Source organism: Barbus barbus, assembly GCF_936440315.1.
Source record: "Barbus barbus genome assembly, chromosome: 6".
Classification (NCBI taxonomy): domain Eukaryota; kingdom Metazoa; phylum Chordata; class Actinopteri; order Cypriniformes; family Cyprinidae; genus Barbus; species Barbus barbus.
Window position 1 is genome coordinate 3926905 of NC_136734.1, and position 144179 is coordinate 4071083.

The 144179-nt window shown below is 36.2% G+C and overlaps 9 protein-coding genes across 12 annotated transcripts in view; 4 read left to right on the forward strand and 5 right to left on the reverse strand.

The window, feature by feature from the left end:
- LOC306871300 (uncharacterized protein) overlaps nt 1-13792 on the forward strand; it is a 17486-nt gene extending 3694 nt beyond the window's left edge. Inside the window, exons 2-16 of one of the 2 annotated variants that reach the window (XM_079419115.1) lie at nt 3691-3787; nt 3918-4471; nt 4612-4707; nt 5715-5948; nt 6026-6164; nt 6291-6317; nt 8988-9109; nt 9250-9381; nt 10644-10756; nt 10948-11059; nt 11818-11949; nt 12208-12314; nt 12626-12743; nt 12855-12909; nt 13080-13792. In XM_079419115.1, coding sequence (XP_079275241.1) covers nt 3718-3787; nt 3918-4471; nt 4612-4707; nt 5715-5948; nt 6026-6164; nt 6291-6317; nt 8988-9109; nt 9250-9381; nt 10644-10756; nt 10948-11059; nt 11818-11949; nt 12208-12314; nt 12626-12743; nt 12855-12909; nt 13080-13186 — 2118 coding nt within the window. In that variant the 5' untranslated portion in view covers nt 3691-3717 and the 3' untranslated portion in view covers nt 13187-13792. Of the gene's footprint in view, nt 1-3690; nt 3788-3917; nt 4472-4611; nt 4708-5714; nt 5949-6025; nt 6165-6290; nt 6318-8987; nt 9110-9183; nt 9382-10643; nt 10757-10947; nt 11060-11817; nt 11950-12207; nt 12315-12625; nt 12744-12854; nt 12910-13079 lie in introns of both variants that reach the window. The other variant, XM_079419114.1, reaches the window with a different exon arrangement.
- A 6200-nt stretch (nt 13793-19992) lies between these two features.
- On the reverse strand, nt 19993-33534 carry LOC306871017 (fibroblast growth factor 10-like). The gene is made up of 3 exons (XM_079418658.1): nt 32927-33534; nt 21520-21623; nt 19993-20686 (listed from the first exon to the last, which is right to left on the reverse strand). The coding sequence occupies exons 1-3, from the start codon at nt 33231-33233 to the stop codon at nt 20495-20497; spliced, it is 603 nt and encodes a 200-aa protein (XP_079274784.1). The 5' UTR covers nt 33234-33534; the 3' UTR covers nt 19993-20494.
- Nucleotides 33535-40676: 7142 nt separating this feature from the next.
- On the reverse strand, nt 40677-65566 carry LOC306871624 (A disintegrin and metalloproteinase with thrombospondin motifs 12-like; the record flags this gene model as incomplete). The annotated part of the gene is made up of 24 exons (XM_079419689.1): nt 40677-40792; nt 41373-41526; nt 41922-42068; nt 42516-42689; nt 42763-42915; nt 43883-44773; nt 46332-46542; nt 46834-46960; nt 47046-47187; nt 47573-47817; nt 47971-48091; nt 48633-48763; nt 50907-51076; nt 52515-52660; nt 52739-52831; nt 52952-53096; nt 53209-53352; nt 54520-54669; nt 55583-55707; nt 55950-56033; nt 57204-57445; nt 57562-57739; nt 64271-64629; nt 65455-65566. The coding sequence occupies 24 exons, from the start codon at nt 65564-65566 to the stop codon at nt 40677-40679; spliced, it is 4560 nt and encodes a 1519-aa protein (XP_079275815.1).
- Nucleotides 65567-68017: 2451 nt separating this feature from the next.
- Nucleotides 68018-80942, forward strand: LOC306871457 (glycerol-3-phosphate acyltransferase 3-like). The gene is made up of 13 exons (XM_079419406.1): nt 68018-68179; nt 68459-68644; nt 69952-70018; nt 71914-72208; nt 72787-72861; nt 73839-73928; nt 74430-74523; nt 76747-76862; nt 78441-78496; nt 78626-78711; nt 80072-80200; nt 80296-80375; nt 80455-80942. The coding sequence occupies exons 2-13, from the start codon at nt 68501-68503 to the stop codon at nt 80552-80554; spliced, it is 1332 nt and encodes a 443-aa protein (XP_079275532.1). The 5' UTR covers nt 68018-68179; nt 68459-68500; the 3' UTR covers nt 80555-80942.
- A 3011-nt stretch (nt 80943-83953) lies between these two features.
- On the forward strand, nt 83954-104470 carry tnksb (tankyrase, TRF1-interacting ankyrin-related ADP-ribose polymerase b). 2 transcript variants are annotated; one of them, XM_079420177.1, is made up of 28 exons: nt 83954-84497; nt 85356-85580; nt 87024-87119; nt 88047-88083; nt 88994-89069; nt 91912-91932; nt 93754-93848; nt 94407-94473; nt 94620-94806; nt 95201-95319; nt 95400-95491; nt 95629-95707; nt 96818-96989; nt 98093-98172; nt 98360-98505; nt 98593-98758; nt 99477-99696; nt 99787-99896; nt 100543-100731; nt 100950-101187; nt 101452-101531; nt 101620-101740; nt 101833-101930; nt 102017-102091; nt 102291-102396; nt 102655-102841; nt 102939-103095; nt 104043-104470. In XM_079420177.1, exons 1-28 carry the CDS (start codon nt 84014-84016, stop codon nt 104127-104129), a joined length of 3810 nt encoding a protein of 1269 aa, XP_079276303.1. In that variant the 5' UTR covers nt 83954-84013; the 3' UTR covers nt 104130-104470. The 2 variants fall into 2 exon arrangements, with proteins under 2 accessions (XP_079276303.1, XP_079276304.1); XM_079420178.1 differs by lacking the exon at nt 91912-91932.
- Nucleotides 104471-110971: 6501 nt separating this feature from the next.
- On the reverse strand, nt 110972-112602 carry LOC306872001 (ATP synthase subunit e, mitochondrial-like). The gene is made up of 4 exons (XM_079420312.1): nt 112516-112602; nt 112269-112323; nt 111426-111524; nt 110972-111336 (listed from the first exon to the last, which is right to left on the reverse strand). The coding sequence occupies exons 1-4, from the start codon at nt 112549-112551 to the stop codon at nt 111311-111313; spliced, it is 216 nt and encodes a 71-aa protein (XP_079276438.1). The 5' UTR covers nt 112552-112602; the 3' UTR covers nt 110972-111310.
- A 50-nt stretch (nt 112603-112652) lies between these two features.
- On the forward strand, nt 112653-124541 carry LOC306871999 (RING finger and CHY zinc finger domain-containing protein 1-like). 2 transcript variants are annotated; one of them, XM_079420310.1, is made up of 10 exons: nt 112653-112692; nt 115248-115277; nt 115352-116312; nt 121076-121195; nt 121561-121676; nt 121798-121876; nt 121964-122067; nt 122256-122285; nt 122521-122641; nt 123919-124541. In XM_079420310.1, the coding sequence occupies exons 4-10, from the start codon at nt 121139-121141 to the stop codon at nt 124090-124092; spliced, it is 681 nt and encodes a 226-aa protein (XP_079276436.1). In that variant the 5' UTR covers nt 112653-112692; nt 115248-115277; nt 115352-116312; nt 121076-121138; the 3' UTR covers nt 124093-124541. The 2 variants fall into 2 exon arrangements, with proteins under 2 accessions (XP_079276436.1, XP_079276435.1); XM_079420309.1 differs by lacking the exons at nt 112653-112692; nt 115248-115277; nt 115352-116312 and adding an exon at nt 119517-119607 and having other exon boundaries at nt 123919-124536.
- kcnv2b (potassium channel, subfamily V, member 2b) lies at nt 113147-116723 on the reverse strand. Its single transcript, XM_079420308.1, has 2 exons — nt 115350-116723; nt 113147-113901 (listed from the first exon to the last, which is right to left on the reverse strand). Exons 1-2 carry the CDS (start codon nt 116646-116648, stop codon nt 113629-113631), a joined length of 1572 nt encoding a protein of 523 aa, XP_079276434.1. The 5' UTR covers nt 116649-116723; the 3' UTR covers nt 113147-113628.
- A 1656-nt stretch (nt 124542-126197) lies between the features above and the next one.
- On the reverse strand, nt 126198-127961 carry LOC306871149 (uncharacterized protein). The gene is made up of 3 exons (XM_079418868.1): nt 127901-127961; nt 127677-127760; nt 126198-126945 (listed from the first exon to the last, which is right to left on the reverse strand). Exons 2-3 carry the CDS (start codon nt 127737-127739, stop codon nt 126559-126561), a joined length of 450 nt encoding a protein of 149 aa, XP_079274994.1. The 5' UTR covers nt 127740-127760; nt 127901-127961; the 3' UTR covers nt 126198-126558.
- Nucleotides 127962-144179: the final 16218 nt, after the last annotated feature.

Genomic DNA, 144179 nt, shown 5'->3' on the forward strand with positions numbered 1-144179 from the left:
GGAAATTAAGTTTCCACAATATATTTATATACTGCAGAACCTTAATCTATTTAACTTATCAACATATTACCCAAGCTAAAGAATAATATTAATGTACATTTGATCAGATATAACTGCAGTACAAGATTATAAAATGCATTATGTGAATGCTTGGCTAAAGAGATGTGTCTTTAATCTAGATTTAAACAGAGAGTGTGTCTGAACACCAAACGTTATCAGGAAGGCTATTCCAGAGTTTGGGAGCCAAATGTGAAAAACCTCTACCTCCTTTAGTGGACTTTGCTATACTAGGTACTACTAAAAGTCCAGGGTTTTGTGACCTTAGGGAGTGGGTTGGATTGTAGCGTGGTAGAAGATGAGTTAGGTACGCAGGAGCTAAACCATTTAGGGCCTTATAGGCAAGTAAAAATGTTCTGTAAATGATACGGAACTTAATTGGTAGCCAGTGCAGAGACTGTAAAATTGGGATAATATGATCATATTTTCATGACCTGGTAAGAACACTTGCCGCTGCATTTTGGACTATCTGTAGCTTGTTTATTGAAGATGCAGGACAACCACCTAGCAGTGCATTACAATAGTCCAGTCTAGAGGTCATGAATGCATGAACTAGCTTTTCTGCATCAGAAACAGGTAGCATGTTTCGAAGCTTGGCAGTGTTTCTAAGATGGAAGAATGCTGTTTTTGTAACATGGGAAATATGATTTTCAAAGGACAAGTTGCTGTCTATTATAACACCCAGATGTTTGACTTTAGAGGATGTAACAGTACATCTGTCTAGTTGCAAATTGTAATCCAAGAGATTCTGTGTACTGTTTTTTGGTCCAATAAGTAATATTTCTGTCTTATCTGAATTTAATAGGAGGAAATTATTGGTCACCCAATCTTTTACTTTTTTACACAATCTATTAGCTTAGATAGTTTAGAAGATTCATCTGGTCTTGTTGAGATATATAGTTGAGTGTCATCAGCATAACAATGAAAACTAATCCCATATTTTCTAATAATATTACCAAGGGGCAACATGTATATTGAAAATAGCAGAGGACCTAGGACAGATCCTTGTGGTACTCCATACTTTACTGGTGATAATTGAGATGACTCCCCATTTAAATGAACAAAGTGGTAGCGATCGGACAGGTAGGATCTAAACCATCTTAAAGCCTGCCCTTGAATACCAGTATAGTTTTGTAATCGATCTATGAGTGTGTCATGGTCTATAGTGTCGAACGCAGCACTAAGATCAAGTAATACTAGCAATGAGATGCAGCCTTGGTCTGAAGCAAGAAGCAAGTAATTTGTAATTTTAACAAGTGCAGTTTCTGTGCTATGGTGAGGCCTGAACTGGGGCAGACTCGTTAACAGGAGAGACCTCTAGAGCAGGGGTTTTCAACCTTTTAGGACATGCGCCCCCCCAAGTTTGTCTAATTTCACTCGCGCCCCCCCCCCCCCCCCCCCCCCAACACCAACACCGCCTCCAACATCATTCACATATTGTTTGCTGCATTTCCAGTGCGTAGCATTAAGAAACATACACATATAACCAGCTTACCTGATTCAGTGTGATGGCTGAGCCCGTTTCTGAGATAACAACATGCCAATGGTTGGATTTCTGACATGACTAACCGTAAATTATTTTACACCATTCTCACTGTCGCCTAACAGCGGGAGTCTGATTGCCCCCTAGCGGATGGCTGAAGATTTGAAAGCTCGTATTCGTAAATTTTCAAGGCAATGTCTCTGAATTAATTGATGCTCGCGCCCCCCTTGACAGGTGCTGGCGCCCCCCTGGGGGGGGCGCGCCCCACAGGTTGAAAACCCCTGCTCTAGAGTGTAGTGAGCAGCCCAAACATTCAGGATAGCTACTGCCATAACAGGAAGTATTGAGGATAGGGGAACAGTCTCTGTGAGGGCCCGTGGTGAGGCCCTGGGGATGCCAGCTGCTCACACTGACATCAGTGGTGGGTCAAAAAAAATCCCCCCAAAAAATCCCTAGGCGAAACTTGCATGGTATCTGTGGCATGACGAGACTCTGGCATAGCAACTGTGGCGTTACAAGGCACAGGCGTGGCGAGATTCAGGCATGGTGGCCATCTTGGCCATTTACTCAGGCGTGGCGGCCATCTTGCGACAAGGCTCTTGAGTGGCAGCCAGTGAAGTGTGAAGAGTCTTTTCAGTGGCCGGCATGACGTGAGCAGCCTTGGCTTGGCAGACGTGACGTGAAGGCGCTTTGGCCTAGCAGACGTGACGTAAGCAGGCACTGGAGTAGCAGACGTGACGTGAGCAGGCACTGGAGTAGCTGGCTTGGCAGGCATGACATGAGCAGGCCCTGGATTAGCAGACATGACATGAGCAGTCTTTGGTTTGGCAGCCATGATGTAAGCAGGCTTTGGCTTGGAAGGCATGATGTGAACAGGCGCTGGCTTGGCAGGTATGATGTGAGCAGGCCCTGGAGTAGCAGACATGACGTGAGCAGGCTTTGGCTTGGCAGGCATGATGTGAGCAGGCCTTGGTTTGGCAGGCATGACGTGAGCAGCCCCTGGAGTAGCAGGCATGACGTGAGCAGGCCTTGGCGTAGCAGACATGACGTGAGCAGGCTTTGGCTTGGCAGGCATGACGTGAGCAGCCCCTGGAGTAGCAGGCATGACGTAAGCAGGCCTTGGCGTAGCAGACATGACGTGAGCAGGCTTTGGCTTGGCAGGCATGATGTGAGCAGGGTCTGGCGTAGCAGACATGATATGAAGAGGCTTTGGTGTAGCAGATGTGACGTGAATAATTCTAGACATGATGTGCAAATACTCTGGTTTGGCGGATACTGGAGGATAGCCGGGTTCCTCATCAGCAATCTCTACAGTAAATGGTGAACCAGCCAGCAACAAAGCAAAGTCAATATATCGGGCAAGAGTCCAGTGAGGTGTATTATGTGGCATTAAACATGATATGTTTTTATCCAAACCAAAACGAAAAATGTCGTTCAGGAAAGTGTCATTGAAATCTACCTTGTAGTATAGTTCACAGAACTCAGCCACGTAATCCTCAATGGAGTGATTACCTTGACGGAGGCGAACTAGGCGATCTGCTGGGTTTATAGCTGGGGTCGAGTATTCTGTAGTCTTGCGTAGGGGTCGAGTATTCTGTATTCCAGACCTTCAGCAGTCTCCCGGAAATCCTGTATAATTCAACCAATCCGATCACGACTTCGAAACTCCTGAAGTGTTTCCACATTTGTGTGCCATATGCATCAGACGTTCAACCAGCGGTCCGTGGGTGTGACGTCTGAGGCTGAGACTAAGTATCCTGTAACGAGCAGTCCACTGAAGGCGAGTTTAAGAACCCAAGTGCAGCTTTATACCAAAAGTAATCCAAAATACAAACATAATCCAAACAGAGACTTGATTTGGCATGAACAGACTTGAACAGACAGAAGGTTACAGCATTAACACTCGACCGGAGACGATGGCAACATGAGGGCTATTTAGATCAAACAATATAAGTCATGTGACAAGACAACCAATGAGAACATGACACATGAACCAATAGCAGGATAACATGAGGGAAAGGGAATCACATGACTGAACAAGGACCGTGACTAAACTCCAAAATAAAAGACATGAACATGAAACAAAACCCATGTTACATTAATCCATTACTCATAGTTTATACTGTGAAATACTTTAATTTTTTGTAAAGGAAAAGGCTTTCAAGAAGGAAAGAGCAATGGCAGAATCATCACCAACATCAGCAAAAAGAAGCGAAACCAGGAAAAAAAGTCTAACTGAACCTTCATGTAAGTCAATAAAAAGACACTTATTTTATTTTGTAATTAAGTAGGCATAGGCACAATTTAAATTTGTACATAACAGTGTGTCCAAAATTAAGACTAGTATTGTAGTTGTGTGCATAATTTCTCTTTCCAGTCATGTCATCCTCCAGTGGTCCACTGACTGAGGAGCTTCAGTGCTCTATATGTCTGAATGTGTTCACTGATCCAGTCAGCACTCCATGTGGACACAACTTCTGCAAGACCTGTCTGAATAAGTGCAGGGACAACTGCCAGGCCTGCAGCTGTCCATACTTTAAAGAAACATTCAGCCAAAGCCCAGATCTCAAGATTAATACCACACTCAGAGAAGTTGTAGATCACTATAAAAAGAAAACGCCCAATAAAAAACCTGAAGTTTTGTGTGACATCTGTGAGGAAAGAAAGTTGAAAGCCCTAAAGTCATGTGTGGTGTGTCAGAGCTCTTACTGTGAAACTCATCTGGAGCGTCATTTGAGAGCGGCAGGTTTAAAGAAACACAAACTGATGGAGCCTGTGAGTAATCTGGAGGACTATATATGTCAGACACATGAGAGACCTTTGGAGCTGTTTTGTAGAGATGATCAGACATGTCTGTGTCCGATGTGTGCTCTGACAGACCACAAGAACCACAAGACTGTTCCTCTAGAAGAGGAGAGTGAAGAGAAGAAGGTAGAAGTTACTAACAAAACTTTTAAAATGCTATCATATCATGAAGAATCAAATTTTCTTTGATATTGTAAAAAAGAGTTGTGAAAACATATTGTGGGTCAGAAGACAGTAAATCTCTGTTATGGTAAATGTGTCTGTAGACTCAACTGATGAAAACACAGAAACATGTGCAACAGATGATTCGGGAGAGAATCAAGAAGATTCAAGACATCAAACTCTCATCAAAAGTTAGAAAGGTGAGTCTAAAATTATTTAATTACACTTATATATGAATATAAGCATGCATATCACCATGTTGCCCGAAGCTAAGCAGGGTTGAGCCTGGTCAGTACCAGGATGGGAGACTCCTGGGAAAAACTAGGTTGCTGCTGGAAGAGGTGTTAGTGAGGGCAGAAGGGGGTGCTCACCCTGTGGTCTGTGTGGGTCCTCCTAATGCCCCAGTATAGTGATGGGGACAGTATACTGTAAAAAGCTCCATCCTTCGGATGAGACGTTAAACCGAGGTCCTGACTCTCTGTGGTCATTAAAAATCCCAGGATGTCCTTAAAGAGTAGGGGTGTTACCTCGGCATCCTGGCCAAATTCGCCCATTGGCCTCTGTCCATCATCATGGCCTCCTAATCATCCCCATATACTGATTGGCTTCATCACTCTATCTCCTCTCCACCAATAAGCTGGTGTGTTGTGGGCGTTCTGGTGCAATATGGCTGGTTGAGGAGATTCCCCCCTTCCATGTAAACGCGCTTTAAGTACCCATAATGAGTTATTATTATTATTAAATTATTATATAGTACATAATTTAGTTCAGGTCCTCAAAGAGTCTACAGAGACTTACAATGACTCTTTCTGTAGGTTACATCGTTATGCCAATATGTGGCGACAAGTGACTGTCTTTAGTAAGACACTGCTTTTGATTCATTTGCTCAGCCGATTTGTTCAAAAACACTGATTCATTCAGGAACGAATCTCTACTACAGTGTGTTGTGGCTTTGTTTGAAACTCTTTTCCTTGGTCAGAGCAAATACAAAGTAAATGGAAACAATTTCTTTAAAATGTAAGTTATTTAATATTAACATCTTTGAATTGTTGTTTAAAAGCAGTATTACAATTGTAATCATGAAATTTAACACTTCAGTTGAGGGATTTTGAAAAACCTCAAATAACACTGAAGTATGAGCAATAGTAACACTGATTCTTGCCTTATCAAACACCACTAATAATTTGCTGATTGACTGGTTGAGCAGAGAAACACAGAGATAGAGAAAACAGCCTCTGCTGAGCTCTTCACTGATCTCATCCGCTCCATTGAGAGATGTCAGACTGAACTGCTGGAGATGATGGAGGAGCAGCAGAAAGCAGCAGAGAAACGGGAGGAAGAGCTCATTGAAGAGCTCGAGCAGGAGATCTCTGAGCTAAAGATGAGAAACACTGAGCTGGAGCAGCTCTCACACACTAAAGACCACCTCCACCTCCTACAGGTCAGTCAACATCTCTCTGATCAGTGCCGTATATAACACTCCTCATGCTGAGGGATATTTCCTCTCTCCTGCTGTAGATTTACTCATCCCTGTGCAGCCCTACAAACACCAGGAACTGGTCTGAGATCAGTATAAAGACTTGTGTGGATCTGGAGACTCTGAGGAGAGCTCTGACTCAACTGCAGCACACTCTAGATGAGAAACTCACAAAAACTGGTACAACAATATCAAATACACCATACACATACAGTACATACATTTATCATTTTTAATATCATTAACGAAGAATGAGTCTCAAAGATCTTGTTTTAAACCTTCTTTTATTGTTGTGTGTCTCTACAGAGCTGAAGAGGATGCAGCAGTATGCAGGTACAGTGAGCATTCAGCGTGGCACTTTTCTCACGCTCTCACGCCACACATCCATTTTCTCACGCAATCAAAAACACCCTCAGTTAAAACTATAATAATAAACAATTTTGGTAAAGGCTCCTGTGCGTATTTGTGTTTGCGCTCTGGAGAGCGTCAAGATTCTTGTTTTCGTGTTTTCGTAGCGCTAAGCAGTGCAGACAATCACAGTCATATATGTTGATTTCTTGAACACCTGTGATTGGCCATTGCATTCACTAACCTCTGAGCGGCTGACTTTTTTTTCCCGCACACTTGCGAATCGTCTCTTTGTAACACGATGAAAATAAGAGATTCATTAATTATAAAGGAACTTTCTGGGATTAAGTGACACCTTTTTAGTGATTTTAAAAGAATTGCTATTTGCGGACATTCTAATCCATTCAGAATTTGAGTAAAAGTTTTGTTGCTGCTAACGGCCATATATACCCTGTACAAGCAGCAAAGTTTCAAGAGTGACAGTTTAAATAAATGCAGGATTAATTTTCGGATGGGAGAAGAATATAATTTCTCAAATAGATGTTCAAGCTATGCAGACTAACAGATTAATAGAAAAATATTTGAAATATAATACTTATGAATAATTTATAAATGTAATGACTATCTTGCAATTCTTTGTACATTGCTATTCTTGTAGTGAGAAAAGTTGCAGCACTGCAACAGTTATTTTTCCATAATTTTGTATAAAAAAACAGTAGGGTAAAATGAGCCATTTTTTACTAATGTGGTCCTCAAGATAAGGGGATAGTATCTAAAGTAATTTCAGGATGTTTCCTATCATTTTAAATCTATCATTCACAATGCATCTATGACAAAGGGTTTTAAAAATATGGCTTCTTATAAAAAAGTGTTTCTGTGGCTCAAATTGCCCCAGGGTGGGTAATTGACCCAAGTCAGTGGGTAAGATCATATGAGTGCTTTACCAACTGAGTTTAAACTGACCATCTCATTGAATCTAATTAAAACCCATGTGAAATGTTAAGATAATTTACCTCTTTTAAAAACTAATTTAATAATGAAATTTGCTTTTCATATTTTGTTTCTTAAAACATAAATCCAACTAAATTAAGTTTAAATTCAGTCTTTAGTTGTTTGCATTTATGAAACAATGTGTTGAACACCAAAGTTGTAATCTTCCCAAAAACAGACTAAACAGAGAGTTTAAGTAAAAATTTAATTAAAAAACTGAATTAGAATGAAGGAATAAATGTCACTGAAACTAATAAACATTTTAGTCAAAAGATTCTTGGCATGGTAGCTTTTCTGCAATGTTGAACCTGCCATTTGGGACTGATTTAGTTTATCATATACAGTCGTGGTCAGAATTATTGGCACCCTTGGTAAATATGATCAAAGAAGGCTGTGGAAATTAATCTGCATAGTTAATCCTTTTGATCTTTTATTTTAAAAAATCACAAAAATCTAACCTTTCATTGGAGAATAAGAATTTAAAATGGGAGGAAATATCCTTATGAAATAAATGTTTTTCTCTAATACACATTGGCCACAATTAACGGCACCCGTTTATTCAATACTTTTTGAAACCTCCATTTGCCGTTTAACAGCTCTAAATTTTCTCCTATAATGCCTGATGAGGTTAGAGAACACCTGACAAGGGATCAGGGACCATTCCTTCATCCAGAATCACTCCAGATCCTTCAGATTCCCAGCTCCATGTTGGTGCTTCTTCTCTTCAGTTCACCTCACTCATTTTCTACAGGGTGCAGGTCAGAGGACTGGAATGGCCACATAGCAGAAGCTTGGTTTTGTGCTCAGTGACCCATTTTTGTGTTGTTTTTGAGGTTTGTGTTTGGATTATTGTCCGGTTAGAAGATCCACACATCATGGCCCATTATAAGTTTTCTAACAGAGTCAGTCACTTATTGATTTTTTATCTGTTGGTATTTGATAGAATCCATGATGCCATGTGTCTAAACAAGATGTCCAGCACCTTCAGCAGAAATATAGGCCCACATTTTAGATATAGTTTGTCATTAGATGGATGGATGGATGCATGAATAAATAGATGGATGATAGATGATAGATATATGGATGTTAAGATGGGTGGATGGGTAGATAGATGCATGAATGCATGGATGGATGGATGCAGAGATGAATGAATGGATGGATGAATAGATTCATGAATAGATAGATGGATAGAGTACAAAGCACATCAACCATTTTAACCATAGTTTCCAGACCACATCTGGCTATTTTAGATGTATTTTGTCATTAGTTGACTTGTGATATTCACTTCTGTTTGATTTGTGATCTTTCGGGTTAAAAGTCTAACACACTTTTGAAGACACATTTGTTGTTGTGTGATAAAGATTATTACAGTATTACTTTTATTGGAATGCATGAAGTAAAGCTGGTTAAATGGTCGCCAGCAGTTACTGGACAAGATTGTAAATTTGGCCAAATCTGTCATGTGACTTGAGTGGAGAAGTCAAGTCATTTTGATGGGTTGCTTCTGTATCTACACTACCTGCTTGTTCTTTATTATTACAGTTTCTCACATTTGAGAATAATAGTAGAGTCATCAAACCTATGAAATAACACAAAATGGGAATTACTGTATACCGACTATAGATGTTTAACATTAATGCCAGTCTTCACTGCTCTGTTGTCCAGAGAGCAGATCCCCCATTCCTTCAGGGCACAATAGAAGCAGTGCTGCAGATGCGCTTGTGAAAACCTCCAAACTGTCTACCGCCACACTTGAGTTTGTCCCAGGATGTTATGCATCATTCCAGGTGAGTCTATCTGGCTCTTTTTTTAACACGCTGTGAATTTACTGTGGTATTAGTCTAATGTTCTCTCATTTTAGGATGATGTATATTATGATGTATCGGAAAGATACTATGCCGAGCCCTCATTGGCTGATTTTGTTCAGGATTTCGTAAGCCATCTGAACTCATCTCCAGGGTCCTTCGAGTCAAAAATCGATTACATCACAGATACGCTGAACGGCTATGTCACTACAGAGGAAATTCTGCGGGAGCTGGTAGAGCTCATCTACGTACAGGTGCGCTTCTGACGAGTCTCTAATAATGCATCTGTGTGGGAACCTTTAAAAATGCAAAGAGAACTTCCTATTTAAAGGAATAGTTCACCTGTCTTTATTCACCCTCATGTTGTTCCAAAACCTGTTTTATTTATTTTTAAATGGAAAACAACGTAACTTTAAAATTACATGATGAGAGTGAGTAAATGACAGAATTTTTGTTTTTGAGTGAACTATATCTTTAAATCACACTGTTAAAACTATTTCAAATACTATATCTTATAATGTACAAGTCACGGTTCTGTGGAGTGAGATCAGGCGTAAGACGAAGAAGACAGTTCAAACACGCCGTTTAATAATCATCCACAGAAGAACAGGTATTCAACATAGTATCCACCACCAAACATCAATACAGGCAATTAATAATCAGCGGGGACTGAACAGAAACGGGGACTACTTATACCAAAGCAAGAGAGGGACTAATGACATAACGAACACAGGTGAACAGAATGAACTAATCAGGGCAACTTTAGGTCAAAGGAAGACAAAGGCAGGAGAACCGGAACATAAAAGTCCATATCTGTGACAGTACATTTATGTTCTGCAATAGTTTAAGAATATATTTGAAAAAAAAAATCTTATTATGTTCTTAAATTCTTACTATCTTATGTGATTATAACACAGCTCTCAGGAATGCAGTCTAATAACCAATATAAATGAATAATTTACTACAGAAATATAAGTGAATATTTTATATCCACCTGATCCTGTATTTATTTATAGCTGTCTAATAAATTATACAATGTACAGTCCATATTATATCCATATATTTATTTTATTCATGAATATTATTATGTATACATATTACTATATTTATTTATTTATTCATTCCTTTATAAGTGGACACACACAAACGTGGATAATCTGAAATATAAATAATGACACAGAAAGCTGAATTCAGCAGCATGAACTGTACTCAAATTATAAATTTGTAACCTAATTATAAAATGTAACCTGAGACGGTCTCTGTAACACCTTGGGTATTATTATATTAAAAAGCCATTTTTATAATTGATGTAATTAATGTTTTTTTTGTTTTTTTTCAAATCATGCATCTGTACTGTATTGATTTTCAAACCAAATAGCAGAACTGAACTTTGCTAAATATTACTGTGGTACCATTTTTAATCCGTGTCTGTACAGCCCTAAACAAAACATAATAAATTTAGCAGTTATTATTAAGATGAATGCAATGAAAGCCATCCCACATTTGTTTTCCACAGTCCACGACTATCCTTAACTTTGCCTACACGGGAGCACGGCTCTGTAACCATCTGTCTCATCACATCCGCCTCAGTCCAGCCAGCGGTAACTTCAGACAGCTGATGCTGAAGAGGTACATTTCAGGTTTAGCAATATGACGCCCAAGTACCCATTTCTGGGAGTTTCCTAAAAGTGGCTTGACATTTGGTTCTTAAAGTCAATAGTTTCTTCCCTTTTCCATGTTAGCCTTTACTTTCAGTTTCATTTAGGCTCATTTTTGTTAGTTTCATTTATCTTTTAACTCCATTCTGTGTGTTTGTGTAGGTGTCGAACTGAGTATGAGCAGAGGGAGCTGGCCGTGAGAGGAGATCCAGACACCCAGAAAAGGTTTCACTCTTATGTGCTGTTTCTGGGGGAGCTTTACCTTAACCTGGAGGTCAGTTCACTTCCAGTGCTTTTCACTTAATACCACAAAATATAACAAATAGGATTATTACATAGCTCTCTGGAATACAGTCTAATAACTAATATAAATCAATATTTATATCCATCTAATCCTATACTTATTTGTTTTGTAAAGCGGTCTAATAAACTAAATAATGTAAAGTAATGTACAGTGTTATTTTTGTGTATTATTTATATATTATGGTTTTCATTGTTATTTTGATATTTTCAGTTTTCATATTAATTTTAGTTCATTTTTTAGTTATAGTTTTGTTGTGTGCGTTTTTAGTTTTTGTTCGTTGTAAATATTACTGTTTAGATTTTATTTATTTATTGATTTTCATTTATTATAAGTTATTATTATACGTTTATTTATTTCCAATTAGTAATTTTAGTGCTTCGACTTCTAATTTTTTTTATTTAGTTATTTATTTATTTAGTTAGTTATTCTTTTATTTCAGATTTATTTAAAATAACAAAAATTGATATTTGATTTCAACGAATTTATAATAACATATATTTTCAGCCAGTCATCATTACAAAATAAACCCAACAGAAGAGCTTGACCTGCTACTTTTGAGCAAATTATGTAATGTTAAAGTCTAAACCAATGAAACCCGTTTATATCTATTCCTTTGTATAATAGAGTATAAATTCTAACATATGTATCTGCTTGAATTCAAATGTCAGAGCTGTATATTTATTCTGTTTCCAAAATATGAGCTACTACAATTCTTAAATTCTTTTCAGTTTCAGATAAAAAGTGGAAAGGACACACCCGGGCGAGCTAATGTCTTACTGGGAGCGCTAAAGGATCTTTTGAACGCATTATTCTCTCACCCAGATGACCCCAACCTAATGTGTGCTGTCAAATTACTCAAGGTTTGAAGTATTCTCTTCTTGCACACTGCAAATCCACTAAATGGTACTGTTTCAGAGCAAATGTCAGAGCAAGTCTGTGGGAGTTATCAAGTGACCTCAGGACTCAACATAAGATCATTAGTGACAGTAGTTCTGACATAAAGACTTTGAAATTGCCCGGCAGCTCAAAGCACTGAAATGAAATGAATCTTCAGATAATAATGCAATGCTACACTGTTGGTGTTGACTAGCATTGTTTTACTGTACTGATTTGACAAGCTGAGTGGTTCCATTCTGGAAGACACATGGAAGGAGAAAGGCCAGTCAGACATGGATGAGGTAATCAAGAGGATTGGAGACATTCTGCTGGATGCCAGATGTAGCCGGTGAGTGAGTCGGGCAACAACTGTTCAATAACTGTTGACTCTTTTTGGAAATGTTCAGGATGCAGTATATCAAGGTAATTATAGATAACTAAAACTATACCTAAAATGGCAAATGGCAAAACACAACAAAATTGCTAAAATGTGAAATTAATATGAAAACAAAATATCACTAAAACTATAATAGTATTCAGTGATACTGAAATACACTGGTACAATGTTTCTGAATATCACTGTCAGAGAGACGGCTCTTATATTGTTGAGCTGTACTGTATCTGTGTTTATTGATGTTTACTGTATGTGTGCGGTTGTAGAGATGTCAAGCAGATGCTGTTGAAACTGGTGGAGGTGCGGTCCAGTAACTGGGGTCGAGTTCACACAGCCGCTGTGAGCAGTGACGCTACACCTGACAATGACCCCAACTACTTTATGGTGCGCAATGCCAAAGAAATCTAATTTATTTAATGAGGTTTGGATTAAAATATGTCATCTGTGGCTGTATTAATGTTTTTAATGTGTTCCTGTCATGGTTTTGTTTCTCAGAATGAACTAAACTTATACACAGCAGATGGGACGCCTTTCACAGCAGCGGATCCTGGTGAGTGTCGGCAGCGACCCACAGACAGACTTGTGTTTTATTAAGCGGGCGAATGTTGCAAAATGTAAACGGAATTGGTTATAATAGTATGACATTTTCTAATCAATCCCCAGCAACTAATCAAACAAGACAATCAGAAAAACTAGAAATTGATTTTCACGATCTTTTAGACCAGGGGCTGCGACGTTACCAGAGTAAGGAGCATAAGAAGAGACAAAAAGAGGAACGACGCAAGAGGGCCAAAGGCAGAGCTGGAAAATCAAAAGATCTGTGTTAAGCTAAAAGAGGTTCTGAAGTTGATGAGAAAACAAGAATCTTTAAACAGAAGAATATGAGAGAGATGATTAACTTGAGTGGGTTTTCTACTGAATTGCAAATGTTAACAAATGGTTTAGAGGTAATGGAACTTCAAACTCTTGTTACAGGAATATAAATGTTAAGATGTTATGTTTCCAGTATGTGCTGTATATGGAGAGCACGAATATGAATTGCTGTGAAGTTATTAATAATATGTTTATGAAGCTTGCATTGCAAAGAAATGGTTGATGTCAAGGAGATGCATTTTGCACTTGTTAAATACATTTGCAGAATGGACCTTCTAATCAAAACACAGTCATGAGGTGTTATTCATATTTGCTATATATGAAGTGTATGGTTTTGGCACCTACATTCGGAATGTATATGTGTGAAATGATGTGCTACAATTTTCCATAGTTTAAAAAAATGATAAGCATGATTGCTAACTAAGAAATGGAGAAGTTGTTATTTTGTATTTGAACTGTTGGCCCTGCGTGTTGAAGACTTCTCGTTTGTTATTTGCTTATGAGTTACTGTATTTTTTTAATAAAACGAAACCATTGTATTGGTGATTCGTTAAACTTTTAAATCAGTCTCTGAGTAATTAATTCTTAACTAGTTATCAGAACCTAAATAAATCCTTACTTCAAGTTTCAAGTGGTCAGAACTTGACTGAATTAGCACGGACACCGGGAACAGAGGGTTGAAGCTACATCTAATATCCATTCAACGGAGAGGTGAGTATAGAATGGTCTATTATGAGCCTATCATGAGAAATATGGATATGATTATTGGGTTTTAATTCCCTGTACCGGTATAAAAATACTACAAAAATCATGATTGGGTTCAAAATCAAAAGAAAATCATAAACTACATTTTAAGGGAAAGAAAGAAAGCTTGTTTTAGGACTATTTAGGCTTGCATTACTTTTTATTTATTTTCATAAAATTAAATGTTTTAACTTATTTATTTTTTCTTCCAGATTTTCATTACCATAACATGTCTGTAATTTGTATTTATTTTGTAATATTATTACTGTATTAACTACTAATCTACTATTTTCTGCTTATCGATCCTCTGTTTTTTCCCCCCACCACAGCATACTTCGAGAAATATCAGGAGATTCTAGACAGAGAAGACTATTTCCCTGATGCATATGAAGAGAATGGAAATGATTCGTAAGTATTCCTCAGAATATCCAAAGTTTTGTTTGCCTGCAAAAACCAGCCAACAGGGGGAGACTGTAATTCATGTGATGAGTTTTAAAGTTAACCTTCTGTATTCAATACAGTATGCAGTATTTATTTATTTATTAATTTATTTAACAGGGACAATGCAGTATAACATTGCTACAATTTCAAGCAGCCGATGCTCCACATATAGGCTTCTAGTCAAAGGCTGATTTGCAGCCCCAGTCCCTGGTTAGGCTTTTTTAACAACAGCAAGACAATAATCACACAAAAAAAAAAAAAAAAAAAAAAATGAATAAATAAAATAAAATAAAAATGAGAAAGTATGAGAAACACAGTTGAAATAAGCCACTTGTAATAAAGGAATGCATGAACATAATCAGAAATTCAAAGTTTATTTGTAGTTTATTCATAATATTCATGATTTAGACAAATGCACAGATTAAAGGAAAAGTTAATGTAAATATATAGTTTTTGCTTATATTTTTTCAGTAACATTTTTTCATGTTTAAAAGGACTCTTATGCTCACCGTGGCTGCATTTATGTGAATAAAATACAGTAAAGACAGTAATATTGGGAAATATTAATTTCCATTTTAAAGTAAGAATAGCTGAATTTTCAGCAGCTATAATTAGTTTAATGCATCCTTGCTGAATAAAAGTACTTTCTGTATTCAATAAAAGATGACAGGAAAAAGTCTGAATTGTGACATAAAAAGCTAATTTAAAAAAGGTAAGTGTGACTTTTTGTCACAATTCAGACTTTTATCTTGCAATTCTGACATAAACCTGCAATTAATTTTTTTACTGTTTTCTTGCAGTTCTGAGTTCACATCTAACAATTCTGTTGTTGTTTTTTTCACTTTTTCTTGTAGTTCTGAGTTCACATCTAACAATTCTGTTTTTACTCTTTTCTTGCAGTTCTGAGTTCACATCTAACAATTCTGTTGTTTTTTTCACTTTTTCTTGTAGTTCTGAGTTCACATCTAACAATGTTTTTTTTTTTTTTTTACTTTTTCTTGTAGTTCTGATTTCACATCTAACAATTCTGTTTTACTCTTTTCTTGTAGTTCTGAGTTCACATCTAACAATTCTGTTTTACTCTTTTCTTGTAGTTCTGAGTTCACATCTAACAATTCTGTTTTTACTCTTTTCTTGTAGTTCTGAGTTCACATCTAACAATTCTGTTTTACTATTTTCTTGTAGTTCTGAGTTCACATCTAACAATTCTGTTTTACTCTTTTCTTGCAGTTCTGAGTTTACATCTAACAATTCTGTTTTACTCTTTTCTTGTAGTTCTGATTTCACATCTAACAATTCTGTTTTTACTCTTTTCTTGCAGTTCTGAGTTCACATCTAACAATTCTGTTTTACTCTTTTCTTGCAGTTCTGAGTTTACATCTAACAATTCTGTTTTACTCTTTTCTTGTAGTTCTGAGTTCACATCTAACAATTCTGTTTTACTCTTTTCTTGTAGTTCTGAGTTCACATCTAACAATTCTGTTTTACTCTTTTCTTGTAGTTCTGAGTTCACATCTAACAATTCTGTTTTACTCTTTTCTTGTAGTTCTGAGTTCACATCTAACAATTCTGTTTTACTCTTTTCTTGTAGTTCTGAGTTCACATCTAACAATTCTGTTTTTTTTACTCTTTTCTTGCAGTTCTGAGTATACATCTCACAATTCAGTTTTTTTTATTCTTTTCTTGCAATTATGAGTTCACACCTCACAATTCTGTTTTTTTTTCACAAAAAAAGTAATTGTGACTTTTTATATCACAATGCTGAGTTTATACCTCACAATTCTGACTTTTTCCTCAGAATATTAAGTTTATATCCCATAATTTTGATCCCATAATCTTTCACAGTTTTGAGTTCAAATACAAAATTTGATATTTTAGATATTTACAAGATACTTTCTCAGAATTGCAAGGGAAAAAAAGTCAGGATTGCGAATATTGTGAGATAAAAAGTGGCAATTACATTTTTGTAGTCTTTCATCCTGTGGTGGGAAACAAGCTTCCATGCACTTATAATGAAGGAATGCTTCTATGTTGCAGCTTCTGCAGTGATGAAGATGAAATGGATCCGGAGATCGAGGAGGCGTTTGAGAAGTTTTGCATGGAGTCGGACGCAAGAAGAAAGAAATGAGAGACTGTGAGATGGTCACGTTGATGCCATACCCGAGCAGCTGGAATGTTTCAGAGCAACAAAACCAAGAACGTTTCGGTTGATTTTCGTTTGATTTCTCAACAAGCACTTCTTGGCTATAATGTCACTGGATTTAATGGCTGGGATTACTGTTTAGTTGTAATGCAGCATATTTGGCAAGTCCGTCAGGCCATCGAGTTGCCATTGGTTTGGTATTTGGGTTGTGAGGTTTATTTTATGCGTGTTCTGATTTGTCAAAAAACCCCAAAAAAGTTTGCAGTGAGATTTTAATGTGAGCCGAAGAGTAGCATCATCAAATGTAAGTGTGGTTTGTTTCCAAACTAACTGCTCAATATCCAACTAAATTTTGGAGAAACTGGGTTTTGCATTTTACTCCTCAAGGCTTTGCCATGTAGAGTTGAAGAGCACAGGGAGAAAGACGTTTTAAGAAAATACAATTCTGTTCTTCCTTTATCATATTCTTCTTGAACATTTTTAGAGCTTTATTTTCAATTTATGCACATGTTTGAGGAAAAAACGAACCCCGACTTTATAGTCCGTTTGGTTTTTCGAATGCAGGAATAAAGTTTCCACATATGTTAAGTGTATCAAATCGGAGGAAAGGTTTGAGAGTTTATACAGATTCATCTGCCACTGTGATTTACAGAACTTTTCTCATCACCAACATCTCATGGATCCCATATAAAAGAATGTTTATTTGACTAAATAAATATTATTTACTTTATTGTTTTTCATATATATGTATATTGTCATATATGTATATTGTTTATTGTCATTCCTCTATATGGACAGACATTCAAAGGAACAAGATATAAGACAATAAATCAACACAATGAAGAGAGTCAAGTGCTTTATACACTATAGATATTAAACAATACTGTAAAGCAGCTTCACAGTAATAAACAGAAAAATAAAAGGGATGTAAACTATGAATTCAAATTCTTCTCTAATATGATAATAATGTCATTATTCAGCTCCAGTCAGTTCAGCTTGTTTGATAAAGTTAATCAATTATCAAACAAGTACAATTTATCTATAATCAGCCATACAGAAGACAATAGTGCCGTTATTCAGCTTAGTTCAGTGTTGATTCAATTCAGTCAGTGTTGCAAAGTTCATCAGTTATAAATGAATTTGATTTTGCTATGAGTGATTTATGATTCCAGGCTGCATCACAGGTCAAGACAAATTCTCATTTAGATGAATGCAAGTTATATCAAACTAATAAATCTGGACTAACAGTATGAATGACACTAACTGCTTGCCATGTGTTTAAAATCAGCAAGAATGAATGTTTCATTCATTCATTAATAAAAAAAAACCTCTATGAAACACAGACAACCACAAGACCAGGTGTATGCTAACAGAAGTCATTGTGAAAGAATGGCGTGCTCTGATGGAGACTTCTGGAAATTAGTGCTGCTTGTCTATGCATGTATTATTGCAAGACTAAAATATAAAGAGAACTCAGAATGATTCTTAAATGTATGTTTATGAATCAGGTGCTTTAAAGTATAGTTTAACTTTGCTTAGTTATGTCATGTCACTACAATGGCTTGCACATATGAAATAAATAAAAATCCACTGGAGTGGCCAGAGAATATCAGGAAAGACGGAGAAAGACAAATGCTCCTAGATTAAATTTAGCTAGTTAGCTAGTTAGTTAGCGGTGAAACAATGTTGAAATTAAGAAAAAAAAAAAAATTGTCACACTATCTTGATTCTACATCACTGCTATGGAATTCAATGGCTAGATTGTGATCTGTTTGGTTACCAACATTCTAATAAAGCTGTGGAATTGGAAACTTTTGTTATAAAAATGTCATTCTTTAAAATTCTTTTAATTCTAATTTACATAAATAAATTATAAAAAGATTAAAAAAGCTGTTCTTGTGTATTAATAATACATTGTTATCCATTTTATGTAATATAACCCATACATTAGTATTTTATTTTTATTTCTATTAATATATTTGTCTATATGAATGTGTATATATGAAAGTGACTTTGTTCAATATAAAAGTGTGGATGTAATAATTTTATAAATAAAGTTTAAAATAAATAAATAAAAATAAAATAATTATTTATAACCAATTGTAATATCTTTGTAATATTATTATAATTATTATCATAGGTAATTTACAGATTTATATAGAATTAGGCAGAATTTACGTAAGCGTTAACATGCTTTAATACTTTTAAATTATTCTTATTTTTATTTAATATATTTGAATCCATATATAAATATAAATGATCTTAAAAATATCACTCACTTTTAATGCACTTAAAAGCATTACTGAGTTGAACTCATTCCCTCTTTATATTTTCATTAGTGACTGCTGACAGATTCAGCAATGATTCAGAGCAGCACACACACGCTCTAAACTCTTTCTAGAAATGCCCAGACTGAACCAGCATATAAACCAGGCCTGACCCCCCATAAGGCCTCCCCACCCCTGCCATTAACAGTCTGTGTGTCAGAGTCAACCCTCCAAACAAGCACTCATTAGAAAACTCGCCTCCAGTCTTTTTCCACTTGTTTCTTCAAGCTGGATCACATTATTTGAGTGAGCGCCTTTTGCTCCCCAAATTTTCTTGATTTAGATAACAGATAGCATGATTTAGTTCCCGTTACTGAATGTTTTTAGTCTGTAAATGGCCGAGTGTGAAGGAAATGGAACAACTATGATTACCAGTGGATGCAAAAGGTGTGAAACTAAACAAATGATTTGATGGAGTCAGTGAGCGAGTGGAAAAGTTAATGAGTGAAATTGTTTGTATGTTTAACTTTGAGTTTGTGAGGGTGCCAGTTAAGCTGAACTTCAGCTCACAATCATGCTGGGCTGTTGTAAGTGTTGTAACCAGCATCCGGGTTGTGAAAAGTTAATACTACGGTGGCCGTGAGAGCTCAACGCGCTGCAACTTCAGAAAACACATGCAAATAGACAAAACACCAGCAAATCAAGAAAACATCTTCATCATTTTGACAACACATGCGCTGCAAATGCTCACAACACATGCAAATTAATAAACGCTGCAAATGCTCACAACACATGCAAATTGAGAAACGCTGCAAATGCTCACAACACATGCAAATTGAGAAACGCTGCAAATGCTCACAACACATGCAAATTGAGAAACGCTGTGTTTGCATGTGTTGTGAGGATTTGCAGCGTTTCTCATTTGCAGCGCATGTGTTGTCAAAATGATGAAGATGTTTTCTTGATTTGCTGGTGTTTTGTCTATTTGCATGTGTTTTCTGAAGTTGCAGCGCGTTGAGCTCTCAATTCCCGTAATATTATTTTTACCAATTAATGGATAATTACATCCATTTATTACATTTGATTTTGGGTTGACCTGAACATTTGGTGAGATTCCCCTTCAGTTTTGCTTGTTGTGAACATGAAACACATCACAAGCTGCTCTGCAGGAGGATAACAAAATACATTTTATTTCACAGGATTAGAGGTTATCCATTTTTATATGCTTTTAATATGTTTTTTAGAGTATTTTACTTAAATACAATACAAATAAATTATTTATTTATTTCAAAGCAGTCCAAAACAGTTTTCAGAGGATAAAAATCTCCCATATACATCCCAACTATCTCTTTCTCTGTGCGATGCATGAAGCTTCAGAGCCGCTCCTACAAGATAATCATGTCCATCAGAAAGAAATGAAAGCAGATGTTCTTTAAGCACATGATCCTATTAAAGAAAAGTCTTTCACACATAATCCATAATTTTAGATTACTGGAATGATGTACAATGGAAATGAAAGCCTGCATTCTTTGCTCTTTTGAGCATGTTTACAATTTAATGTCAACTGGCATGAGGATAAAATTTCATCTAGTGCCGCTACAGAGAGTCATGTGTGGACAGTCTTTATCACCGATCTCTCTCCGTCCCATCAGCATTATGAACAAAAGTCACACCAGTATGGGTAAGAAGTGTGTAGCTGTGTTCTTCCTGCGGGTTTTTCTCCCGCGCAGAGGTCTTCCATGAGCGCTCAGACCTACAAACATCTGGCGCTTCTTGTTCCTCCACTCAGCGGATGCGTATGTGTTATACCCGTTCTCCTCAATGCGCTCCTTCAGACGGCAGTTTATACCATAGTTTCTCTGAAATGCATGAAATGAAGTTATTACATTTCTGCATACCTAGTCATGCTGTTTTTTTAACATGGCAGCAGTTTTCTTCTGGTCTGAGGTGGTTTGCCAGCTTTAACCAGATCTAAATACACAGGCTATGCATCTGATTATTCATCTAGACCTGCTCTAATCTTGGACCAGACAGAAACCATTTAAATGGGTTCACTTGTTGCTTTGATGTTAAAATGTTAAAAGTAATGCATATATTGTACTGGATGCTGAAATAAGTAAGCTATTTGTATGTTTTCCCAGATCAACCAATGGCATGAGTGTGGGGCGGGGCTATGTTTTTGTAACAAACAGTGCTGCATATATTACACACATTCACTTTTTTTCAGCAGGTATAGCCAAAAAGTGGTTTTCACATTTTTGGGGGATTTCATTGTGGGACACCTAAAATATAAGATATATATTTCTGTGTATAAAGTCCTACTTATACTGTGAAAAATAACAATAATATAAATATGTGAAAAAATTATCTTTATATTAAATAAGAGAAATATAAACTAAATGTCAAACTGGTGAACCTTTCCTTTATTTTTTATTTTTTATTTTTTTAGTCTATTGTTTTTCCACCAGCACCCCCTTATTAATTAATTGATTATATTAAGGTTTATTTTATTTTTTAACATTTTATTTTATTTTTCTTCAGCATCCCCTTGTGGTTTTATTTATTTATTTTTACTAGCAGCCCCTTTTTGGCCCCCTAGAGATCCCTATAATCCCTTTTGAAAACCTCTGGATTAAATTGCAGAGTCATATCTATATTTTTATGGCTTTAAGGTTTGGTGCAGGATACTCACCGCTCCATACAGTTCTCCCTTCTTGCTGATAGCCAGGTAAAGGTTGCTGCTGATTCCTCTGATGGCAACGATCCCAACATCCACTGATGTGATTTCCAGAATACCTGAAAAACACAACACATTAACTAATGGAAGAATATAGAGGCTTTCATTTGAAACAGAGCAAAGCCTGTTTACATTTTTTTTTTAAAATATATTTTCAGATTTCATTTTAATATTCTAATTTTCATTTAATGTCTAGTAAGTTTGTGCTTTTGCCATTTTTGTTAGTTGTATTTTTTTCCTTTAAATGCTAATGAGCTCTGCTCCCCCCACCTCTCTCTAATCTGTGTGGTGATGAGCCATCCTGTTTATTATGGTTAACTTGACTGTTACAGCTCACTCAGGGCGGGTCTAAAGTAAGACAGCCGTGTCAATCAACAATCGTGGGAGGGGCCTAGCTGGGTCTGTGTGACGTCACACAGCCAAGAAGCTGAGAATGGCTTGATTTGAAAAAGGGGTTATTATTTATAGAGACATAGACATTTTTTTTTATCATTATAGGGTGGTTGTGTTCACACACTGCCAACACACATTCATGTTCAAACAACAAAGTGAGTTTTGCATCCGATGACCCCTTTAAAACTCAACAAGGAATAACATTTCTGGGGAACAAAACAAACAATGTGTGTGTTTGTGTGCAGAGGTCAGAGGTGAAATTACAGTTTTGGGTGACCTTTGCTCACCTGCACATTTGAATTCAGCTCCTAAAACAGCGAACACACACACACACACTCTCTCTCTCTCACACATGGGAGCATGTGACGTCTGGCTATCGGAGTCTGATAACCCCAGCGGCTGCGGGTGTGAACTCTGCGGCTGGAGTTGCGGGGGGTTTGCTGCGGCTGCCCTTTGATCAGTGCAGAAGTGAGGAAAGATGCTTCTATCATGACAGCTAAAGTCGCCACTCAAAACAGTTCTGCTGCCCCCTACGAAGATGAAAATGCTCTGGATGCTTTGTCTGCACAGCTACTCACAGATCTGTCTGGGAATCACTTCTGCATACTGTGGCTGCTTTGTGATTTGATAGAGTAATAAAAGTAATAAAAATTGAATATATATTTTTATTACTATAAATATATGAGAAAATTATGAAACAAAAATTATTAATGATTGTGATGACACATAATATTAAATACATTATATTTAATACATCAAGTTTAAACTGCCTGTTCTTCTTTGCATATATATATATATAATTGTTACTTGAAATAAAATATAAAATATTTACACATAAATATATATCTGTACTGTATCAGCCGACATTATGTGTGAATGTGAGCGAACGAATGCGCAGGTAATGTGTGCACTCATCTATCCGTGTACGTGTGTGTGTGTGTGCGTGTGTGTGTGTGTGTGTGTGTGTGTGTGTGTATGTGTGTGTGTGAAGTGACTCCATTGGGGTCTCAGGTTGCAGGTATCAAGTGAGACGGTAAAACTATCTGAGTGCTCTGTGTCCTCTCAGCGCTGGGATGAAAGCATGAAAGGAAGGAACAACAACAGACAGGATGACAGTGAGACGGATTAGAGAAGCTTCAATGATCAGTGATCAAAGACGAGAGAGACAACAGCAGACTGGAGCCCACTGCAAAAAAACTCAATGAAGCTCCCACACACACACACACGCATCCATTCAGACACAAACCACCAACATGTTCACGTGAAGCAAGGCTGACATACACGCAGGTCCGCCTACCATGTTTGTACCACACACATACAATACACATTAACCAGAACCAGGTTTATCCCAGGTGAAGATGCTCTACTAGTCAAACATTGGCCGAAATCATTTTAATCTAAAGGATGATGCTACAAATTGTGAAATTTCTTTACAAAACAACTTTTTTATAGATGATTAGGAGCAGAAGAAAAAGCAGCCAGTAAGAGTCCTTCATATCAGATTTATAGTTAACTAAAATTAAAACCATAAAAAACATTTATTTTACTTAAAATACAGTAAATCTTGTAATTGAAATAAAATTAAATATAAAAAATAAGTAACTCATTTCACCTAATTGTCAAGGCAACCCGACTCATTTTCATTTAGCTTAACTTAATGTACTAAAATAGCTAAAACTTTAAATAACATTTTAATGAACAGAGAAAATATAAAAAAGTAACAAACTATTATTAAAAACTACAATAGTATCTAAGCTAACATTGCATTATCCTGAAGAAATTGGTGTAGAAGTTTCTTTTACAAATAATGCTGTGAATTTTTACAAATAATGCCGTGAAATGGCAAGTAACACATTGAATTAAACTGAAATAGTATAGTATCAACTGAAATAGTATAGTCTTATAAAACATACTCTAATAGCCTTTGTTTGACTTACAATTTCGAAAAATATTTTTTATAATGTATATTTCTCCCCCAATCGGGAGGATACACCCCATAGAGTTGGTTGATGAAGCTTAAATATAAGATTTCTTGCATTCATTCTTCTTTTTGGTTGCTACATAATTCCCACACACATTTCATAGTTTTGATGATATTATTATTCTAAAATGACAAAAATAGCGCTAATTTCTACACTGAGCCTTGCTTTGAAGTTCCATGTCAGTGAGGCCACACTTAACTAACCACAAAAGAGAGCTCGGAGGACAAGCCAAGCCATTACAGTAAATGTGTTTGTAATCCCACCTCCTTTTAACACATACAAGCCAAACACCTGCGAGAGCGACCGACCTCAGCAGATGTCGAGCAGCGCACCAGGAGGTCAAGTTTAAACTGGGCCTGTTTGCTGGTTTTTCTTTACATGCTGCCTTGTTTTCCCGAGCATGTCATGCTCTGCTGCACGTTACTCAACGTTGCGTCGTTGGCTTGCAGTTGGTTGCGCAGACGTGCATTTTCCACAGCCCTCTGCCAAAATCCACAGTTTTTTGTGTGCTGGCATTATATCTGGTGCCTAAAAAACTGCAAAATAAACAGTTGTAGTTTTTTTGAGACTGAGGAAAACAGCATTGCGCAAATCATTGCATCATGCCTAGTTGTCACTGATATTGAGGCGTTTGCGTTCATTTTATTGTGTTGGTGGAGCTGTGAAGCCATCTGTGGCACACATGGCAGCGATCTCGCGCCGTACTGGTGGTCTCCTGAACGTCCGGCTCATGCCTGAAGCGCCCTGACTGCTTCCTGCGACAACTACAAAGAGGATGTTTGAAGACATGATAGTGGGCCATGGTTCAGATGCAACAAACAAACCATTCTGTCGCAGCTGATATTTAGTCTTTCCATCCGTATAAAGGAATCAGAGTATACACAAATAAGTAAAAATAAGTACATCAAAGAAGCCACTGTCCCCAAAAGAAAAAGAAAAACATGGCATTACCACTGTTCAAAATATAATACTTTAGAATATGCTAGGAAAAAACAACCAAAACATGGTATTACCACTGTACATGTTATAAAATATGATTTACTTTACGATATGTTGGGGGGGGGGGGGGGGGGGGGGGGGCATGGCATTACCTCTGTGCATGTGTTTTTAAACATTTTACCCTTAGTATGTGTTCAGAAACAACAAAAACATGGTATTACCATGTTTCAAAATAATTATTTACCTTAGTATATGTTGGGACAAAAACATGGTGTTACCACTGTGCATGTTTTTTTTGTTTTTTTTATATTTGACCTTAGTATATGTTGAAAAACAACAAAAACATGGTATTACTATGTTTCACGCTAAAAAAATGTTTTACCTTAGTATATGATGGGAAAAAAACAACAACAAAAAACATGGTATTACCTCTGTACACGTAAAAAAAATGAGTATATGTTGGAAAAATACACATTATAAATGTGATTTACCAAACTATATGGTGGGAAAAATAATAAAAACATGGTATTACCACTGTACATGTTATAAAATATGATTTACTTTACGATATGTTGGGGGGGGGGGCATGGCATTACCACTGTGCATGTGTTTTTAAACATTTTACCTTAGTATGTGTTCAGAAACAACAAAAACATGGTATTACCATGTTTCAAAATAATTATTTACCTTAGTATATGTTGGGACAAAAACATGGTGTTACCACTGTGCATGTTTTTATTTTATTTTTTTATATTTGACCTTAGTATATGTTGAAAAACAACAAAAACATGGTATTACTATGTTTCACGCAAAAAAAATCATTTACCTTAGTATATGATGGGGAAAAAACAACAACAAAAAACATGGTATTACCTCTGTACACGTTAAAAAATGAGTATATGTTGGAAAAATACACATTATAAATGAGATTTACCAAACTATATGGTGGGAAAAATAATAAAAACATGGTATTACCACTGTACGTTAAAATTTGTGGGGGAAAACATTGTATATACATTAGCGTACATGATTTACTTTACTATATGTTGGGGAAAAATCATGGTATTACAACTGTACATGTAAAAAATTTGATTTACCTTAGAAAAACAACAACATCAATAAAAACATGTTATTACAACTGCATATGTTAAAAAACATGGTATTGCCGCTGTACACAAAACGTATAATTGACCTTAGCATATATGTTGAAAAACAAAAACAACAAAAAACATGATAATTATTTAGTACTTCAATGAAAAAATACTACATTGTAAAAAAAAATTGTTGTTTCAACTTAAAATAATTTGTTACCCCCCGCTGACTTAAAAGTTTTAGTTTATGCAACTAAAATATTCCAATTGTCCTTTAAATTAACATTGAGTAACTTAAAATTTCAAGTTGACTAAACTAAACATTTTAAATCAGCGGGGTAACAAATTATTTGTTGAAACAACTTTTTGGAACATTTTTTTTTTTTTTACAGTGTATGCAGATACCATGTTAGTTCAGACCTGTCTAATTTTAACCAAAGTAACATACTTTAATCCAGTGCACAAATATTAAGTGCACATCACTCTCTGTTGGTATTACTAATGGTCTTTTTAGCATGTGGTTTAGTTAACATGAGCCATTATTAGCATCAAACACCAGTGCAGACAGACAGACAGCAGACTCCCGCTTTATCAAACAGCATCAGGATACACGTGGGACAGATTTACACTGGAATCCCCATAAAAGCTCATAAATCTGTTGGAGTCTCTCTCAAGGACAGACCAGACGCTGTGTTAAACACCCACATTGCGCTATAATCATTAGTCTGATTTAGTTCCTTAAAACTTTTACATACAATTCAATCTGCCATACTCAATGTAGGACACCAGCAAAGCTTTTCATCGTCTGACTGTTGTAGAACAAATAATGTAAATATCCACTGTGCGATGTTCATATCCAACCAGTTTAAATCTAATAAAATTACATTTGGTGTTACAGCTGTGTAAAAAACTTTAAATAAAAGTTGTTTGTTGCTAAAGTCAACAAGAAACATTTGACTCATTTTACTTAAGTAATGTAAACAGGGGTAAATAAGTAAATAAGTGAATAAATGGCAATAAAATTAAATTGATTGACACAATTTTGACAAATCAGCTGAAGAAGTCGTTTTGGCGGCAAAGTTATGCATTTCGATAAAAGATTAAAAAGGCAAACTAAGTTTTCATTAGAATATTCTGCACTGATGAGAGAACACTAAAAATAAAACTCAATTTTGATTTCATGTTGACTTTACGGATGTGTTTCTACCTGATAGGACCCTTAAAGGGACAGTTCACCCAAAAATGAAAATTCTACCATCATTTACTCCCCCTCAAGTAGTTCCAAACCTGTATGAATGTCTTTGTTCTGCCAAACATAAAGGACGATATTATGAAGAAAGTTTGTAACCAGGCTGGTTTGGGGCACCATTGACTTCCATAGTAGGAAAAAAACTACTATGGAAGTCAATGGTGCCCCAGAACTGCTCTGTTTCCCACATTCTTCAGAATATCTTCCTTTGTGTTCAGCAGAACAAAGACATTCATACAGGTTTGGAACTACTTGAGGGGGAGTAAATGATGGTAGAATTTTCATTTTTGGGTGAACTATCCCTTTAAGATTTTCATAAACTAAAGAACACAGAATTATATTAAATAGCATTTTATTTCAATGCGGACTACCGTTTAAAAGTTTGAGGTTGTTTTAATGAAATAAATCTCCTATGCTCACCAAGGTGTCATGTAATTGATAAAAATACAGTAAAACCTGTAATATTGTGACATATTTTTCTATTTAGTTTTCTATTTGAGTATATTTTAAAATGTCATTTATTCCTGTGATCAAAGCTGAATTTTCAGCATTCAGTGTTCAGTGTCACATGATCCTTCAGAAATCATTATAATACACTGATTTGCTGCTCAAGAAACATTTCTTATTATTATCAATGTTGAAAACAGTTGTGCTGCTTAATATTTTTGTGAACTTTTATTTGAGATTGAACATTAAAATGATAAATGTCTTTACTGTCACCTATGATCAATTTAATGCACACTTGCTTACTAAATAAGTATTAATTTTTTGAAAAATAAATAAATCTTTCTGAATGGTAGTGTACATCGTTTTTTTTGTTTGTTTTTTTTTTTACATTTTTCTCATGATATCAGCATTTAAAGATTAAAATAATGCCCTGCATCTAACATTATCCGAAAAACAGATTCATTGATGCATTTGTGACATGAGCTGCTGAAGTAGTGCATCATGGTCCTCAGAATGATTTCACGCCCCTCACAGGCCCATTGTTTGTGTTTTTCCCAGCCAGCCGTGTCTTTTCAAACACGTGACATCATTCAGCAGCACAAAGGCCAGTGTTTCCCAAATCATGTCTTGCCTAAGGACAGCGTCACTACTGCAGTATCCATTTCCAGCAACACTGGATCTGCGCTATAAAGACTAGTGTAATTTCACCCGCCGAGGATTACTCTTTTGTTGGAGCCCATTGCTGAACGTGAAAGATGCTCACCTTTGATGTGTCGCTGGCGATATTCACATCACGCCATTCATGAAACTCTGCCTGCAGACTAACAGTAGCTGCTCTGTTTCTAACTCGGACGTATCCGTGATTGGTGCAAAACACACACAGGATGTGATGCACTACACGCAAATAGGTTTATGATATATCAACATGTATAATCTTACACCAGAAAAAGAAAAATCCAAGCCTTTGTCAACCATTTAATTGCATATTGGTTGAATATTGCACGTTGCATATTGGTTAAAACTGCATTGGTCAAAAGAGAATTATATAGGTTCATTAATGAAGTCTCTTTAATATCTCGATTGTTTCTCAAAGACAGAATTTTCTAAATTAAACCGAGCTTGGAGTCAGTAAATGTTTTTTTTCCCAAAGAAATTAATTAATTTGTTTAGCAAGGATGCATTAAATCGATCCAAACTGACAGTAAAGACATTTATATGAATGCAAAATATTTCTATTTAAATTACAAATGTTGTTCTTTTGAACTTTCTATTCACCAAAGAATCCTTAAAAAATAATGCATCACTGTTTCTGTAAAAATATTAAGCTGCACAACTATTTTCAACATTGACAACAATCAGAAATGTTTTTTTGAGCAGTAAATCAGTATATTAGAATGATTTCTGAAGGATCATGTGACACTGAAGTCTGGAGTAATGATGCTGAAATTTCAACTTTACATCACAGGTACTAATTACATTTTTAAAATACATTACAATAGAAAGCAGTTATTTTAAATTATAATAATATTTCACAATATTACTGTTGTTACTGTATTTTAACTCAAATATAAATATAGCATAATTTTTTTCAAAACCTTTAACAAAACTTTCTGACCCCAAACCTACAGAAATCCTGTGTTTCAGATGAGATCTCAACAATGACTCAACCCTTTTGTGATCAGATTTGCTCAAGATACTAAACCTGCAATCAAAACTCAAAGACCTCAATATGAACTCAAACATTTCTCACCAAATTCAGCTGCTCCACATTCATTTTACAGCTCTGTACTCGTACTGTGTGTCAACAATTGTCTCATTTGTGCCTATTTTTACTACTTTCAGGATAAACATCTGAGATAAAGTGGATATGGTGGAGCAGTAACATGTTCCTCTGGGATCACATGTTGATCACTGACACATTTGTTTTGCTCGTTCTCACCGTCAAGAACTTTAACCAAATGTGATGTTTGAGTCTCTCAAGAGGCTCTTTAGACCTGGTTAAAGTTGAGAGAAGTTAAGTGAGAGCATGTGTATTACTGCTGCTGTTCCTGACACACACACACACACACACACTGTAAGCTCACTCATATAGACATAAGAGCAACCAGCTGTGCTGTACACCACTTAAATTAGCTACTCGCTTGTGAATAAATGAGTTGTGAAATTCAGAAAGACAGGGTTAAAATGGCACAGAGCTATAGAGAGATCCATGTATGTTAAGTTTAACACCCTAATGCAGTTTCTAAGGCAACTTTTCTAATAAAAGCACATAAAACTAACTTACCAATGCAAAACACATTGACAATATTAAGGTATTCTATATGGCTGACAATAGACATGTGTTTGCTTGGGTGTTCTGGGTGGTTGTTTACTGGTGTGAGTCAAATGATCCCACAAGTCTGTTTTGTCATCCAGCAGGCGGAAATGGTCTGATCACCTGATGATGATTGTTGATGATGTTTGACTTTAGCTGGGTGTAGTTTGCGTAGTCTGGTTGAGTGTTGTGCGTCTGTTGTTTTATCACAGATGAGACTATCAGGAGGAAACTACACATGCACACACACGCACAGATCTGACAGACATTTCCTCTCAATGCCTGATCACCTCTGAGGACTTGATTACGTTTACACTGCCAGATGTCACAGTGATGTCTGATGATACACAACTCAATGGTGCCCAGTACATTTCCATGCTGATCTCAAAGTAACTAAAAATATTACAACTAGACTGTGCACTTTCTTACATGTTTAAGATTGTTCAAAACAGAAGCTATGGAGGTCTGATCAAACTTTTACTGCTTGGAGGTTTCATTCAAGATTTTTCTCCTAAAAGAAGAAACATAAATAAAACCAAATGAGTGACTAGTTGCCCTACACTCTGAAATAAATGTTCAGAAGTTGTCACTGGGACAGTACCTTTTCAAAATATTAGGTACTAATATGCACACTTGAAGTATTAATATGTACACTCGAGGTACTAATATGCACATTTTAGATACTAACATGTACACTTTAGGTACTCTTTATGCACACCTGAGGTACTAATATGTACACTTTAAGCACTATATGTACACTTGAGTTACTAATATGCACACTTGTGGTACTAATATGTTCACTTTAGGTACAAACTGTACAGTTGAAGTACTAATATGTACACTTTAAGTATTAATATGCACACTTGAGGTACCAATATGGACATTTTAGGCACTAATATGCACAATTTAGGTACTAATATGGACACTTTAAGTATATATGTACACTTGAGGTACTAATATGCACATTTTAGGTACTAATTTGTACACTGTAATATCATGCACACTTGAAGTAGTACTAATATGTACACTTTAGGCACTATTATGCACACCTGAGGCACTATAGTATGCACACTTGAAGTACTAATATGTACATTTGAAGTACCAATTTGCTCACTTTAAGTACTAATATGCACATTTGAGGTACCAATATGCACATTTTAGGTACTAACAAGTTCACTTTAGGTACTAGTATGCAGATTTTAGGTACTACACAATCTGGGTACTAATATGTACCTTTAAGGTACCATAATGGATCCTTTAGGTACAAGAGTGTACCCTTTTGAAAAGGTACCAGCCCAGTGACAGCTTTGAGATATCTTGGCATACTGTATCTAAGCACAGTTTGAGACCTTGTTGAGATCTCTTTTGAAACCCAAGAGGAGACATGCTTTTTGTCAGGGGACAATCTGAGAAACAGTAGACATCTTACTGCCGTCTAGGAGAAACAACTGAGACATTAAAAAGAAAGTTTGATTTAAAAAGCACCAGATACAAACAACCACACACGCCTAAATCAACATGCCCCGTGGCGTTAAAAAGGAAGGGATGTTAGTGCAAGACACCAGACAAACACACACACACACACACACAGAGGAAACAGGAAGACCCTTATCTTCACATGGGCTCCATATGAGTAATGGCTAATTAACTTGTTCTGCGTAAAACACCGAAAACACATTGTGCATTTCCATGATGGGCTCATAATACTTGAAAACAAACCAGAGACAATCTAATAAGAGATCCATGACTCTGTTAGGTATATACAGCCATTGCAAACAAAAGCTTAACCTTTGATCACATTATAAAGGGTGTTTCCTCCTTTGCTTGTGTCAGGGGAAACATTTACAGCAATATGTGGGTTAATTGCTCTCAGGTTTCTGGGTGTCAGGACACAATTATGCATTTAAAAGGATATTGCAGCCAACAGCACCATTCCTTAACGGCCCATTAATTTTGTTTGTTTTATTAGAGCGGCTAATTTAATTTATGGGGTTTAAATATTAGTAATATTATTCCTGTGTGGTTCATTAAGACAGACCAGCCTGAATTTAGTTTCGCATCAGGTGTTTTGTTTAGATATCATTTGCAATAATTTGCCATTTGCAAAAAGTTTGCAACAAATATTGCAGGCTATAGAAATGTTGTGAATAGAATAGAAAGCCTATATAATAGAAATGCCATAAAACGTTTGATTGATATGCACATTTTAATGTAAAAATGATCTATTATTAACAATTTTATTATGAAAAAGTTATAAAAGTAATTCCTTTAATTACAAAAGTAAAGTTTACCTGTTAAAGTAATAATATTTCTAAATTATTTTCTGGATTTAAATTTAAAGTAATTGATAAATGTAGCCTATTCATTTAATCAATCAATTAATTAGAATTTCCTTAATTTGCGATTCACAATTTAATTTAATTTCATGTCACAATAATCAATATTTTTGCCTATAATCCATCTAATCAATTAAAAAGCATTAAAGTACTTTCAAACTATTAGGCGCTTCATTAAACTTGAGATATTTTCAGAAATATTAACAATGCATCAATAGCTACATCAACTGTTGACCTGTTAAGCATATGATAGGCAATTAATAGAGTTTAAAACTAATTAAACCAAATTAATCGCCTATTATTATTATTCACATCGGATTTTTTCTAAAATTTTTTTTACCTGATTTAAATCTAAATGACACGATTCAGATCATAACTTTAACATTACCAATATTATTGCATGATTAGTAGCCTAGGTTACATCCAAACACGTCAATTGTCAAAGTTTAATCGGGATTAATAAAACTCTAAATTGTGCATTTTTTGTGCTTTCCCTGATGAATGCATTTTCTTAACAGATAAGGTGATCTGCACGTGATAACGTTTTGTTTGGCCACAAGTGAAGCGATTCTGAATAAACGCAGTATTTATTATTAGGCTAGGTGACTCACTGTAGGGATCGTCTTTGCTCTTGGTGCCGTTGACTCTCCCGTCTTTCCCGATCCTAAGGAAGAACTTCTGGAAGGAGAAGAGTTTCCTCTGGCGCACGTCTCCCTGGAGGTGCACGTAGCTGCGCACATGCCTGCCGGAGGTGGAGGTGGAGGTGGACGAGGAGTTGGCGACCCTGAGCGCCCGATGCACGGAACATGCGCTGCGGCAGGTGAAGATCACGGAGACGGCGAGAAGATAGAAGACACACACCGACCAGCATGCAGACACACTGTTACTCACTGTCCATCTCCTCATGGTACTCCTCATGGAACATGCTGCTCAGTGAATGTGCATAGATGCCTCTCGCTCCAGAGAACTCCTCTAAAGACCGGTGAAGAAAGCATGAAGTTGTGGAATTAGGCTGAGGAACGAGTCTGTGAAGCTTCTGATGCTGAGATAAAGCGCTTTATTAATCCCATTTGGGAAAGATTCTCATGGCAGCACTGCGTTTCCTGGGAATGTGCATCAAAACGACCCTGTTTGTGGCATCCTGTCTTCTGATGTGATCTCCTAACTCCAGGAGGTTCACAGAAATGCTGCTGTCCTTACCCCTCCCTACTCCTTGTCTGTCATTTGGTCCCTTCCTCTATTCTCACACTCACATGCAGCATTTGCTCCTCCTTGTCGTGCCCCCCCAACCCTCCCCTCCCAAGAATTCCCTCTGTTCAGGGTCTGTAGGTGCGGGGTTTGTCTGATAGGGCTTTTGTGAATGGCTCTTATCTGGAGCTCTTTGATAGTGGACTAGGAAAAGAGCACAGACGCTTGAGAAGATGAACAAACCTAACCAGAGGCCACTCTTGATTGGTCCCATCTGATGATAAGAAGCTTTTAATTTGATAAGATTTCAGAATCATCATGTTTTGCCTTTTCTTTTTGTCGCGGCTCACATCCCTTTCACCTCATACAATATCCTGAGGTCTAAATCAACACTGCTTGAAAAGACAAGACATTGGCTTTGTCTGGTACACGTTACATGTCATTGTTATTCTGTGGAGCGTGTTTATGAATTGATTATTTTATTAGAACCACAGGTGTTTAATTAACATTTCAATGAAGAAAACAATCAAAAGATCTATTAGTCAAATTTACGAAAATTCTAAATGGGCACCAAAACAAGAAATTGAAATCACAGATAGATTCTAAAAGCTTATTTCGCTGTTTAAAGAAGATCATTCACTGCGGAAAAGTCAGTAAAAACAATGCACAATGTATAATGTTAATATGAAGTCATTTTCATGTTTTTTACCTATATTTTGACTTATGGAGTGCATTGCGTTGTGTTTCAGGGTAATAGGAAATGTCCTGTAACAGATATGTTGTATGATTTTCCAGTAATAAGACCATTCATTTCAGTTAAAAGTATAGTTACTCGACCTCTTGCTGCTCCAAATCACGTTTGTTCTTCAGTTGAACACAAAAAGAGATGTTTTTAAGAATGGCCTCACTACTCTTGTCCATCAAAAAGACATAAATAGCATAAAAGTAGCCCATAATACACATAGTACTCACACAAAAGAAGAAAAATGGGAGAATGTTAAATTATTTTCCCTTTTTGAGTAAACAAGTACTAAACGTGCCTCCATTTCAGCCCTCAAAAGTCAGTGGAGAAGTTGACTTCTACAAAGATCATTGATCTCGCAGTTTTATGATGTATTGATGAACTGAAATGTGTTTCCAGTGACCAATGGCTTGTGTGCTTTGGTTTATCTGCCTTCTCAAACATCACTATCTTATCTGCATTTGCTGCTTTGTTTCCCTCTTTTTTGGATTCTTCACTGGAAGTGAGGCTGGCTTGTTGCCCCTCTTATGATCACACCGATTATCTGTTTATTTGTTCTTGAAATATGCAATCATTAAAAATCATAGTGCCGTAAACCTTATCCAGTCCTAGTCACACATTCCTGCATTTTACCATGCTGCGAGTGTGCAACATGCATTGCTTTCTGTGAGGCTTTATTTTTTGTAACCCATGGATAAAACTCAAATAAAATCAAATGCTGTGGTAGCCAACAACCACCCTGTATGTGATCTCACGGTCATGGATTTTATTTGAAAAACATGTAATAGGCAACGCAATTGAAATGTGGCCTTTCCCATCTCTTTTTTCGGTCCACATGTAATATAAGAAAGATTTAGAGGACTTGTGCAGAAGCTAGAGGTCCTTCTTTTTCTGTGATCTGGGTTTTAACTGTTAGTTTTATCTCTATAGATCTATCTCTCTGTAATGCTCCTCAAATCCAGTTAAAAACACCCGACTTCCAATGAAAAACTTTCATCAAATAACAGCATGCTTACCGAGAACATTGCCTAAAAGTACATGTACAGATTATTGTTTGTTTGTTTTAACAAAACTAAAAAATAAATGCATAATTTGCTACATACACACTGAAAAAAATGATACAAATGTTTTTAAAGGTAAGGTGGTTGCAAACAATTTATTTTGGCTACATTTATTTAAATAAAAAATGTTGAAAGTTACTCAACTAAATTTGTTTATTTAAATGTTTATGTTATGTAAATTGTTTATGTTTTCTTAAATTAAATATTTCTTAAACTGAAATCTCAGGGGTGACTTTTTTAAAACAATAATGTTTTAACAATCACTAGTTGAAATGCAAAATAGGAAATTTATTTGCCGATATAAATAGCCGATTATTCAGAATGACATCTGCGGATGCCGATACCAGTAGTTTCCTTAAGGGGGAAAAAAAAACTAGATCCATGAATATTACATCAAATTAGAGGTTAAAATGAACAACAATAGCCTGGTGGTGGATGAGGAGATTCCCCCTCACTATGTAAAGTGCTTAGAAAAGCACTATATAAATGTAAAGAATTATTATTACAGTATTTATTATATTCAATGCTATTTATTTATGTATTTACTTAATATAAGCACACTCAAAAACAACTCAATTGCACATAAGGTAGTTTTCATAAAAAATTCATGACAGATTTGGTCAAACATATAATAAGCTCCCCCTAGAGTTTTTATAGCAACCAGCCGTGAACACTGGATGGCTTTCCTGAGGCAAATGCAACATTAAGTGACATTTTTAACAATTATTTGACGTCTTTCTTTCAGTTGAAACACTGATTGATTGATTCCATGAGAGATGATACATTTCGGTAAGCTGTACTGTATCTTTCAATACACCTTCTGGTGTTCATTCATGTTTATTTTGCGCTACAACTTGTATTAATATGAAAAGACTCTTGCTAGCTGCCACTAAAACCGAGGTGGCAACAGCGATCTGTCATGTCACATTTAAGAGCATCAAAATGGCATTTAATATTTGAATTTTGTGATAAAATGATCAGAATTTGTTTTTTATTAGAAATAACAAAGCACAAAGCTCTTTGCAATTGTTGGATATTGGAGGCACATTACAAATAATGTTTTGTGAATGGAAAAACTACGGACCTGGCAACCATGATTTGGGTGATTTTTAGGGTCAAACAGATCCTGTGTTAATGCGTTACTACTTGAACTTGGAAAGCCCTAAATTTCAACACAAGATGCATTTCTTTACGTAAGTTGCTGTCTGACATGTTTGTTTTACAGGATATAATCGGCACTGATTATCATCTGTTTTTAAACAATCGGTCAATGGCCGATAATTGGAGAAAATTGCTTTTATCGGCTGATACACTGGTGCATCCCTCAAAAAAACACACAGTGAAGTTAATACTTCGAGTTTTGGGTTTGTTCAAATGATAAACCTGAGTATTTGTGATTAGTGATGCTTCATATTTATATTCAGTAGATTTGAAGCAGGCTCAGAAATCTCTGTCTCTTTGAATGTTATTCGTTTTCGTCCATTCTGGCCGTGAGCAGTTTTGCCAGTCACTAAAAGTTAATATTTGATGAGGCAAGTGTCCATTGAAGGTGTCGGGGTGTCCGCTTGCAGCGATGGTTTCTTGTTTTCCGGCTTCTGGACATGCTTGTCATGAATTCATTGATCAGATGACCTGACCTTACATCATATGTAAACCAATGGATATTATATAAACACCTCATAACCCAAGCTATATCCTGTAAGCTGTTTAATCGAACATTTAATTGAACTTGTTCACTCCACAAGATGTCTCCACTGACGTGCCGCCATTCGGTCCGAGGTGTAAAGCTAGACAAGTTGTTCCAGTTAAGTAATATTATGAAGTGATCTGCTTTTAGTTTAATCAGGACCATTGAATCTGCTCTGACTGAATGTCTGAATTATTTAGTGGTACACAGGAAAGGGAAGTCGCCTCGCTGCCATTTAAGAATCACACTGCGTATGTGGCCCTCCTTTGCTGGATGCGCATTATGGTAATGTGTGATTATATAACTGAGTTAAAATCAAGGTTGAGTAATATGCTTTGTCATGAAAAACACAAAATCTAGGCCGCTAACATGGATTAACACTGCTGACAAATGTGGTCATTCTGTGACCTAGCTGAAAGCGCTGCGGTGCCAAGTGGGTTTCAAGTTATAAGGGATAGAAAAACCGGCCAAATCTGGCCTAATTTAACCCGACCTCTGTAATGGAGCCTGAATCGGCACGGTTTGGATTGCAGAGTCACCTCTTCCCATTTTACGGTGACCTGAAAAAGTGTGGTTAGTAAAGAACAAACGATGGGTGAGTGGCAGGCGACATTTAGTAGTGGACTAAGCTTTAAAGTCTTCAAAAACATCAGTATTTCTGCATGTCCTGTCGAAACCCTTAACAATTAACAAACAGTTAACAATACTTAAAACGGAATCCAAAGGTCTGAAGCCACTTCAAAATCTTCAAAAATATATTTTTTTTATAATGTAATTTTATTTAAACATATCAGCATATTGAATGGTTTCAGAATGATTTCTGAGGATCATGTGACACTGAAGACTGGAGTAAATATGCTGGTTGAGCTTTGCATCAATGGACTAAATTACATTTTAAAATATGGAAAAAAATATGATTTAGTTTGTTCTTACTTGCACTGAAGCTTAAGATGCTCCTTCAAACATCTTAAATCATGTTGGAGAACATGATCATCTGGTTTTGTGCATGTCAACAGTGCTGCTGTCATTAACACAAAATTGTGACCCTGGAGCAGTCTTAAGTCGCATAAGGCGTATAACTAAAAATACACTGCATCGGTCAAAATTATTGATTTTTATTTTATGCCAAAAATCATTAGGATATTAAGTAAAGATCATGTTCCATGAAGATATTTTGCAGATTTCCTACTGTAAATATATCAAAACTGAATTTTTTATTAGTAATATGCATTGCTAAGGACTTCATTTGGACAACTTTAAAGATGATTTTCTCAAAAAAAAAAATTTTTTCTTTCAGATGATGTATAAATCTCAATTTTAACAAATGGACACTTATGACTGGTTTTGTGGTCCAGGGTCACAATTGATTGAGAAAAAGCAAATATTATACAAATAATATTAAAAACAAATATTTGGTTTGGTTTCCTAAATGCAAAATTGGTTTTCAATATGCAAAGTCTGAATCCAGTTTATGTTAAGCTAATGACATGATGTTCTAATGAGCAAAAAAAAACACAATAAAATATGAGCAAAAATATGAAACATTTTATTTCAGGTTTCTCTGATGAATAGAAAGTTGAAAACAGTATTTATATAAAATAAAATTTTCGATCAATTTAATGCATTTCTTGCTGAATAAAAGTATTATTTTCTTTAAACATGAAATAATAATTTAACTGAACCACAAACTGAAACAGTGTTTGGATCTCATGGTCTCAGAAAGATCTGTAAGCAATCAACAAAATGAAACAGCAGACAGAAGCTCTTCCACACATCATGACTGCATTTATTTAATAATCATATCAGCAGTACAGATGAGCAGTATTAAATGTTCAGGCCTGTCTTAAAGGCCAGAGAGGATTGACCTGCAACACCTCCATCCTCAGTGACAATGTGCATTTAACTGGTTAACAATGTCTTAACCGTTTGAGCACCCTGATAATGCCTCATAAGCATAGAGCACCAACATACATATCTGCATATACATCTGCATCTACAGGTCTGCATAACAGCACCATGAAGCTCCATGAGCCGCACCAATACAACATTCACACAGCTGGATCCATAATCTCAAATCACGTTAACAAAAGCACATTAAATACAGTGCAGATAAAGGAACAGTTCACACAAAAAATGAAAATTTGCTGAAAATGTATTCCCCTCAGGCTATCCAAGACGTAGATAAGTTTGCTTCTTCATCAGAATAGATTTGGAGAAACATTACATCACTTGCTCACCAATGGATCCTCTGCAGTGAATGGGTGCCGTCAGAATGAGAGTCCAAACAGTTGATAAAAACATCACAATAATCCACATCACTCCAGTCCATCAATTAACATCTTGAAAAGGTTTTGAGTAGGTTTAGTAAGAAACAAGTCCATGGCGTTTTAACATTAAACCATCGCTTCTGGCCAAAATACGAGTCCTCTATTCATAATATTGCTTTGATCTAATAATATCAAACTCATCTACAGTTCATCTTGGATGGCCTGAGGGGGAATACACTTTAAGTAAAACATTTATTAGAATTAAAAAACTATTTACGATTATAATTTGTGAAGAAATGTGATTTTGATTAAAATAGCAATAGATAAATGCAACTAGCCAGATCTTTTGTAGGCTCAAAAAGTCTGCTTCTACTGGCTGCTTTGGATTTTTTTTGTACCTGAAATATTCTGCATTTTCATCACAACACTAAATGAGTCACTGTGTGACTAAATAAGTTGTTCAATGAAGTTACAAATACGTACTGCTTATAAAGTACCATTTCTCATCTCTTAATAATGTAAAACAGCCTGTTACTTCACAGTTTTGTATTTTCCTTACTTTACAGTCCTTTTCTTTTTAAGATTTCTCTGCATTTATAATGATGCATCTTAGGTCATCCTATGTTTATAGCAGGAAATATATTTTATATACTAATAATCAACAAATGTGGCAAATACAAAAAAGTTCAAATTCTTAAGTTATGTTGAAATGTTAGTGATGCTATTTGCCTTGTCTATGCAAAATATCAAAGCATCTTTTATAGCAAAGAAAATAAAATAAGTACAAATCCAAAAGCAAAAACAACCTGAGACTGTATCTAAAATCTAATTTATGCCCTCAATTTTTCATGCAGCCTATTAATATACTGTCTAATAACAACTTGGGTTAATTAGTTAATAATTTTGCACACATATCCACAAATTATCGCGCTAACCTCGATAAGCTAAGTTAGTAAAACTACACTAATTTAGGAACTGCACATTTTGACTGTGAAAGTGTTGCATAAAGTTCATCACACAGTGGTCACATGACACTTCAGATAATAACAAGTACTATTTTTAATGAATAACCTGAATATCAGCCTGTGCGTGCAAAATATTTTGCTTGCTTCTTGGCAGTTTCCAACTGACCCATGATATAAAAAAGTGGGTCTTGCTGCGTGTTCATCATATTGTTGACTGGTAAACCTGTCAAAAGCACACCTTTTTGGGTTAAAAAGCAGAATAACAACAATAAAAACTGTCTAACTGATGCTGAATCCTGTAACTAAAGCTTGATGTTTTTGGAAGCATTTCAAACACATGGTCAAACGCCTAGGATTCCTTTGTTCAAGTAAAAACCACATATTTTTCATATATTTGAGAGGGGCGTCTGCGTGTCCAGTAGTCGATGACCCAAGCCTGACCTCTGCAGTGTTACATCATGCAAGTGACACAACACTGCTTGCGGATCGAGCGCAGCGAGCAGCGACCCAGCAGCTTGAGTTTCTCACAGAAACGTGTCGACATGCTGTTTTTCTTACAAACTAGACCTGCAAAGAAAGGAAACAAAATAACAAAAACTATTAAAGGGCTTTAACATTCAAAATAAACTACAGAGCCATGGGATGCTATATTAAAATGATCTATGCAGGCACAACTTGTATGTGCTTGGGGAAAAAGATTTTTAATCTCTATCACATTTTTAATGGATAGAACCCAAATACAGTGGCACATGTAAGTCATGCTTGAAAATGTATAAATTGTCATTGCATTAAATAACGAAATATAACCAAATAACTTTTATTAAGCCCAAAGACAGCTCAAGAAGTTAGTTGGGTTTTAGTGACATAACCAGTTGATAGTGGATCAGGATGTAATTGGATCATGTTGATTGTTAATGTAATGAAATACACCTGTGGTTTCTCTGCTAGGTCACCTGTGTAAACTTGAGGAGAACGGACTTAATACATCCACTGTGTAAAATCTGTGTAATTATAGTATCATCAAGATACAAGATTTTATTCATATTTTAAATTTGTTTTTATCAAATGCGATGACATTCAGGTATTTTTAAGTGTCCAAATACATTTCGGAAACAAACAGAATACAATATTATATAATCCAGTTTACCTAAATCAGTTTTACACTCCTTTGGGCTGCAGTTTTGCATACTGTCAGGTTTATTGTTTTTTGCACATAGTGACATCTTTTCTTCCTCGCCGGATTCCTCATTTATGCACCACACGGCTCGCTTCTGCACCCCTCCACCACAGCTTCTGGAGCACTGTCAATCAATAAAAACTGTGGTGACATCATAGACGATCAGGGAGGAGCCTATACCAATTTTTGTCCAATAAAATGCTCTTTGGAGTGAGAACGTCCCGCCCACTTGATTATAAAATACTACATAGTCACAAATCATCGATTGTAAACTACAGCTGATTAGACTTTTAAAAAAGGACAAGCCGTTTGACAAGTCGCACCACAACTTTTTGTTATAATAGGTAACAGTTGAAAAGATTTGGGGAGGTAATTCAATTATAATAAATGTCTTGACTGTCACTTTCAACCGTCTTAATCTAAGCCTGAACTTTTGAAAAGTAGTGTATCATCCCACACTATCAAGTCCCACACTATATTTACTCCTTTCTATAAATGAAGGTTTTTGCAGTGCGTTACCTGACCCCAGGCTTCAGTCGCCCAGCTGGTGCAGGGCTGCAGATTGCAGGACTCAGTGCTGTTGGGTTTGAGCGTGGCGTTGCAGCGCTGGTACTCAGGGCAGTACACACGTCTCTCTTTCACCCCGTCCCCACAGCTTCTAGAGCACTGTCAACCACAGATATATAAAAAACCAGTCAGAACTACTATGGGGCCAGGGTTATTAAATGAACTAAAACAGTTACTTGAAATAAAATGTATTTTAACTGAAATAAAAATAAATAAATACTCATTTATTTCAGCTAGTTTTCAGCTATTAAACTGATAAAAATGACAAAAACACACAATTACTAAAACTTGAAAATAAAGAAGTAAACATTTTTTTAAATAAAATATAATATTAACAGAAACTAATAGTATATCAATGATACTAAAAACTACAACCAATAAAAATGACAAAAACAGGAAACAAAATGATTAAAAATCTTATTACATTACTATTTCAAAATAATAACTAAAACAATCATAGTATGTCAATGGCACTAAAATAACACTGCTCTGGACAATTTATCTTAGACTAGACTATTTTCTGCGATGTGACATTAGTATTAGTACCTCTCCCCAGGGTGAGGACCTCCACTGCAGGCAGGGCCGGGTGTTGCAGGGCAAACTGTTGTGTGGTTTGTATGAGAGAGACTGACAGTGAAAAGGCCTCAGTGGACGTCTGCTCTGAGTGTCGATGCACTGCACTTCTCGATGCTTCATATCAGTCACACAGCCTTCAGGACACTAAAGAGAGGAGGGCATCAAAATTCATTGCAGGATACAGTCGTTTAGGTTTGTTTTGAAATTGTGGCTTTACCTTGGACCAGTTTCCAGTCTTCCAGATGGCACAGGGTCGCAGGTTGCATCGGCGGGCAGGTTCTGGCTTCTTCTCACTGGCACAGTCTTCCTCACGCTCTGAGCTGCAGGCTACTGATCGCCACACTGCACCGAGACCACACGTAGTGGAGCACTGGGATGAAAAATACATATTAGGCATGTATGGGTCAGTAAGATTTTTGTGCAAGAAATTTATACTTTTATTCAGCAAGCAACATGAAACATGCTAAAAAACATTCGGCTCCATAGTAATGCTCTGACAACCAACAACAAGTCTGCAAAACTCCTCTCATTTTCATCATAAAATGCTCTTCTTTTACACAAAATTTTGCAATTAATTCAGCTTGAACCACTTAATGTACTCATTACTGGACTCATTAAAACCCTTCTTTTAAAAACTTAATGCCTTCAGTGTGCTATTTTTTTATAAACACTGTAGTTTTCATAGATATTTAAGAATAAAGTTAGAAAATCTCCCATTCATTTAAATGATTAAATGTTCATTTAAAAATACCATAATTTTGTAATATTTACACTGCAAAAGGTGTCAGTTTCATCCTCTGCATTTTTGCCAGCACAAATATCTAAACATTTTTAAAGCAAAATACATTTACTTGAGAAGACAAATTATGCAAAACGTCTTGTTTTACGATTAATGTAGCAAAAAAGTGAGTTTATGTTTAAAACAGGAAAAATATCCACCAATGGGTTCAGAAAAATACATTTAATTCAAAAGGAAAATAAGATAATTTTTCTTACCCCATTGGCAAATATATTTTCTCATAAGCATAAACTCACATAATTGTGACATATATGTATCAGAAAACACAACTTCAACATTATTTTGCTTTTCAAGTTATGTATCTTGATTTAAGAATATTTCGATATTTGTACTGGAAAACAATGCAAAAATACTGAAGAAGAAATTCATATTTTGACAACAGCATCATGTCATTTAAAATCTAAACTTGCCCAAACATTTAACTCTATTCTTTTGCTGCCATGCAAGCACTAGTATTTCCTTCTGGGAATGCAAATCTAATCATAATTCAGTGCATGTAATATAATATACTGTAATTGCCTTAGGTTTGCATTCTTACATCACTCCAGTTGCCCACTTTCCAAAATGCATTCCTACTGATGGGATCTCGTACATTCAGGTTCCCATAGTCATCAGTGGCAGTCGTCGTCTCTGGCTTCTGCCTGAATGCTTTAGGAGCATTGCCTTTGCTGGGACTGTTTGGTGTTTGTGAGGCTTTTCTCAGTATCTTCACAGTTGCTTGTGGACTTTGAGTGTTCAAATGTGGCACTGTTGGGTTTGGGGTGGTATGTGGTTCATATGAGCTTGTTGGTTTCTGCAATACTGGAGATGCTGTCAAATAATCATTGTATTGGGTTCTACTAGTAGTGGCTGGCTTTGTTGTGGAGATGTTAGTATGCAATGATTGGACAGTGGCTGTGGGGACTTCTTCAGGTGTGCTGGTAAACATATTATCCTCATGTGCCCTTTCTTCTCCGGTTGGATCTTCTACTATATAATCATAACCTGGCGTGTAGCTTTTATCCGGAGGCCGCAGGTCTGCGCTTCCCTCCTCATCCTCAGTATTTGTGAGAACCATTCCAGGACCATCACTGCCTTTGTGATCGTCCCTCACCAAGATAAAGTCTTGGTCGTCTTCATGGAGGATGTGAGATGTTGTGGATGCTGGAGACGTGTTGGTCGTAATGGTAGACAAGGTGTTTGGAGGCATGATAGTGGTGCTATATGCTGGTGTTTGGGTCCCGGGGGCCTGTGTTGGGATTTTAGGAGGGACTCTAGGTCGGAATCGTGGTTGGAATGGAGAACCCATCCATCTGTTAGTGGATGAGCAGCTCTGGAGGTTACAGAGGATCGTCGATCGAGGTCGATTGGCAGGGTTGCACCGGCCTGGTTGTTTTGCCACACACTTGACAACTCTGGACTTTATCCCTCCATCGCAAGACAGAGAGCACTGCGGGATGACACACAATCATGAGTTTGGGTAACACAAAAATTAAATAATATGACAATGCAACTAATTACTATATGAAAATGCCCCATGAATCAGGGGTGCACAATTTGGTGAAAATAGGCGGATCAGATGATCAGATATATTAGGGATGCGCTAACAGACGCGACTTTCCAATTCTCCGTTGTGCATCTGTGTAAGCCCTCAGTGAAGAGTGTGAAAGATGTGTATTTACAACATGTTTTTGAAGCGATGATCATTGTAGCTCATCACAGAACATTTCACGCGCCCAGAAGGAAATGCTGGTATCTTCACATTTTACATAAATAAAATTTCAGCTCTGATTTGGTACCAAAGTCAGTACTTTTGACAACCCTAATAGATCTAAGAAAGTCAAAGTGAAAGAAAAGAGTCATATGGAACAAAATGAGGGTGACAAAACGACAGAATTAAAATTTTCTGTGAGTTTACAATTTTTAAAAAATCCGAACAATTCAAAATAATCCCTAAAACATGAAACTGATATGGAGCCCCTAAGGGGACATGAGGGGCTTTCTCACCACGTAGTTCTAGGACCTTGACAGCATGGTGGTTCCTAGAGAACCAATTTCAGCCCATTTTCCTGGTTACATTCGCACCAGCAACAGGAACTCTGAAGCGGCCGACAGCAGCGTCTTTATGTTTGGAACTTATAAACGTAACGACTTGAGAATTCTGTGATCGGAGCTGTTTTTGTTGTGGGTTTCGTGATAACGGAGATGGAATGTAAATGCACAATTTACGTGATTGAAACAACATGAAAATCTGACTAAATCTCCTGGGACAACTTGCGGTGTTACATATCACGAGGTTGAGAAATTAACACAACGCTGCAGACAACAGGTAGCTAAATGCCGTTATCGCTGTTTTCCATGTTTGTGGGGTAAACATTTTTACATGGCTTTTTAAAAATGCCGGGTAGCTAGTGTTTCATATGTTTTTGGCCAATCAACGTACACCTCACTGGTAGTTCCTATAGAACTGTTTTATAACCTACTCTGAAGTAAGAGCTAAATTAGTTCCCCCAAACAGAGTTCCTAGAACTAAAACTATTCCTAGTTCCTGCGCTGTGAACACACCAAAAAGCGGAAACTTCCGCTCATAGTTCTAGGAACTATGAAAAGGTTCCTCTGGTGATAGGAAAAAAAGAGATTAGAGGAAAAATTATATTTCAATGCTTTGGCGTTCAAGGGCAAAACTTTTGTGTTCTCTAACAAAAGTATTATGTTCCCTTGTCAAACTTTGCATTCACTTGCAAAACATTTGCATTCTCTCACCAAACATTTGTGTTCCCATTTCCTCGCAAAAGCACTGAAACAAAGACACATCTCATTATTTCATCACAAAAGTTGTACAAAAAAAATTTCCACAAGGAAATGCAAAAGAAAATTTTTGCAAGGAACGCAAAACTTTTGTGAGTGTACGAAAGGTTCCTTGCCGAAATACAAAAATTTTGTGAGTGGACAGTAAATAAAGGACATAAAGAACATTAACCAGGTTAATTTATAATACAAGTACCCACCTCGCTCCAGTTGCCCACCATCCATTCGAACCCACACGGTACGTCTCGGTTGCAGGGTACCACAGGTTTGGGTTTGAGCAGCTGCTTACAGTCTCCAGGGTGCAGAACCCGCTCCTCTCCGGCCACCGTACGCACACACAGAATGGTGCGCTTTCTCACTCCGTCTGGACCGCATGTAGCCGAGCATGTCTGCCATCCTCCCACCCACCACCTAAGGTGCATTTTACAAAAGATTTCTATTTCAAATGCTGTTCTTTTGAATGCTCTGTTCATCAAAGAATCCTGAAAAAAGGACTTCCTAAGAATATTAAGCAGCACAACTGTTTTCAACATTGATAACAATCAAAAGTGTTTCTTGAGCAGCAAATCAGCATATTAGACTGATTTCTGAAGGATCATATGACACTGAAGACTGGAGTAACTAATTATATAGAGATAATAAGTAAGACTATTACAATGGTGTGCTATTCTGAACATAACCATTATTTATACAGTAGTGTACCTTGCAGGGCAGTCCATGTTCTTACACTTGCGATGCCTGTCATCAAGACGTGTGCTGGGATCACACAGCGATTCCTCCACCACACCAACCTCTGACTCAAAACAGCGCACAGGCTGATACTGCTCACCTGTACAGAGACAGAAGATGCTATCAAAACCATGCTGGAATAAACTTCATCAGTATAAACACACAGGAAAAATCTTGCTCTGTACCAAGCCCACAGGTAGTGCTGCAGTCAGTCCAAGCTCCATATTTCCAAATGTACTCTGGTTCCAGAATTTCGTTCCCCAGCGGGAGACTCCTCTTAATGGTGTACTCATATTTGACACCAGGGTTTGCTTCTTGGAACAACAGCTGAACATTTCACATTGAAACAAAAGCATCTATCATTTAATGACAGCATTCAACAAATCATCTTGTTTTGCATGTGCCGCCAGTTAGAAGCAACAACTTTAGTTTCATGCTTTCTCACAGAAATAATGTCAGAAGAAGAGGGATAAATAAAAATAACTGTGTCTGCTACAATGATTTTTCCCTTGCTGACTTTTTCTGTTCTCAATAGAAATTCTACCTGTGTCAGAAAGAGATGTGATGCAACGACCCATAAAACTATTTTTTTATTGATATTTTAGGCTTTACATTTATTTACTACAAACCTACTACTACCTAATATAGATTTCTATAGAGTTGAATTGATATTGTATTCCTTTAATATGTTTATGTGTGTGAGGTTCAGTACCTGGATCATGACAGGTTCAGTTGTTGGTCCCGCTGAGGTGAGATTCTCCATATTACCCGTCCGATCGTAGTAAAACTTCGTGCCACCTGCCTCGTACTCTCCGTTCCACTGAATTATGTAATTCCCATTGAGGTAATACTCATCTGAATCAGACGATCGAATCGCAAGGAAATTCCCAGCCTCTTCCACTTCCTGTATGAAGATATCCCGAGCTCCCCCAGGGATCAAAACCAGGTCCGTGTAACCTAAATCACATAATCTCACTTAAAAACCATTTAAAATATTGCTGTTTCAACACACAGACATACCACTTTTTTTTAATCATTTTGTGAAATCTAATTTAGTATATAATATAAATATATATAAACGTGTCATGTGTGCTACTCAGGATTACACACCAACTCCATCTTGCGCCACAAAGTTCTCCTTCACCGTCTCACAAGCGGATCCATCACCGAGACAAACGCCACAGCTGTCCTCTTTAGCATTAGAATTAATGCCAAAATCACAACCCACCTCCTAGAGAAAGAGTACACATAAACACATACTCAATTAATCACAGATATATACAAAAGCACAAAATACAGTTTTTCTCTATGGCACTAAAACATAACTCACCATTTACTTCCCTTAAAACATGAAAGATGAATATTAGGAGGAGGCAAAAACAATGCACCTACTGTATATTCTGTTGACCAAAATGGATAGTTCACTCAAAAATGTAAAAAAAAAAAAGAAAGAGCCAAAGTGAAAATAAAACGTTATAAAATTAACGTGATGAACTAGACCCGTGTTTACTTAAGGAGAAATGATTTCATACATCCACTAAAAATGACCAAAACACAAGCTGATTAAAAGACATTGAGCAGCTGTTAAGTATGTGTATGTATGTATTATGTTAGTGAATCTCATGCTTTGATGTTTTGATGATGTAAAAGTGTCGCTTAAGTGCCCTTTGTAGACATCACTGTACAGCTACAGAACACAGACAAAACATCAATACACCAGCGCACACATGTGCACAAATGGGTTGAAAGTAAGACATACCCTGCCACACTACCTTGCACACACCATTGACACAGATGTTTCTGCTGTTGTTCATAAAGCATGGCGTTCCATCTGTAACCGCATCCAACATCTTCTCAGAAAAGTTCTCATCCACCGGCTTGCAGTGCAGCTCGCATGGACGTGCTGTGAGAGACAGAACGAGAGAGAGACGTGCTACTTACTGTATTATATAGTATAACATTTGAACATAGTACTGTTTGCAAAAGCATTTTACCAAAAGTTTGGGGTCTGTAGGATTTTTTATGTTTTTGAAAGAAGTCTCTTATGCTAATCAAGGCTGCATTTAATTGAGCCAAAATACATTAAACACAGTAATACTGTGAAATATTATTACAATTGAAAATAATATATATTTTAAGATGTAATTTATTCCTGTGATGAAAAGCTGAAATTTCAGTCATCATTACTCCAGTCTTCAGATCCTTCAGAAATCATTCTAATATGCTGATTAAACATTTCTGATTATTATCAATGCTGAAAACAGTGGTGCTGCTTCATATTTTTTGTGGAAATTCAGGATTCTTTAATGAATAAGAGTAGCATTTATTTGAAATAGAAATCTTTTAACATTATAAATGTCTTTACTAACACTTTTGATCAATTTACTGCGTCCTTACTGAATAAAAGTATTCATTTATTTAAAAAAAAAAAAACTTACTTACTTCAAACTTATGTTTAGTAGTCACACTTTAGAACAGAGAACACTTATTCACTATTAACTATGACTTTTCTCTCAATAAACTCCTAATTTGCTGCTTATTAATAGTTAGTAAGGTAGTTGTTAAGTTTAGGTATTGGGTAGGATTAGGGATGCAGAATAAGGTCATGTAGAATAAGGCATTAATATGTGACCCTGGACCACAAAACCAGTCTCAAGTCGCTAGAATATATTTGTAGCAATAGCCAAAAATACACTGCATGGGTCAAAATTATAGATTTTTCTTTTATGCCAAAAATCATTAGGATATTTAGTAAAGATCATGTTCCATGAAGATATTTAGTAAGTTTCTTAGCATAAATATATCAAAACTTAATTTTTGATTAGTAATATGCATTGCTAAGAACTTCATTTGGACCAATTTAAAGGTGATTTTCTCAATATTTAGATTTTTTTGCACCCTCAGATTCCAGATTTTCAAATAGTTGTATCTCCGCCAAATATTGTCCTATCATAACAAACCATACATGAATGGAAAGCTTATCTATTCAGCTTTCAGATGATGTATAAATCTCAATTTTGAAAAAATTGACACTTAAGACTGGTTTCGTGGTCCAGGGTCACATATGTGCTTAATTAGTACTAATAAATGGTGCTAATGCTAATAAGCAACTAGTTAAGAGACCCCAAAATAACAGGTTGTTACTCTAAGTTAACAAAATCAAACAAAAGACCCAGAAATCACGTATAATTTATAATGAATTGGTATTGTTACCATGCAAACATCAAATAGTATGTAGGCTATAATCTACAATCCAAAACTCCCGCTGCGCTCCAACGGCTTAAACAGAGCAAACAACAATGACTAAACACTTGTGTCAGGAATCCACACGCCTCTAAAGCTGGCTAATAAAAGTGGGGCATTCTTGAATGTGAACCAACAAACTCTATAAAATTGTAAGCAGCCACGTGTAAGAAGTTTTATGTTAATATCAACAGGCCTCGACCCGCGCAGCGTGTATTAACACAGTATCTTGGCTCAGCTGTTCAGTTGTAGAAAGCACATGCTTTCTTTTTTCAAGTCTTCAGTGCAAAAAACATTACATTCTTTACAGTTGTGTATCCAGTTGTGTTTACTCAAACAGTTCTTGAGAAAAAGAAATTTTTCCAACTTATGAAGAAAATGCAAGCGAAGCAAAAGTCACCACTGTGATGCTAGGGTGTTCGGGCATGTTTGATGATAAGAAATGTTTCTTGAGCAGCAAATCAGCATACTAGAATGATTGCTGAAGGATCATGTGACACTGAAGACTGGAGTAATGATGCTGAAAATTCAGCTTTGATCACAGGAATAAATGGCATTAAAATATAATCAAATAGAAAGCAGTTATTTTAAATTGAAACAATATTTCACATTATTTTTTGTATTTTTGATCACATACAGGCAATGCAGCTTTGGTGAGCATAAGAGATCTTTGTTTTAAAAAACATGTACATGAATGTACAGTCTCTCTCTTCTGGTAAAATATTATATTACAATATTAAAATCATGCACATATAAAAATCTGAATGCAATATTTTCATGCATGTGATGCAAAGTTCTCTTACATGAGCTTGCAACAGGTATCCACTCGTAGAGTTCATTGTGGTATGGCACAGTGTTAAATTCACTGCACTGCATCTCTCTGAAGGAGGGATGTTTTCTGGCACAAGGTTTTGTGTTGCAAATTCTGTAGTGCTTCCGCTCGCCTGTACAATATTTGCCTCCAAACTCAGGTCTGTACATAGAAAGAAACACATATCATGATAGAAGCAAAATGTACAAGAAAAGACAGAGAAGGTGCAGGAATTGAAATGGGGAGAAAAAAGAGAAAAGCGGTTACTTAAAGACTCAAAATGATGTGGTTTTAAGATGCTACTCGATTTATGACAGAACACAAACTACACACCAAAAGGCAACGGTTTGTAAAATATATACAGGTGTGTCCTCTAGTGTATTCTGCTGGTATTACAGCAGTTACTGGCCAGAAACAAATGAACAGAAGAGCATACTATCACAATATTTTTAATGCAGTATGTTTATTGTGTCCAGTATGCAAATTCTCTTTATGCAGAATATCCACCTAACATGCACACTGCACTGAATACTATATCTCAGAATCGTTCATTTTTAAGGGTGACAATTTAATAATTTGATTTTCTAACCTTTTAATTTGTTAATCTTCTTGGCACATAATGCATTTTTAATTATATTTTTAATTGCATTTAAATTGTGTGTGTGTGTGTGTAGTAAGTGTATATATACACACAAAAATATACTTTTTATATAAAATATGAATTTCCTTAAAAACATACCTTGTAGATACAGTATATATATATATATATATATATAAATATATATATATATATATGCATAAAAGCACATTGATGTTTCAAAACTGTGGTCTGTAAGATTTGTAAATGTTTTAAATGAAATCTCTTATGATGTCACCCAGTTTGCATTTCATTATAATATTACAATGAGTTACATAAAATAAAAAAAAGATGTATTTTGCAATATGCATTCTTTTCTAAAATACTTTATGAATTTTATCAGAAAATGCATTTGTTTTTCAATTTCAGTTCAACCACATAAGGCTGTGTACCACACCGTTAAGCCACCAATTATCTTTTTTAATTAAAAAATATAAATTTTAAAATTAATATTAAATGTTTTAAATGAAATCTCTTATGATCACCAAGGCTGCATTTATCTGATCAAAAATACAGTAAAAACAGTAACCATTTGAATATATTGTAAGATGTAATTTATTCCTGTGAAGCAAAGCTGAATTTTCAGCATCATTACTCCAGTTTTCAGTGTCACATGATCCTTCAGAAATCATCCTAATATGCTGATTTGCTGCTCAAAAAATTTAAAATAAAATAAAAATATTATTATCAATGTCTAAAAAGTTGTGCTGCTTAATATTTTTTTAGAAACCATTTCAGAATTCTTTGATGAATAGAAAGTTCAAGAGAACAGCATTTATTTGAACTAGAAATATTTTATAACATTATAAATGTCTTTGCTGTCACTTTTAATCAATTTAATGCATCTTCGCTGAATACAAGTATTTATTTAAAAAAAAGAAACCTTACTGACCACAAAAATGAATGAATGAAAGAAAAGCACTGAGAAATAATATAGAAGCAGCAGTGGAGAGTGATGTGTACTTGGGCTGGTTGCATTCCCTGTCTGCTGACTGGACGCCGGCTCCACAGGTGCGAGAGCAGTGAGACCAGGTGCTCCAGGGACCCCAGCCGCCATGCACTGTTTCCGGTAACTTCCCTACAATCACACACTCACCAGAGATACACCACTGACACACATAAACCCAGAATTAAACACAGTACACAATAATACAACATACTTTTATTTGAATGTCAATCTCTTATACCTTCTCAGGCCCACACTTGGTTCCATCTATCGGCGAGTCCAGTTTGGACCGGCATGATCCATTTACAGAGCACCACAGAATCTGACACACATTCTGGAACCAATAGAGCCTGAATTAATAGTTTGGCAACCTGAAGACCCCCTTTCATTATTAGAGACAAAAAATGATCTGTATTTTATTCATCTTGATTTTTTAAATGAATGCACTCCTTACTTCCACTTCTGAGCAGAAGGTGGCGTTGGGTCCGTACTGCAGCTGGCACTGGTGCTGAGGGGTGTATCGCACTCCTGGTGCTGCCATCGGTGAGCTGAGGTCCCTCTTAGACGGCCTGTCATCCAGACAGAAACCCCAACCACGACTGAGAGGATAACAGAGCTTTATGAAAGATCATAGTCTGGAATATTAAAAAATTTGCAGTAAGATATAAAGCATGCAATTACATGTTCCTGTGCATGAGTGCGTGTTCTCACTCGAGAAAGCGTGTTATGTACTCCTTGCTGCAGGAGGACCAGGTGAGAGGAGAGGAGTCGTAGTGAAGCTGGCGGGACATGATGAATGGATGCCTCCCTATTAACTCACAGTCATTCCCTTGACCATCATGATGGATTCCGAAACTACAGCACAAAACAAGGTCACATCACCTTTTTATTTTTTAAACATACAGTACCATTTAAAAGCTTATGGTCAGCAAGATTTTTACATTTTTTTGAAAGAAGTGTCTTCTGCTCATCAAGGCTACAGTAATTTGATTAAAAAAAAATACAGTAAAAATTTAATTTAAAATAACAGTTTTCTATTTTTATATATATTTAAAATGTTATTTATTCCTGTGTTGCAAAGCTGAATTATCAGCATCATTACTCCAGTCTTTAGTGTCACATGATCCTTCAGAAATCAGTAATATACTGATTTGCTGCTTAATAAACATTCTTATTATTATCAATATTGAAAACATGCTACGTAATATTTTGGTGGAAACCATAATACATTTTTTGTCAAGATTCTTTTGATGAATTGAAAGAACAGCATTTACTTTAAAAATAAATCTTTTGTAACATTATAAATGTATTTACTGTCACTTTAATGTCACTGAATGTCACTTCACTTCACTTTAATGCGCCCTTGCAGAATAAAATTATAAATTTCTTAAAAAAAAAAAAAAAGATGACGCCAAACTTGAAAATTAACTTTTATTTTTTTTGGGTTTGGAATAACATTAATCAAAGAATCATGCAATATAACAAAGGAATGCATAAGTAAATGAATGTAGTCACATTATTTGATCGATTTAACACTGTTTGGTGTGCAATGTAAAATGTTATTTTACAAATTTTAAATGTGATTTTTATATAAAAAAAATATAAATAAAAGTAAATAAATGTTGCATAGGTATGTCACCCAGTTTGCATTTCATTATAATATTACAATAAGTTACATAAAATGTAAAAAAATATGTATTTTTCAATATGCATTCTTTTCTAAAATACTTTATGAATTTTATCAGAAAATGCATTTGTTTTTCAATTTCAGTTCAACCACATAAGGCTGTGTACCACACCGTTAAGCCACCAATTATCTTTTTTAATTAAAATATATTATCATTATTATTGTGTCTTGTAAAACTAAATTACAACAAATTCCAATCAGTTTTTAAAGATATAAATATATTCTTGCAATGAAAATTGAGCCAGAGGTGGGAAAAATGTGACCTGAAAAATGAATGCCATATTTAGGCACTAATGGCACTGTCTTATGAAAGAAAATGACCCATAAAAATGTACCTGTGTCCGAGTTCATGAGCAATGGTGAAAGCGACAGGCAGCCCTGAGTCCTCGTTGATATTACAGGAGCGATGTGGCTGGCACATGCCCGACAGGTGAGACAAGCCCAGCGTCTCACACGGCTGATTCATGCCTGCGCAGATATCCTTCCTGAGAGGAGAGATCACATCAGGTCAGACACAACAGGGCACAACAGCTGCTTTGATTCGTTTTATAGACTACTAAAGTCGTGCTGCAGGGCTAAAACTGCTGAAGAAGAGTTATGGTAGGGGTTGAATTCTTTGTCATTTATTTGGCTGTGTTCAGCATGAATGAGCTCTGGAGAATCTCAAGCCTTGGACACAGAACATGGTGAAGTCATTCAGTCTGTGGTGCTCTGGGTTAAAACGAGAGTGTTTAGGGTCTGTTAAATGCTCAGAGACAAACAGCTCCATTACTGCAACTAAGAAACTGACATTTATGATAATAAATGAGAGTCAGCGGGTTCACGTGTATGTTTGACAGCACTTCATCCTCTGGTAATGGCATTATGTTTTACTAGGTAATAAATGTGCAGTTGTTTCAGACGTTTATTCCAGGGTACTGAGGCTCATTCATGGACTTGAATAAATGTAGCTAATTTAGATAAATATATTTAGATATTATTATTTAGAGCATTTAGATAATGTTTCTGTCAACAGAAAACTGATTTTATAACCATATTATAATTATTATCATAGGAATGCATATATTTGACAAGAATGCATATACTTGACAGTATTGTGAAATATTATTACAATTTAATATTAACTGTTTCCCATTTCAGTATATTTAAAAAATATATTTTATTTCTGTTATAGAAGGTGAATATTTAGCATAGATTACTCCAGTGTTCAGTGTCACATGATCTTTCAGAAATCATCAATATAATTATTAGATTTAAAAAAAAAAATTTAAATGAAGTAATACAATTACTAAGAAATTAAATGATTAAAAATACTTATGAATATATTTTTAAAACGTGAAAAAAATTAATAAAAATGACTAATACAATTACTAAAATTATTGGCAAGGGTGTTTTCACCGTGTGATGAGTATAGCGACATCATGGTGTGCAGGATGAGTGTCACTTTGAGGATTGAGGTTTTTTTGCCAGGTACAGAAGCTGTTGAGAGTCGTATCTGCGTGGTGAATGATCTTCAGCCCTTTCTGAAAATACACAAAAGTAGCAGTAAAGTAAAAGTAGAAATAGTGTCCACTAACCCTACTAAAAAGCAGCATGTGTTGTGGTTTGTGCATATGTTAACAAACATAACCAGCAAGTTGTCCATGTTTAACCAGCACTAACCAGCATTGATCAGGACCCCCTGAAAACTCATGTTGGTCTAAGCTGATTTTTTCAGTTGGGAAGGACTGGATGTAAAGCAAATTATGCCTTGATTCATGTGTACCTCCTCTCCGTGTAGCAGAATGAGCCGGACCAATACCATATGGATAGCATTACCGATGCTGGCGTCGTGAAAAATTCCAGCCACCTACAAAAAAGTAATACAAAATATCTACATATGAAAGTCAAAAATACAATTTCAGTCTTTTCTATACAATGAAAGTCATATGTTGCGTTCAAATCATGCCAGAATGATGCATTTACGAGTTGAACACACATAAACACCACCACAAAGTCATAATTATGAGTGGGAAACTTTCTGTAACATTTTATTTTGATGGTCCCCTGTTGACTATAAGTAACAAAGCAGCAACTACTGTATGTCAACTAGCAGTCATTAAAGTATTAGTAGACTGTCTGCTTAAACACTTTATTTTGATGGTCCTCCAACATTCTACTGACTATAAGTAACTTTGCAAGTTCATGTCAACTTACTAACCCTAACCATAACCTAACCAGTCCACTAATACTCTACTAACATAAGAGTAAGGGCCAGATTTATTAACAGCTTGCGCCAGAGCAAACCCTCTTTTGGCATTAAAAAAAGACATGGAATGAAACAAAAATACACACAATGAAACAATAGTGCTGCAAAGGCTTGGACACAGCGATTTTTTTGGCTGGCCATTTATTGCAAATGTATTTGTAGAGTTTCCTTTCAGATGCAAGTTTTTAAATATTGCGTTGTTCACTATGGAAATGATTTAGCTGCGTCTCTGTTCTATAATTTGCACACTGTCAGTAAATCGCCAGCAGTCCTGTCAGTGCTTTTATGAGATTGTGCTCTCAATGTTAAGTACATCTGACCCTTAGTTGAAGTTTAGCTGCAAAGTTACTTATAGTCAACAGAATGTCTAAAGGGGACCATCAAAATGAAGTGTAACTGAACTTTCTTTAAGCTGTGAGTTTTCAAGTTGGGAGCATGAAAAAATATGACGGATATATATTAGAAGCAGCATCTGTATTGACCATAAATTAGTTGAAATTGCATCTAAATTGCATCTATGATAATATTGTACATTTACAATATATAACCATTCAATTTACAGCACCTTCATAAATTGAACAACATAAAGCAAAAACACGGTGATACATATTCTTTATTCATAATTCTGTAGAAGCTTAAAAATCTTGCAGAATTTTATGTAGAAAAGGAACTGACCAAACTGACTTGAACACACCTGACGTTGTAATTAACTTGTAAAGATGAATTTCCCATAAGTGCTTGAACATATTAGAAGTACTTGAATGTACTTACCATGTTCATAATGGTAAAGATGTAGGACTCAACGTTTCCACTTCCGTGGTAGTCCACGAGTTTGGAGTCGCCCACCACCATGGTCTCCACCCAGCGCTCTTTGCTGATGGAGCGAGGGGAGATCCTCCGTGGTCGTTCCCACTCTCGATCCGGATCAAGATTACGATCCCCACCCTGCTGGCCCTGCTCCTGCTCCCAGCGCTCTCTCTCCTGCTCCACCTGTTGGGAAAACTGAGAACCTTCTGCACCGGAGACACACACACACACACACACACACACACAAAATGAGTTCCCTAAAGTATTTTTTTTGTGAAGTATCATTTTATTAAGAATTTATAATACATCTAACATATCTGACCTTTGACCCCACAGGGACTATGATGAATGCTGTGTGCATCAGTGCTGCGTCGCCGCCTGAGTCCACTCCAGGTTGAACTCCGATAGATCACATGTGGGTGTCGTGCATGAGTGACGTTTGTGTGGCCACGGACCGGCTCGATCAATAGCGGCCCCTGCGCTAAATTTAACAGCCCTCTCTATAAGAAAAAACAATGCTGTTTAAAAGTTTGAGAGCAAACTAAAAAAATGTATTATTTTATTCAGCAATGATGAATTAAATGATTTAAAAGTGGCAGTAAAGATATCTATAATGTTACATTTAAATAAATGTTGTTCTTTTGAACTTTCTATTTATTAAACAATCCTAAAAAGTGTTATCGTTTCCATAAAACATTTATGCAGTATGACTGTTTTCAGCAATGATAAGAAATGTTTCTTGAGCAGCAAATCAGCATATTAGAATGACTTCTGAAGGATCATGTGTCACTGAAGACTGGAGTAATGATGTACACGCAATGAAAGAAGGCGGAACTATTATTCTCACTGTAGTGTTGTTGCTGCCGCCAGGGCCATGTCCTGGAGATGCTGTGTTTCGTTTGAAAGCAAAAGTACTTTGTTTGGGCTTCCAAAAGATGACACAACTAGAAATCAGTGGTTAAGTTGTGTTTGCAACACTGTCCTAGAACAGTTCAACCCAAATATTAGAGTGTGTGCAGCGCAATTTTCTATGAACCTGGGAGTAGTCTACCAGCTGTGCACAAAAGCTGTTTCTATAAAGTGGAACAATTCTAACTTTGCAAGGACAGTCTGGCGCGTCTGACTCACAGCCTGTAAGTACGTTTTATTATTTAAAGAATTTGCCACTGACGATTCAAACGCGAGAATTGAACAGTGTAAAGTAGCGCTTGTTGTTTGTCATTTCTCCGATCACAAATGCAGACATGGTAATGTTTACTCGGCGCAATGCAACGCGATGCGTAAAAAGACAGTATGAGTCATTATAATCAGTGATTATGTCCCCACTGGATGCAACAAATGCCTCGTTTATAATGGGTTTTATTGTTTTTGTGTCGTCGCACCGGTACACATACGGTAAGGGGGCATAACATTTCCGTCACACGCTTGAGGTATTCGGCCAATCACACCGCACCGGATAGCTGGTCAACCAGAGCACGCCTCGCTTCTCAGAACGATGAGCTTTGTAAAAATCAATGCGTTTCAGAAAGGCGGAGCATAGAGGAGCAACTATAATGTAGAGTATGTGGAAAATAATGTGTTTTTTGAACCTTAAACCGCAAAAACACATTGTAAAATACACAAAATAATGTTCTTTTTAGCAACATCATATGACCCCTTTAAATGATAACATTTCACAAAATTACTCTTTTTACTGTATTTTTCATCAAATACTATTAATACAGTTATTTCTTTAGTAGCAAATATTTTATGATTTCCTGTCTCTATGAAATGGCTCATGTGTACATGGATGCATGGTTGAAATGAAATGTGTACATGGCTCAAAATCAAAAGAGCTCACCCTCATGTATCTATGATGTGGGTCTCACTTTGTCAGTGTAAGTCTATTTTATCATTCCCCAGTTTAAAATGGCACATCCATCATCCTATAAAAATAACAGCCTGACTACTCATGAAGACACACAATTTGCAGTATCAACTCAAACAGTGTTGCGCATTAGAGGTTAATGCTTAGAGATTAGGGTTTGTTCAAATCGTTTAAAGTAGTTTGTACTGTAATAAAACTTCAGGTGGCAAGGCTCATTATTTCGATCTGTTGGAATTCCAGTGAATTCAGGGAAGGTATTTTTCCTGTCACACTCCCTGTTTGTTAAGTTTCCCTGCAAGTGCTTGCCAGTCCTGGCATTTTCTCCACACTGCAGGGCCTTAGCAAGTTTATCCAGTGTGCCTGAACGTGTCACATGCACAAGCATGCAATTTGAAATGCAATTGTTTCACTCTTAAATAAAGATAATTTGGCATCTGTAGTTCCACGAAGAACCTTTAACATCCATGGAAACTTTCCATTCCACAAAAGGTTCTATATAATTGAAAATGGTTATTTTGATTTTTTTTTTTTAAATGTTCTTAGATGTTCCCCAAATTTCGAAAGTCTCTTTGCTCACCAATGCTGCATTTATTTGCTCAAAAATACAGTAAAAACAGCTATATTAAAAATATTATTGCCATTTCTAGTAACCGTTTTCTATTTTAATATATTTTTAAATATATTATCAGAGCCACATGATCCTTCAGAAATCAAAATTTCTATTTATTATCAGTGTTGAAAACAGGTGTGCTGCTTAATAATTTTTTGTAGAAACTGATATATATTTTTTCAGGATTCTTTGATGAATGGGGTTCAGTAGAACAGCATTTATTTATATTTTATTGAAGAAATCCTTTGTAATGTTATAAAAGTCTTTACTGTCACTTTTGATCAAATTAATTCAATCCTAAGCATCGTTGGTGTTTCTTAAGGTTAGGATTTTGGACAAACTTATAACCTCATGTGTTTGCCTCACATTTCAAGGGTCAAATCAGGTTGCACATTCACTCTTTACAGTCTTCTTAAAGCGTGTGTCCATATGTCTTGAACTCTGAGCGTTTCAACCCATGAGATTTCATTTGGCAAACGAAACATCTCTGAAACGTGCCATTTTTCTCTTATCACCATGTTTTCTTGGAGATGCAGTGAAATCCCAGCTTTATGGGAATGAGAACGACTCTCATGATGCACTTCATGCACTCGTTCACCGCCCTGCTGAATGAATCAGTCCCACAGGCCAAAAACAGGTGTCTATGTGTGTGTGTGTGTGTGTGTGTGTGTGTGTGTTCAGAACAAACTAAATAAACCGTGACCAGAAAAAACATTCCAAATGTTTTGAAACTGGGCTATACCTAACGCAGAACAGATACGAGGATTTGTGGAAAGGCAGAGCAATACACCATGAATTCTCCAGGGGGTAAGAGACGCAGTCATAATATTGACTCAGCCGAGTCGATCATCCACAGAGTCTAAACAATACTAACCACTGCAACATGCAGCATGCAACATTTTTATTCATACGGATATTAAATGCAAACAAAGTGTCTAATTGAATGTTTCAAATAATGCTTGTGAAAATAAAATGTCAAAATATTGATGACAATATGGACAACATACTTATTTTGACCTGTATTCAAATATATAACAGAAAAAGTGACCATACTAAATCTGATCATACTAAAAACTGCCAAAACACTTTTTACACAAGCAAATGAGATATTTAATTCATCTCTGTCTTTTGTGGGCCCGTTCTCTCTTTCTCTCTCCTCATCTGCTCCTCACAGCAGAAACGTGAGCTTTGGTGTCAGGGGACATTATAAAAACAAAAACTGAACTGCTAAATACAGAAGCCATGTGTGTGGTGCTGGACTTCCAGAGTTCCTGCAGGTTTTGGTAGGACTTCAAACAAGATATATAGGACTTCCATCTCATGTAAAGGACTTCAAACTATAGTATAGCACTTCAAAACCAGCCGTACATCCTCTGGAGGGCAGGAAGAATGTATATGGATCTAATGACTAATGCAGAGCAGGTCAGCGATGGGTAGTTTTGTTTGTCTGTAACTGCTCTGGTTTAAAACAAAAGCTGAACAGGAATGGAGTCAACAGAGTTCAGTGCTAATGTGTTTTTCACAAGGACCGTAATCCAATCAGTAAACAATCCTAAAGTTCAGTTTAATGTGTAGAGATGACCATAATAAACACAATGGCTCTGTACTGCTGTCAAGATCATTCACTGTTTAAAAGTTTGGAGATGGTAAGATTTTTTGACACTGTGGTCATGTGACACTGAAGACTGGAGTAATGATGCTGAAAATTCAGCTTTGCATCACATTGCATCAAAATTACATTTTAAATTTTAAACATTATAAAATATCTTAAGTTTGTTCAAGCATTTCAAAATGTTAACTTTCAGCTTAATCGATGGTGTGAGTTTGGGGCGGAACAACTTGATTGGACAAAAACAGAAGATGGGAAAAGTATTTAACACAGTCAACATTGTTGCAAAATAGTGCAAAAATCACTATAAATTCTCATCGTATGGAAAAATAGGAGTAAAAATTTAAAAATTCAAACATATGACAGAATTTTTATTTTTGGGTAAACTATTCCTTTAAAACTGCAGGAAATGTTCCAGAAGCTCTGCAAACTGTATCTTTTGGCCACTGCCCCTCCACTAAATGCATTGCACAAAACATTAGCTCATTGTTTTTTAATAATCTGTGCATGTTGGCAGTGCATAAATGTGCTAGGCTAATCAGCCGCACCTCATTACATTTTCTTTTGGTCACACACTTGGCAAAGAATCCTGACTTTGTCCACTTTAAAAGCAAAAGCACCTGGCATCGTCTCGACATTACAGAACACTATCTGTCTGTTATTCTCTGCTTTTCCCATACACTAAACACCTGAGTCTCTGAGGAGTGAATACATAAAAGTTAATGGAATGTGAGAGTAATAGCACCAGAGACTGAAAGCAAATGTTTGGAAGGAAAGATAACATTAGAACGGAATGAAATGCTGTTGATTGACATAAAAATGACTTTACAGAAAGAGCATGCATGCTCAGGCAATGACTGACAGACAGAAGGAGCATTTAGTGCAGGTACTGCATGCATAGTTTTGCAAATTATGCATGCGCCTAATATATCAAAGCTTCATTTTAAAGTCCAAAACTCTTTCCTGTGCTTTCACCAACAGCCGATTCACTCTGCCTCTCCTCTTTTCCCCCTTTGCAACTTTTTGTTGAATTGCCAAGTTAGAATGAGTCATGTTATGTGCTGACACACTGACCTGGTTACAGTTCTTCTCAAGTTCCCTGCTTTTTATGAGCATCCACTCCAAATAACAGGCTACTATTGGATCTGATTACACGGCTCTCTATTCTGATCGGTCAATCGTGGCTTTCTGAAGTTAAATATTGTTGTATAATAATGTTAAATTGATTGTTTTCCCACACAGCTCATTTCCAGCTCTCTTTGTTTCTGGATTATAAAATCATTTGAACTCAGATCAATATTTTATATTCATTGATATGTTTATTTGGTAGGTAGCCATGTAATAATTGGGATACTTTAATGTCATACGGTCACTATTGGGAAAATATACTCTTTCATATCTGCTCTGCGGACACAGGATACAGTCGGCCCACACACTGATGTTTCACTGTAGAGTCACTCTGAGGGCCAAACACTGACTAATTTTTGCAAACAAAACGGGCCAAAGAGTTAAGAGTCTAACAGGCCAGTCGATGTCGCTCCAGACAGGCATTTGTTCAGTCTGGGACCACCAGGTTTACAAGAGCTAATCACTAGAAATGTTATTACCATTAAAAAATACTAAAAACTTTCTATTACTGAAATGAAGCTGAAATAAATCAAAAAGATGAACTAACACTAAAATAAAATTAAATCAAAGCCACATACAAATATTTAAAAAGTAATATTTATATATTTAATAATAATTATTATTATATATAATAGTTAATAATAGTAATACATATTTAAAAAGCACACAAAATTACTTCAACATAAGCTAAAATGAAACTGAAGACTGAAAATATAATAATAAAAGGCAGTTCAAAATATTAACTAGCATATAAATAATTCTAAAATAGCATTGTTTAATAGGGGCTTCTCAAAGAAAGACATATAGATCAATTTACAGTAAAACATATGAAATGTGATGCATTAATAACATTAATTCACATTACTGTATGTCAATATTAACCAATAGATCATATCGGATAAAAAAAGTTTTTTTCTGAGAAAAAGATTGTTTTCTTTAATGTGCACTGATGAATCGATCATATTCAGAATTAAATCAGGAACATGCATTAAGAAAGTAAATAAGGTGAATTTTATGCTTCCATAAATTTAGTGAAGTGACATTCTGCGAAGTATGGTGACCCATACTCAGAATTTGTGCTCTGCATTTAACCCATCCAACATGCACACACACAGCAGTGAACACACACACCGTGAACACACACCCGGAGCAGTGGGCAGCCATTTATGCTGCGGTGCCCGGGGAGCAGTTGGGGGTTCGGTGCCTTGCTCAAGGGCACCTCAGTCGTGGTATTGAGGGTGGAGAGAGCGCTGGACATTCACTCCCCCCACCTACAATCCCTGCCGGCCTGAGACTCGAACCCGCAACCTTTGGATTACGAGTCCGACTCTCTAACCATTAGGCCACGACTTCCCTAAATTTTGATGTAGTGCAGATATCGTCATTGGCTGAATAGTTCAGCCCAAAATGAAAATGTACTCACCCTCAGGCCACCTAAGATGTAAATAGTTTGTTTCTTCATCAGAACAGATTTGTTGAAATTTAGCATTACATCACTTGCTCAGCAATGGATCCTCTACAGTGAATGGGTGCCGTCAGAATGAGAGTCCAAACAGCTGATAAAAACATCACAATGATCCACAAGTAATCCACACCACTCCAGTCCATCAAGTAATGTATTGTGATGTTTGTAAAAATAAATCTGCTCCGATGAAGAAACTCATCTACATCTTGACTGGCCTGAGGATGAGTAAATTTTCATTTTTAACAGCCAATGACAGCATCGGCACTATTGCAAGTACAGTAAGTGAATTCACACCAGAAATGAATTGCATGATATGTAAAAGAGCTGACAGATTAAATCAGATATTTCTCACCAGTCCCTCACAGGTGCTGATGGCGGCGGTTCCCTGCACGTTACCATCAGTGACTGTGCCAATAAGGTGGCAGGCGCCGCTCCCAGATGTTTGTGACTGCTTTTGTGTTAATCTCCCGTTGTGTTTCTCCAACACATATTCATTGGAGAGCAGATTGTCATTGGTGGTTAGACTGAGAGTGAACTCCTGACCTTTGTAGTTGAGTTTGTAATACACTCGACTCTCTGCTGAATTCAGGTCCCTCTTATGTCGCCTGTCAGAGAAGTGATGTGATAAGGAGTATGAGATGAAATTCCCATCTCTGTCCACTTTTTCAGGATGATCCACATAAAACTCAGAGTGCTGCTTAATGAAGAGCTCTAGAAATGAAAATAAGACAATTCTCCTTTGAAAACACAACAATCTTTTTTGGAGCTACACATCTTCTGAAATAAATAAATATAGTCATATTTCACCCTATTTTACCTATATTATTTACCTATGTTCTAAGGCTATAGGACCTACAGAACAAACTTTTTGTTGTTTATTTATATATATGTGCACACACACATAATTTAAAAACTGTATTAAAAATTATATATACATATATAATTTTAAAAATGGATTAAATTATATATATTTCATAAATATTTTCACAATATTTGAGATGGAAATTGTGTTTACATGCCTTGAAAATATAGCAAAAATTGTAATGCTTTAGACTTGTTCTTTTGATATAGTAAAATATAACCAAGGTGTTCATTCGTGAGATTTAACAAGTCATTTGAACCATTCAGAGAGAAAGAGAGAGATGTTACATCTAAACCACCTTGAATGATTACCTTTGATCCTTAAACATAATTATATATCATGGTCTTTTCATGTTAGACAACATAAAACTGTCAAAATGACTGATGAATGTATTGATGCACCAAATAGCCTAGACATTGTAGAACAATGAGCAGCTGTGTAAGTCTCCCAAAATGCATGGTGTACAAAATTGAAGTTAAAAAGACACATTAAGACTTTGCCTTTGAAATCGAACCATTCAAGCATTAAAGGGTTAAATGTGCTTTTATAAACTGAGGTTGCATAAAGTTCAGAACTCCATGAACAGAGACATGGACTTTACTGCAGCTCCAACCTAAATGTTGTACATAAGATATGAACACAACTGTATGATTCTTATGCATGGAAACACAAACCTTGCTCTGTGTCTGGAAAGAGGTAGTCCGGTCCAGAGCTCTTGACGTGGCTCGCAGCCAGAAAGAAAACACAATTGAACCGCAAAATCGCAACGCTGACCCGACTAGACATGTTTCTGCAACGCAAATAAACGCTCTGCTGCACTGACGCTGAAGAACTGGTTAAAGTCAGTCCTGAGGGGTGAAAGCAGGAGACATCTGGGGTCAGAGAGACGGAGAAAGAAAGTGAGCGGGGAGTGAAGGAATATGATGTGGAGTGGGAGGAGAGTTTCCAGTGTTTCCACGCGCAGGAGGAGAGTCCAACAACAACGAGCTGCAGGAGTCAAGGGATGCGTTACACGATTAAATGACACTTTGCATAAAATGGCCTTACTTTAATTACTCTTCCAAAATAGACCAAATGTTAATGCAACCCAGAATTTGGGACGTGTCTTAAAAGGGATAATTCCGGTCATTACCGCACTGCTACTCACCAAATAGATAAATGCGTCAGTATGAAACGTTAATTTGATTTTAAGCTATTTTATATTTTTACCTGTAGCCATATTGTAACTTAAAAAAAAAACAAAAAAAAAAAAAAAAAAAAAAAACAGCGGCTAATAAAAAAGAAGAATTGTAGTCATTTCTCTTATTGGCCTGATAAGCCAGAAAACGCCTATATTTAAATATTCATATTTAATGGTATTAGATGATTTGTTAATTGCATTTAATAGATTATCTTTCAATAAAACATTTAAATAAAACAGACGTCTATTTGACGTCTGCATTTACATCTGCAAGACGTATTTTTTAGAGTGTTTGCTCATCTGCAATACCTCTATAGGACGTTTCATTTTACATGTCAAATAGACGTCTATTAGATGTCTTTAAGATGTTTATGATTTAGAATGTATGTAAAACTGACATCTGAAAGACGTCTGTCAGATGTTTGTAGACAGCAGATGCTTTCCAGATCAAGAGATCTTTAACAGACATCTTGCAGACGTACGTGTGCTATCTGGGTTCTGTATAAAGGGCTGCGTACAATGTAAAAATCTTTAAAGGGATAATCCACCCCAAAATGCAAATTTTGTCACCAAACCTGTAAAAGCTTGTTCGTCCTGGGAACACAATTTAAGATATTTTGGATGAAAACCGTGACTGTCCAGTTGAATCAGTAACGCATGGATACGCTGTTTCCGTAATAAACATACAATATGTATCCATGCGTTACTGAATAGCGTACGCACTTTGCGTCCATCGGATGCTCTCCAAAATGTTTATTTTATTTTTTTTCCTTTGCGTACAAAAAGTATTCTCATTGCTTCATAAAATTCTGATTGAACCACTGATGGCAGATGGACTATTTTGACAATGTTTTTATACTTTTCTGTGCCTTGACGGTGTAAGTTACTTGGCAGTCAATGGGACAGTCACAAGCCTCCCGGTTTTCATCCAAAATATCTTAAATTGTGTTCCCAGGACGAACAAGCTTTTACGGGTTTGGAACGACATGGGGGTATGTGATTAATGACAAAGTTTGCATTTTGGGGTGGAGTATCCCTTTAACAATATTAAAAGAAGTATCCAAGAAAGTTTTACTAAAAATTCAGTTTGTATAAAACAAAAGAGCACGGATGAGAAGATACACCTCGTTTGACAAGTGTAAGGAAATATCGCTGGATGGCGCTATTGACCAATTAATCTAGTATTCCCAGTTTAAAAACCCACTGATTATAGCAATGCATCTTGCTGTACTGTTTGAAAATACTGAGTTATGACATTTTGAAAAACCCACTTTATTCTGTTAAACCACACCCTTTTTACCAGAACAAAACTATTTGGTACTAGTTCATGTGTCTGGTCTTGATATGGTTATGTAATTAAAGACTTCCTAATTTTAGAGAAGATTTGACCCAGATAGCACATGTACGTCTGCAAGATGTCTGTTAAAGATCTCTTGATCTGGAAAGCATCTGCTGTCTACAAACGTCTGACAGATGTCTTTAAGATGTCAGTTTTACATACATTCTGTTTTCTGTCATAAACATCTTAAAGACATCTAATAGACATCTATTTGACATCTAAAAGGAAACGTCCTATAGAGGTATTGCAGATGAGTAAACACCCTTTAACAGACATCTTGCAGACGTACGTGTGCTACAGTTACAGAGCCAACATTGCTCTGTTGTTGCAAGAGATTTAATTTCTGATCAAGAACACTAAAATGTTTAACTTTATATAGCCTTTAATTGACATTTTTCTTAAATTCTTCATTAAATGCTGTGAAAGACTGGGGGGGGGGGTTCTTTGCATTTTTTTGTATTTTAACCAACCTAGTAGACAGAAGTGTGTCGTGCTAAACTTCAAGTAAAACTAGTTTAAACAAGTCTAATTCTTGGATAATTATTATGCATGCAGTTTTATGACTTTGCATTCTTTGTAAGTCTAGGATTGAAAACATTATTATAGTAAATGTCTGGCATTGTAGATTAAAGACAGAGCAAATGTCTGTGCATTAGTGCACTGCACAACTTCTCCTCACGATGGCACAGTTGCTGTTGAACTTTGTTCTACATTTTACAGGTCTAGGATGTCTTCCAGCATTGCTATTTCCCAATCACTCTGCATAAAGGCTGCAGAAGTTCCTGAAACGGACTTTTAAACACCTTAAGTTCCAGGCTCTATCATGCTCTATACATGAATCTATACATATAATCTAGCTGCTGGCATTTCATGAAACCAGGTGAGTTCCAGCTTAATTCATTGAGAAAACAAAAGCTAGTTTTTATTGGGCTGATTTGTTTGTGTCATATATTGCTTCATGGCTTAAACTCCATGTTGTCTCAACTGATTGAAGGTTTAAAGTGAAATACAGGTTAAAAGTTTATGCTGTGTATCACGTCATCAAAAGTCAAATGTGTTGTTGTTCCAGTCAAGTTGTATTATTATTGCAAGTGTCTTATAATACATAAACATATCTGTTTAATGGTTATTATATTCATTTGATTTCATTTCCCCCCAGTCGTGTAGTGTATGTAGTGGAAGTGGTCTGGTCCGTGTGGTTATGGAGGGGTTTTGGGCTGTGATTTTCCCTGTGCTGAGGGTCTGGTTCACCAGTCTGGTGGTCCTGATCATGCTGCCTGCCATGTTTGGGATCTCGCTAGGCATCACTGAGACCTACATGAAGATCCTTATCAAAACCTTAGAGGTAGGTGAGATGGTAAAAAATTGTTTATTGAAATAAAGCTGAAATAAAAAAAAAAGATATTTTCTGAAAAACTTTAAAATTAGAGATAAAATCAGTTGCATTAGCAAATAACTGAAGTTGACATACTAAATTTCAAATAACTAAAAAGGAAAAAATGTAACCATTTAGAAATATTTCAAATAAATAAATAAATAATAATAAAATTGCAAAAGCACAACAAAATTACAAAAAATTAAGCTAAAATCAAATATTAAATAATCAAAATGTTAATAAAACTTTAAAGTATAAATAATTATATTTACAAGCATAAAAATAAAGCATATATTATGACCATGACCTTTTTTCATCAAGTTTTATCAAAATGCTGTAACGTCCTCCATAAATGAGACAACTTTCCTTTTTGTCACTAATGTCATTTAATAATAATATTAGCCAATAGTCAAATAGCTATTTCACATTTTGTCTTGCTCCATTCTACTTTTTAACACGCAGTTGTCTTCCTATCAGCTCCTAAAAGATAAAACAATTCAATCGATTCAAAATAAAAGTGCATGTTTATATACTATATGTGTGCATACTGTATATATTTATTATGTATATGTAAATACACCCACATCGATGTATATATTTAAAAACATATTTGTATGTAAACACTTGTATATCATTTATATACATATAAATATTTTACATATAAATCTAACATATTTCCCTTAATATATACATGTATGTGTGTGTTATATATATATATATATATAATAAATATACACAGTACTCACTCATATAGTATGTAAACATTCACTTTTATTTTGAATCAATTAATCATGTCTAATCATTTTGCAGCTCTAGTTACAAAGCCATTCAGTTCACTTTGACTTAGCTTCCCACCGTTTTTAATCACTCTGTGGCTGCAAATAATAGACTTGTAGTAATAAATTTGTAAGAGCATAAATACATCATGTAGTCTCTCAGTTGATATGAGCTCATAAAAACTGCATTTTTATTAATTGCACATGATTTAGACATATGTTTTAAAAAGGTTTAAGAAGTACAAACTCCAGAACACTACTTGGCATGCTCCCAGGACACTAGGCTATTTCACACTGTCACCAAGGGGAAATGAAACAGTTTTGACCACTGAACATTGTGGCATAATCAGATGGTATATATTTCCCAAACTGAAATGTGCTGTGTCATCACATTGTTAAGTGCCCTTTGGTCTTAATTGTGATTGATTATGCAAGTTTAAAGCCTAGATGGACAAATGGAATCATACAGTATATATTAAGCTTTGCCTGGTGTTTTTGCAGTGGGCAACACACAGAATCCAAAGGGCAAGTAGAGCAGAGGAGATACTGAAACATTCCGCATCAAATGGTGAGTTTACACACCTACAGTCACAAACACATCTGGATCCAGGTGTTTTGTAACAACAAAAAAGGATTTATAGCCTCCCCATGTAAATTCTGTCACCTTTTATCAGTTTAGCTTTATATTTGATACATATATTTGATACACTTTTTCTGAATTCTTTGATAAATGGATCAATAGAATGGCAATTATTTAAAACAGAAAACTTCTTGTAAGGTCAGTTTTGGGTTTTGTTTCATATTCTGGTTTTCATGTTTTTTATTTTGAAGGTTAGTCTCAGTTCCTGTTTGTATCATGCTTCCCTTGTGTTTCTTTGCTACTGGTTCCCTTGTTCATTGTGTCATGTCTTCATTGGTTTGCTCATGTCATGTGACCCTCATTGTTTATTATAAGTAGCCATGTCTTTGCCTTTAGTTCTTGTCCTGTATTGAAGTTGTAACCTGCTGTTGATGAGTCTAGTTTGTTCATGCCAAGCCTGTTTCAAGTCAAGTCAAGTCAAGTCTGTTTGTATTTTGGATATCACGTTGTAAATAAACTGCACTTGGGTTCTTCACTACGCTCGCCTTCAGTGGACTGCTTGTTACACTTTTGTAACATTATAAATGCTTTACTGTCACTGTTGATCAATTTAATGCATCCTTGATGAATACAAGTATTAATTTCTTTAAAAATACAAATGAATGACCGCAAACTTGTAAATGGTAGTCTATACTGTTTTTTATTTCCATGCTGCTCCGTTCCAGTCCAGTGACTGCCAATCTCCAAAAAGTACAAAAAAACACCATAAATCACCACGAAAGTGGTAAATATGCCTTGTTCGCTTCATATTAAGTCATTTGAAATCATATAACTTTGTGTGAGGCAAGTCGATGGACCATTTTTTTAAGCTGAATGCAAATGAGATGGCAGATCTTTGACATGTGGAAGATTATCAGTGAATAATGTCTTAAACCTCAGTCTGTTCCTCACTGTTTAAGGATTACTCAGGATTTCAGTTTTTGAGTTCAATGGAAAAAGAGCTGGACTTTTCTATATCGTTCCTCTGGTTCTTGTAAAAGTAAACAGCATTTTTAGTTTTGCTGCACGATGGCTGTTTCTCATACGATCAGTGATCTGACAAGACACAAGCAGTGCTCTGAGATCTCTCAGTTTATCTGTCTACTCAAGTAATCACACCTTACACAATGACTACAGTTTCTCTCGCTCTCTCACATGCTCACAGTGGACTTTAGCCCATCTTTATCAGTTACACCCTGCATACACCTCACTGATCTTCACTGATTAATCAACATCTTAGTTGATGAAAGCGTTCCTGATTATACTAAAGTGTGTCTCTTTTGAATGTGCTTCACAGAATGGGCACTGTCTTCTATGTGCTTGCATCACATTAAAGCACTAGTTCACTCAAAACTGAAAAGTCCTTCATCATTTACTAATGTTAGCATTATTTTTTTTCCATATACTGTAATGGATGTGATTGGGCATAGTAGACACCTGTCACCTGTCATTCATTCAAATACACTGATTGTTTTTTAAAGAAATGAATAGTTTTGTTCAGCAAGGACACATTGCATTGATCAAAAGTGACAATGTTACAAAAGATTTCTGTTTTGAATAAATGCAGCTCCTTTGAACTTATTTATCAAAGAAACCTATAAAAAATGTAAAATGATTTCTGAAGGATCATGTTACACTGAAGACTGGAGCAAATTCAGCTTTGCATCACAGGAATAAATGACATTTGAAAATATATTCAAATACAAATCAGTTCTTTCAAATTGTAATAATGTTTCACAATATTACTGTATTTTTGATCAAATAAATGCAGCCTTGGTGAGCATAAGAGTCTTTCATTATTTCATTCTAACTAATAAACCAGCACTTTTGTTTGTATGACTCAGGTTTAATTCAGCGGGATGATTCATCTTTGGAGCAGGAGATCGAGGAGTTGCGTCGGAACAGGCCAAAGTCAGCCGAGCGTGGAGATTTCACTCTGAGCGACGTCCTGTACTTCACCAGGAAAGGCATTGAGAGCATTGTGGAAGACGATGTCACGCAGAGGTTCACCTCAGAGGAGCTGGTGTCCTGGAACCTCCTCACCCGAACCAACAACAACTTCCAGTACATCTCTCTCAGGCTCACTGTACTGTGGGGAGTTGGCGTGGTCGTGAGATACTGCATACTGTTTCCTCTACGGTAGAGTACTCTTTCATTCTTTAGAATATTAATATTTCATTCTTTAGGAAATTAATACTTTTATTCAGTAGGAATGCAATGCATTAAATTGATCAAAAGTGACTGCAAAAACATTTTGTTATAATGTTATTTCTATTTCAAATAAATGCTGTTTTAATCAATTCTGTATCCCAGCTTTCACAAAAATATTAAGCAGCACAACCGGTTTCAACATAATGTTGATAACAATAATGTTTCTTGAGCAGCATCTTCACGTGACACTAAAGAATGGAGTAATGATGCTGAAAATTCAGCTTTGCATCACTATTCAAATAGAGAAGTTATTTTAAATTCTAATAATATTTAGTAAAATTACTGTTTTTGCAAATAAATGCAACCTTGGTGAACAGAAGAGACCTCTTTCAAAAACTTTTGAACAGTGCATTAGTATATTGGTGAGATTCATTGCTTTGTTCTTGTCTTGTCTTATATTATATGAAAAAAAGTCATTATTTGGATTCTAAAAATAAAAATGAGTCTAGTAATGTTTTTCACTGAAAGTCAAGCACCTGTCCTTCTGTTATTGTCACTGTCTGTAGGATTACACTTACAGCTATAGGGCTGAGCTGGTTGGTGATTGGCACAACGATGGTGGGTTTCCTTCCCAATTTCAGGTAATGCTTTAGTGATGTTATCAGCTTTACAAATGTAAGTATAATTCATGATGGCACACCAATTCCAGTCTCTTTCTATACTTGAAGAGACCAAGACTGCTGAGCACCAGCATATTATTTTTATGGACACTAGTGCTGGTTGGTCTACACTAGGCTTCCTAACCAAAGCGTCTTCATTTACCCGTGTCTAAACCAACAAGACCATCAATAATCAGCAATGACCATGCTAATTAAATAACCAGTTTCTCCCTAATTTCTTCTGGTACCAGCAGTAACCATGGGCTGCATTTCCCAAAAGCATCATAAGCCTAAGTAGATTGAAGAAACCATTTGCACCATTGGCTTATTATGCAGCAGCATAATTATCACTATAATCTTCGTTAACTAATTATGTATGAGATATTCAGATAGTAATGTTTTTGCATCTCTGCCACTTTATATTGTATGTTAAGTACAAAAAATGTCTCAAGTTGTAAATTCAGTTTTCAAGACTATACATTTTCACCAGCAATATTTTGGAGAAAAAAGGCGATGAAATCCATCATAGCATGTGGGATCATTTTAAATAATTTTTCAAAGCCAAGCCGATTTCTTCAACATAATTTAGTCTATATAATATAGGCAATTTTAGTGTATATAGTTTGTCATGTGCTCTTGTCATTTTTTTTTTTTTTATATTTCTATTCAGCTTCCATTTAAGTGTAAATTTTGTATCTAATATTTAAATTTTTACATTACAAATATGATGTCAGTAATGGCTAATTGCATGTTATTCGAGTTTTATTCCTAGTAACAATTAAGTCTTAAGATTTACATCAAAATAATTTTTTTTTTGCAAAGGAAGCCCTTTATTTGCAGAATAATTTTGATTCGATATTGAATGCTAAAAAATGCACTTCAATCTCGTAATATTCAGTTTTCTGGGTGTGTCTATTAAAGTGTTGTTTAATTCTACTCATATTTATTACAATCCTCAGAGTGAAGGGTTGGTTGAGTGACCTGGTCCACTTGATGTGCTACAGGATCTGTGCAAGAGGCCTTTCAGCTACAATTCACTATCACAACAAGTGAGTTCAAGGCTCCGTTTAACAACAACAACTGGTCTAATCAAGGAACAATAATATGGTTTACGGTGGGTTGCACCAACAAGGATTAAATTAAGCAAAGTTTAGAGCTAATCAAGGATTTGTTGATCTGGGTTTTATTTGAAATCGAGTTAATTTTAAACTGAGATTAACAAATCGGGGATTAGAATTCTAACCTGCCATTAAAACCTCCATCTACGATTAATTTTCTCCGCCATGATGGATTCGTCCTGTAATTAATCAACAAAATTCCTTATCCTCTGTCTCTGACATCAGTTGTTTTTGTCGATAAAGGAAATAAACTTGTAAAAGATCAGCCAAAACCCAGTGAGCTAAAGTGGCAAGTTTGAAACACTCAACATAGACAACAACTCTGTGGCTGTCAGCTTTTCTACCAGCAGGGCTTACTGACAAACATCTGTGTTAAATGTGCAAGTTGCGTGTTAAATGAGTCTAATTGTGCAATACTAATTCTTCTTACAGACAGAACAGGCCTAAGAGAGGAGGCATCTGTGTAGCTAATCACACTTCGCCAATTGACGTCGTTATTCTGGCTAATGACGGCTGTTATGCAATGGTGAGTGAGACAGAAATAACTCTTCAGTGCAGTGGTTCTCAAATCTTGGTATTTGCACTTTATACAGGTTTGTACAGGCTTTTATGCACTTATCTTGTTGTGCTCAGCAGGTCTGCAGCTTTACTTGATATGATTTATACAATACGACTGATACGAGTGAATAAGACTTCAATTACAATCTTTTTCACATTAAGCAAACAAATAATTTCAGAACATTAGGAATGGCGTATATAAATCATACTTTGATGGTACATTATGTGTGCTTTTTTTGGAATTAGCAGAGAACTATTATGCTCCTTTTTACAATATGTAATATAAGTCTCAGCTGTCCCCAGAATGTGTCTGTGAAGTTTCAGTTCAAAATACCCCACAGATAGAAAATGGCTATTTTGAGTGTATGCTGCCAGAAACAGGCTGTTTTCATACATGTCTCTTTAAATGCAAATGAGCTGCTGCTCCCTGACCCCTTTTCCAGAATAGGGCTGTGCCTTTACTGCTCTTTCCTCAGATACTTTGTTAAAAAACAGCTGTTTGGTTTTGATTATCGTGTCTATCACACTGAAATGATGTGTTTTAAACCATATTAGTTTAAACTTCTGATATAGGGTTTTCTGAGTGCACACATCTGAAGCACGCACACAGAAAGCGGCTGGCTTGTGAGTACTAAACTAAGTTCTCTTTCATGTCTTGTTGCGCTTAAACTGTCAAATGCACACAAGTTTGTTAAAAACACACATGAATTACAAAAACAATGGGTGGAAACTTGCAGATTAAGGAGCGTGATATTATTATAAGAGCCCCTTTCTACATCATGGGGGGAGCGAAATCTGACACACTCACTTTTTCACAAGCTTGCAGAGAAAGGCTTACAAAACCAAATTTACTGGGTTGTACTTTTTCAAGTTTTCTGGGTTGGTAGATGCACGATTATAGCACTTAAACATGGAAAAAGTCAGATTTTCATGATATGTCACCTTTACGGTTACAGTTGCCATTTACCGTTGCCAACCAGTAATTCTTGTGTTTAATGGATGAAAATGTTGTACAGGTTTTGAGAGAAACAATTAGTATTTTGGGCATTTAATATTGCTCCTGAAAATCATATTAGAATATATATATTTTTTGTTCTGTATTTTTTTACCATTGTAATTTTTTCATTATTCATCATAAAATAAATACATAAATAAATAAATAAAATAAAAACTGAAGGAAAATGCAGATAATTAACGTTTTTCAGTAATATTAATATTGATACGGATTTAAGTTATTTTGGAGATATTTTAAGAGCCATATTTGGATACTTTAAAATGTTTTTGTTCTTTTTATTTGTTTTTTGTTTGTTTTGCTATAATTTTATTGTTATTTATCCTATAAAAATATATAGAGCCGAAAAACTAAATATTTTTCAGTAAAATTTGTATACAATTCATTTATTTTTAGATGTTTTAAGAGCCATATTTGAATACTTAAATTGTTTTGTTCTGTATTTTTTTTTTACAAAAATGATTTATCTCATAATTTTTCATTATTCATCATGTAAAAAATAAGTAAAAATACTGAAACTTTGTCTTTCTTTATGTATTTCAATAATATTAATATTCATATACAATTAATTGATTTACAACCCAAATTCCGGAAATGTTGGGACATTTTTTAAATTTGAATAAAATGAAAACTAAAAGACTTTCAAATCACATGAACCAATATTTTATTCACAATAGAACATCTGTGAATATTTTATTCACAATAGAACATCTGATGTCTGCTACAGATGTTCTATTGTGAATAAAATATTGGGTCATGGGATTTGAAAGTCTTTTAGTTTTCATTTTATTCAAATTTAAAAAATGTCCCAACATTTCCGGAATTCGGGTTGTATTTTGGAATATTTTAAGAGCCATATTTGAATGCTTAAAATATTTTGTTCGGTGTTTCTTTTTCTACAAACATAATTGATCCAGTATATATTTTTTGGTTAATCAACATTAAAAATATATATAAAGCTGAAAGAATTTTTTTTTTCAATAACATAACTGCTAATATTGTGGGCTACTGTTTTTGTTACATTTTTTAAGTATTAGCTAAATTAATACATGTAAATGATTTTGGCAAGACCAAAAACACAAAAAACCCCACTGCTAATTCATTATCTGCCTTATTAACCCTTAGCTCCTAAATTGAAAATAATTGCTCACAATTAAACAAACCCTTTTCTGTAAACAGGTAGGACAGGTTCATGGTGGTTTAATGGGAGTCCTCCAGCGTGCCATGGAGAGATCCTGCCCTCATATCTGGTTTGAGAGAGCGGAGATGAAAGACCGCCACCTAGTGACACAAAGGTAAAACAATAATAATGATGTTCTATTATTGTTAATCAAGCAAATCACTACAAAAAATATTTTCATGATTTTATATTTTTGTAATAAAATATTTTTCATGATTTTTTACATTAATCTCTCTACAGTATAAAGCTGAATATATGCATGCATATATTTCTCTGCATATTTTCTTAGTAAATACCTCCCTGTTGCATGCTGGGTCATGTCTGTCTGAGTCAGTGTTTCTGTTGTGCCTCACGCTTATTTAAAAACAACACACAGTGTTCTGACATGCACTGAGGACTTGAGAATTACATTGCACAGATGCACAAATACTAATACATCCAAGTTTCATACATACTTACAATTTGAAATGTTGGCCGCAGTTTAATATTATTTCATGCACAGAGGATCTCTGCAGTACTACATTTTGGTTTATTGTCAGTCTGTTTTCTTATGAACGTACTGGTCACACTTTATTTTGTGGACCAGTTCCCACTATTAATTAACTATTACTACTTTTGCCTTAATAAACTCCTAATTTGCAGCTTATTAATAGCTAGTAGGGTAGTTGTTAAATTTAGGTATGGGGTAGGATTAAAGGATCTAAAATATGGTCATGCAGAATAAGGCAATAATATGTGCTTTATAAGTACTAATAAACAGCCAATATGCTAATAATATGAATGCTAATAAGCAACTAGTTAATATTTAACAATTTAACATTTCAGTAGTGCCCCAGGCAGCCTTTTAACATCATGTCAGTACAGTTTCTGTCTACTTGAATGAGAATTTCTAAAACTATTTGCCGTTTCAGTAACATAGCCATTTCAATTAGTCAGTTTACAAGGCAGGTTTAACTTTGCTCTCTTTGTATTACAAGAAAAATGTTAAAAATGCCTGATTATCATCTGTTTGCCACTCACCACCACTATATCAAGTTTAATATAAAATATCAAGTTTTCATTATGTAGTTTTTTTTGACAAAATCCAGAATTTATCTCTCACTTTCTATTACTTTCAGTACTATTCTACCTGTAAATTTAATCCAAATTAAATCTAAAGATTAATATAAAAAACATATTTTTATAGACTTATGTAAATGTTAAAATAACATTTAAAAATTCATTTGAACATTTGGGTTTGTTGTATTCATTTGCCATTCATCACCATTAATATTAATCTAGAATATCAAGGTTTGTAATGAAAGTTTTTTTCTCTCCAGAAGAAATCCAGAATTTATCCCTCGAATTTCTATTCATTTCAGTACATTATTTAATGTTTAAATAAATAATGTCTAAATATAATCAATTTGTCATTCATCACCACTATATTTTAATGTAGAATAATAAAGAAAATTCATTAAAATATCAAGTTTTCATCATGTAGTTTTTTTTTTGGTCCGAGTAAATCCAGAATTTATCCCTCACTTCCTTAAATTAATTTCTGTTCTATTCTGCCTGTAGATTTAATCTATATAATATAAATATAATTTCATGTTGTGATTCGTTTACTTTATCAATTTTTCTATATATTCCTCATACTCCCTTTCATAACATGCTGGTCTATTCATTTTTCTTGTTTTCTCTTCCTTCCCAGGTTGAGAGATCACGCAAATGACAAAACAAAGCTGCCAATACTCATCTTCCCTGAGGGTAAGTGCATAATAACAACGAGAAACACACTGAGATACAGTTTCAGTCGTATTTCAGGTCCTGCTCGACAGCATTGTTTCTAAAGCTCAACGGTTGAAGTTTAATACTTGCACCTGGTTGCCCCTGCAGGAACTTGCATCAATAATACATCAGTAATGATGTTTAAAAAGGGAAGTTTTGAAATTGGAGGAACTATATTCCCCGTGGCTATAAAGGTAAAATATCAATACTTGTCTGTTATGCACATTACCTGCTGTAAGGAGACAGGGTCATATTTACTATTTTTGTTGACTTGAAAAATGCATTGTACTAAGTTACAATGTGAATGATAATAATGATTAAAAATAGTTTTATTTAATTTGAATATATTTTATAATGTAATTTATTCCATGATCTTTCACTCATCATTCTTATATGCTGATGTTCTGCTCAGATTGGTGCTCAGTTATTAATAATGATTACTATATGTTGATTGTCAATTAATAATGTGGATGCTGAATATTTTTCTGGAAACCACAAACACATTTTTTTCAAGATTTTTTGATGAATACAAAGTTAATTGAACAGCACTTATTCAAAAAAATTTTTTTTTTTTTTTTTTTTGGTAACAATATAAGTGTCTTTACTGTCACTTTTAATCAATTTATTGCATCCTTGCTGAATAAAAGTATAAATTACTTAAATAAAGAAGTTACCCTAAACTTTTGAATGGTAGTGTATTCTAAAAATATTAATCTGTAAAAACAGTTTTCAGCATTGATTAAATTAGGAAATGTTTCTTGAGCAGCAAATCAGCATATTAGGATGATTTCTGAAGGATCATGTGACACTGAAGACTGGAGTAATGATGCTGAAAATTCAGCTTTGCATCACATCAAATAAATGAAATAAATTATATTTTAAAATATTTTCGAATAGAAAACAGTTCTTTGAAATTGTAATAATATTTCACAATATTTACTATTTTTACTATATTTTTTGATCAAATAAATGCAGCTTTGGTGAGCATAAGATACCTATTTTCTGCCAAAAACGTAAAAAAAAAAATCTTGATTACTCCAAACTTTGTTAAATTTGTAATATAGCTCATCCTTTAAATTATTTTTTACATAAAATTATTCTAAAAATATTTCCTGTAGCAGCTGTTTAATTTGATAAATAATAAAAATAATTATTAAAAATAAATTAAATAATTATCATTAAATTACTGTTTCACATACAATTTAAAATAAAGCAGTAATATACAGAGTACTATGTTTTGGTCCCATGTTGTAATGATCTTCATAGCGTGTGTGTGTGTGTGTATGTGTGTGTGTGTGTACTGACCTACTATGACCCTCATGCAGTGTCTGTGTGTGTGTGTGTGTGTGCGTGTGTGTACTGACCTACTATGACCCTCATGCAGTGTCTGTGTGTGTGTGTGTGTGTGTGTGTGTGTTTGTATAGTGACCTACTATGACCCTCATGCAGTGTCTGTGTGTGTGTGTGTGTGTGTGTGTGTGTGTGTGTGTGTTTGTATAGTGACCTACTATGACCCTCATGCAGTGTCTATGTGTGTGTGTGTGTTATATATAGTATGACCCACAGTTTGGAGATGCTTTCTGGAACAGCAGCAAATATAGCATGGTGAGCTATCTGCTGCGGATGATGACGAGCTGGGCCATAGTCTGCAACGTCTGGTATCTGCCTCCAATGGCGCAGAAGGTGAGAGCTCAAGCTGTAAAATAGCTGTAGCTTTTTGTAGCACTATGTTGATGTGATTGGTGACGCCCTCGTTGACTCATTTCCTGTGCGCACAGGAAGGAGAGGATGCTGTGCAGTTTGCCAACAGGGTGAAATCAACCATTGCACAACAAGGAGGTTTAGTGGACTTGGCCTGGTGTGTAAAAGAGTTTGTCTTTAGCTGTCCTGCTATTGATTGAATTTAAGTTAAAGGCTTATTACTGTGTGTCTCACAGGGATGGGGGTCTGAAGAGGGCAAAGGTGAAGGATTCATTTAAGGAGCAACAGCAGAAGAAGTATAGCCACATGGTGGTGGGTGATGACAGCAGTGACTGAACACAAACACCAATGATCAAAGATCTTCTCTTACACCAATCACTGGAATTACTTCAACTCGTTGACAAAAGTACAGGAGGGCCTATTTATACTACTGCTGCTAAAATTGATTTTAAATGGGGGATAAATAAAAATAAATATGCATTTCAAATGCATTTGAAATCCCAGTTTCATATGGGCTGTCCTGCTTTTCTGTGAAGAGTTGTATTTGCCAGAATATTAATTGGGTGAAAAAGCTTTTGTGTTTAAATTATTCCCTTTTTTGAGAGTTTTTGAATTTAAAATGTATAAAAAGGACAAAATTATAAACGTGTGATTGGGGGTAATATTGAGTTCAGGACATAATCTCAATCTCAGAGCAAATAAACTTTTGTGCTTTTTTTAACGTTTGTTTCTTGTCAGATATGTCTAGTGGTGTGAATAATTACTGACAAAATGTACTTCTTTTTTTTTTTTAACTCAGGGTTCCAACAGCCATGAAACCTGGAAATATCAGGGTTAAATTATGATATTCAGGAAAAAGTGAAATCTTTAGAAGCAATTTCTATAGTCAATAGATCTTTTTCCATTTTAATTTGTCTAGTTTCTATTTTTTCTTTTTTTTTTTAAGTGTTGGTTAATGCAATAGAAATGTCCCAGTAGGGCATGCATATTTCAATTTTATCATCAATTATCACAAAACATCTTATTAAATAGAGGGAAATATTTAAAAAAAGAAAAAAGATACTTTAAATAAGCAATGTTAAAGAATAAATTAATGCTGTTTATGCTCAGATCTAAATGATTTAATTAGCTAAAAGTTGTTCTTTGTGATAGCAATCTCTGCAAAAAGATTTTAGTACCTAAATGATCACAAATTACTGGAGAATTTGTGGAAATGCCTTTCTCAAAAGGTGTTGGAACCCTAAAATGTCAGTGACCGTATGCTTTACCTACAGCCCATTTGTTTTTTCACTTGTGATCAGGTCTATCACATCTTTGAGCAAACAGTAAAACTGATTATAAGCAAGTAATGACTAACCAAACACAACTTATTATAAGTTCAATATCTGAAATCTTTTATTTGATCTTGGCAGGCTAAACATTGTTCAGAAACTGAAGCTGTAGCGCGTTTACTTCACTTTTTCTTATCTTCACATCTGTTTTAGAGGTGTTGCTGTCTAGCTGTGTTTTACAACACACTAAACCGAACCATTTGTTCATACTTGTCACACTTTCTCTGTGTGAACAGTCAAAAATGCAAAAGGCACTATGGGTAAAATAGTTTTTCTGCCTGTGCGCTGATGTGAAACAAGCACCATATTTCAGTATACAGACTGTGATCTACATAGAATCTGCTAGTGCTGTTTTAAGATTATTGCAAACCCCCGTTTCACAGAGATTTAACAATATGCTCATTTATTATTGCTTTGAATTGGCCACAATATAGATTCATACTTTTTTCCATGCCTAATGTTTATTTTCAAACCTGAACTTATGAAGTGACACAGTGTCGTCATTTGTCACATAATAAATCATCACTTAATAACATATTGCTACTAAACAATGTTAAGGAATAAAAATAATACTGTTAAAAATCAATATGGCATTTAAATTTGCATTTTCCAATAGGTTCAGTCCACTGAAATGATTATGACTGGCAAGTGTTTATCAGTGAGGTAATCTTAATGATTTTCTGTATGATAAGCAATGTTATAACATAACGCACGTGGAGGATTTTTTGGATTCTTTGCCTTCATTATCTTCAGCATCTGCCCCAGTCCTGTGTTTAGTACCTTTTTTTGGACCAGGAACTGCACACACACACACAGAAACATACATAAACGTTACACACATCTGATCAGTTAAAGTGGATAATTAATTTATTTGACTCTCAGTGTTTTGGACGTCTTACCTTGTCTGGAACCACCAACACGTCCCTTCCCAAGACCACTGACTTGCGCTTGGTCATTATTTGCATTCTGCATGAAGAAAACATGGTTGTTATAATTTCTCAAATGATTTGCATTACCTAATTGTAAGAAATGTTATCAGAATAGTTAATCCAAAAATGAAAATGTCTTCATTTATTCTCCAAAAATGAAAAAAAACTCTCATAAAAATGCCCAAGAACTCAACTTGACAGTCTCAGTTCTTTTCTACTTTCATTCAATTCAAATAATAACAATTATATTGTGTGTGTGTGTGTGTGAACTATTTCTTTAATGTATGTAAAATACCATCAGAGACTTCTCAAGCATCAATCTTTTCTCTTCTGGAAGGGTTCTGTAATACCTGTGAATGGATACTCAAATTATATCATTTATAACACAGCAACCCAACTTTCATTTACAGATACCAACCAGTCCGCCATATTTCATTATAATAAAAACTGGTTCTGTTTAGTGTATTAGAAATGCAGTATATAAGCTTAACTAACCTCTTCAGATAAGAGTCTTGATTCCCATCCGTCTCTGTAGCACGAGAGGAACCAGACATCTCTCCAGCTACATATTAACAGCACAATGCACTAAAACACTCACAATCTTTAAGTTCATTTACACCCAAAACAACCAAGAGAGCACAAGCAGGCCCTGAAGCAATATATGTATTGTTAAAATGTCATAGATATCATTTCTGTCCACCCAAACAACCTGCTGGTCCTTGTGCTATGGTGCCAGTGGAGGTTTTGTTGTTGTTTCCGTAGCAACAGAGCCCCATATACCAGAACAGTTTGAATGTCCACAAAGAGGTGTGTCATATAAAGAGGTGGAGGAGCGGATCATCTCACTTTTGGGTGTAACATTGTTTTCAGTTTCAATGTGAAGTCAGACACCTGGTCTAAATATAGACAGACAGATAGATAGATAGACAGACAGATAGATGGATGGATGGATGGATGGACGGACAGACAGACAGACAGATAGATAGACAGACAGATCGATCGATAGATAGATGGATAGACAGATAGATAGACAGACACAGACAGACAGACAGATCGATAGATGGATAGACAGACAGACAGACAGATAGACAGACAGATCGATCGATAGATAGATGGATAGACAGATAGATAGACACACAGATAGATAGACAGACACAGACAGACAGATCGATAGATGGACAGACAGACAGACAGACAGACAGACAGATAGATAGATAGATAGATAGATAGATAGATAGATAGATAGATAGATAGATAGATAGATAGATAGATAGATAGATAGATAGATAGATAGATAGACAGATAGATAGATAGACAGATAGATAGTATTCATTCACGGTCCCTATAATTTCATAAATCTGAAGTTGTGTGTCATATTTTAAAGACATTAAAATCTATTTAAATGTGGAGTAAAATAAAAGGAAATATCTAACAGAATCAGTAGCGCATAGCCTCCAACCGGAAGCCTTCTCGCACTGAGCGGAAGCGCAGCGGCTCCAGCTGTTATTGTTGACAGACGGAGCTTTGGGGGGAAAATGGCGGTGTCCCGTCGATCCTCACAGCACCAACAAAGCAGTCTGCAGCCGTCTCCGCGGAACGCCGTGATTGCATCCCCCCCACCGGAATCGCCGTCCGCGATTATTCCTGAATCGACGACTTTATTGAGCCCTTCGGCCTCTGGCGCAGCGGAATGCGGCGGAGCGACGATGGAGTCCGCAGCGGCCTCCTCCTCCTCCGCCTCTTCCCCAGACCGGCCCGCCCCAGCAACAGCAGCGGCCGCACTCGGCAGCTCCAGCTGCAGCAGCATTAGCTCCAGCGCGACCGCAGGCAGCCAGAGCCCCGACTCAGGGGCGGCCAGTCCCGGGGACGGAGTGTGCGGGGCCAGCGGGGCGTTCAGAGAGATGTTCGAGGCCTGTCGAAACGGAGATGTGTCACGGGTGAAGAGGCTGGTGGACTCGGTGAATGTGAACGCCAAAGACATGGCCGGACGAAAATCAACCCCTCTGCATTTCGCTGCAGGTCTGTATTTATGTATTTGCTAAATATAATCCGTGTTTTTAAGCATCTTGCTTTGTTTTTGACCTTATAAAAGAACAAAACGTCTCCTTTGTGGATTTTGGTTCCTCTAGATTTGGAGTTTATTTATACAGGCATGAGATTTTTCATTGGAGGTCTACGAATATATTCATATATACGGTTTATGTTTTCATACAGAAATTATGTATTTTAAGTGGCATGAAATATCATTACGTCATGTTTCATTTGGTTCAAATCAACAAAATAAAAATATAATTTTTCATGCGAAGCTGACACGTAATTGTACTAAATGTCCCTCATAAACTGTCTGTAAACACAATAATATCTATTCAAACTGTTCAAAAAGTTTCATAAGTAATAAATTTCGAATCAACATCGTGTTCAGGAAAACAAATTAAATGTTGGTGTTATCTAATTAGGGTGTGCTTTTAAGATTTATAATGATTGAGGGACTATATGGATTATTTACACTTAAAATGCGTCACATTGCAGCACCATGAAATTAGCTAAGTAATGACAGCTAGCTATTAAAGTTGATGAATAAAAGACTCAGAAAGATGCTTTTTTTCAGTATCATTAACACATTTTGTTTTGTGTCTCACCGAAAAAGAAAATCAAACAGGTTTGAAATGTGATCCAAATTGTTCACTCATTTTTGGGTGAACTATGCCTTTAAAAGAAATGTGTCAGATAGTTGTGGCATTTAAAAAACGTACACTTTCACAAATAGAGCATTTTTAGCTCTGATATGAATAAGATCTGATGTGTCTTTTTTTAATTCATTTCATCATTTTAGATGTATTGCATTTTAAACGGCTTGTCCTATGTAATGTTTGACAGGTTTTGGCAGAAAGGACGTGGTGGAGCATCTGCTGCAGACCGGAGCAAATGTCCATTCCCGCGACGACGGCGGTCTGATCCCGCTCCATAACGCCTGCTCGTTTGGGCACGCGGAGGTGGTCAGCCTGCTGCTGTGTAGCGGCGCGGACCCCAACGCGCGAGACAACTGGAACTACACACCTCTGCACGAGGCCGCCATCAAGGGCAAAATAGACGTGTGCATTGGTATGAATTCTTTGAGAAATGCTATTTTATCCGTTTCCAATTATAGACCAATTCTGATCATTAAAACAGCTTTAATAAAGACAAATTCTGATGGTCACCGATATATCGTTCATCCCTAGCAGTGAGGTAGTGAATCAGGTCTAATGAGTCACAGTCCACAGCTGTTGTTTAGAGCGCTGATGTGGCGTTGCTGTGTTGTAATAGTAATGTTGTTGTCCTGCAGTATTTTTCTCCTGCACCCTGACGTCATACAGCGCTGCTGAATACCCCTGTGCTGAGACAGCACTCTGTGTATGAGTCTGAGTGAGAAAACTGACAGAAACTCTGAAGCTTGCATTAGTAACATGATAAATGGGTTTGTCCGAATTCGGTGTGTTACTTTGATTAAAACTATTTCTTCAGAGTTATTTGGTGAGTGTGGAGAGCGACTGTTAGGGATGTGCAGTATATTGGTGATATGTCATTATTGGTCAGTATTATTATTTAGTAATCTGATATTTAAAACCTTTTAACAATGTGTATTTGTATTTTCATATAAACCAGGAGCCTGTAAAAACCAGTAAATAAGACCTTCATAAGCTTAAAAAGTAAAGTTGATACATTTTAGCTCCTGCTATTAATTCAACAGATGTCAATTTACATAAACATTACCCATGTTCAACCCGGCGGTGTGGTACCTCCCGCATAACAAGAGGTTTTCAGCATTAGTAATCATAAGCATGCGATTTTCATGATCTCATATTAATTGAGAGACTTGTACGGATTATTCACACTTAAAAAATGTGTCTGTCAAGCTTCAGGACCATTTAGATTAGCTAACTAATGACAGATAGTTACTAAAGCTGATGTAGAGTGGTGTTTTTTTATGACTATCATTAACATTCTGCTAAACATCTTGTTTTGTGAATAATGAAGAAAGAATTTCAAACCGGTTTAAAGTGTTTTGAAAAATGTCTTGAAAATTGTAATTGTTTTCTGTAAAACTATTTCTTATTTGGCAAGTAACTGTTAAGGATGCGCAATATATTGTAGAAAATATCTATATTAGTCAGTATTGTCATTTTTTTGATAACATGCTGATGCTGGAAACTTTTATTTTTAAACTAACGGGTATATGGTTATAAAGGGTAGGCCTATAGAATAGTTAACTACACTAGTAAACATGAACAATACTCATGCAGCATTTGTTAATCTAAGTTAATTTGTAAATTTCAGCATTTAAAATTAAACATTGTACGTTGTTAACGTTGGTGAATGTTTTAAATAAACAGTTTTCCATCTTTTCTGCTTTGCATGTAAGTGTTTTGATGGCTGAGTGTACTAAAACTGCAAAGCTAGTATGAACACTTTAGGTGGAAAAACAATGTTGATAATTGTACTTATGAACCATAACTTATAACTTTTGGTATCGGTGACTGTATTGCTTGCTTCTGTTTCTTACAGTGTTGCTCCAGCACGGCGCTGATCCGAACATCAGAAACACTGACGGCAAATCAGCTCTGGACCTGGCAGACCCTTCTGCTAAGACCGTCCTCACCGGTAACACACACACACACCTGCTTTACAGTCATTACCAACACACACAATCTGATGAGCAGACATGTAAAGGCCCACTGAGTATGTTTTTGTGGTATGCAGTATGCTAATACAGCCACAGCATTGCTGTGTGAGTGCTGTTTACCACAATGCGCTGCATTCCGGTCTGAAATATGAACCTAAGATCATTTACAGCCACATTTCCATAGTACATTAATTGATCGGACAGCTACATGTTTAAATATTTGCACACAAAGTTGGATTAAAATGCCAACTCAATTAAATGTAGGGAGGTTAATGTAACAGCCTTCTGTTTGAAACGGTGCATCCTGCATACCATTTCATATACTATTTAAAAGAGGTACTGCATGGTAAGCCACTGTAACACTAAAAATATCCACACTAGTGATGCGCGGGTCGTCTCGTAACCCGCGGGTCGGGTTGGGGCGGGTAAAGAAATTGTCACTTTATTTGCGGGGCGGGTCGGGGCGGGTCATTAAAAAAAAAAAAAAAAAAAATCCATGTATGTTGCGTGCAATTCCCTATAGCCTATATTAAATATTTGGGAATATCTATTTTCATGTTTTAAGTTCTTTGATAAGGTTACGTCACGTGACAAGTCACGAAAGCGCCAAGCAGCTACCGCTGCCAGTCACAACAAAAACAAAGAAATAAAAGTGAATATGGAAGACGAGGTGCGGGAGAAATTGAGGTCGGGAATTTACATATTTACGCGGGTACTGGGCGGGGCGGGTTGTAAAAATATATACAGTGGTGCGGGGCGGGCTGGGGCGGGCCAAATAATTTCATAAAAGCGGGACCCGTGGGTTGGAAAAATACCCGACCCGTGCATCACTAATCCACACACCGATGAATGAATCTTGCAAATCAAGTCTGTCTGACACCTGCTGTCTTTTTTTTATTTATCAGGTGAATATAAGAAGGATGAACTGTTGGAGGCAGCGAGGTGAGCTTTTGGCATACTATAATAATTTAATATCAATGTATTGCTGTTGTTTTGAGGGGGTTTCAGATGTTTGTTTGAATCCCTCAGCCGCTTGTTTCTTACGCTGGAGTCCTTTGGGAAGAATGTGCAGAGGTGTAGGTGCTACACACAACCTGGCATACTTGTATATTAATGTTTAGAAAAGTCTGACATCGGAACAGAACGGAAATCCAGGAATGAGACTTTTTTGCCACTTGGTATATAAATGTGTATTGGACAGGGGAAGTATGTTTTAAAGTAAATGTAAGAACAACTGTTATACTGTTAGTAATATTTCAAGATCAACACTTACTGGACTGAAACAACTTAGGGTTACTTGATTATCCATACATCAATTTTTGGAAAAATCATGTTAAAATGTGAGTACCAATTATGATCATTAGACTTTTGAGGAATGTTTATTTGTTCATCTCTCAGTCTCTCAATGTTTTGCCTCTTAATACGATCTACAGAGCTTGGAACATAAAACTGAAAATGTAAATATAACCTTACAAAGACACAATATTTTATGTAAGCTATATTGATTTACCCTGCAGGATTTCATCTTTCTTTTTGGCCACATAAATATCTGCAACTGCACCAAATTATATATATATGATGCTTTGCGCCTCTGAATCAAATTCAGAAATGCACCATGCTTTAATAGCTGCTCACAAAACAGTCCCATGTATTGCTGCTAGTAATAAATCGAGTATAAAGGAATGTTTTATATTTAAACTCACATTAATTTTACATGGTGCATTGAACTCTTTTATTTGAAAAGATAGTGCTGTTTCTTTAAGTACATTTGAATCTTTTTTGACTTGAAATGTTGATGAAAGTTGCCGTTCCTAACAGTGTTTGACTCCCTCTGTTTGGAAATCCTTCTTAGGAGCGGAAATGAGGAAAAGTTGATGGCACTTTTGACTCCGCTTAACGTCAACTGTCATGCCAGCGATGGACGCAAGGTAACACAGATCAGAATTACTTCATTTAATATTCAAAATGTTCCATAATGTTGGCTTTAACATTTGACATATCAGTAAATGCCAAGTAGGACTGTTTTAGATCGTTTAGAGGCCTGCTTTTGTATGTCAGTCATTTTTATAAGAGGTTTCAGTTGATCTTTGATTCCTATTGGATGCTCGTCTGACCTTCGTGAAGTTTTAGGCCAAAGCTTTTTTTGATCCTTTTCTTCTTCTATTCACAACATAATAACAGGACCTTGATTTCCCCTCAAATCCTCTGTCATCCCTGAACATTTCAGGTCACTCCCTCCCTCCAGACCTCTGTGTCTTTATATCAGGAGGGCTTTTTAGGAATGAGTTCGTTGTGGGATTGTCTCCTGTTTGTCTTGTAATGGATTTTAAGTTCTGTACTGTAACTCATGCTGTAGTACAGTGATGTAGGCTATTATTATAATTTTTTTAGAGGCTGAGTATTGTTGCTACTTTCATTTTTGTACACTTGATGCTGGTGTTTTGTATAATGATGTAATTTTGAGAGTAGCATTTTAAGTGGAATACAGCTCACACTAGTTTGATAAATTGCTTTTTTCCTCTTTTGTAGGATGCTTTGGATAAAAGCTTTCGTTAAACATGTAAATAGTTGATCACTGAACATAATGCACACTTGAATGTACTTTACATAGATTATTGGCAGTCATGTCATACCGAGGACATTGTAAACCTAGACCAAATCCCTGATCCGCTGACGTTTTGTTTTGCAGCCAGATTTTATTTGCGTCGCAGTGTTTATGTAGCAAAAATTGTATATATGCTGCGTGGTATTGTTTTTGAGCACAATACATGAGCATAGAAAATGTTTATAGGCCTAAGGGGTATGATAATAAATACAGTGGCATGCGAAAGTTTGGGAACCCCTTGCAGAATCTGTGAAAATGTGGATAATTTTACCAAAATAAGAGAGATCATACAAAATGCATGTTATTTTTTATTTAGTACTGTCCTGAGTAAGATATTTTCCATAAAAGATGTTTACATATAGTCCACAAGACAAAAAAATAGCTGAAATTATTAAAATAACCACATTCAAAAGTTTGGGAACCCTTGGTTCTTAATACTGTGTGTGGTTACCTGGATGATCTACGACTGTTTTTTTGTTTTGTGATGGTTGTTCTATGAGTCCCTTGTTTGTTCTGAACAGTTCAACTGAGCACTGTTCTTCAGAAAAATCCTCCAGGTCCTGCAGAATCTTCAGTTTTCCAGCATCTTTTGCATATTTGAACCCTTTCCAGCAGTAACTGTATGATTTTGAGATCCACCTTTTCACGCTGAGGATGATTGAGGGACTCAAACACAACAATTAAAAAAGGTTCAAACATTCACTGATGTTCCTGAAGGAAACACGATGCATTAAGAGCCGGGGGGTGAAAACTTTTTGAATTTGAAGATCAAGGTAAATTGTACTTCATTTGTCTTCCAGGAAACATGCAAGTATCTTCTGTCGCGTCAGAAGGGCAGTACTAAATGGAAAAATATGATATTTCAACAAAATAAGAAAAATTTGGACATCTTCATCCTGTTCAAAAGTTTTCACCCCCCGGCTCTTAATGCATCGTGTTTCCTTCAGGAGCATCAGTGAATGTTTGAAACTTTTTTAATTGTTGTGTTTGAGTCCCTCAATCATCCTCAGCGTGAAAAGGTGGATCTCAAAATCATACAGTTACTGCTGGAAAGGGTTCAAATATGCAAAAGATGCTGGAAAACTGAAGATTCTGCAGGACCTGGAGGATTTTTCTGAAGAACAGTGCTCAGTTGAACTGTTCAGAACAAGCAAGGGACTCATGAACATCCATCACAAAACAAAAAAACAGTCGTAGATCATCCAGGTAACCACACACAGTATTAAGAACCAAGGGTTCCCAAACTTTTGAATGGGGTTATTTTAATAATTTCAGCTATTTTTTTGTCTTGTGGACTATATGTAAACATCTTCTATGGAAAATATCTTACTCAGGACAGTACTAAATAAAAAATAACATGCATTTTGTATGATCTCTCTTATTTTGGTAAAATTATCCACATTTTCACAGATTCTGCAAGGGGTTCCCAAACTTTCGATCCCCACTGTATATATGTTGTCATTTGTTTTGTATAGAATAATGTATTGTAAATGATGTTGAAAATGAAATTGTGTGTATATGTATGTAGGATTTTAAAGAATTAATACTTTTATTCCACGAAGATGCATTAAATTGATCAAAAGTGACAGTAAAGATATTTCTAATGTTACAAAAGATTTCAATTTCAAATAAATTCTGTTCTTTGCAACTTTCTATTCCTCAAAGTGAAAGATAACACAATGTATCTACAAAAATATTAAGCAGCACAACTTTTTCAATGCTGATTAATAATAATTAATGTAGGTTCATGTGACATTGAAGCCTGAAAGATGTTAATTTCAGCATACATCACAGTAATAAATTACATTTTGAAATCTATTAAACTACAAAATAGTTAGGCTATTTTAAATTGTAGTAATATTTCTTTTTTTACTGCATTTTGATCAACTTCTTGCAGCCTTGGTGAGTGTAAATGAAACTTAAAAAATCTCACAGGCTTTTGAACAGTAGTATTTCATATTGGTGTTATATTGGCCATTTAGAATGTCGGCTGTAGCATTTATCATCCTGTGTGAACTGATTCCTAAAAACTAATAAAGTAGATTTAAGATAGGATGCTGTAGCTGTTGAATTATTAGGTTTTAAGCACCAGTCGGCTTTGATGGATATGTTAGTTAATAGCTAATTTTTTGTTTTGTTTTGTTTTTTGTTCTGGCGACATTCAGTCAACATCTCAAAAAATGCTGGTAAGTTTATTTTGTGAAACAGAAATGAGTTTTATTTGGTCTTCTGTGATTTTATTGTTTATTTTTCCTTTCGATTTGTTTTCAATTTTTGTCCCTAAAAAAAAACAAGCCATCCATATGCTGGTTCACACTTAAAACGCACAGAAACCTGCCTTATTTTCTGCTGGTCACAATCCATCAATCAACCAGTAGCTCGGCTAACGTGTCGTTGACTCCTGCAGGTTCTGAAAACAAGGCTTTCATTTACGTCTTTATTTGACTTTTTTACAATACTTGTCTAAATTGTCTGCCTCTGCAAGAACTCCATGTTTCCCCCACCTGCGCATCCATGCATCGCCTCACGTTCTTCAATCCGTTTGTTTGATTTGTTGTGATCAGCACGCATGCTCTCCACGAACGTGGTATTTAACTCCTGATTTCTCTTTGACATCCTGTCCTGTTTAGTTCCATTGTGTGTATGCTAGAAACGTTGCACTGTTGCCCATTGCTTGTGCTGTACTACATAATAGTGACATGAACATGAATGTTGCCTTTCCATCCTGCACCGAATAATATAATTCTCTCAGACAATGCAGGCAGATCTTCATTACTAAATGGCTGCGTTGAGATCGGTTGTCATGCTGATTGTTTTGCTGTGGTTGTGTTCAGACTTTCATATAGGCATCTCACCATTATTTCTTCATTTTTCACTGCATGAACTGGGAACGAATTTGTAACTTCTTAGGCTATTTTAAATTACTAGTGGTTTGAGTCACTTATCTCCTCTTAAGTGATCGAGCTCAAGCCAGATTCATCAGTTGTTCAGAGAGATCGCAGATATAAAGGCCTACTTGCACCAAGAGGCAATAGTTCACAACAGTGAGCGCTTTTAGTGTTTAGATGTTGCAGTATTTACATTTTTTCCCCCCATTTTCTCCAAATGAATTTCAATAAATAATTTGAAGCCATAAATCAAACCAACCACTCTTACAGGAGCATTACAAACCTGCTGGTCTGTGCACTTGAAGCAATGCAAATGATGTAATTTAATAAAAAATGATGGTACAGTATAAACCTATTGGCTTAGAATCATCAACTGTACATGTAAAATCAAAATATCATTGGATTCTTATGTCATTTGCAATGCTTTATGAGCTTGTGGTTGGCGCTGAGCTCTTTTGCATCTATTTCTGTTTCCATGGTACCATTGATTTTCTCTGATTGGTGGGTCTGTCTTAAGGATTATGGGTAGAGACACTGACTTTTTCACTTTTTTAAGGCATGTGAAATAATTGAGAAGCTATAAAAGAACTTAAAACTGAGTGGCATTAAAATCTTAAAAAATGAGGAAAGAAAGCAACTAACTAAACAAGTATGACATACTGAATATCATTTTTCTTTGACTATATACAACACTTCCAAATAAGTAGGCTTAAAGTCTTATTTAAATGTAATTAAATAAATTCAATACAACTAAAACATCCTATATATGAACTGTACATGTGGACGAAGTCAAATACACCTTTCTTCTATAATTTGTTCCGTTTTTGGTGCGAGTAGGCCTTTACATGTTCTTTCCGATGTTTATTTAAGTCCGTATATTTATAATTAGTGTGGATGCTAGAACACGTACCACTTCTATCACAAAGAAAGTAGTTTCAAAACCGAAATACATTACACAGAGCAGATCTGCTTGTAACCCATAATGGGATGGGTTACAAGCAGGTTTACATAATTATTTGAGGTTGGGTTTTTGCAGCAAGCACTTGTATTATTGATGATCACTTATTTAGCTTGATTGTATTCAGACAGGCTAATAATATTTCTCTGGTTCTTTTGCAGTCCACTCCTCTTCACCTGGCCGCTGGGTATAATCGAGTGCGTATTGTGCAGCTGCTGCTGCAGTACGGTGCTGACGTCCATGCCAAAGACAAAGGGTGAGAAACATCTACGACTTGTCATCTCTCTCTTTAACATGTGGTGTCCAGTATGGAAGTCGACGTGCAATGCAACCTATTGTTTTACTTCCATAATGACTTTCAAAAATTCAAGAAGTAAATGATAGGCTGATTAGGATATTATAATAACTTTTTTTTTTTTGAATAGTGTGCATATATTATATGTAATGTTATATACACTACTGTTAAAATTTGAGGTAATTAATATAATTTTTTTCAAAGATTAATACTTTTAACCATCAATAATTAATTAAACTGATCAAAAATGATAGTGACAATAGATTTCTATTTTTTTTCTTTTTAAACTTGCTATTCATAAAAGTATCATGGTTTCTATAAATATATGAAGTGGCACTTTAACTGTTTTTAACATTGATAAATGTTTCTTGAGCAGCTAATCAGAACATTAGAATGATATGATGTATAGGAATGTAAATGTATTAGGAAATATGGCTGTTTTTGATTTCGCGTTGGCTTTAAATGCTTTAATCATGATCTTTTGAATAATTCTGAAGTTTTGCTCTCTCTCTCTGTCAGTGGTCTAGTTCCTTTGCATAATGCCTGCTCTTATGGTCACTATGAGGTCACAGAGCTCCTGCTGAAGGTAAAGAAAACAATCCAGCCAATACTTACTGATCACAATGTATTAGCTCCCCCAGCACTGATATAAGCACAGGTGCTTTATTTTTTTGATTATTAGTTACAATATAATACACATGATTAATGCTTTCTTGTTTGTCTCACTCGCAGCACGGGGCGTGCGTTAATGCCATGGACCTGTGGCAGTTCACGCCGCTGCACGAGGCGGCCAGTAAGAATCGAGTGGAGGTGTGTTCTCTGCTGCTGAGTCACGGCGCTGATCCCACACTGCTCAACTGCCACGGCAAGAGCGCAGTGGATGTGGCGCCCACACCTGAACTGAAAGAGAGACTCACCTGTAAGTGACATGCAGGCTGCTTTCTTTTCAGTATCATTGTATTTGATGAATATCCAATGCCCATTTCTTACTAATTTTGGGTTATTGATTCCCAAAATACTGCCTGTTTTCTTCTCTAGGAAGTCACACTTTCTCAATCTGATGATGCTATGGAATTATGCATTTCATAGCATTTTTGCTTTTAGCAATCATTTGTCAGGCGAAGAAGACTCGTACTATCTATTAATAAGCAAAAAACTGCAACAAAGAAATGATTCCCATTGACCGATTCCTATGAACTATTTGTTCTGTTCTCAGCTGATATTCACATTTAATATTTGGACTTTTTTTCTTTTTCTAAGATGCAGGGCTGTTAGTTAGTAATCGTTTGACTTTTGTGATTTCCTTCATCCAGATGAGTTCAAAGGACACACGCTTTTGCAAGCGGCCCGCGAGGCGGACATGGCAAAGGTCAAGAAAACTGCTCAAGAGATCATCAGCTTCAAACACCCTCACTCGCACGACTCTGCTCTGGTGAGCACATTACATGGTCTCCTCTGAATCCTGAGGGTTTTAATGATGTGTTTATTAAAATGTCTTTATGATGTTTGCAGCACTGCGCCGTAGCCTCTCCTCATCCCAAACGCAAACAGGTTACAGAGCTGCTGCTACGGAAAGGTGCCAACATTCACGAGAAGAACAAGGAGTGAGTGTTCAAATTTAGATATGAGAAAATAATTATTTGAAACAATTTTCACTCCAAAATTGCTAGTAAGCTTCACAAATAATTACAATTAAATGGCAAGTAAGACATTCTCAAATTGACATTCTTTCTCCTTCTAGTTTTATGACTCCGTTCCACGTTGCGTCTGAACGAGGTCATAATGATGTGCTTGAAGTCCTTCAGAAACACGGAGCAAAGGTACAAGCATCCTCACACTGCATGGAACTAATTTTTAGGAAAAAATCCAAGTTTTAGGAAATAATGAGCCAATTTGCTATGTGTCATCTACATAGGCATCTACCTCGCCTGTTATATTATCTCTTGTACCCTACATTGAATATTATGCCAGACTCCAGGGCTTCATTTTTTTTTTTTATAAATCAATTTGTAAATGATTAAACAATAATCAATTCAGATTGTTATATATTGTGCTATACTAGTGATTTTTAAACCCTGGCTTGCGACCCACCCGAGGCTTAAAGATGGGTCACCAGGATGATTTAAGGAAAATGTATATATATGTATTTAACAAAGTTCAAGACTTGAGGCGGGAACCGGCAAACGTAACTTCTTAAAACAAATAAATCTAAACAACGAAATGAAAGCAAGCGGCAGCCACCTCACAGCGCGTATCTGTCTCTCCGTGTTTGCGCTCTGGATATCATCAAAGGTAGTGTCGGATGTTGTAGCCAATCACAGCCAATCTGTTGATTTCTTGACCGCAGCAGCCAATCAGAGGTGTTTCAGAATTCACTCACTGCTCAAAACGCTAGCGTTTATTTCAGTCCTGAATTCTTCAAGCTTATCCTCTGATTATAACAAAGTGTAGACACGATGTAAATAAAATATTTATTGTGCAGTGTAGAATTTTCTGAGTATGTGATAAACTGAAATGAATGACAACTCAGTGATTTTTAAGGTAGCGCTATTTGTGTGCTTTCTTGTGCATAATCCATCATTTGAATAAAAGTAAAAAAAAAAAAAAAACTTATCTAATCAAAATACAATAAAAACTGTAATATTGTAAAATATTATTGCAAATTAAAATGAACTAAAACAAACTGTATTTGAATATATTTTCAAGTATAATTTATTCCTGTGATGCAAAGCATTTTTCAGCATCATTACTCCAGTCTTCAGTGTCACATGATCCTTCAGAAATCATTCTAATATGCTGATTTGCTGCTCAAGAAAAAATTCTTATAATTTTCAGTGATGAAAACATGATGCTGCTTCATATTCTTGGTCTTCTTACTAAACCCAAAGTTCCCTCTGTGTGTGTGTGTGTGTGTGTGTGTGTGTGTTTAGGTGAACGCTGTGGACACGCTGGGACAGACAGCCCTGCACAGGGCGGCCCTTGCCGGTCACATCCAAACTTGCAGACAATTGCTGAGTTACGGAGCTGACCCGTCAATTGTTTCACTGCAGGGCTTCACTGCGTCACAGATGGGCAATGAAGCTGTACAGCAAATACTCAATGGTACAATTACAGTGTCACATCCATTACTCTTAAGTAGAGCTGGGCAATATTGGAGAAAAAAAAACGCAATGATTTTTTTCATATCAGTTGATATCGATAATTATCACGATAAATGTCAAATCTTTATTTCTTTCAAGTTTAAAGCCATATTTTTGCTCCAAAGTGAAAGTTGTAGAAACCAGACCATTAATTTTCCTTAAATATCTAAATAGAAAAATAAATTTCTTAGCTTCTGCATGTTCTAACGAGTGATATTGTTTCAAATCAAGAAACAGGTTTGGGTTTTATTAATAATAATATCACTTTTTTGTCTCTTGGGTACATTTGATAGTAGCTTGAGTTAGGATGCAGAGGTACATTTTTGTTCATTATCAAAATCAGTAACATCTGTAAAAAAATTGAAGCAACCTCAGTTTTATGGTTAAAGTTATTCTGACCATTTTTTTTTACATTTATTATTGATCTCCTTTAGTAGCAATAGCATACATTTAATTCATGATAAACACAGTTAAAACCACACATATAGCACCTCAATACGATGGTAAAAATATAACTATATGATTTTTAGGTAGCCTATTTGATTGAAAAACAGTAAAAACATTGACTATAAATGCACACATGCTATAGCTTAATCTAACATACTATAATTATATACCATTACTCCTGTAATAAAATTCTATATGAATATCCCACATTTCTGCCACAATACCATGGTGCAGTGAGTGTTACTACAGTAAATCCATGGTAAATGATGGCGATGTGATTGAAAAGCCTTCTGACTGTCTCGTTGCACACAGTGTTTCTCCTGTTTGGCTATAAACTAGTTTAAATCAGTCATTTGTTCATCGCTGAATTCAAGCGCTTTACTCTGGATCTGCCAGTGCTGTTTAATGCTCGCGTAACCGAGTCAACGCATCTGCTCTAGTGAGCTTGCTATATATTATATCGCGATAATTATCGTTATCGAATTATCGCCCAGCCCTACTCTTAATTCTTATTACAGTAAGATTAATGAACTATCATTCACTTTCACTATCATCTGTCCATTTATCCAAACAGCACCATGTCCTGAATTTATGATTTTTCTGCATTTATTTCTTCAGAGAACATTCCTCCTCGTAATTCGGATGTGGATTACCGCTTTCTCGAGGCTGCTAAAGCCGGAGACCTTGATACAGTGAAGGTAAAAAACTGTTTTAGAGTTTACCACGTTTAAAGTTAGTGTGGACAAAATCTATTTCACTAGCAATGTGACATCATCATTAAATGTCCTATTTTATAAGGAACAAAATCTGTTCTAAAGATTTCAAATCAGGAAATCAATAAATATTTATTAATTTGTTGCCAATTTGTCTGTGTATCTTCCATAGCAACTGTGCTCGCCTCAAAACGTGAACTGTCGTGACCTGGAGGGCCGTCACTCCACCCCGCTGCATTTTGCTGCAGGCTACAACCGTGTGGCTGTGGTGGAATACCTGTTGCATCATGGGGCCGACGTGCACGCTAAAGATAAAGGGTACGATCATCTTCATCTGAATTAGCGTGACTGTCGTTGCACTGTGTCTGAATTATCTGATTTTAACTTGTTCTCTTTCTTTGTCAGTGGTCTGGTTCCTTTGCACAACGCGTGTTCGTACGGTCACTATGAGGTGGCAGAGTTGCTGGTGAGACATGGAGCGTCTGTGAACGTGGCAGACCTTTGGAAGTTCACACCACTGCATGAGGCTGCAGCCAAGGGCAAATATGAGATCTGCAAACTACTGCTCAAGGTTTGATACATCAGATGGAGAAATCATGCACATGTTGGCATATTTATAAATATCACGATTGTGTGGGAATTAAAATATCAATGATATTTAGTGTTAACCAGTTACCTAGCTGGGGACTATTTACAGGTGCTGCGTCATATCACTGCGCCTGCTGCACCCAATGGTACGGCAGCAAAGTTCCTTGATTATTACGCCAGAATGAGAGTATAGTTCCTAGCCATATCGGCCTAGAAAATCGCAACTTTTCATTTTCCGTCAGTTTTAGTACACGATGAAACTACAGAAGAGTCAAGCTTTAAATAGGAAAATTAACTCTTTGGTCATTTTAGAGGGAGATGCTAATGGTCTAATCCGATTCAATGATCTATGCTAAGCTATGCTAAAAGTTCTACCGCCAGATCGGCTGAATGGATTCGAAAACGGTAAAACTCAACTGTTTAACTCTTGGGAGAGTTGGAAAATGAGCCTATTTTCAAAAATAGTGGAGTGTTCCTTTAAATCCAGTTAAACCGGAGTCATTTTGTGTGCTTCTTTACGTGCTATTTTTTCTCTCTCTTTAGTTTAAGGTGAAGTTGTGCCTTCCGCATCAACTTGATTTCAGAACGATGTATTTCTAATTAAAAAATTTCAGCCTTAAATGTGCCTAATGTAGGATTAATGATTATTATTAAGAGTGTAACACAGCCCTTTTGCAGTAACACCACTACTCTCCCTTTAGCATGGTGCAGACCCATCTAAGAAGAACCGTGATGGCAACACGGCTCTGGACATGGTAAAGGACGGAGACACAGACATCCAGGACCTTCTGCGTGGAGACGCCGCCCTGCTGGATGCCGCTAAGAAGGGCTGTTTGGCCCGAGTGCAGAAGCTCTGCAGCCCTGAGAATATCAACTGCAGAGACACACAGGGCAGGAACTCCACACCACTGCATCTTGCAGGTAACGTACCATAAGCCACATTCATCATTCGACATGCATTTATCTCATCTCTCTGGTGGTTTAATGATGAATTCATTCGTTTTTGATCAGCTGGTTACAATAACCTGGAGGTGGCCGAGTATCTCCTGGAGCACGGAGCTGATGTGAATGCTCAGGATAAAGGAGGACTGATCCCTCTGCATAACGCTGCTTCATATGGGGTGAGAAAATAGGGGATGCGGGAAGGTCAGAGGTCTTAGTATGGATAAATTACTTTATCTATGAAGGATGGGTTTTGTAGAATAGAAAATTACAGAAAGGATTCCTGATATTTATACACTACTGTTCAAATGTTTGGGGTCGGTAAGATTTTTGTATTTAAAAGGTCTCTTATTCTCACCAAACCTGCATTTATTTGATCAAACATACAGTAATATTATGAAATATTATTATAATTTAAAATAACTGTTTACTATTTGAATATATTTTGAAATGTAATTTATTCTTGTGATATAACGCAGAATTTTCAGCATCATAACTCCAGTCTTCAGTGTCACATGATCCTTCAGAAATCAATCTAATATGCTGATTTGTTGCTCATAAAAACATTTCTGTTTATTATCATTTTTCATAATATCTGTGCTGCTTAACATTTTTGTGGATTCTTTGATAAATGGAAAGTTCAGAAGATGATTTTACACAATATTTTGTCATTTTCATTATGTATTAAACTATATTGTCATTAGGAAATGCTCAAAATGGCTAAATATTGGGTGATTGGACTGTCTAGCAGTAGCGTTTATGAAGTTGTACCCAGTAATGAACAGCAATATTGTAGCATAATGTGTAATTGCCTTCTCTGTCCAGCATGTGGATATCGCCGCCCTCCTGATCAAGTTTAACACGTGCGTGAATGCAACAGATAAGTGGGCGTTCACACCGCTGCATGAGGCTGCACAAAAGGGCCGCACACAGCTGTGTGCACTGCTGCTGGCACACGGTGCTGACCCTACCATGAAGAACCAGGAGGGACAGACGGCTCTGGACCTGGCCACGGTAAACACTACGGCAGCTGATAATACTGTAGTTAAGAAAAATTACAAGTTGACTTCAGTTGAACCCTATAAAGCCTGTCATATTAAATAATAGTCAGAAAAATCTCTTTTTAAAAAAAGTTTTAAATCTAAATGTTTTTTACTTGAGTATCAAATTTGATTCTGTATTGACTGTAGTATGAAATTCATTGTCCTTCATCTGCTCTCTGTGTCTGTCAGGCTGACGATATCCGTGCTCTGCTGATGGACGCCATGCCCCCTGATGCTCTACCCAGCTGTTTCAAACCGCAGGCCACCGTGCTCAGCGCCGCTCTCATATCACCCGCCTCCACACCCTCCTGCCTCTCCGCTGCCTCCAGCATCGATAACCTGGCCGGGCCCCTCTGCGACGGGGCCAGTGGAGGGGCTACAGGTCCCGCTGATGGGGCTACCGGAACTGAGCGCAAGGAAGGAGATGGTGAGGAACAAAAGAACCGTCACAGAGTTATTGGTTTAGGAATCACGCTACATTGATCACACTGTGTAGCTTTGATTCACTTCTGATTCAGACTCCGCTGAACACTCTGTATGGTTTTGATTCTCCAAAAAGAACCACATAATTTGTTTGGGAATCAGACTATACTATTTTTGTGTAATTATTTTTTTTTGATAATGTGAGTTTCTTCTCAGTTGTCATCTTGTCCAGCATATTTTAATTTGTTAAATTTTTTTGGCCCTGTAGCTGTCTTGGATATGAACATCTCACAATTCATGAAGAGTCTGGGGCTTGAACATTTGAGGGACATCTTCGAGAGAGAACAGGTGAGAAAATTGGAGACATCTTTGACAGAGACATCTTGTGGAAGGATGTTTCAAGATTTCCTCATGTTTTTAATGCCGTGTCCATTAGATCACTCTGGATGTGTTGGCCGATATGGGTCACGAGGAACTCAAGGAGATCGGCATCAATGCTTACGGACACCGTCATAAACTCATCAAAGGCATCGAGAGGCTGCTAGGAGGACAGCAGGGTGAGTGTCCATCTCATAAAACTGCTCCTAAATGCTGCTACCGATTGAATCCGTATATTTTCATTCCATTTGAATCTTATCTGTACGCACAGGTGCCAACCCATACCTGACGTTCCACTGCACCAATCAGGGCACAGTTTTGATCGACCTGGCCGTGGATGATAAAGAGTTTCAATCTGTTGAGGAAGAGGTACAAACATAAACAGCTCTTGGCTGTATCAGACGCCCATCTGCTTTGGCTGTGTGATGAGTGTTTGTTTGTTTTTTTGGGCACAGATGCAAAGCACAATTCGGGAGCACAGGGACGGAGGAAACGCAGGTGGCGTTTTCAGCCGATACAATGTCATCAAGGTAAAACACACCAAATGCATTCAACATTAGTGATATTTAACTCTTTTAAAATAGGTATTGATGTCCAAAAAAGGTTTACATAAACATACTGTATGATCACATTGTTCTGATAGATGTGGGTAAATGATCTAGCTTTATATATGATATCGTAAATATCAGTTCTACTCTTGAGCTAAATCTTACGGAAATTGTCCTGTAGATCCAGAAGGTGGTGAATAAGAAACTGAGAGAGCGATACACACACAGGCAGAAAGAGATCGCAGACGAGAATCACAACCACCACAATGAACGAATGCTGTTTCATGGTAAGCGATCTGATGCTTCTATATTGACTTCTTATTGATCTTTTTTTGTTCTGAAAGGATGCACTAAATTGCTTAACAATTGCAGCAACATTACACAGTGCTGTGCTTTTTGTCAATAAATAAATGTGCTATAAAAATGCCACTGTTGTTATATTTGGCTCTTGTTTTGTTCATACTGTAGTTTTTGTTTAATTTTAATAGTTTTCATTATCATAATCCTTTTTTTTTTTTTTTTTTGCAATTGTTCTTTTTTTCCAGGATCTCCATTCATAAATGCCATCATCCATAAAGGATTTGATGAGCGTCATGCGTACATCGGTGGGATGTTTGGAGCTGGCATATATTTTGCAGAGAACTCCTCTAAGAGTAACCAGTACGTCTATGGCATCGGTGGCGGCACAGGCTGCCCCACTCACAAAGACCGCTCCTGTTATGTGTGCCACAGGTACATTTACACACATGACACGATAAGAGATGCAACATAAACAGTTCATTATGCGTTACTGCACTAGACGGTTTTCATATTTGTTGATTTCCCACAGGCAAATGTTGTTCTGCCGTGTGACATTGGGAAAGTCCTTCCTGCAGTTCAGCGCCATGAAGATGGCCCACGCTCCCCCTGGACATCATTCTGTGATCGGCCGTCCCAGTGTCAACGGCCTGGCCTACGCCGAGTACGTGATCTACCGCGGAGAACAGGTACGGCTGTAAAAGAAAAGCTGCTGATTAAAATACAATTTTACTTTATACGATACAGATAGTTTCAAAGCAGCTTCACAGCAATAAACAGGAAAATAATAGAATTAGTGATGCAAAATTCATCAAATAGCTCTAAAATAGATTCAGATCAAGCAGGGTCCAATGAATTGCGTCCTTTTTTTGTTCGTTTTATTTTTTTTCTGTTTTAATTTTTAGGAGTTTCATTATAAATGGTTAAATTTAATGTCTAATTAATTAAAATCATGAATTTATCTACAATTTATTTTAAAAATGGACAGAAATAAAAATTTTATGGCCATGTGAAAGTATTTTTGCCAGATTGCATGTTTTCTGTTATAAAGGCTTATACATTTTAACAATTAATTTAAAAATGTAACAAAAAATTTTTTTTTTTAGAGCTCTATGAAATGGGGTTTATTTTTTATCAGTTTTTTTTTTTTTTCAAATTCCAAATTTTTTTTATTCTGAAACATTTTTAACTTAAATTTAGCAACTTTAGTGACAATCTACATTACATTTTTTTTTTTTTGACTGGATTCTGTCTGCCTAGGGACCTAAGCTTAAGTCACTTCAGTGTTGATTCAGATTTGCTTCAATAAATGTGTGAAGTTTATCAATTATTAAACCAGTTTAATTCAGGTGTAAGCAGCTCTACAAAGATAAGTGTCGTTATTCAACTTGTGTCAGTTCAGTGTTGATTCAATTCAGTTCAGTAACAGTGTTGATGTTACAAAATTTGTCACTTATGAACAAATTTGGTTCAGCTAGAAAGAAGCAGCTCTACAGAAGACAGTAGCTCAGTTCAGTTTAAGTTTTGTTTTGTTCTCATCCAATAGTGCGCAGCACCCTTATGAAAGAGACTGCAAGCTGTGATGTATTAGTGTGACTGATGTGTGCTAATGTGTGGCGCTGTTGTTGTTTTCCAGGCCTACCCAGAGTATTTCATCACTTATCAGATAGTAAAGCCGGACAGCACGCCTCAGTCCTCCACAGGAGCAGAGCAGAAATCATAGTCAGACACTGCGTTTCTACACTCACTCACTCATCACTCGCTCGCTCGCTCACTCATTCTTTCTCACTCTCATTGCACAATGGAAATGTGAACTTTCCCATGTACCCACGTCTTGGAATTCCCATGTATGAATTATGAATTTGCACTTTTAAAAACAAGTTACTTAAGTTATTTGAAAATAGTTGCAATTGTGAAGTCTAATGTACAGGTAGTATAAAGAAAACATGTAAAACTGACTGTGTTTAACGATGCTATTTGAGTTGTATTTTAATGGAACTTTTTTTTTTTGTTGAGTCTGTTAATTTCTTTTAAATAAATCTCATCAGAACAAGACTAATTCATATGACTTGCTTTTGATTGTTTATTTATATGGAATGTTATTGCCTTTATTATCTCTGCATTTTAAGGTGGAGTTGCAAAGGGGGTAAAAATAATAGTTGACGATGCATAGAATACACTACCATTCAAATGTTTTACATTAACAAACAAAAAGTTAATGAAGTTTGTTATTCACACCCAGGCTGCAATTATTTGATCAAAAAAACAGTAAAATTGTAAATACCTTTTTTTTTTTTTTTCTATTTTGATATTTTAAAATGTAATTAATTCCTTTGATCAAAGCTGAATTTTCAGCATCATTACTCCAGTCTTCAGTGTCACGTGCTTTCAGAAATCGTTCTAATATGCTGATTTGCTGCTCAAGAAACATTTCCTAAACAGTTGTGCTGTTTCATATTTTTTTTGTGGAGATAGTGATACATTTATTCCAGATTTTTTGAATAGGAAGTTCAAAAGAACAGCGTTTATTTGAAAATTAAATCTTTTGTAACCGTATCAATGTCCTTACTGTCACTTTTGACCATGCTGAATAAAATTATTAATTTCTTTCAATAAATAAAAATCCTAGTATAAAATCCTATAACTACGGTGAGTCTAAATGAATAGACATACAAAAGCTAAGAATATTGTAAATTGATATGAAATTACAGTAAACATGTAAAAAATTATATTACAAATATACTTATTAATACTTTAAATATCCAGGATTGTGTTAGACATGGTACTTGGAATGCGTTCAATTCCATAATCTTAGAAATATTGTTAAAAGATTATCCATTTAGAAATATATCAACTTAAAGTTTGATTCTCCTGTTTAATGTCGCAGCTGATTGTCTTTGGCTCCTGATAGACGTCATCATCCCACCGGATTGGCTGTGCTTGCGGTGGAGGGGTCTCTCCAGCACAATCATGGGCGGCTGCACAGCCACTGTCTGTCTGAAGTATGGATGTGGATGTGGATGTGGGTAAAAAGGTTGGTAGGGGCGTATAAGACCTGTAGGGAACCTGTAGGGGGAAAATTGCAGTCCACCAAACTGACCCACAAGCACGAGAAAAAAAATGAAGGGGCTGACTGAACTGCACAATGGACTGCTTTTGTACTGACAACTGGACAACTCAGATAAAATAAGGCCTAAATTCTCTAGTTTTTAAAAATGTAGGCTGTTTTTATTGATATTTATTTTGGAATATGCTAATTATAGGCATACTGAAAAATTCCAGTAGATGTTTAGCATGCAAGCACTTAGATCAGATTTTTGCTATCAATAAATAAAAATATAGATAGATAGATAGATAGAAAAAATAATATAATAAATAATATAATAAAATAAAACAAAAATAAGCCTTTCCTAACTACGGTTTAAATCATGTAGGCTACATTTTCCAGTATTTATTGAAATTAAAATGATTAGGCCTACCTCAAAACTCAGATCTCTTGTCTTCCTGCTCCTAGTTTTCTCTGCCTATATCCAACAGACATAATCTCTTAAACAGTAAGCCTTACATATACCTATATTGTATTTGCATTATATAAGTCATGTTTTTAACTTATAGGAACAGCCAGACTCAGACAGGAGACTGAAAACCAAGATTAAAGTTGTCATAGCTGATTCTGACCTGCAAAATACACTGCTTTACATTGCAATCATAAATTGGTTGTCCTATATACAGCGCCCTCCAAGAGTATAGGAACAGTAAAGACAAAATTGCTCTGTTGGCTGTGGAGTCAAGACATTTACAAATAAGATTAAAAGATGAATTCTTCAGATATTAAAAGCAGGGAATGTGTCGTATCAGTTATATCCATTACTTCTGCATTCTGAATCTTGCATTCGATGATGACACACAAACCAGGATGAAGATGAGCGAGCTGACTTTGAGAGAAAAGCAAGCAATTCGGATGCTAAAAGAAAAGAGGAAGTCAGTTAGAGCTCTAGCAAAAACAAAGGGCATGGAGAAATCAAGAGTTTGGAAACCACCAGCAACCAACAACGACCTGATCGGCTGAGAAAACAACAGTAGTTGATGACAGACAAATCATAAAAGCTGTGAAAATTAACCCTAAAAGACATGTCTGTAAAATCACCAACAACTTCCAGAAAGCTGGGGTGATGCTCTGACAATCTACTGTCCTCAGGAGACTTTGACACAGAATTACAGATGCTACACAGCAAGATGCAAACCTCTGACCAGCACCAAAAATAGAAAGATTAGAGTTTGCAAAAAAGCACAAAGGTGAGCCAGAAGAGTTTTGGAACTGTGTTTATGGACCGATGAGACAAAGATGAACCTTTATATAAGTGATGGGAAAGCAAAAATGTGGAGAAAAAAGGGAACTGCAATGATCCCAAGCATCAGGACAATGACCCAAAACCCCCTGCCAGTTTAGTCAAGGAATTTATAAGGACAAAGAAATGGAAAGACTGCCCAAGTCAATCTCCAGATTTAAATCTGATTGAACATGTCCTCGTTTGTAAGTCGCTTTGGACAAAAGTGTCTGCTGAATGACTAAATGACTATTTTGTTAGTGACGTCTACAAGCATTTCCAGAAGAACTCTGTGTAATTGTTTTAGTGGGCAAAAATCATTCAGCACACATCATTTTTGCAGCCCTCCACAGCCGCACGGTGATGCACACCTGTATGATCCCAGTCCAGACCAGCAGATGAATCTGGCTTTGATCGGCTCTGTCCAGCAGGTGCGGATACACTGGATGCTGGAGTTGGTGTCCGCACAGTCAGTTATACCATATTACCAGAATCAGACTTCCTCTTCTTCTGTTTGAATGAATGTGAACTATTAAAATATCATTTACTTTGCATATGTTAATAGGATCTATATTAATATGCATCTCTTTTTCTTTAGATTGTGGCTTGGCATTGCAAATAAGCAGTGCTATTTCCATAAGATATTATTTCCAAGAGCATGTGTTGTGTGTGTTCTGTTTGGGATCGGTGTGATTTTTTTCCCATACAATAATATTGTGAATTATTATCACAAATGAACAGGTTGCTATTTGAATTTTCAGCATCATTACTCTAGTTTTCAGTGTCATGTGAGTCTTTAGAAATAAGAAAGTGTGACCCTGCAATTAAAAGCAGTGCTGTTATCATAAGATTGTTTTCTTAGTAACCGTCATGCTTCTTAACATCATACCTAGACTTTAGTATTCATCTAGTGTTACTGTTATATACATCTCTTATATTGTCTGCTTATTATTCATGCATCACTTTTACACTTTCATTACCATCTAAACTATAGTTTATGCATAAAATGCAAAAATTCATAAATGCATAAAATCTTAATGCTGTAAAAAATTTGATGTCTCATAAAAAAAAAAAATTCTGTTAGGATCAGCTTTTGGCATACTGTTTATTAGGCCTCATTTTTTGGATTTACTGTTCGTGCATTAACAAATAATCTTTAATTAAATGCTTTATATACGTCTCTTAAACTAATCTAGTGCACTGTAGTAGGCTACTAAGGTTTTGTCTCTGAATTTCAATTAGAGTGTACAGTGGAGAATATCACTACATCTTAGAGCAGCTGATTGACCTTCTCTGACAGAATGGACTGCAGCCGGGTCATTTTCTAAACATTACAGCGAAATCCACATTTAAATCCTTGTGTACTGTTGAATTAGGGTTCTGCCACCAGGGTTAATTTAACACAACTTTGCATTATGTTAAAGAGGAATGCTTCTTTTTAAAGGCTTTGAACTGATGGGCAGCGTGTCCAACAGCTTCAGCAACTTTAAGGACAAAAGTCAAGTTACTGAATGGAGGAATTTGGTCTATTTGATCGCCAAAAGATACATATGTGAGTATGAGACTGAAGTCGTAATGTTATAGATGGTGCTAGATCATAAATGACCTCTTGTGGGGTTTGAATGTTTTGTTTGCAAAGCCAGATCTTTACCACAAAGGTCCAGAAGTTCTTACTGTGTTTGTTCCTGTTGTTTTATATGTGTGCAGGGAAATACGGACTCGGTTTTGTCTCTCAGTGGAACTTTGAGACATGGAATGAGCCCAACAACATCACTGTGTCAATCCAAGGTACAGTCTAATAAAATGTGTTGTTGTCCGAGTCAAAATCCCGTCAATCTTTCACAATCAACTGGAATTTATTTTATTGGTGGTATCAAGCCATCCAGCACCACCAACAGCTCAAACTTGCTTAATTTGAATCCAAATGGATATTTTTTCATTCTGATTTGCGTATTTATAAAGTCAATAACACTGGATAAAGACAACCACACATCCTGTTTGAAAAACTGCTTCTAACTGGATAACTGCTTGGGTTGCTGGCAGATGCCATGTTTTGTGTTGTATTTCTGCACATGGTGTACTGAAACACGCCTTTCGTGGTGTGGACAAAACAAGAAAGTGTTTGACAAGTTTGAATTTAATGCTACCACATGGAAGAATTAGTTCTGCTGAGGGCAATCCACCAGCCTCAATGATGTGAACATGAATTTTTCTGTCTCCACTCCTCCAGGGTTTCTGAACTATTATGATGCCTGCTCTGAGGGACTTTGTGCGGCGAGTCCCCTCTTGAAGTTCGGGGGTCCGGGAGACTCCTGTCAATCTCCGCCCCACACACCATACTGCTGGGAAATGCTACAGCATTGTTACAACGGCCCAAACTACTTCACTGGAGAGACGGGCGTACGGCTAGACTACATCGCCCTACATAAGAAGGTGCATAAGGGTAATAGTGATAATAAAATGCAAATATATCATGTGTAATTGAGTCCTGACCTAGATGGAACAAAAACAAATTAGCAAGGTAATTGCACTTTTTCCCCAAATTGCAAGTATATTTGCACTCTTTATGTCTCGCAATTCTGACCTTTTTCTCACAATTCTAAGTTGTCAAATTAAGTTCTTAGCAATGCAAATTACTAATCAAAAATTAAGTTTTGATACATTTACAGTACGGAATTTACTAAATATCTTCATGGAACATGATCTTTATTTAATATCCTAATGATTTTTGGTATAAAAGAAAAATCAATAATATTGACCCAATGTATTTTTGGTTATTGCTACAAATATACCCCAGTGACTTAAGACTTAAGGTTTTGGATTTTGAACTGAGAGGACAACAGGAGATAGACTTTTTCTCTGAAGGAAGTGTTGTTATGGATTGAGCGACGGTTTGAGGTTAAAACACCTTAATGATGGATTTGTTTCTTACAAACACACATTAAATGATGAACAGGAGTTGTGTGGATTACTGTGATGTTTTTATCAGCTGTTTGGACAGTCATTCTGACGGCACCCATTCACTGCCGAGGATCCATCTACATCTTTTTTTTTTTTTTTTTGGTGGTGAACTATTCCTTATTTTAGACAAACTGTAATGTGTGAATTCTCAAAACAAGTGTCCAGCATATATATGAACTACTGTTTAAAAGCATCCCAGCATGAACTTCATAAACCCTAGTAAGTTTCAGTATTTGGACACAGCTCCTTGAGTTCAGTATCAGTCATGATGTAGGTGATTTCATAGCATCTGCTGTTTCTCTACGCCCAAAAAATCTATTTGTGTCTGTACATGAAATTAATTTGAAAGTGTGATTGCTAAACTTGTGCAAGTTATTCTTTGCAGGGACTGAGAAACCATGTGGTTTGGTTTTAATATCAGTTATCATTCCGCAGGTAAACGGGGTGCGTTTCATCACCATCACCAAAGGACAGGCTCTGATCATTTGGAAAGATCACTGCATCGGCACAAAGTAAGACCTGCTTAAATACAGCTATTAAACAAACTAGTTCTTCATTCAAGAGTTTTAAACGTAACATGTCATTTTTAGGTGTATAAAAACTTATGAGGTGGAACTTTCCAAAGACGAGATAACTTTCCAGAGGATTAACCATAGAGACCCTATTTCCACATACTACACTTATTCTCCAGGTATTACTTTGGCTAGATTCAGAGTATTTAACTACAAGCGCTGATCCATATTGACCTGTTTGTTTTTCCTCTCCAGAGTCTGGAGGTGAGCGGTTATTATAGAGTCAGAGCCGTGGATTACTGGGGAAGAAATGGAGAATATTCTGTCACTGAAGAATATTCGGAGAACTGGTAGTCTTGATTAGACCAACTTTTGACTGTCCACATACAATATGATCATAAACACTCACCAGAACAGGATCAGACTAGTTTGACCAACATGTCAAGTGTCCAAACAGTTCATTTTATTTTTGAATGTAATTTAGGGGTGTTTATCGGATGCTGCAGTAATTTACATTGAAAGCACAATAATTTTTTAACCAGCATGTCTTTATCTGTGCAGCCTCTGCTTATCATATTTGTATATGCATACAGGACTGTCTATCTGAGATAAAAATAGATTGAACGGACTGTATGACGAATTTTTGAACAACAACCTGAAGTTTTACAGTATTTCCTTGTATCGATTTAAAAAAAAAAATTATTAAGTGCTGCTGTGTCAGACTTTGAACTGCCTGGACATTAAATATGAAAATGACACAGAAATAGGGATTAACAGTTTATTAATAAATATTGGTGTGGAACTCTGATTCAGTGTATATTGAACATTACATTGCTTGTTTTACATCTGCATCACATTATAATCAGAGGTTCTTCAATGAAAAAATAAACCGGTTCAGATCAGAGGAAATTTATACACACATATTTGCATGTATTCAGTTAATATTTCACAAATGAGGCATTAATCTAACACGATCTATTAGAAAACAGTGAAAGGTGTGAAACGGCACTGTCAAACCAAAGTGGCAGAATACAAGCATTGTTTATCCAGACAGGTAACAAGATCTTTACAATATAAACCATACAGGCATCATTTTGGGCAGCTCACTTCAAGATTGTGTCCTCATTAGCTGTTGGATAGAAATATTTAGAGTCAGTACAACCAACTGCTCAATCTGCAGAAGAATCACACTATTTAAATACGAAGAGAAAACCTTACCTTCTGCCAGCTGTTTAGCAATGCGTTCCTTCTCCTCTCGTACCTTCTTCTCCTCCTCTTCTATTCTCCTCTCCTCCTCTGCAATTGGTTTCAGATGATCTAGAGAACAAAGAAAAAGCTTGTAACTAAAATGCAAGGTCTTTATTAAGTGTGTAAAACATCCTGAAACTCTCAGCAACAGATGCAGCGGCATTTTTGGATGGAAAGTTGTTTCCACTACAGAATACAAAAAATAAATAAAATAAAAAAGCTAATTGCAACACTTTAATCTTGCCTTTTTCTCATTTTTATTTTCCACCGCAAAATAAAATAACTTTTTTAAATCTCACATTTATGACTTTTTTCCTCTCAACAGCAAGTTTATAATAGCAATTCGGAAAAAAGTCAGAATTTTAAGATATAAACAAAGAAAGGAAGGATGGACTGAGATAAAGTCGCAACTGCTTTTTTTTTTTTTTTTTTACTTTTTATCCACTGGTGAAAACAATCTTTCATATACCTGCCACCAGTCTTCTTTCATGTAATTAAAAACAAAAAAATTTATTACACCAATATCTGTACTTCTGTCCTACAGAAACATACTGAACTTTAGAATTGAAAGGTTGAAATGTGTCTTAATGAACCTGTAAAACATGTGTGACCTCCATAAGCCACCTGAAAATATATATGTACGTGTATAATAAATATATATATATATATATATATATATATATATATATATATATATATATATATATATATATATATATATATATATATATATATATATATATGTGTGTGTTTTATTAACATGTCCACAGAATGTCATTTGAAAGCCAATCAGATCAACTTGCAGGTTCTTACCATATCTGCGCTTTCCGTAGATAATACCAACGAGCAATGCAGACCACCTGGCTGTCTGAAAGACAAAATAAATTCCGTTTTATTAACAGAAAATTAAGGAGATATCATGACTTTCAGCATGCAGGCCATGTCAACACATCGCAGTCCGCTCTGTCGCTCCACGACAGGAAAAAACAGTCCTGAAGACGCCTTTCTTCGATTAAAACGATTCACAAACATCCAGAATAATGGATTTGTGAATACAAACCTTAATCAGCGGCGACACTTGCACTGGAGGAGCCATTTCACTGGAGTTCAGGACCGCACTCCGTCTGCAGAGGTCAGAGAAACACAACGCGAAGAAGAAGAGACGCTTATGAGCGCAGTGGCGTCTCGCCGCCCCCCACAGGCCTGGAGGGCAATCACCGGCGACTCAGAGACGGAGGTTCGCCAAGCATTTTGATTGTTTATTCATTTACTTATCTGTAATATTGTAAATATACGTGTACCTAAAACGAGAGAGGATGTTTCTTCCTCGTTTACGGGGAGTTTTTTTTTCTATAAATTTTGTTTCTCCTTCAGAAAACATAGTATTGTGAACATTTGACCTAACTGAACCAAAAGGCTTGTATGGCGTCAAAGAGCAAAAACATTGTAACCGCTTATAACAAATAAGGAATTGCCTGGTCTTTGGAGGCTAAATACAGTGTTAATACAGTTAATTGGACACGTCATGGGAACTCTGTAAATTAGATTAATGTTCTATTTTGGTTGTCAGTCCGGTCAAGTTCAAAAGGTCAGGTTAGGTCATCAAAACAGTGAAGATAAAACAGGTTAGCATCAGTGTTAGGTGGCTAAATGTGATTCTGTAACCAGATGAAAAGTCTAAAATAAAATATGATGTCCAAACATTAAAATGAAGGCTACTTTAATGCTGTAATACAAGTTTATCACAGATTTGTTCATGCCATTAAAACAAAACATTTAATAACAACAGATGGGAGATTCCTCAGGAGATGAGGAATAACAGACTAAGTATGCTCCACTTGACCCTTTATTTTGTGTCCTTGTTACAGTGTAATTATGCATTTAAGTACTGAGTAATATTAATTAACTACATGCACTTACTATATAGGGTCTGGTTTGGTTTAGACTTACTTGCATGTAATTATGCATAATTAATTGTTATTATAATAGTAAGTACATGTGTAACAGGGACACCTTAAAATAAAGTGTTACCGATAATTTAAGTCAGAGTTACTTATTACTTGTATTTTAAATTTTCATTTGGCACTTTTAAATAAGAGGCTATTTAGAAAATGATCTCAATCAGACAAGATTCAGTGCAACGTAACAATGCCAACAATCGATTTCACTGATTCTATGAAACATCAGTGTCGTTAGTTTCAATGCAGCCACACTCTTTGAGTTTCATCTTGGCTCTCAGGATGAAGTTAACGTTCCCTCTGTTCTTCATGTTGGAGCTGTATTCATGAGACTTCAGTTTGGCGTAGTAATCTGAGAACTTATTGAAGAGGATGGAGATTGGAAGGCCATTCAGTATGATCCCAAAGGAAATGCAGCCAAATGCAAATATCCGCCCCAAAAGAGTCTCCGGATACATGTCACCATAGCCTACAGTAGAGATGCTAACCTGGAATGAGAAATTAATGGTAAACTGATAAAAATGATAATTCTGGCATCATTTACCCTACCTTGTGTCTTTCCCAAACCCCTATGAGATTCTTTCTTACATAGAAAACCAAAAGAGAGGTCTAGCAGATGAAAGTGCATGGAGACTATAAGTGGTAAAGCACATAAAAGTAATTGTATAAAAGTAGTACTTTTCATAAAATTAGTAAAAAAAAAAAAAAAAAACTTTTTCCAAGTATAATAGATGTATAATAGCATTGTGTGAGAAACTTGAAATTCACTGAAACTCTTGTTTGTCAAATATGTCACCATTCACTTTCATTGTTATGGAAAAGAGCAGTTGTGCTATATAGAGTGCAACAGTTCCCATTTACTCTTTTTAGAGGTCTTGAAAGTATTTTTCCATGAATTCCTCCCATAGGGATTTATAAGCCATGAACCAAACCAACCAGCTAAGACGTGGTGTGTAAAGAAGTATTTGAAAATTGGACCCAAACACAAAAGTACAAAACTGTGTACTTAACTGCTTTAATGAGGGAAAGAATCCCAGGGAGCATTGCAAATGATATAATCAAACAATCGAATGTAAAAATCAGCATACTGGAAAACATCATGTGATACTGAGTATATATATTTAGACAATGTATTTTATATATTTATTGCAAAATATGCATATTATGCATACAAATATTTAAATAATAATATTAGCGTAGGGATACTGACTTAATTGCATCAATTGCAATCCTTCATGCAAGTGGGCATTTCTTTTGATTGCTAGAGATTTCTCTGCAGAATTATGGGTAATGTAGTTTTTACTGTTAATTCTGCTAAATAACAATAAAAAATTGGTCTAATGCAGATTAATGGCTTGAGAAAAAGCATATACCATCCATTAACAATCTTGTAGCTCACAGTGAGTCTGTCTTAAATGTTCGAAATCATTCAAAATCAATTTCCCTATCTATCTTATTTTTCCCGTAAGAGCAGGCATGGCCATTTCTAAATTTTATGGGTCTGGCTTCCGGTCTTATCTGCGTCCAGCTATTTTTAGCTGTACAAAACAGCTCGTTTTGCTGCTTGATATTGCAAACTGGTGTTTCTTACGTATTATTTTAATGCATTATCTTCATTATGAACACACTGGTTTATAGTGCAAACAGTTTTAAAGTTTACTGCACGTTGTAATTGTTCTTGTTATTTTCTCTATAGCGGCTAATGAACCGGAAGTCTCGCCCATAGGCTTATTTCTGTGTTGATGAATACGGTGGATAGAGAAAATGAATGGAATTTTACTTTCAGAACCTGAATGTTGCATTCTATAAATATCTCCTTTTGTGTGTTCTACAGAAAGTAATACAGGTTTTGAAAGACATGAGGGTGAGTAATTCAACTATGTTCAACATCAACTATATCCTATCTGCATGATTAATAGAAATAATGTTTACTTACAGATGCCCACCACCAAGAATGTGGAATACTGGTGAACTTGGTTTGAGGGACGTCGTGTTCAACGGTATAAACCATGGCGGAGAATGTGAAGATCCCCATGGCGATAAAGAGGAAGAGACATCCCACCTGCTGGTAGCACTGCCTCAACGTGAAGCCAAACGCTCTGAGCCCCGTCGAGTGACGCGCCAGTTTCAGAACACGAAAAATACGCATTAGTCGCATGATTCGTAGCACTTGTCCCACCTTGCTCGCCTGACCAACAGTCTCCATGTCAGTGGTTTGTGTCCCAGAATTGAAGGTCTCAAAGCCTTCGAGCAAGAACTGGAGAAACTGTGGTAGGATGGCCATGAGGTCAACCGCGTTCAGCATGCTCTTAACGAAACAACCGATATCTGGCGTTGAAACTAGACGCAGCAGGTACTCAGCAGTGAAGAAAGATATGCACAGTGTCTCTATGAACTTTCCAAATGTCTTTCCACTAAACTCATTAAATGCCATGTTATCCATTTCTTCTACCGTAGTCAAAGTCATTGTAACCAGCGACACCAGCACAAACATACTCGAGGCGACCGCCATTAGTTTCGCCGGTACTGAGGAGAACGGTTTCTCCATGAAGTTCCAAAGCGAGCGTCTCGTCTCACCGAGGAACATGTCATTGAACGCCTCCTCGTTTTCTTCGACATCCACCTCCGCCTCCAGTTCCTTCTGAACCTTGAGCTGTTCACACAACTCGTCGTGTTTCTCCTCGAGAAGGATCCGACAGCACCGTTGCGAGTATTTGATCCGAATGCCCCAGTAATTGATCTCCTCCAAGAAGTTCCTCGGACAAAGCTCGTCCTTGATCCACAGCACGCCGGTTCTGTAAAAGTTGAAGATGCTGTTGAAGATGTCTGGATCTCGGTCGAAGAAATACTCCTTGTCCTTCACCACATAGTCATCGCAGAGGTTCAGCTTCATGTTGAGGTCTGTATAGGTGGCTAAACGGCCTATTCTGCTCTGTGGGTATCTTGCTGCCATTTTGTAGGTGATGTGGTAGGACTTTCCACCAACGTTGAGGTTGAGCGTGCAATTCCTGCTGGGTGAGGCGCTTGTAAACCACATTGTTGGTTCAGAATGCTTCTCAACCTCCTCATCTTCACCAAAGATGTCATAGATATCTGTTTGTAGTTCGCTTAGAGAGCTCCACTGTTTCAGCAAACACTGTTTACAGAACGGAACCACGTCGTCTGTTGACTCCGAGGTTGCTAGTTTGCAGTTGGGAAAGAGGCTCTGTCTCCTGTTTCTCTGAAAGTTGAACATCCTTTCGGTCCTCAGCTATCCTCCTCGAGGAGGATAGCTAGTGTACCGTGCGCCTGTAAATCTCAGCGCTTTACTGAGGTTAAATCTACCCTATTTAAGTATAAAGAGGCAAGCAGGAGGCAGCGCCACAGCTCTAATGCTCTCTATAAGAAGCTAAGAGTTCAACTTAAATGCCATTATCCTTTAAGCTTTTGCTTGATAGTGACGTCTGCTTTGAGTTTTTGAAATGGCATGCTTGCCATGTGTCAATGAATGAATGCTTTTACCAAGTTACGGAAGAGTTTAAGACCCCCTTCAACACCCAAATGCTTATTCATAAACCCATTTTAAACTAGAGGCTCTTTAGCTGCAGTACTTAAGAGATGGGCACCATATTTACTAGAGGATAATTATAGTAACATGTAAACACGTTGGAATTAGTGGACATGAAGGAATTCATGAATGAAACTAATAAACTACTAGGTATTTTCTACATGTACATAGTTGGGAAAAATTAAGATATTTTATGCTTGATCAAAAATACAGTTAAACAGTAATATTCTGAAATATTATTGCAATAAATTCAAATACCTGTTTTCTATATAAATACATTTAAATAAATGATATATTCCTGTTAGCATCATTACTCCAGTCGTTAGTGCCACATGATCCTTCAGAAATAAATAACAGGCATTATTAATAATTTAGCACCATTATAATTGATATCAAATCATATATTTCTTTGAATAATGTATGCAGTGTGTTTATCAATATCAAAACTAATTCAAATGGACATGAATCAAGCTTTGTAAACAATGGAAAGAGCAGGACAGATAATGCCTGGCAAAGGCACTTAAGGTAACCGGGTCACTAAAACCTTTAAGTTAGCTTTAACCTAAAACACGATCTTATGAGAAAACGTACCTATTTTACCATGTGGAGATTTGGTATGAATTTGTAATATGTGAAAAAAAAATTAAGCATGAAAGTCCATAAATTGCTTAACACCACCCTTAAATTTATACAAAGTAGCCAGTAATTCACCAAAATTGTTACGAATTGTCTAGAGCGTGTGTTGTTATTACAGAGGTAATAGAGTGGGGGAACTATGACGTCACTCTGTAGGCGGATCGGCTGTTAGCATGAAACTGGTTCCCTCGACAAAAACCCAATAGGATTTTCCCATAGGCTTTTGGATAATCGCAACAAATAAGCTCTGTGTTCAATCATAGTTCATGAAATTTACACGTTTTGACCATCGAGATAATCTTTACAAAGTAATAAAAATTTCATGAATTTTGAAGCCTAAATACAAGCGCCAGAACTAAAAAGCTAACATTAGGCTATAAACGAACTACAGCACCACGGTCGCTCTCCTTCAACGTCACCACCACCATGTTTCCGACCACTTTTAAACTTATTTTTAGAAACATTTTCCATGATAATTATTTACTCTGGATGAATTTTAATCCAAAAGAGCACGACTGTAAAAACTGTAAAAGCGGGTTAGAATGAGTTCCTGTTCGGCGTGATGACGTTGAATGTCTCCGACAGCGCCTGTAGTCCCATTTAGCAACTTGTTAGCAACCGTCTTTTTAAAGAAACGTAACAGCTTTAAAAAATCACGAGTGGGGTTTTATGTCGTAGAATAAAACGTGAAAGTATCTTGAGCCTGTGTAAACCACGGACCTTATTTAAGGGATTTAACCAAAATCCCATTCAAAAAAACCCATTGACTCTGGGATGATGGAACCGGAAGTGCTAAAATGCTAACTCGCTTCCGGGTTTTCGCCTACAAAGTGACATCATAGTTCCACCACTCTATTATTCCTGTTAAATTTGTAGGTGGTATTTTTGCCATGTGCTTCTTACAATGCTATGGTGTTTATGCATTTTCGCCTAACACTTATTTATTGTTCTTTGAAAAAAAAAAAAAAAAGAATGAAAGAAAGAATAAATATTTATTCAGTACTTGTATTAAGATATTTGCCATCTATTGGCCGCTGTCAGATTATCACTTCTTTAGAAATCATTTATATACACTTCTACTCTATTTTTATATAATTTTATTATATTTTATGTGTATTATATCGCAAAACTGTTTTTTCCCCACATAAAAGCAGCACAGGATGCAAGACAAATAATCCAAACACTAGTGCCATCAAACACATGAGCATGTCTCCAGATCTCAAGGGCATCTGAGAAGAAAAAAGCCAATTCTTTCAGATGTAAGTTACATGAATATACTTATACTGTACATGCTCAGTGGTTTATAGACTCTTAAAGGCTTAAACTCACAGTAGATCAGGTTAAGCAATAATTTAGGGAAAGACAATGGGCATGTTTTTAATCTTAGCGGGGCAGATGCTGCACCGTCTGTCATTGTGATCCGTTCAAGACCCCCAATATGGCCCGGTTTGGCAGTTTGCAGGTCATGCACAGATTTTGTCACCAAATGTTATTTGCAATGCATGTTATTTTATATAAAAGGATCAAATATATAATACAAATCTAATCCTACAATAAAAGGTGGATCTAGGACAGAATTGTTTAGTGTAATGAGCTAATTGTGCTTATAACTGCTGTTACAAAAATATGATGTAATGGAATTTAAATTTGGAGGAATTTACTAAATAAATTTAAAACACAAATAAATAAAATAGTTATAATAATTTAGGTATTGACTTGTGACAACTTTCTTCATACTTCATGTTTCTTTAGGACGTCTACGTAAACTATTTTATAATATATATATATATATATATATATATATATATATATATATATATATATATATATATATATACATTACTTATATCCTAACATGTTTTCTTCCTTTTTGTAATTCAATGTAATAGATCGAGAAGCCCGAACGCGAATGTAAATGAAGGAGTTTTAAATAAAGCTTCCTAGCATGTAATGAAGCATGGCTGCCACACAAGTAGGATGTGAGCATTACGTTCGCAGCTGTTTGTTAAAAGTGAGTGACATTTAATCATGGGTTTCGCATATGCTTTCTGCTGTCAAATAGTTAGATTATTTTGGTAAATGCTTGCTTGGTCGCACGGGAATGCGTGATTGAAGCAATTCTAATGAGCATACTAGCTAACACTGAAGGCCTATTGACAGGTTTTATGCTTAATATAAGATTATTTTAGCAGCTAAAATCTGATTATTGTTGGTTTAAAGGCAACACATTCGATATATTTTAGTTTAGACTCGTTGGGGCAAAGAAATAGACAGTTTAGGGTTTTGTTTTGGTTTTGTTCCTGCAGCATGTTGATGTTCTTGCTTCAACATGGATGCACTTAGACAGTGTGCAATACAGTGGTGCTACTAACTGGACTGTTGCATGTGCAATACAGTGGTGCTACTAACTGGACTGTTGCATGTGCAATACAGTGGTGCTATTAACTGGACTGTTGCATGTGCAATACAGTGGTGCTATTAACTGGACTGTTGCATGTGCAATACAGTGGTGCTATTAACTGGACTGTTGCATGTGCAATACAGTGGTGCTACTAACTGGACTGTTGCATGTGCAATACAGTGGTGCTACTAACTGGACTGTTGCATGTGCAATACAGTGGTGCTACTAACTGGACTGTTGCATGTGCAATACAGTGGTGCTACTAACTGGACTGTTGCATGTGCAATACAGTGGTGCTATTAACTGGACTGTTGCATGTGCAATACAGTGGTGCTATTAACTGGACTGTTGCATGTGCAATACAGTGGTGCTATTAACTGGACTGTTGCATGTGCAATACAGTGGTGCTACTAACTGGACTGTTGCATGTGCAATACAGTGGTGCTACTAACTGGACTGTTGCATGTGCAATACAGTGGTGCTACTAACTGGACTGTTGCATGTGCAATACAGTGGTGCTACTAACTGGACTGTTGCATGTGCAATACAGTGGTGCTATTAACTGGACTGTTGCATGTGCAATACAGTGGTGCTATTAACTGGACTGTTGCATGTGCAATACAGTGGTGCTATTAACTGGGCTGTTGCATGTGCAATACAGTGGTGCTATTAGCTGGACTGTTGCATGTGCAATACAGTGGTGCTACTAACTGGACTGTTGCATGTGCAATACAGTGGTGCTACTAACTGGACTGTTGCATGTGCAATACAGTGGTGCTATTAACTGGACTGTTGCATGTGCAATACAGTGGTGCTATTAACTGGACTGTTGCATGTGCAATACAGTGGTGCTATTAACTGGACTGTTGCATGTGCAATACAGTGGTGCTACTAACTGGACTGTTGCATGTGCAATACAGTGGTGCTACCAACTGGACTGTTGCATGTGAAATACAGTGGTGCTACCAACTGGACTGTTGCATGTGCAATACAGTGGTGCTATTAACTGGACTGTTGCATGTGTAATTGTGCATTGATCTGCAGTGATAATATGTTTGTGGTCTGTCTCTCTCTTTAGGCGCCCTGCTGTGGGAAGTTTTATGTGTGCAGACTCTGTCATGATGGTGAAGAGAACCATCAAATGGACCGATTTAAGGTCCGAGAGGTCAAATGTGCAACATGCAATACTATACAAGAGGTAAAGTCATATTGAAGCTATTTAAGTTCTAAAAAAAAAAAATATATCTATATAGACTTTGCTTGGATGAATCTCACACAACCTGTAATATGTCCGGGTAATATTTTGGGGTCGTAATAAGTAATAAAAACAAAAACATATGTATTATGATATGTATTTCCAAGAAAAAATACCCAAATTTTCACAAGCCCTTAATAATAATTTTATGCATACATAATTATTTATACATCATGGTGGTGGTATTTGTTGTAAAAAATAAAATCGTCAAAATGCAACACATCGTAAAATATAGGTCTTAATGTAAAATATATATATTTTTCTGTACTTTTAGCATTTAAAGCTCTTGTGCATTCTGTGTTCTTCAGGCTCAACAGATATGTAAAGAATGTGAAGTGAAGTTTGGGGAGTATTACTGTGACATTTGCCATCTCTTTGATAAAGACAAGAAGCAGTACCACTGCCAGCCCTGCGGGATATGCAGGTTTGCATGACATTTACGTTTCATTTAGCACACGCTTTCAAACAACGTACAAATTGAACCGAAGCAATACATTTGTAATTTTTTTTAGCAAGATTCTCATTGACCTCTCCGTTACCTTTAGAATTGGCCCAAGAGAGAAATACTTCCATTGTACGAAGTGCAATCTATGTTTAGCCACTGATCTTAAAGATAATCACAAGGTATGAACAGTGATGATCTGATTCTTGAAAGTTACTTGCTCGTTTTGTTGTTAGCAGGGAAATATTAATCCGTGCTTGCTGTTTCAGTGTGTCGAGAATGTCTCTAGGCAGAACTGTCCTGTTTGTATGGAGGACATCCACACGTCCAGAGTAGGGGCTCATGTGCTCCCCTGCGGTCATCTGCTACACAAGTGAGTGTTTGAAGTAACATTGATTGTGCTAGTAATAAATAACACACTACTGGTTAACCGTTTGGATGCACTTGTCTAAATTTATCATTATATGACAATTATAGCATGTGAATCATCTGGTGCCCTGACCCATGTGTTATCAAGTAATTGTGATTTAATATAAAAACACTTTCTTTTGTTGCTTGCAGAACATGCTTTGAGGACTTGTTCAGAACCGGGTAAGGAGTGATGTTTTTGTGTCTACTGCATTGTTTTCTAATGACTTGTTGCTAATTCTGCATAGATTCAAACGGACATTTCCATTAACTTGACAAGTGTGACGCTTCCTCATCTGATATACAGTACCAGCCCCTGTTTACATGTTTTGATCCTCACGGCATTCCATGAACCTGACTAATGCTTATACGATAATGCTGTAAAGTTGAGAGATGAGTTTATATGTCTGTCCCGCAGTGCTTACCGCTGTCCTCTGTGTATGCATTCGGCCTTCAACATGAAGGAGTTCTGGGAAGAGAGAGATAATGATATTGCCCAGACTCCCATGCCCACAGAGTACCAGGACACTACAGTCAGGGTAAGAGAGCCATCATTTACATGTATTCGTTTAGCAGACATTTAATCTAAATGAGCATACAAATGAGGAGCATTGCAAACAGAAGCAGAAGTGAAGGATCGTTTATGAGTCTGTAAGATGTGCTCATATCTAATAGCCCAGATGTGGCAATATCTAATATGGTAATTTTACTGTGAAGCGCGGAATGATTATTTTAGCTGACAGCATGTGGCTGCAGTAGTTTAGCTTGTTTTTTCTGCCATTTATAAGGTGCATCTCTTGCCTTATTTTATTTATGTACTATTATAATATATTTTTAAATTTGGGTGCTTTTGTCATTTTTTAGTTTTTGTTATTAAACATTTCTATTTAACTTTTTTATTTTCAGTTTATTGTTTAGTTTTAGCAATTTTAGTTCTTTTAACTTATTACATTTTGTTGCCATGGAAACATTTCCAATATTCATTTGAGTTTCATGCCAAAACTTTATTTTGTTTATGCTTTATTTCAATGAAAAAAAACATTTATATTACCTTTAGTTAATAATAACAACTCCACTTAGTTTTTGTTTTCATGACAAATCATTTCCTCTAATTCCCCAGGGGCCTGTTTCATAAAACAAGTTTACCAAATATGCCAGGCTTAGTTCAGTTAGTCTCACTTATTTTGAACCAAATCAATTGAAATAAGCCAGGCTTGTTTGGTAAACCTGTTTTATGAAACCGGTTCTCAATTCTGAAATAAAATTTACGTCCTTATTAATGTTATGCAAATAATAAGAAAGTAAAAAGAGAATTCTTATTTTTACCTCATGGTAGAATTTGCCTTAGATTTATGATTTATTAAAAAAACAATAGTTATAGTGCTTTTAAAATTATTTAATGCTATTTATTGATTGCTGGACAAGAAATAAACACTGTATAAAAGAAATAAAATAAAATGATCACATTGCATATATGCATTTTCTTTTTTATAATTTTATTTAAAAAAAAAAAAGATTTTAGGTGCTTGTTTTCTTTCTTTTAGAAAGGATGTCATCTTCAGTAATTCTTTAAATATTCAGAAAAGAATTCTATAATTTTTTTTTACCTCATGGTAGAATTTACTTAAATTTATACTGATTTATAAAAAAATAAAAAAAGTTGGATCATGATCTATAAATGCCCCTAAAACTGCCTTATTCAGTTGGTTTCATTTTATTTAAAAATATTATTTTTTATTTTAATTTAATTTCTTTTTTTTTCTCCTATGATACGGTGAAATACACTTCATGTATGTATGTGTTTTTATGTTCACAGATCATATGCAATGACTGCCAGGCTCGCTCCACTGTCTCCTTCCACGTGTTGGGCATGAAATGCAGCTCCTGTGGCTCTTATAACACTGCGCAGGACGGCAGGCCTCCTGTAGACACGCGACAGTCTGCAGACCAGACACTCGAAGAAGAGCCCAACACAAAGCACCACGAGTGACGTTTAGGCTCAGAAATCATCTCTCAGCTTTTATAGAACTGATATATATAGAATACAAGCTCTCCTCTCTCAAGTCTGTAGAACTGCTCTTATTTTTCTTGCTTGATTAAAAACGATAAGATCCTATTTGACTTCTTAAATTGTACTATTCCACATGCATTTTGTCATAAAGAATGTTAAAGGTAATCCTGTGCAAAGAGGATGAACTTATTTGCTTTTGTTGATCGAATCCTCAATATCTGTCAAGAACATTTTTGGTTTATATTAAGGAAAAGTACCTTTAATACATTGTATCAACATGGGCTCTGAAATCCATTCAGGGACAGTGGATATCATTTACGAACTTTTGTTAATTTTAAAATTGTTTATTTATGGATTAATGCTGGACAACAAACAAACATTGTATTACAGAAATAAAATGATCACATTGCATCACATTTTCTCAATGGAACTCTTAAGCTTTTCTTATAGAAAAGAGTCTCGTCCTCTTTTAATAGAGTATGAGGTATTGATGATGTTTCTAAGACTGACCTTAAGGCATTATTGAGAATGAAAACTTTTATCCCCCCACAAAACATACTTATATCGCACCTTGCTTTGAAATACAATGGTGGCAAACCTTTTAATTGCCGCTTGCGGGGTTCGAACCACACCACCCCAATCATTAACCATAACACCTATAATAACATCTGTGTGATTGGGTCATGGGTTATTTGTGTTCAGCCGACAGCAGTAGAGGGTGAGCTCTCCATCGCTGAAACGGCTGTGAAATACAAGTTCATGCAGCTTTAGGTCACATGTGAGACACTGTTCTTTTTTTCAACCTAAGCGGCTGTATTAGAGATAACAAACATCATTTGAACCATTGATTTAAGAGCATAATGGTCTTTCCCATACAAATAAAAAGTCTTCCGCTTCCATTAATTTAACCTGTACAAAAACAGTCCGTTATGCTGCCTTATTTAATATATTACTGGTACTTATTATCGGGTTATTTCAATGTCTTATAATCATAAACACTGATTTGTATGCAAATAGTTGAAGGATCAAATATTGTCTTTACGGTGCTGTTCTGCTTCTGTAATTCAGATACATCCACGCAATATGGTAACCAAATGAGAACGCCTGGGGTTTCTGAAAAAAGGGATGGATTTATACTTTCTAACGGCTATGGTCAGCTCTTACAGTGAACTAGCAGTTGTTGTTAAGCGGTTGAAATCTGTAGTATGCGGTATCTGAGTGAACAAGATGATGTTGTGAGCAGGGGCGTAGCACCAAATGTTGGGCCCTGGTCACACAACCACGGGGGTGGGCCCCTCACAACACAACACCTCATCAATCATATTAATCAGCATTTCATTATGCCCCTGCCAAGGGCCCTTACTCAGTTCCACTATTACCCCCTGTCCGATGCCTCCGAGTGTGAGCTGCCTGAGAAACCACAAGCAGTGTTAAAGGGGCCGTTCACACACACAGCGTTTTTGCTGCACCATCTCCAGCACTGCTTTTATATGGGAAGCCAAACACACCAAAAGTTGGACAACACGGCGTGGTATTAAAGAGTTGCACTGTTTCATCCTACTTTCGATGAGTTTGGCTTCTCATACTCTTAAACGTGTGCTAAACAGTCGTGTTTGACAGTTGCGCTTGTATTCGCTTCTTTATGTGCTTGACAGCGTACTAAATTTGCGGTACTAAAATTAAACTTTTAAAAAAAGCATCTGGAGACCTTTCATTCTGCTTTTTTTCCAATTTTCAAAGAAAAATGCATTGTGTGTAAATGTTTCTCCAGCTGAGTGTTTAAGGACTTGTTCACAGAAAGCATTTTTACTACGTATTGCACAGTTACATGTAGCCAACTTCAGCCACAGGAATAAGCCTATACATCAGTAACACATGTAACCAGAAACTGGGGGGGGGCATGATGAACATTTCTAATTTTTGCTTAAAACTATTAAAATAACTAAAACGAATAAAAATTTGAAAAAACAACAAATGTGTTAATTAAAATAGAAAAATAAAATAAATTCAAAATATAAAAAAAATATAATGGTATATTAATGATACCAAGGGTCATTTTCAAAATGTGGCAGCAAACCCCATGTAAAATACATCATTCTGTGTTTTATTAATATGAAATGAATGGAATATTATTTTGCATGTTTATTACTTTTTGAATTTGCAAAGTTCCTGAAAAACTTGTCTAACATTTGCTTTATTCATATTTCTTAAGAAATACTGTTTCATCTAATAACGATAATCAAAACTAAATAAAAAGACAGCATTTTAACAAATGCAATAGCTCAAAGTTATATTCTGTATTTCTGAAGATAATTAAAATCAACTGAAAATGCTACTGAAGAACAGTGATGATACAAGGTTGGTCAACCTCTTACCAAGGTAACCCTGCCACAACACCATCACATTTTTGAGAATAGACAAGCAAATATTCAGCACACTGGCTAATTACATGTTATCTCCTCTGGCAGGTTTTGGCTCAGGACTGGTGAGCGGGATCGTGTAACATTGTTCTGGAGCGGTGATATCTGGAGCCACAACCCTCTCGGCATCTGGCCCACCAGAAACTGGCACAGCTGGATCAAGAGGAACAAAGCTTATATTCAAGTCGAACTCCACAACCTCTTGTACTGTGAGGGAAGGGTCCAATGTGGTCTGTGGGGGGCCTGGTTGTGCGGTAGGGTTGTTGGTTTGGTGCAGACTGTCTGGTCCCAGGCTGTTCAGTTTAATGGGTTGTAATGTTGTTTTCGGTGCAGTGGCCTCCTCTGAAGAGCTCGACTCATTCGATTCAGAAGATTCAGAACTGGATGCTGTCAACTGGTGATACAGGCTAACCTGTCAGAGGGTGAAAAATAGATAATCAACAGGTTCCAAATGCAAAATAAAATTAATTTGTAAAGCACTTAGTGAATAGTGCAGCAAATTGCTGTGCAGTCAGATACAGATAAAATATAAGTAAATGAAAAATAAATCCCCAAATGATTATAAAGTAGCAAAGGCTTTATTAAATACATCTTTAGATGGGTTTTAAACCTGTTTACAGTGGTAGCTAGATCTAATAACCACTGGTAATCCATGTAAATCATCTAATGATCAACTTTTTTTGTACCGCACATTTCATTCAAGGAGCTAATTCAAAGTGTTTTACATGGGCACAATAAATAGAATAAAGTCTGGATTAACAATAAAAGAAACACTTTACAGTAAGGTTCATTAGTTCATATTAGTTTACAACATTAGTTAACGAACTAAGAATGCACAATACTTTTACAGCATTTATTAATCTTAGTTAATGCTAATTTCAGCATTTACTAATGCATTGTTAAAATCACAAGTTGTGGGTAACATCAGTTGCACTGTGAACTAACATAAACAATTAATTTTTATTAACATTAAAGATACTGTACTGTTCATTGTTTGTTCATGTTAGTTAATACATTAATGTTAACAAATGACAATTGTAAAGTGTTACCAGTATTATTTATAACCTAGTTCACTTAAGTAACCGTGCTTAATTTGAGAATGCATAATCTGAATGTAAATATTAAAATATATAATATTCTTACCGGTTTAGAAACGGTGAATGACACTAAAAATATACCAAACAGTGCTAGTCCCAAACGATCCATCTTTTATTAAATGTTTCTTCCCTGTTAGAAAATGAAAATTGTTAATCTTAATAAAAACAATCAATAATCGGTAATAAGATTACTAGTTCACATTACTAAAAATAAATAAAATGCTTAAAATCATGCTCTGGATATGAAAGTATAAATTGGTAAAACATTACCTTGCTTCTTCAAACTCCTCAGAAAAATGCAAGAATATTCCAAGTTCGGTGGTCTTGCGCTGAAAGTGGAACAGAACTGCATATTTATACACAACTCATTATATAATTTACATTTGGTGTCAAATCTTTGATATGTTTGTGCTCCTTTTCTCTGTAATTTCACAAAATGGTTTGCAGTTGCAGACGGAAGTCAAACCTATACTGATGGTTAGCAAAAAAAAAAAAACTGACTTGTTAATTCCAGTAATCATGTTTCAAGAAATTTAACCACAACTTGGTTGTCTGAGCTTAATTGAAAGCACACCCAGGGGCTCAACCCATCGTTTGTTTTGAATCTAGACATTGTGAACTCTTATGAGGGAAGATGAATTAAATTAAAACCCTCAAATATTTTTATAACAAAACACATTAATCATCACAGTGGTGTAAACATGATCAGACCAGCCACAGCATGACAGAAATGGCCTACAGCAGAGACTGCAGTCAGAGGACAAAAACACAGCAGGAAACCAGTCAAAGCTTTATTTTTAAATCAACAGAGCACACAAACTGGAAATAAAACCACAAACAGAAAACTAGAGATACTTTAAAGGTATAGTCAGGGCCATCCTTTGGGGGTGTAACTGGTGTGGTCGCACCAGGTCCCGTGCTTTAAGGGGGCCCGAGATCACGATCATTAAATGGACAGAGGGGGCCCTGCTCCCTAACTCACACGACGGCCCGGAATATAGTCCACCCAAGAATGAGTATTTTGTCCATTTACTGACCCTCAAATCACTCCAAAACTATTATTTTCTTCTGAAAAACAAAAACGATACTGTGGGGTGCAAACACTGGACCCCACGGACTTTGACTTCTGCAGAACACACAAACACAATTAGTCAAACAAGTTTGGAACTATATGAAAGAGTAAAGGATTTTTTTTTTTTTTTTTGGGTGAACTATCCCTTTAAATGTTATTTGCAACAAACTATTCTGATCTTTCTTGCAATTCTGTTTGCATCAAGTTTCTCAACAAATCTGACTTTCTTGTAGTTGAACGTTTACATCTTACAGTTCTTAGAAGTCAGAACTGTAAAGTATAAATAATTGCAAAAAAAAAAAAAAAAAAAAAAAAATTTAAATTTGGTAGTGGAAATGGGCTTCTTTGTACAAGATCAAACGGATCTTGTTTTAAATGTGACCACCCATTTAGAACAGTTATTCAAATTTTGTAGTTAAGGTTACAGTAATCGTCCTTGGTGTAAATTGGCCTTAAAAGGTCATGAAGTTTTTTTACAGTGACACAATGCCAGTGTCCTTAAATGTTTTAGTCCTCAAGTTACATAATGTAATATTTAATACGCATTTAATCTAAATTTTAAATACATAACATTTAATCTATTGTGAAACTCACCTTATGTAAAAGGTGAAGCCAAGGGTGATGCTTAATAGGTCGGCATAACTTACGAGATTCTTCATCCTGTTTTAGAAAACTGATTTTAATGGCCAAATATGTATAATTAAAAAAGTAGATAGTATAAAAATGGACAGATTATGAATTGTTACCTTGATGCCAAAGACCTTCTCTAGTGTTGCAATTTGTACTCTTGTATAAAATATGACCTCAATGCCACAAACAGTTTTAATGCATATTGTAGGTTGGTCCAAAGTTTTCCAAGTACCCACCTCTAACTTTCTTCCCAAATGTTTGTGGTCCAGAGCATCATTTCACAACAGGTTTCTCAAATTGATTTTAAATCGTTCATTTTTACAGGTATACAATGCGGTGCTGTGGAAAAATCAGTTTCTGCAGTACATGTGGTAAACCAAGACATCGTCATTAAGTTGGCAAGTTTCATAATGATTATGAAACCGTTTGTTTACAGATGGTACAGAAGGTAATTGCACAAACTAGACTGAATTGGACTTTTCAAAATGCAACATGACTTTATTTCAAAGAAACCAAGATGTTGCCGGGATGTTGAAGCTAGTCCACAGACGTTACCACATTTTCCTAAAGACACAAAAAATATTTTAAGTCAAATCAGTCATTTCAAAACCGTCACAGCAAATATTACACCATCTTTAATGAGCACTTTTTATTGGTTTGGAATTAAAGGAATAGTTCACCCAAAAATAAAAACTTTCTGAAAATTTACTCACCCTCAGGCCATTGGAGATGTAGATGAGTTTTTCAGAACAGATTTGGAGAAATGTAGCATTATTTCACTTTCTCACCAGTGGATCCTCTGCAGTGGTCAGCTTTTGGACTCATTCTGGCGGCACCCATTCACTGCAGAGGATCCATTGGTGAGCAAGTCATGTAATGCTACATTTCTCCAAACCGATGAAGAAAAACTAGTCTTGGATGGCCCGAGGGCGAGTACATTTTCTGCAAAATTTCATTTTGGGTCAGTTATTCCTTTAATATCACCATTTTCTTATTTCATACCTCTGAGAATTCAGTGTCTTTTCCATTAGATTTTGCTGATGTCGTCTCTCGTCTTCTCTCTAGTTCCTTCATGCCCGTTTCCTGCACATCCACAGTCCGTGCTGCTTGCCTAAACACAAACAGTTTAATCGTCATAAAAAAAAAAAACAGGATTTTCAACATCATAAGTAAATGAAAGTCAGCAGATTACAGTGTACCTCTGGTTTGTGGCTTTTTTCTTCTGAATGATGCCAACGGTGACCCCCAGGACAACCACAGCAGCACACAGTCCAACTACTCCGTACAGAAGCGGCCCCTGTGAGAGCCCGCTTGAACGTTCCTGGCAGTGCTCTCCACTGTAACCTGCCTCACAGACGCACACAGTCACTCCGTTCTGGGTTGTGCATTTACCGTTGCTGTTACACAGCGTAGCGCCACACGCCTCCGACTCCACGTTCTCTGGTATGACATCACTCACACCTGGATGAAACGCTTTAGGATTGATCCGGACATTTTTATATTGTTTATCCTGGAGACCTTAGAAGTTAAAACAGAAGAACATGGTTATTATATGGATCCTGTTTAATGTTGAGTGAATCTAATGAAATCATCTCTGGGTCACTTTTCATTTATTTTTATTCATTTTATTTGCTCTAATATTTTTATGATGTATTACAGTAACAAGACAAACCAAAAAGATTATCATCATAAAGAAACGCAACTCTAAAGTGTCCCGAAATAAAATCAAGCCTATTGTTGGGACCATTACGATTTGCATTATGCAAAATTTAATTTTCCAATTTTTTATTATTTGATTCGAGTAAAAATGGTAAAGCTAACTTATTCCTCCCTAAAACATTACATTTAAACCAGAAGGTTAGGATTTGACGTTTCCTCACAGTTCTCATCAGAATGATCTGGACAGTTGGCGATGCCGTCGCAAAACTGCTCCAGAGGTAGACAGATGTCTTCACTCAGGCAAGGTTTGGTGCCTCTAGGGCAGCGGGGGTCCGGACTGCAGTCTCTGCTGTTGACAAGGTGGTGATTATGGGCACAGTGACACGTCATTCCTCCGGGGAACGCAAGACACAGCTGACTGCAGCCTCCATTACCATTAGAGCAGAGATTAGTGCCTGAAATATAAAATGGACAGATTAATGCTTCATAATTCTTAATCGTAATACATTACATAATTATTTACCCACCTTTTTGTCTTGACTTTGCGAATGCTTTCAGACTGACAATGTCAGCATCGACTTCAAACCACAGCTTCCCTGTATGCTCATCATTGCTGAACCAACACTTAGAGGAATCTAAACAATGGACAGATTAGGTAAAAAAAAAAAAAACATTTTAAGATGATGACTCGGTAACCGTTTCCCCCCCACAGAAGAGCACAAATCTTCCCCATACAAAAGTACCTTTTTTAGTAATCCAAACAAGAACTTTGTTAACCAAGGCAAACGCCATCAAGCCGCCCTCTGTCTTTATTTCCTTGTATCCAGAACCATCTACGGAAACTGAACCAATTACTGCAAGACCTAGAGAAAAGTTCATTATATTACTACATATGGTAGTATATCATGAAAACAGTTGTGCTGAATATTGTGTAAATCAAGATTGATGATAAGAAATGTTTGTTGCGCAGCAGATCAGTATATTAGAATGATTTCTAAAGGATCATGTGACACTGAAGACTGAAGTAATGATCCTGAAAATTCAGCTTTGCATCACAGGAATAAATTACATTTTAAAATGTTTTCAAATAGAAAACGGTTATTTTTAAATTCTAATATTTTACAGTATCTGTTTTTACTGTATTTTTAATCAAATAAATGCAGCTTTGGTGAGCATATGAGTGTATATAAAACATACCAGTGTCAGCCCAATACAGTTTATTCCCTTCATCTGTCAAGATCAGTGAAGTTGGCCGGACTGAATTACTCCACACCACTGTCCTGTTCTGTCCATTCATATAGGCACACTCCACCTGGGTCCTGTGACCTTCCTGGACTTTGTTTGAGAAGCAGAGGCGTCCACTGGGTGGGTCTAAAGCAATGGATTCAATAGCGCCGACACCGTCCTTTATTATCACACTGGTGTGCGTGCCGTCCGGTGAGGTGACCTGCAGACCAGGCAACTTCTCGCTGCTCCAGTACACGTTCAGGGTGATCCAGTCCACTGAGAACGTGCGCAGTGAGTCCTTATGTAGCTGGAGCTGTTTCCCACGAGGCACCAGCGGAGTGTCCTTCATCTTGAAGAGCCCCACGCCAGGCTGCCCGCCATCTGACACGTACAGGGTGAGGTCACGCAGCACTAAGTCTAACATGGTTGGTTTGTTCATGTTGGGAAGGTCAAAACGCCGATGTTCAGGCCAGTTCTTTAGGCCTACGTCGCTGTCTCTGTTCTGTAAATAAATCTGAGACGGACAAATTGTCTTAAAGTCTACTACACTTACGCTCCCACATAGAAGACTTTGCATATTTAAAATATGGCTTAATTGTAAGGATTTCTGGAAAGTATTTCTTATGTCCTTATTTTTAATTACTGTATACTATTGTATGTGTGTAGTTATAAAATGTGTGTATCTGTGCGCAAGATTTTTTCCCCATTTACAAAATCTGTAATTCATACAGCTAGAATGTAACCCAAATTCATAAAACATTTTTGCTGGAAAACTGTGGCATTTAGTCCAAAACATTTTTGCAGTTACCAACACTAACCAATCTGTAACAACGTGGAATGTCTCACAGAGACTCGAATGTTTAAAGTTGCAATGAAACTAATGTGGTGTTGTGACATACATCCGTGATTGAGAAAACAAATAGGCGTATTTTAGGGACTAATAAAAATAAAAAATAAAAAAATAGAATTGATTTAATGCTGACTCAATGCTTGCGAGGCATTAAAAATAGTAAAAAGGACACTTTACATTCTATAACTGTCAAAATAACATTAATTCTTAAACAAGCAGGGCTGTAGAGACCATGTATTACTATTATTTTAATAAATTGTGATTTTAAAAACTGTTGTGATTATCTTTTGTTGGTCCTGAAACACCACAACACTGCTTTCAAACAGAAACGGTCCTAATCCCATTTCTGACCTTATGCTAGAATCAAAGAGAAAATGGTTTGAATTGTCATTTCTTGATTAAGCATGGCATAGTCTATTCTTAAGATAAATGACAGACTCTAATGCACTATTATGAATTAGTCAAATAATGAATAAATGACTTCAAACATCTAGCTTTGACCATAAGCCATTCACAGCAACACCTGTGTGACTGCAGCTGGACAAAGAAACAGAAGGAAGGACGAGTCTTTGTGTTTGGAGCAGGTCTGTCCATCTTCATCCAGCAGCAACTGAGACTGACACTTGCACACGGCCTTCAACCCCGGGGATAAAACACACAGGTGAGAGCAGTGCTGGGAAGCACATGGGTTAGGGACGCCTACTTGGAAGAGTGCATGAATGACCTGCAGATACACACCAGCACCAGTTACTGATTTACATCTTACACAAGCATGTTTCAAAGCAAGCAAATATAGCCTGTACCTTACAATTATCTGTGGGGTTTGATTTAATTTTTTACTGATCACAGTGTTCAGGAATACTTGCCTTCAAACCGAACGGCTGTCCAGGACGTTTGAGCAGGACTTGATGCAGTTTGCCCGTGATTTTGTGAGCTCTCTGAATGGTTCCTCTTTTGGTATCAGACCAGTAGACCTCATCATTGAATACAGACACTGAGAATGGACTGGGGGTCTCCATCATCTGCAAGAGCTGTGGAATTATGTAAGATGGAAAGGGAAAATGTCTGAAAAATGGTTTTAAAAAAAGTTTCAAAAATTTTTAAATCGGTGCCTTTTCATTTAAGACCCATATCTATCCAGGGGTGGACAGTACTTAAAGGGATAGCTCACCCAAAATGAAAATGGGGGGGGGGGCTGTGTAACCAGGCTGTTTTGGGGCACAATTGACTTCCATAGTATTTTTTTCCCTGCTATGGGAGTCAATGGTGCCTCAAAACTGCTCGGTTCCCCCACATTCTTCAGAATATCTTCCTTTGTGTTCAGCAGAACAAAGACATTCATACAGGTTTGGAACTACTTGAGGGCGAGTAAATGGCAGAAGTTTCATTTCTGGGTGAACTATCCTTTTAACATTAGACTGATGGACAGGAATGTTGATCCAGAAACATTCTATAAGGAAAGCAACTGTAAACGGATTAGCAGATCATGTAATGTTTCGCCCTATTAGACATTTTCTAAGATGCTGAGGTGGACACATACACTACCTTAATATCTCCTCCATCAATATTGGCTGATCCGATACACTTGAGTTTCTCATCCCACTCCTCAAACATTTGAAATGTGCCTATATAGCAATTTTATTATTCATATGACCAAAAACACGTTTTTTTTTGTTTTGTTTTATTTACTATTAATTGCCCAGCTCCCCCTTTCATTGATCTAGCACCCCTTCTCCTGTTCTCAATTTTCTGGCGCCACCCCTGTATATTAGTGCTTTATAAAATAAAGACCGTTTCAAAGCAGCTTTAGAGTAACAAACAGGAAAGAAACTTAATGCTGCAAAGTTCATCAAGACTAAAACACCATTTTAATCTAAAAGGCAGCTCTAAAAAAAAAAAAAAAAAAAAAAAAAAAAAAACAAGTGTCATTAATCAGCTCAATTCGGTTTAGTTGAATTAACTTATTTTGATATTTTATACATTTAAGTTTATATTTCTAGTTAAAAATTGTGATTTTGTATGTGCTTTTGACAAATTTTTAATTTAGTTGCCAAGGAAACATTTCTAATTTATTAATTTTTACATTTAAATTATGTAATATATATTGCATCTTATTTTTATTTAAATTACCAAAAATTTCCATCTTTAATATACATACACGTATGTATTTGTATGCGTTTGTTTGTAGCGTACAGTACTTGTAGTTAACAATAACACTGACCTTTAATAAAGGTTCCTTTGCTCTTCTGATCCAGTGACAACCATTTTATGTTGTCAGTGTTGAGGTTGATCCAGTACACTCTCTGCTTCTGCCAGTCGTAGTCAAGTGACAGGACAAAATGCTTGTCTGACGAGAAAAGGACGTCCAGACTGGAGCTCCTCAGACCCAGCAGGAAGACCTCAGACTGCACAGACGCCAGCAGGTACGGCTCACCTGAGACAGAAGCACAACTTTCAACTACGGCCTCAGCTTGAGTAAAGAGGGGTGAATGGATGTACCTTGAAATGCATGAATGTATTAGAAATTGCATTATATTGTGAATTGAAGCCATACTCGTGATCTGAACACTCGTGAAATATTCTAGCCCACTTAACCTTTAATTTGCAGTGTAACAAATGTAATCTTTGAAATTCTAAATACATTTACTTTTTAGATAACACTAAATGTAGCATACTACCATGTTGCATAATGCACACAGCCTTACACTAAGTTACACATCATTGCTTTTTTTTTATTATAAAATATAGGGTATACTGCTCCATATGCATGCCATAACATGGCCCATGTTTTACAACATGAAAAATATATATTTGCTTTTGCTCGTAATGTATATACCTGCGATTTTGCAACTGTGGCCATCAGGTTCCAGAACATAACCTTGACTACAAGAGCACTCAAATGAGCCCTGAGTGTTGTTACAGTAGTGTGAACAGAGGTCTGGACGGTCCACACACTCATCCGCATCAACACACACCACACCATCATCTACAGGCTTGTAGCCCATCCTGCACCAACAGCGCTATAGGAAGATAAAAGCGGTGACAGGAAGCACAAAATGGTAAGCACCTGATCATTAATTAATTGCTTAATAAAAAGGGCCAAGCAACAAAGTGAGAGAAGCTGCATCTGATATTGTTGTAGTACTATACAGAAACTAAGCTTTTTTACATCGTCTACTGTATAATGTTTACATAGTGGCTACTGCCACCAACTGGTCAACATTGATAAAATGCTGTTTATTTTTGCCTTTTAGAGTCATTGAGATTGAGGTCATGCAGAGTATTCAAATTTATTGAATTTTTTTTTTTTCTATCCTACAAATTCTTAGATTAGGGTTGTATTGTCTTTGGAACACTTGACAATTTTCCAATTTTTTGTATTTTTGGATCTCTCAAAACTTAAGTGTAACATTAACATCTGACTGTGGTCAATGGTTGTAAAAATGATTCTGTAGATCCTTCAAAACCTAAAGTCCTAAACTTGTTGACATGCACAACCATTCAAAAGTTGAGTCTGTATAATTTTTCCCCAAACCAGTTACTTTTATTCAGCAAGGATTTACAGATTTAAAAGTGACAGTAAAGACATTCATAATGTTTCAAAAGATCTATATTTCATATAAACGCTGTTCCTGAAAAAAAGGATGCACTATTTCCACAAAAACATTAAGCAACACTGATAATAATAAATGTTTCTGGAGCAGCCAATCAACATATTAGAATGATTTATGATGGATCATGTGACACTTAAGACAATAATCGCTGCTGAAAATGCAGCTTTACCATCACAATAATACATTTCAAAATGTATTAAAATAAAAAAGTCGTTTTAAATTGTAATATTTCACAATTACTTTTTTAAACCTTTTTCCTAATAAATGCAGCCTTGGTGAGCAGAATAAACTTCTCAACAACATTATGAACATCTTATCCCCAAACTTTTGAACTGTATAGGTTAATATAACGGTGTTATTATTAGTCAATTTCTAAGACTGGTAGTTTTTAATATTCAAAGCAGACATTTTCTAACATGAACAAAGAGGAAATCATACCGTGCCTGTGGGTGTGCTGTGGCAGTCCTGTGCACACTTTGACTGTTCAGAGCACTTGTCTGTCTGGCAGGTCCCACCCTCATCAGAACCGTCCAGACAGTTAGTGACTCCATCACAGAGCTGAGACGGGTCCACACACTCTGAACTACCACACTGGAACAGATGAGGAGGACAGGACACACTCTGACCTGTCAAAACACAAGGTACACTTGTCAAGAATCCTCATTTATAAATGGATTTTGAGTCATTCCACAGGAATAATTGGCAGAATACAGAAAAACAGCTAAATGTGGACAGAAATGCTATTTACATGAACATTATGCAATTGGAGTTTTCAGAGGTGATTGAATGATGTTACACTATCATTCAAAATTTCGGAGTCTGTAAAAAAAGTCCGCAAGGATCCATTAAATTGATATAAAGTAACAGACTTTTACATTGTTGCCAAAGATTTCCATTTAAAACAAATGCTGCTCTTTTGAACTTATTAAATCAAAGAATCCTGAAAATGTATCAATTTTCACAAAATTATTGATAAGAAATGTTACAAATCAGTATATTAGGATGCTTCCTGAAGGATCATGAGACACTGAAGACTGGAGTAAATTCAGCTTTGCATCACAGGAATAAATTACATTTTAAAATATATTCACAAAGAAAACAATTTCCATGTTTTATAACGATTTTCACTTTCACATAAATGCAGCCTTGGTGAAAAATAATCTTTTCAAAAACATTAAAAATCTTACCAACCCCAAATTTTTTAACTGTAGATTTCCTTAATTTTAGTCTATACAAAATGTCCCACCAATTATTCCTGTGGAGTGGCTCAAAATTAATTTTTAAATCAGAATTCTTGAAAGTATAGCTAATCAGAATCCCATCCCAGTTCTAATAAACAAAACGCTTTTTCCTTCTGTAATGACACATTTCTGAGTCCAAGAGGACACTAAAGGAAATAATAAAAAATAAAAAAATAAGTATGACAGATGGTTGGAGAATTGTTAAACTAATTGTTCAAAAAAAGAACAGGAATATGCATTAACAGTAAACGGGGTCAATTCTGACTTCATGTTGATTTTAAAATAATTACTAATGTTTAATGAAAATGAACTTGCACTGGGGTCTTATCTAGGTTCAGCTTGACAAAACTGTTAACTCACAACCAGATTCGTCACTTCCATCCCTGCAGTCTTCAGAGCAGTCACAGCGCCAGGCTTTCGGAATGCACTGCATGTTAGAGGCACACGGCCACTGGAACTCACCGCACTGCGCTGGAGACTCCTTACAGTTCTGTCTCACATGGGAAAGGTGGTCAAAACACTTTAATCATTTTGTAATGTGCTTTTGGTCATTAAATGCATGGATTTCCTAGCGCACCTGCTCATCTGTGCCATCCTTGCAGTCCATCTCTCCATCACATATCCACTCGTCCAGCAGACACTCCTGGCTCTTCGGACAACGGTGCTGCGTGCTGCATGGCGGAGGTTCAGCGCAGTCCTCCTCGTCTGAATGATCTCTGCGGTCCGGATGTCCATCACAGTGCATACTGACCGAAATACACTGACCGCTGTTGCACCGCCATTCAGCACTGCTGCAGCTCTCCTCACCTGCAGGCCAGGACGCCTCATTCCATTATGATTTCATTATGAAGAAACTGAATGTTTTTGATTTTTACTTCCATAACCTTGCTGTTGCTCTCTATTGCAAAGCTGATCTCAGACATGCAGAAGCATTATGCATAATGGACATACTAGTATAAATATTATATTTTCCATTTTAAATCTAATTTATGTTTTAGAAACTGTTATTGTGCTGTTATTTTTATACGTTTTCAGTTTTATTAATTTAAACATTTTCAGCAAAATGCCATGGCAATATTTCAAATTCTCTTTTAAATATTTAAATCAAAGATTCATATTTTAATTTCATTTATATTTTAATTAAATGTTTTCTTCAATTAATGAGAATGATTTTAATGGTTTTAGGTAACAACATTGTAATGGACAAAATACCATTAACCCCCAAAATATTATAGCATATATAATATAGTATTATATTTCCCATTTTAATTTGAATTCAAATCAAATTTCAGTAATTGTTATAATTTGTATTTTTTTTTTTTTTTTTAAATATATCAGTTTTGGTCATTTAAATTTCATTAGTTAGCAATATTTGATTTTTTTTTGTTACATTTAGTTTTTCCATTATATTTCAGCTTCAAATTAACTTTTATCGTTTTAGTTAATAACAACAACATTGCAATGGACAAAATAAAAATCTAATTTCTATTCACAGCCACAACCCCTACCACGGCTGGCCTCATCACTGCCGTCTGCACAGTCTGCTTCTCCGTCACAGACAAAGGATTCTGGGACACAACGGTTTTTATCACAGCGATGACCACAGCCCTCCTCTGGCTTGAAGCAGTCGACTTCATCCGAGCGATCCTGACACTGAGCCACACCGTCACACACCTGCCGTCGCTCGATGCACTTCTTACCATGTGCACACTGAAACTGACCTGAGAACAGATGAATGGAATATTAACATGTGAACACCAGAGCAAGTGCATATAAGTGCATGTTGAGAGAGCCTGCCAGTGTGCAGTGAGGTTTCCTCACCAGATTCACACTCCACAGAGCACTCGTCTTCATCAGACCCATCATTACAGTCATGCTCGCCGTCACACACGTGATTATAGAGTACACAGTCTGTCCCATCTCTACATAACTTGGAGCCGAATGAACAGCGCAGAGGTCCTTTAGTTACAGGAGCTTTTCCTGAGACTTCATCCTCTGTTGTCTTTTCCTCCTCTTCCTCCTCGATGCTGTCATCATCTTCATCAGGGCTGATCTCTGAAGACAGGAGGAAACTTTAAGACTAAAGGCATGTTTTTGAAAACTTTTGCTCTGTTTTTTAAAATTTGAATAAGATGAAAACTAAAAGACTTACAAATCACATGAGCCAATATTTTATTTACAATAGAACAGATAAATGTTTAAACTGAGAAATTTACAATTTTATGCACAAAATGAGTTCATTTCAAATTTGATGCCTGCTTCAGGTCTCAAAATAGTTGGGACATGGCATGTTTACCATGGTTTAGCATCTCTTCTCAAAACAGTTTTAAGACGTCTGGGCATCGAGGTTATGAGTGTCTGGAGTTTTGGTGTTGGAATTTGGTCCCATTCTTGCCTGATATAGGTTTCCAGCTGCTAAAGAGTTTGTGGTAGTCTTTGATGTATTTTTCGTTAAAATGCGCCAAATGTTCTCTATAGGTGAAAGATCTGGACTGCAGGCAGGCCAATTCAGCACCCGGACTCTTCTACTATGAAGCGATGCGGTTGTAATAGCTGCAGTATGTGGTTTTGCATTGTCCTGCTGAAATGCACGTCTTCTGGAGGGGAGCATATGTTGCTCTAAAACCTTTATATACATTTCAGCATTCATAGCCCCTTCCAAAACATGCAAGCTGCCCATACCTTATGCACCCCCATACCATCAGAGATGCTGGCTTTTGAACTGAACGCTGATAACACACTGGAAGGTCTCCCTCCTCTTTAGCCCACAGGACACGACGTCGCTTCTGGACCATGTTCACATATGGCTTTCTTTTTGCATGATAGAGCTTTAGTTGGCATCTGCAGATGGCACCGCAGATTGGGTTTACCGACAGTGATTTCTGGAAGTATTCCTGGGCCCATTTAGTAATGTCAAATGACAGAATCATGCCACTGAGTGATAGTGTCGCCTGAGTGCCCGAAGATCACAGGCATCCAACAAAGGCCTTGTCCCTTACGCACAGAGATTTCTCCAGTTTCTCTGAATATTTTGATTGATGTCCACTGCCAATTTCCCCCGGGTTGCCAGTTGGTGAAAAACACAGCATATTACAGCCATGGAAGCCAGCAAAGGAACTGGGTCAGAGATCGCAGATTCTACCCCGACATACAGTATCTCACAGAAGTGAGTACATTTTTGTAAATATTTTATCTTTTCATGTGACAACACTGAAGAAATGACACTTTGCTACAATGTAAAGTAGTGAGTGTACAGCTTGTATAACAGTGTAAATTTGCTGTCCCCTCAAAATAACTCAATGCACAGCCATTAATGTCTAAACCGCTGGCCACAAAAGTGAGTACACCCCTAAGTGAAAATTTCCAAATTGGTCCCAAAATGTCAATATTTTGTGTGGCCACCATTATTTTCCAGCACTGCCTTAACCCTCTTGGGCACGCAGTTCACCAGAGCTTCACAGGTTGCCACTTTGGGCCCAATTTGGACATTTTCACTTAGGGGTATACACAACATTGCACACTGCACCTTTAAGTTTGCAATGTAACGAGATCAAAAATTAAACTTCTTAAATGGTAAACTTCGTACCCTAGCCGTTTACCCATTATGGTACATATTAGTACCTAAATGGTACATTTGAACCTTTTGAAAGGGTACCATCCCAGACAGATTTTGTACCTTTTTTCCCCTCAAGCATAGGGTTAATTCAAGACAATAGGTCATTTTTCCCAGTCATCTCGATGACAAAAAATAGCCCGATTTACTTGAATTCAACTCACTACTTTTGAAAATGTCTATTTTAACAGTTTCACATACCATTATGTGAAAAATAGTAGGTAGTATGCACTAACTTTGTTTTAGTTAAAATCCATTAATACTACATTTTAACCCAATTCAAATCCCTACCACAGCTTTCCTCATCGCTGCCGTCTGCACAGTCTGCTTCTCCGTCACAGACAAAGGATTCTGGGATGCAGCGGTTTTTATCACAGCGATGACCACAGCCCTCCTCTGGCTTGAAGCAGTCGACTTCATCCGAGCGATCCTGACACTGAGCCACACCGTCACACACCTGCCGTTGCTCGATGCACTTCTTACCATGTGCACACTGAAACTGACCTGAGAACAGATGGAAATACGATATTTTTGTATTTTGAAAACTAAAAATTTTTTACCAGTCAGACTACTATCTGGGCAATATGCAGATTTGCTTTCCAAATCTAAAAAATGGTCATCAGAACATAACTTCAATTAATATGAGCATCAATTTATTGTTTCCACAATGAACATATTTGTTGATTTGAATAAATGCATTTTGAAAATTATTATTTGAATAAAATATATGCAAATAGTTGTCCATATTTGAGTGCAGAAATCTTGCATGTTTCATTGATGTATAACTGACAAATACGCATTACATTGTTTATTAGTTTGTTAAAAGGGTTTAGTTTTTTTGTTGTTGAAAATGTTGTTAAAAATGTGTAATGGAATGTTTTAATATACTATTCAAATTGAATCAAATTAAAATCTTAAAGTTAGACCTAAATGTTTATTCTTTATTCCTGGGGTTTTCAAACTGGTCCTGCACGTTTCCCCTCATCTAACACACCTGATTCAACTCATCAGTTCATTAGTAGAGACTGCAAGACCTGAATTGGGTGTGTCTGATAAGGGAGATTCTAGGCCCCTGAAAATCAGTTTGTGGGCCAAAAATTGTCCTCTAATAAAAATGTATAAAAGCATACCTATACTGCAGACAGCAGCACATTCATCTTCATCAGAGCCATCAGGACAGTCATTCTCACCGTCACACACATGACTGTACAGCACACACTCTGATCCGTCCTTACAGGGTTTGAAGCCCAGTCTGCAGTGCAGAGGAACACGATCAGAAGCAACTGCAGCCTGCACACAGTCAGCTGGAGCACAAACAAGTCAAAGCAAATCAATCTCATGCAATCGCAGCATTCCCATTACTGTACAGCAGTCATTTGAAATTCAACTTAAATGAACACAAATTAAAGACATTTCAACAAATACCACCAAGATGTAGAAGCAAAATCTACACATAATTGTAGTTTTTGTTTAGGGAGACACTGCTATTTACGTAATGCCACAATGCAAAAAAGATAATAATTGCCTGCATGATCTGTTTTTTAATAGGTGTTGTGAGATTATGCAAAGATTTTTGCTAGATATTGTATTTTAACGTATGCAAATAAATGCCTTTAAGAATGAAAATTACAAAGATACTATATACAGTAGTTCTTAAGTAAACCCTTATTTTGACTGGAGAAATACACCTTGTGCTCAGTTTCTTAACAAGGTAAATTAAGTAAATGGCGAAGGAAAACATAAGACTGAAGGTTAATGTGAGACTTGCAACAGACCTCAGAAGCAGAAAGATCCCTGAAGCGACATGCAGCAGCTCAAACAGACACATGACTGCAGGGAGAAGCAGGGAGAAGCGGGTCAAACCGTCTCGGCTCGAGATGAGGCGCTTTAATCGAGCGAACAGCTGAGATCGATGCGGCTTAATTGATCAGATGACAGCAGACCAATGAGTGATGACAGATTTAGTGAAAACACGTTTAACAGACTGAAAATACCGTGTAATTGAATTCATTTCTATAATTTTTTTTTATTAATACTAAACTTTTTAGACTATTAAAATGACTTAGTTATTTTTAGACTAAAAAGTCATAGGCCTAATTAATAATAATAATAATAATTATTAAAATAATGAACTTACATTTAATAATTTATTAAATTCCATAATTTAATGTATATTACAACCGTCAGTAGGCTACTTCATAAAATTAATTCATTATTATATCACTCAGTTATTTGACTTATGTATATTTCTATCATATAGTTAGTTAATACTTATTTATAAAAGTTGATTAATAAAAGTAAAACCAACCACTTTTTTTCTCTCTCTTTCAAAATCAATTATACAGAAATACTTAACTTCAAACACACACAAAATGTGGATACATATAACAAATATACATCATATAAGGTAAAGCATTACATTTTATAAATAAATTTTTTTAATATGAGAGGTGTTTTTGTACATTAGTACATTATAAAATATATTAAGTTGTTTACAAAAAAAACTTAAAAGAGGGAATAATAGACGTAATTTTTGCTTTATGTATATGAAACTTCCCAAGAAGAATAATCACCTTTAAAGTGTTGTCAACTACATCTGAACCAGTATTACAATTAAAAAAAGGATCATTTTAATTATTTTAT

Bases quoted from the DNA above. Each gene is read 5' to 3' on its own strand.
- LOC306872001 (XM_079420312.1), bottom strand. From the start codon at position 112,551: ATGGCTCCTCCAGTGCAAGTGTCGCCGCTGATTAAG. The intron at 112,324-112,515 runs GTTTGTATTCAC...TTTGTCTTTCAG, and splicing joins AAGTGTCGCCGCTGATTAAG to ACAGCCAGGTGGTCTGCATT. The intron at 111,525-112,268 runs GTAAGAACCTGC...TTTGTTCTCTAG, and splicing joins CTACGGAAAGCGCAGATATG to ATCATCTGAAACCAATTGCA.
- LOC306871017 (XM_079418658.1), bottom strand. From the start codon at position 33,233: ATGAGGAGTACCATGAGGAGATGGACAGTGAGTAACAGTGTGTCTGCA. The intron at 21,624-32,926 runs GTGAGTCACCTA...TGTGTTTTTCAG, and splicing joins GAGCAAAGACGATCCCTACA to GTATTCTGGAAATCACATCA. The intron at 20,687-21,519 runs GTGAGTATCCTG...CATGCATTTCAG, and splicing joins AGGGAGAACTGTATGGAGCG to AGAAACTATGGTATAAACTG.
- LOC306871457 (XM_079419406.1), top strand. From the start codon at position 68,501: ATGGAGGGGTTTTGGGCTGTGATTTTCCCTGTGCTGAGGGTCTGGTTC. The intron at 72,209-72,786 runs GTAGAGTACTCT...CACTGTCTGTAG, and splicing joins TGCATACTGTTTCCTCTACG to GATTACACTTACAGCTATAG. The intron at 78,497-78,625 runs GTAAGTGCATAA...TTGCCCCTGCAG, and splicing joins AATACTCATCTTCCCTGAGG to GAACTTGCATCAATAATACA.
- LOC306871149 (XM_079418868.1), bottom strand. From the start codon at position 127,739: ATGGATCGTTTGGGACTAGCACTGTTTGGTATATTTTTAGTGTCATTC. The intron at 126,946-127,676 runs GTAAGAATATTA...ACCCTCTGACAG, and splicing joins CATTCACCGTTTCTAAACCG to GTTAGCCTGTATCACCAGTT.
- LOC306871999 (XM_079420309.1), top strand. From the start codon at position 119,554: ATGGCTGCCACACAAGTAGGATGTGAGCATTACGTTCGCAGCTGTTTG. The intron at 121,196-121,560 runs GTAAAGTCATAT...TGTGTTCTTCAG, and splicing joins CATGCAATACTATACAAGAG to GCTCAACAGATATGTAAAGA. The intron at 121,877-121,963 runs GTATGAACAGTG...TTGCTGTTTCAG, and splicing joins ATCTTAAAGATAATCACAAG to TGTGTCGAGAATGTCTCTAG.
- tnksb (XM_079420177.1), top strand. From the start codon at position 84,014: ATGGCGGTGTCCCGTCGATCCTCACAGCACCAACAAAGCAGTCTGCAG. The intron at 88,084-88,993 runs GTGAGCTTTTGG...AATCCTTCTTAG, and splicing joins GAACTGTTGGAGGCAGCGAG to GAGCGGAAATGAGGAAAAGT. The intron at 98,506-98,592 runs GTACGATCATCT...TTTCTTTGTCAG, and splicing joins GTGCACGCTAAAGATAAAGG to TGGTCTGGTTCCTTTGCACA.
- kcnv2b (XM_079420308.1), bottom strand. From the start codon at position 116,648: ATGTTCAACTTTCAGAGAAACAGGAGACAGAGCCTCTTTCCCAACTGC. The intron at 113,902-115,349 runs GTAAGTAAACAT...TTCTCATTCCAG, and splicing joins ATTCTTGGTGGTGGGCATCT to GTTAGCATCTCTACTGTAGG.